General features: G+C 54.4%; 2 protein-coding genes and 2 long non-coding RNA genes across 9 annotated transcripts; 2 read left to right on the top strand and 2 right to left on the bottom strand.

Moving 5' to 3' along the window:
- Nucleotides 1–30,387: 30,387 nt before the first annotated feature.
- Nucleotides 30,388–32,867, bottom strand: LOC122238460. The gene is made up of 2 exons (XR_006217392.1): nt 32,238–32,867; nt 30,388–32,150 (listed from the first exon to the last, which is right to left on the bottom strand). It is a non-coding gene; the product is annotated as an uncharacterized LOC122238460 (long non-coding RNA).
- Nucleotides 32,868–33,370: 503 nt separating this feature from the next.
- On the top strand, nt 33,371–74,298 carry UNC93A (unc-93 homolog A). 3 transcript variants are annotated; one of them, XM_042987537.1, is made up of 12 exons: nt 33,371–33,586; nt 35,485–35,638; nt 36,333–36,590; nt 36,816–36,949; nt 48,840–48,977; nt 54,743–54,924; nt 55,929–56,158; nt 57,655–57,780; nt 61,917–62,128; nt 63,934–64,069; nt 65,060–65,191; nt 73,525–74,298. In XM_042987537.1, the coding sequence occupies exons 5-12, from the start codon at nt 48,888–48,890 to the stop codon at nt 73,788–73,790; spliced, it is 1,374 nt and encodes a 457-aa protein (XP_042843471.1). In that variant the 5' UTR covers nt 33,371–33,586; nt 35,485–35,638; nt 36,333–36,590; nt 36,816–36,949; nt 48,840–48,887; the 3' UTR covers nt 73,791–74,298. The 3 variants fall into 3 exon arrangements, with proteins under 3 accessions (XP_042843471.1, XP_042843472.1, XP_042843470.1); XM_042987536.1 differs by lacking the exon at nt 33,371–33,586 and adding an exon at nt 33,932–33,983 and having other exon boundaries at nt 36,333–36,949; XM_042987538.1 differs by lacking the exons at nt 35,485–35,638; nt 36,333–36,590; nt 36,816–36,949.
- A 9,172-nt stretch (nt 74,299–83,470) lies between these two features.
- Nucleotides 83,471–95,912, top strand: TTLL2 (tubulin tyrosine ligase like 2). Of its 4 annotated transcripts, XM_042987532.1 has the most exons (6): nt 83,471–83,499; nt 83,723–83,943; nt 91,815–92,159; nt 92,876–93,021; nt 93,770–93,874; nt 94,097–95,912. In XM_042987532.1, exon 6 carries the CDS (start codon nt 94,115–94,117, stop codon nt 94,859–94,861), a length of 747 nt encoding a protein of 248 aa, XP_042843466.1. In that variant the 5' UTR covers nt 83,471–83,499; nt 83,723–83,943; nt 91,815–92,159; nt 92,876–93,021; nt 93,770–93,874; nt 94,097–94,114; the 3' UTR covers nt 94,862–95,912. The 4 variants fall into 4 exon arrangements, with proteins under 4 accessions (XP_042843466.1, XP_042843468.1, XP_042843469.1 ...); XM_042987534.1 differs by having other exon boundaries at nt 83,478–83,943; nt 91,815–92,201; XM_042987533.1 differs by lacking the exons at nt 83,471–83,499; nt 83,723–83,943 and adding an exon at nt 85,266–85,868.
- Nucleotides 95,913–117,252: 21,340 nt separating this feature from the next.
- LOC122238821 lies at nt 117,253–123,485 on the bottom strand. The gene is made up of 4 exons (XR_006218011.1): nt 122,919–123,485; nt 120,842–121,019; nt 118,505–118,642; nt 117,253–117,647 (listed from the first exon to the last, which is right to left on the bottom strand). It is a non-coding gene; the product is annotated as an uncharacterized LOC122238821 (long non-coding RNA).
- Between the last annotated feature and the right edge of the window lie 17,297 nt (nt 123,486–140,782).

Raw genomic sequence — 140,782 nt, 5'->3', positions numbered from 1 at the left:
GTTCTTCCTCCTCTGGAGCGTCCCTCGGGACGGGCGAGTCGTGTGTCCACTCTCTCTGGACGCTCTAGCCGCTCCAGACCCTACCCCCTGCCATGTCCCCTGACCCGGAATCCCTCCCGCTCCCTTGAAGTAGGCTCCGACGGGCTCCTCTTTGAGGCCGAATAACATTCCATTGCACAACACACTGCCCTGTGCTCACCCGCTGCTGCCTCGACGGGCTCTTGAGCCGTTTCCACCTTTCGGCCGCGGCGAGTGATGCTGCTGTGAACGTGGGAGGGCACATCCACGTTCCGGTTCCTGCTTTCTAGAACTTTCAGGAACCTTCGGCACACGTGACGTGCTGCCTTTATGTCCGGTGTTTGTTAAACAGAGCGTTCCGCCTTCCAGATTTCTCCTCACGTTTCCCTGGAGCTCACGTGCCTGGGAGCCATCGGTTCCCAGTGTGGTGAGACTGGCGCGTACGTCCCGTCTTGGTGACAGGCCGTGTCCCTCTTGTAGACCGCCATCCACCACGCAGGGATTCTTCCTCTCGTTCCCTCTCCACTGCTGTCTCAGCCGTAAATACGTCTCTCTGTTAACGTGTGTCAGGTTCTGGGGCCCACGGGGTCGGGTTCTGGGGTCCGTGGCATCAGGTTCTGGGGGCTGCGGTGTCGGGTTCTGGGGTCCACGGCATTGAGGTTGTGGGGTTGTGGCATCGGGTTCTGGGGTCCACAGCTTTGCCTCGGCTTCCCCGGTGCCTCCGGGTCTGGGACTGAGGCCGGAGCAGCGGGGCCTGTGTGCCGTTTCATTTAACCCTCGGGGCAGCGCCCAGATCAGTGCTATTAATCCCATTCACACGTGAGAAAATGAAGTTCAGAATTACTTGGTCCAGGCTCACATACGCTGCTTTGTGAAAAGGTTGAGACAAAGCCCGTGTTTACACGATTCCTCTTGGAAAGAATTCGTGAAAATACGCAACGCCCGTGACTTCACATCAGGAGGCTAACATGATCTAAAGTAACGACCAGGCGTGTGGGGAGAAACTCAGCCTGAAAGAAGAAAATGAGGAGAGATTGCAAATCAGTGGTGAGATTATAGATGAGTGCAAATTGCAGGCTCTCCTAAGAACCTTTGGGAGCCGGCCAAGGGGAATGTTTGTGCTCAAACTGAGCTCCGGTCTGTTCAGATCTGCGTGTTAACAGCCGCAGGACCGGAGCCCCCGGCGGGAAGGGGGGGCAGGAAGTGTCTGCCCAGCCTCCCCACCTGCGTCCCGCAGGGGGCTGCGCTGGGTCCTCCGCTTGGTTCCTGGGCGGCACCCCGGACGGCCACGCGGGCGAGGGGCTGATGTGGCGCAGGCCCGTGGGTGAGGACAGTACAGTCCTGAGTGCCAAGGCGGTACAACAGTCTGCCCGGCTGGCGGAGGACGCAGTGACCGTCCCGTCCACGAAGGCGTCAGCAGCAAGAGCGCTTGGGCCTCCGTGGATGACAGGAGCTCAGGGGGCAGGACGGAGGCGTCCTCGAGGTGCGGCCCAGAGGGGCAGGGCCAGGAACTCGTCTCAGGTGATGTGGGGCAGTGGGGTAAGCTGGGTCGGGGGCGTGAGGGGGGAGGTAAGGGTTGGCGTAGCAGCTGGTGGAGGGCGGGGGCCGCCCGGGGGAGCCCCTGCTCGGCCTGCCCAGCAGGGAGGAGGGGACAGTCGCTCCCATCATGCTCAGGGTCGCGGCTAAAGTGTGACTCAATCACGGGTGAATCTGAATCACTATGCTGAGTGAAATAAGCCACTTGCAAAAAACCAAATACTGTGTGATTCTATCACACGAGGGACCCGAAGTTGTCAAATTCTTAGAGACAGAAAACAGAAGGGTGCGTGCCGGGAGGGGAGGGGAAGGCAGACGGGGGAGTCACAGTTTAATGGAGACGGAGTCTCAGGGAAGATGAGGGTCCCGGAGACGCGCGGTGGTGACGGGCGCACAGCAGCGTGAACGCAGGCCCCGGAACGACACGCTTAAACATCGCGATGACGGTGAATTTTGTTATGTGTATTTTACCGCAATAAAAAAGTAGTGTATCGCTCTGTCATTTTTATTTAAAATATTTATCTTGGAGATCTTTCTCATTGATTCCTCAACTTACTAAGAAACAGATAATTCCTTGTTTTATTTTATTTTTATTTATTTTTGAGAGGGAGAGAAAGAGAGAGAGAGAGAGCACACACACACACACACACACGCACAAGCAGGGGAGGGGCAGAGAGAGAGGAAGACAGAGGATCTGAAGCGGGCCCTGTGCTGACAGCAGGAAGCTGACGGGGCTCAAACCCTCAAACTGTGAGATCGTGACCTGAGCCGAAGTCAGACACTTGACCGACTGAGCCACCACATGCCCCGATATCCCTTATTTTATACAATTTCTTCTCCAAAAAGGAGAAAGCCATCAGGCAGACCATTTCTTTTATAAGCTTAATATAACTTTGCTTCTAACTAGATGCAGAATGATATAAAAAATACATAGCTCAGTTTAACGTACGAACAAACATCTATCGGTCAGTGAATCCACGGATTTCCAAACCAAACTAAAAGTAATCCGAAAGATCGCATCGTGATTGAATGGGGAGACAACGACCAAGATGCTTCTACATTAGAAAAGGCATCAATCTGTAAATCACATTAATGCACTTTGGAAGAATATTCCTGTGAGCATCTCAGGAGGTACCACAAGATGGGTTGATGAAATTGCATGGCAGCTTAGAATTCAAACTCAAGAAGTGGAAAGAAACTTTGCTGTTGTTGTTGATAAAAGCTGTTTACTAAACACCAACAGCCAACGCATTCATGGAGAAGTACGAGACTAATTGAGCAACACTGGAAACAAGACTACTTAGAAATACGGAGGAACCCAGCAGAAGAAACAGTAGGAGAGCTGAAAACATTGGCTTCTGGGGAGCCACGGTACTGTACCGACTGGGCCTCCGTGGGTCGTGTTCCGTCGGTCAGTACTGTAGCTCAGGTGCCAGGGGAAATTACTACTTTCGTGCCCTTTGACATGTGAGCAAGTGTATCTCAAAAAAAAATCCCTAAAGTGGAATCTTTCAGGTCAAAGGGCATATGCATTCATAATTTTGAGAGATGCTGTGAGTTACTCTCCAAAGGTTTGTGCCGGTTCACACGTACAGAGTCCCGCACGGCATCCCGCACGGCATCCCCCGCGGCGTGCCGTCCGTCCGCCCCCACCGATCTGACGGAGCCAATCCAGGAGTGTAGTGTCGTCAACACTTTGATTATTGTGCATAAGCTCGAGCCCCTCTTCATAAATTTAAGAGCCGTTTGCATTTCCTTTGCTGTGAAATATCTGTTCGTATCCACGGGCTACTTAACTACTGGATGGTTGACTTCCTTCCTCCCTCCTTCCTTCCTTCCTTTCTTCCTTCCTTCCTTCCGATCAGTTATGATCTCATATATTAGGAAGGTTAGCCTTTGACTGTGATGTAAACCACAGATGTTTTTCTCAGTTGCTTCTTTGTCTTTACTTTGATCTACGCCCTTTTCCTTTTGCCGTGAAGATTTAAAAAATTTCTAAGTGGTCAAACTTATCAGTCTCATCTTTTGTGAATTTGGGATTTGGGAGAAATATTTTAAAAATCCTTCCACATTCCCAGTTTGTAAAGGGATTCTCTCAAGTATAACAAAGAACACACTATTTTTGAACGTGTAGACACAGAGGCTTTAACCCCCCAAAGTGCTTTTCAATAGTACACTTCTATATTTAATTTGCCTTGTGGGAATACCCATCTCTGCTCCTTTCTATGAACGTTTTTTGTCTCTTGAGGCAGATTCGAGGTCAGTAATCACTCAGCTGACAAGAGGAGAGCACTTTTGAAAGAGAAACACAGCTGGTTGAAATTTCATGGTAAGGAAGTCGCTGTGTGAAGGGAGAACGGGGGGAGGGGGGTCCTTTGTCATTCAGGTAACAGGACGGGTTACGCTTCAGTGTCCCACATCCAGCTGCCTGAGGGCTCGCCTGCCTCGTCCTCTCCCAGGATGCTGTGCTCGCGGGGCTCCGATGTGTCTCCAGTGCTGTGGACAACCTGGGCAACCCTCCCGTGAGTGGCCAGGGACGTGTGGACAGGATTAGTAGCAATAACGAGCAATTGGAAGCCGTCCATATGCCTGGGAAAGGGGAGTGGCCGGCAAGGTGGAGGCCGCTAAGTCAGAGAAGCGGATTCCTGGACCCTGCCTGCGGGTGACCAGAGGCGCTGAGAGGTTAAACCAAGGGCGACTTACAGACCAGCGTGTAGAAAAGGGTATTTAAAAAACCAGAAACCCAAAAAAAGAAAACAAAAAGTTGAATGGTTGCTTCGAATGAATGAACCAAAAGGACCCCATCCAACCCCGAGGGCAGCGGTGGGGACAGCGGCCCCGAGCGCCAGACAGATTTGGGACCCGGAGCCAAATCCTGCCTCCGGGACAGCAGCTGTGGGGGGACGGTGCCTCGTGCGGAGGTGTCCCAGGTCCAGGCCGGATTCAGAGCACCCAGACCTGCGGTCGCCTCCCTGTCCTTCTGGATCGCGACTCAGCAGAGGGGGGGGCAGTCCATCGGAGCAGCGGTTTGTCAGGAGGAAGAGAGCAGCAGGAGGGGGCCCCTCCTCCTCCCCCATCACCCCCCATCGCCCTACCCGTCTGCCTGTCCCCAGGCCAGGCACCGACCAAGGCGGAGAGTAGGGTTTGGTCCTGGGTCCTTCCTTCCCTCCTGGACGCTGTCCTCTCGTGCCAGCGGGACAAGGCTGTTCGTTTTCTACACGAAAGAGGAGGGCGCTTCTCCCGGACACACCTGCAGCACCGTCCTGTCCCCATGGCCTGGGCACACCCACGTCAGGCCCCGGAAGGATGAGCCCCCAGAAGGGGAAGACAAACAGAGGGGATCCAGGTGGGTATATGGCGCCCACATGGCACCCGCTGGCCCCAGTGCCACGGTCTGCCTGCCTGCGCCCCCCGCACCCCCAGTTCCTCGTAGCCTTGGCGGGACCCCGAGTGCCGGCCCAGACTCTGGGGGGAGGGGGCTGCAGGCTCAGGGACCGCACAGGCATCGCCTTCAGTTTTTATTCACACACACCCTGCTTCTCTCCCAGGTCATTATTTTGAAAATATTTTAATCCAGGGCATCTGGGTGGCTCAGTTGGTTAAGCATCTGACTTTTGATTTTGGCTCAGGTCATGATCTCAGGGTTCGTGAGTTCAAGCCCCATGTCGGGCTCTGTGCTGACAGCTCAGGCGCCTGCTTGGGATTCTCTCCCTCTGTCTCTGCCCCTGCCCTGCTTACACACACATTGTATCTCAAAATAATTAAATAAACATTAAAAAATGTTTTAATCCACCATTGATGTTAGTTTGTCATTCTTTAGAGACAATGTAAATATTGGAAGAGAATTCTAGTAAAACGCTTTCTCAAGACTCGGACATTTTGTTGTGCGGTCACGTGCCTGGTGGGCGCTGCTCTCGGGGGGCAGGTGGGGCTCAGCCTACGGGAGGCTTGCCGTCAGACAAGCTCTAACCGGGTCCTCGCTTCTTGCTCGGGTCCCGGGATGGGAAGCAGGGAAATGTCAGAGAAAAACATCAACCCCTGGGGCATGGGAAAGCGAATCAAATTTGAGACCGATCACTTCCTTTACGTAATTTAGACAGAAACTTGACGGTGGGCAGACTCAGTTTTTACATCTCCTAAATTTTACTTTCCATTCTGGAACATCACAGGGGCTTGATGTGACTCTCTTGGGGCTGTGGAGTTCGCACGGCACGGCGGTTAATTTCACACGTCCGCTTGGCCGGCCACGATCCGGGGTGCCCAGATTAAACCACCCTTGGAGGCTCTGAACAGGGCGGAAGAGGCAGGGGCCTTGCCCCCTTTTTCCTGCCCCCCGGCTTGAGCCGGGGGCCCCCTGCCATCTTCTGGGGTTCACACCGTGGGCTCCCCGCTCCTCAGGCCCCCGCGCCCGCACTGAATGCACCCCAGCCTCCCGGTCTCCAGCTTGCAGACAGCAGATGGTGGGAATTTTCCACCCCCACGGTCCTGTGAGCCAATTCCTATAAATCTCCTTTCATAATATGTATAATCTTCCACAGGCTCTGTTTCCCTGGAGAAGCCCCACTAACACACTCACTCTCCATCGGGAGGTGATGCCTGCCCTTCGGGGCACGTGGCTCCGCTCAGAGACCCTGGTGACAGCAGGGCCCCCAGATGTACTGAGTCAGAATCCCGGGGCGTGGCCTGGGTCACAGACCTCAGAGACCTCTGCACAGAGGGCCCAGGGGCATAGCCCGGTTCGTGGGGCTCCTGCCCTCCGTCATGGTACGTTTCGTGGGTGTTGGTAGCTGGAATCAGAGGAGTTTGAGTCACATACGCGTTTTTAGTCTGCACGTGTATGTGTCTAGAGTGTGCTGATAAATACCGAATCACACCTTTCCCAACAACGTGTGCATACAAAACACCTATGCTGGTTGGAAGTCTAATGGTCTGAAGAGTGTGTCGCACACGGTTTACATCTGATGACAAAGGACGCAGGACGGTGTGTCACAGATCCCTCACGGCGCATTTACTCCCACGGGATGCTCGCGTCGGATTCTGTGGGACCGTGGTCTGACATCACACGCCAGTCTGCTCCTTTCCCCGTAAAGTCGTTGTCGTTGACCTGATCCGTGGTCTGCTCTGACCTGCACGGGCACCGTAGGTGCTTACACGGCCCACGCGGCAATCTGCGCTGCTCACCCTTCTCCGGCACGTTCCTAAGTCCGGACAAGAGGCAGAATCACAAACCCGGCCCGAAGCCGTAGCGCGGGCCAGTCCCTGCGGAGCCGGCTCGTGGCTGATGTCAAGCGGCCAGCGCGCCCCGAGCACGCGGTTGGGACGGATGCGTAGCGGTCCCTCGACCTTCTCCCCACACACACCCGTGTGTGAGTGCGCTCAGAACCACGGACGCAGACGTGTCGGAGAATCGCAGCAAAGGACGCGTTTTGTGTCGCCGTTCACTCAAAACCTAACTTACGTGATTGAAAGTTTATACCATTTAATTTTTAATAATGGCTGCGTTAAACAACAGACATGCCCCGATCCTAAAACTCTAACAACTTTTGCGGCTGCTTTTACAAAAGATGAGCTGCGTAGACAGAAGGGCGGAAGGCGCAGAGGCTGGGAAAAGATGCGGAAATCTGGGAGTCACAACCCCTCTCGGATGGAAGGTCCTGCAAATGTCGGAAGAGGGAACGGTTTGAAGCGTTTCTTCCTAACAAGTGAGCTCGCCTTTGCCGAAAAGGACCACGGCACTCAGCCCGACCGGCCGTCCAGGCATAAACCCTGGAGGAAGACCTCCCCGCGCCTGTTTTCGACTCACGGTTTTTACGGCTGCAAAGATCGGCACCAGAAAGGATGTCGGCTTGTGATCGGTCGTCTTTGCAGGCGGCAATCCAAACGCCTCCCATTCCGGAGCCCCGCGCTCCCGTCGCTCTCGGCCCCACGTCAGGAATCTGTCACCCGCCTGGGTTGCGTCCCTACCGGGCGGTGCTGGAAAACTGGCACCTCTGCGCCTCTGGCAGGGCAAGCATGCGTCCCCTCACAGCGCCCTGAAACGCGGCTCTCCGGCCCAGCCCTGCCCTGGCGCCCCGTCCAGAGGTGCGGCCAGCTGCTGGGACGCGGGCGCCACTGCCCCTCCTCTCCCGGAGCCGCTGGCATCTGCTCACTTCTAGAGCATTCTCCCAGACGCTGCAGGGTCTGTAGTTCATGCTCATGGGCTTTTGTGTTTTGTTTTTCTTTTAACTAGGCCAAGAAAGGAGATTGAAAAAGAAGGCCTGAGGGGCGCCTGGGTGGCTCAGTCGGCTAAGCGTCCGACTTCGGCTCAGGTCACGATATCACTGTCATGGGTTCGAGCCCCGCGTCGGGCTCTGTGCTGCCGGCTCAGAGCCTGGAGCCTGTTTCAGATTCTGTGTCTCCATCTCTCTCTGACCCTCCCCCGTTGATGCTCTGTCTCTCTCTGTCTCAAAAATAAATAAACGTTAAAAAAAAAAAAAATTTAAAAAAAAAAAAAAAAAAGAAGGCCTGGGGTGCCGGGGTGGCTCAGTCGGTTAAGCATCCGACTTCAGCTCAGGTCATGATCTCGCAGTCCGTGAGTTCGAGCCCCGCGTCGGGCTCTGTGCTGGCAGCTCGGAGCCTGGAGCCTGTTTCAGATTCTGTGTCTCCCTCTCTCTCTGCCCCTCCCCCGTTCATGCTCTGTCTCTCTCTGTCTCAAAAATAAATAAACGTTAAAAAAATAAAAATAAAAAAAAAAAGAAGGCCTGGGGCGCCGGGGTGGCTCAGTCGGTTAAGCATCCGACTTCGGCTCAGGTCATGATCTCGCAGTCCGTGAGTTCGAGCCCTGTGTCAGGCTCTGGGCTGACAGCTCAGAGCCTGGAGCCTGTTTCGGATTCTGTGTCTCCCTCTCTCTCTGCCCCTCCCCCGTTCATGCTCTGTCTCTCTCTGTCTCAAAATTAAATAAACGTTAAAAAAAAGTTAAAAACAAAAAAGAAGGCCTTTATCATGGACCAGCCTGCTTTGCAAACAAGGCTCGGAGTGACCTTCGTGATTTTCCTGTTACGAAAAAAAAAAACAAAAAAACCCTCAGTTTCTGGGTCTTAAAGCTTCTCATTGCTGCTGGGGTTTCTGGGCTGTTGAAGGCAGAGCAGGGGGTTGGCTGCTCCTGCAGGACCGGTCAGGGGGCCGGTGTCCTTGTGGGGCGTCAGCGGACCAGAGCGAACCCCCCCCCGCCCCCGCCGCCCCGTTACCAGTATAGGAATTCTGCATTTTGACCTGCAGGTGTTCGGGCTCTGCAGAAGCGACTCACCCCAAGCAGACTTGAGGCGGTTGCCTAAATCAGAACGGCGATGTCGAATTTGCAGGATGCCAGATAACTGCCGTGACGGAAATATCTGCTTCCCGCGTCCAGGGTGCTCCACTGCCAGCACCAGGGTTCCTGGGAAATCAAGTTCTCAGCACAGGATTGGCGGGCACCCAGAGCCTGTGAGACCCCTGCACGCCTCTGCCCTGCAGCCCCCCTGCTCCCCCAGCCCGCCTCGGCTGCAGCTCGCCGCTCAGGCTCCTTGAACACCACTTACGTGCTGCCTGCACTGAGCTTTGAAAAGACGCACACAGCCCCCCGGGCTGGCGTTAACACACTCAGCCAGTGGGCCAATATAGCAGACGGGGGCCTGGCTTTCGTCACTTAAGTTACAGCATAGTCCCCAGCATCTGCTCTGGTCTCTGAGACCCTGGAAGGGCTGTGAGCCCAATTAGCATCACACGAACCTCTCATCGCTTGGATGGCTTCCCCTGTAACGTGGTCTCTCTCAAGAACACAGCTTTAACATGCACCTGCCACTCTTTTGGTGGGGACGTTCCCGCCCGCGTGCCCTTCCTCCTGTAGCCAAGATGTTCCCACCATCCATGACCAAGTTCTCGGTCCCCTCTCCTGGCCGCTCAACCCCAAGACCCACGCTTGCTGTGCTGTTGAAAGATGCAGTGATTGAAAGGGAATCTCTGAATCCTTTTACGTAGGACTTAAACCAGCCCGAGGGCCGGGAAAGTGGGAAAAATTTCTACTCTTCATCACTGTTTCTGCTCGGTCACCTTACTGCAAAGTCACCCTCAAGGTACTGCTGCACCCTTTGGTGCAGCAAGCTAAGGAATCTGGAAACGCCTGCTGTAAAGCTTCACATACACAGGCGCACAACGAATGTTAATCTTGGGAGGCTGTCATAACAAAGCACGCCACAGCAGGCGGCTTACACGACAGACATTTATTGTCTCCTGCTCCTGGAGGCTCCAAGTCTAAGATCCAGCCGTGGCAGGGCTGGCTCCTTCTGAGGTTTCTCTCCTTGGTGTGTAGACGGCCATCTTCTCCCTGTGTCCACAGTGGTCTCCCTCCATGCCTGTCTGTGTCCCAACCTCCTTTCCTTGTAAGGACACGGGTCACATTGGGCGCTGGCCCAGCCCAGTGAGCTCATGTTACCTTCATCACCTTTGTAAGGCCACCTCTCCAAATATGGTCACATTCTCAGGTCCTAGGGATCAGGACTCCAACATATACATTTAGGGGGACACAGTTCAGCCCATAACAGCACTTGATGATTTCTGACATCGACATCCCCGGATGGGACTATCACTCTAACTTTCCACAAAAGGGAGAAAAGATAATGACTCCAGAGATGGCCTTGAGATTGCTGGGGACCCTGGGAATGAAGAGCCACACTGTGCCTTTGTCCAAAGCCCAGTCAGTGGGCCTGGCCGGAGCCCGTCACTGCCCAGGGAGGCCACACTCTGCCCCCACCTGTAAGTCTACACCCAAGGTGGCCAAAACCGACCTGAGAAGAGGCAGCTCTTTCTCCGGACCTGCCGGGTACCCAGGCACAGAGAGGGCCCAGGGATGAACCAGCCTCCTGCTTCCTTTGTGCCCTGTGAGGGTGGACACTGTTTGTGTTTATTGTGTCTCCGTTTCTAGGAAATGCCGCTTCATGCCTTTTGCCCATTTTTCTCCTGCGTTCCCATTTTGTTATTCATTTGTAGGAGCTTTTTACGTGCATTTCAGATATTAATCCTTTATCAGCACATCTTTTTTTCTACATCTTTTTTTCTATTATGTGGGCTGTTTTCTCACTTCTTCAGCAGTAACTATTGAATGCGGTCGAATTTATCAAGTAACAATAAAAAGATGACCCATCTAGTCTTGACATTTGGGGAGCAGATCTCCCCATTCTGGCTGTTCTTTGTCAGAGTTGGGCTTGACTTTTCCTGAGTCTTTGCTCTTCTAAAAAGTCAGCCAGGCAATTTCCCCCAAAAGGCCCTCTGACACTGTGTCTGGACAGCATGGAGTCCGGGTGGTTCCCCTGCCCGGTCACATCTTCCCAGCCCTGAGCAGGCGAGCAGGCTTGTCACTCCGTGCACTTCCTTCCTCACGAAGGTCTTCAGCTCAGTTTTGTATCCTCTACAGAAAGTTCTTGCATACATTTTGTCCAGTTTATACCCAGGTGCCTTAATTTCCATTGTTGTTGCTATGATATGCCTTTCAAATTATATTTTCAAACTATGTTTTTACTGCATAACGATGCAATCAATGTTGTATATCTGGTCGTTGACACTTTGTTGATTCTTCTGGGTTTCCTATATGGATAATCATGTCTCCAAATGATAAATTTGATTCTTCTATTCCAGTCCTTGCACGTTCTTACCTTGAATGTGTCTCACTTGTCCCGGCTCTCACTTGTGAGAGCCCGGCTGTGAACAGAGATGTATGGATTTGGTTCGCTAATGCTTTGTGTTATGTTTTTGCACATTTGTGCCTTTCTTTTCTTATACTGTCCTCATCTGGCTTTGGAATCAAGGTTATCCATGTATCATGAAGTAAATTGGAATATTTTCCTTCCTTTTCTGTTTGTTAAAAGTCTTCATGTAATATCGAAATTAGGTATTCTGGGGATGTTTTGTAGAACTCAACTACAAAATATCCGGGCTTTGTGGTTTCTTTGTGGGAGGGTTTTTTTTTTAATTTTTTTAATGTCTTATTTTATATTTGAGAGAGAGACAGAGAGAGAGAGAGAGAGCGCGCAAGCAGGGCAGGGGCTGAGAGACGGAGACAGAATCCGCAGCAGACTCCAGGCTCCAGGCTGTCAGCACAGAGCCCGATGTGGGGCTCTAACTCCAGCAGTGAGATCATGACCTGAGCCGAAGTCGGACGCTTGAGCAACTGAGCCACCCAGGCACCCCTGTGGGAGGGTTTTCAAAAGTAAAAGTTATTAAAGTATGACATGCATACAGAAAATACACAAAGTGTCAGCTCATGTAAGCAGCCAAGTCGGAAGCCCCCTGCCTCACCGTGGACCCCACCCCACGGGGGTAACCATCATCCTCTCTTCTCTTCTGAACTTTTTCTAAATCTAAGTGGACTTATTAACGTGTAGCTTCTTTTGCTTAATCTTACGTTTGTAAGATGAATTCACGTTTTTGTGGACAATAATCGTTCACTTGCTCTGTTGCGTGGTGTTCCATTGTGTGACGGGGACACACTTGCTTATCCGGCACTTGCCTGTTGTGGATAGCACTGCGTCAATATTCTCGTACACATTTTGGCGAACGTGTGAACCCATTTATGCTGGGGATACGTCTAGAATAATACCGCAAGTCCCCTGCGCGTATCCATCCTCCTTGATGGGCGCCGCTCACCACGTCCCCAGGCCCCTGCACTGATTTATCTGCCGCCGGGAGTGTGTGAGACGTCCAGCGTCCCATGGGCCCAGCGACACCTGATGCTGCCTTTCCCATGCAGCTGTTCCGGTGGATGTATTATGGTGCCTCACTGCGGATTTAACACCCATGTCCCTGATGACGAGCGAATTGAGGCACTTCACGTGCTTCCCGGCCGTTTGGATATCCTCTTGGCGAAGAACCCGTTCAAGGTTTTGACCCATATTTTCATCGAGTTGTCTGTCTTTTTCTTCACGATTTGCAGATTTTTTTTTATATTCAGGAAATGGGTTATTTTGTGGGGCATGTTTTGCAAATATCATCCCCCACCGTGCGACTTGCTGTTATTCTTGTTTAACACGCTTCAAAACGGTGTCTTTTGAAGGACAGAAGTCCTGAGTTTCAACGCAGCCCAATTTATCTTTGTCCTTTCTGCTCACCATTTTTGGTTTTTGCATCTTATGTAGGAAATCTTTGCCTCCCCCAAGGTCATGAATGAAAGCATTCTGCTGTATCTCCTTTCTTTTCTTTTGCCAGGCATATCAAACTAAAGAATTCAAAACCTCCCTGCCCTCAGGAGCATACATTCTAGCAGAGGAGAAAAACAGTAAAGAAATAGACGTATAACATACTGGCAGGAAAGGAAGACGGAGCAGAGCGGCACGTGAATGGGGTGGAGAGTGGACAGAGGGTGCTGATGCCAGATTGAGGGAGTGGGAGAAGGCCTCTCTCTGGGAAGCTGACGCTTGAGCAAAGACCGGAAGCAGAGAGGAGTAGGAGCCACGTGAATGTCTGAGGAGAAAGATGCTCCACACAACGGCCAGGCAGCGTGGGAGCCCTCTGGGAGCTGGCGCGGGAGCATCCTAGGAGCCACTGTGGGAGCACCCTAGGAGCCGGTGTGGGAGCGCTCTAGGAGCTGGTGCGGGAGCACTCTTGTAGCCAGCATGGGAGCACTCTAGGAGCGAACGTGGGAGCACCTAGGAGCCAGCGTGGGAGCACTCAGGGAGCCGGTGCGGGAGCACCCTTGTAGGCAGCTTGGGAACACTCTAGGAGCCAGCATGGGAGCACCTAGGAACCAGTGTGGGATCACTCTAGGAGCCAACACGGGAGCACTCCAGGAACCAACATAAGAGCCAACGTGGCCTGCTCTAGGAAAAGCCATCTGGTCAGATCAGCCAACTTGCAGCAGAGAGTGGAAAGAAATGTGGCTGGAGACAGAGCGGCTATTTTAGACGTCACCCGACGTGGGCTAAGCAGTTTGGGTTGTATTTGCCGTGTGCTACTAAAGGCCACGGAGCCCTGGTGAGACGCGATCCGATTCGTGTTTTTGGAAGAGCAGCCTGGCTACTCACTGGAGTTAAAAGGAATGAGAAGGCCGGCGTGGCCCCTGCAGTGGTTCGGGGGACGATGACGGTGTCTTTGGGCTGGGTGGCACCAGTAGCAAGGTGAGTCCTGTAACTTCCCCGAAATATTCTGTTTTATCTCCCACAATTAGATCTCTGATCTGTCTGCACAGGAACTATCTGTGATCTAATTGGCCAGGCCCCATCGATTGAAAAGGTCACCCTAGAAGAGACCCCAGAGACATGACTTTCTCTACCATGTGAGGACCCAGCAGAAGACGGCCATCGACCAAGCCGGAAGTGGGCTCGCCGGGAACCAAAGTGGCCGCATCTTCTCTGACTTCCAGCCTCCAGAACTGAAACAAGTGCCTGGTGGTTAGGCCGCCCCGTTACAGTATTTTGCCGCAGAAACTCGAATGAGATAGCAAACCGCCACGTGGGTGGGGTTCGAGGACCGTTCGCTCCGCCAAATAAGCCAAATACAAAAAAGTAGGCACTGAAGGGTTCCACCTGTCCGAGGCGCCTACAACAGGCAAATTCACAGAGACAGAAAGTAGAGGGGAGGTCAGCAGGGGCTGGGGGCGGGGGAGCACGAGGGGTGGGGTTTCCTTTTGGGCCGATGGAAACGTTCTGGAGTTAGATGGTGATGACGGTTGCACTCATTTGTGAATATACTGAAAACACTGGATTTTACACTGTAAAACGTTTAAAATGCTGAATTTTGTGTGGATTTTGTTTCAAGAAAAATACTGTATTTATGAGACAGCATCAAAGAAGTGTCTTTAAACTTGGAAACAGGGAGAAATTGAAGTGGTAAGTGGGAGAGCCAGAAGGGACTGTCCTCCTTCCTCCATGCTTTTCTCGGGCAGGTCAGCCTCGCTCTGACCCTCTCAAGCGACCTCAGGGAGAAACAAGAAACAGGAAGAACCAGAAAACCGGGTAAGCGGAGGTGAGCACACAATATTCTTGAACAATCAGATGCGATAGAAACATAATGTACTAAGACGATCGAATGGTCTTTCTCATGCCTCCATGGAAATGGGCAAACCTTAATTTTTACAGCTGAACAGATGGCACCTTGTGACGCATGTGTCCCCCGTAGAGAACCGCTCGCAGACACGCAGACCCCTGCCCCGTTCTGCACAGACTCCCCGCACCCGACGAGCCCTAGCCACTCCTCAGACCCCCCTGAAATCCTGCCACCTGGGCTCCCGTCCTCAATGAGACAAGGGACAGAGCATTCACTGCCCTTCTGCGAGTCTGGCTTGTTTTTTAGTGGATAATTTGGTGACTATGAAATGACCCCAGAAGAGCCACCACCTTCTCGGGAAGCCATCCTGTGTAAAGCACAGATTACAGGCCGGTTGGAGGGAAGAATCCTCAACCCAGAACTTAAAAATGCTTCACAATATTGCCAGTTTGGATGCTTGATGCCCTGGTTATACAGATGAGATTCGGAATGAATCCGAAGGCAGGGGACACAGCCAGTTCTTTTCATTGGAGACGTTAAGGCCAGTCGGCAGTCCCGTGCAAATAATTTAGCTGCTGTGTGGGGTGCATAAGAGTCTGGCCACTTAGCATTTCCAGCCCTTTCCATCTAGCAGGCTAAACTGAGAGAAAACCAAGACCCAAAGTGCCCTCAGCTGATTCCAGGGTGATACCTAGAGGGGTGAGACGGCTCAAATGAGCACACCGGTCCACCATGAGACCCTTTTGGGGGTGCAGGCCATCAAACCCGCTAGGATGGGAGACGGACCATCACAACCGGAGACCCGGGATGGAGAACACCTCCCAACAGGCCGGCAGGTTCATGTTTCATCCACACGGATCACACACTTGCAAGTTTCTGAATAAATGGAAAATTACACTGAGAATGACTTTGGCACTCAAATGGCCTGAATGAGGATCCTTTGAAATACCTAACTGGTGCGTCTGCACACCCGAGGACAGAGACCCGGATGTTAAACTAAACCACCGAGTGGGATGCATATTTTGATTGGTGTTTAGAAGCCTCCAAAAGAACACGGACAAGATAACCACCTATGTAAGAGACCGACAAGACACTTACTGCAATCTCGTGACCAAATGGAGCTCAACATCACCAATCCTGAGACGTACTTCCCATCTGCTCTACTTTCTTGGCCTTCAGATAAGGTGTCGGGGGACAAGGCACTGAAACCCAGCCTCCTCCTACCACACCAGGGCAGTGCAGCTCCGTGACGGGACCCAAGAGCTGTCCAGACCGACGCTGGTACTCAAAGCCTGATAGGGATGTTGTACGGTCGTCTCCCCGAAGTCAGAGTGAGAACGGTGTGCCCAGGGCAGAAGCAACTTGGAGGCCTGTCACTTATGATGCAGTGCAGCTCCTTCAAGGCAACTGTCCCGATTCTGCAAATCTTTGCAAAACCAGAAACGATTCCCCCTCCTTCAATCCCTGAGTCTCCCTTATTTATCTCAGCAGTCGTGTAAGCTCTCTGGGAACTGTAATCTCCATTATTCCCTGTTCCTAAGATTGAAGGAAAAAAAGGGAAAAGAGGCCTTTTTAAAAATACAGACATTTGTATTTTTAAAATATCTGGGGGACGGCTCAGTCAGTTAACCATCCGACTCTTGATTTGGGTTCACGTCATGATCTCACGGTTCATGGGTTTGAGCCCCGAGTCGGGCTCTATGCTGACAGTGCGGAACCTGCTTGGGACTCCCTATCTCTCCCTCTCTCTCTGCCCCTCCCCTGCTTGTCTGTGTTCTCTCTCTGTGTGTCTCTGAAAATATATAAATAAACATCATTTAAAAATACGAATGTCCATGGAAGTCCCCTTGCCCAAAATCCAGCCCAAGGCTTTGACTGGAATGTCATATTCAAGACAGACACGCATAGACTCAGATGTAACCAGACAGCTTGAAGGAACTAAGGCTGAATTTAGGGAGGCAATTAAGCCTCTTGGAAATAGCTACCTGGCACCTTGTTTACAGGGTTCCCAAAGATTTACCAAGTGAGTAAGGAGGGTCCCTTCCTGACAGGCTCAGGAACCTTGGGATATTTGGGGGAATCTTGAGAAGAGAAGTAACCAAATGCCCAGGTTGCAGACGAGTGTCATGGCAAGTATTTTGTTAGCTTCTCAGCCTTCAGAGGCTGTTAGAGGCTTGATCTGAAATTCCTTATGAAAAGTTCCAGCAGAGTGTGATTAAAACACACACACACACACACGCACGCGCACACACACACCTGTATACTTACCCACCATTCTTGCTGTGTTTACGAAAATAATGAGGACAAGTCTGCTGAAACGACTTATTTTATGCACAAATTAGTCTTCATTTGATTGTTGTTGGGGAGCGAGAATTCCCGTCCCCTCCAAGGTCCTTCTGGCCAGACTAAGAATCAAGTTGACAAGAGGCAGATTCACAAGAGAAAATCTAATTTAGTAGTGCACATGCGGGGAGTCCACACAGACCTAGAAATTCCAGAGACAGCCAGGTAAAGCGAGTGTGGGCGTCTGGGACGTCAGAGGGAAGCAATGCAGCTGACAGGGTGATAAAAAGAGCAGAGGTTTGGTGATTAGATGCTTGCCCTGCCACACACACGGGTCACTCGGATAAAATTAATCATTAGTAATAACCCTTACTCTGGGAAAGACACCCAACTGAGATTCTTCTAGTTAAGGAAGGGAAAAGTTTCTCGTGAGCCCGTAGAGTCTTGATTGCCTTCGACTCAAAATGATCTTCACGTCAAAGTGGCCCATCTTGGGGCGGCCAGCCCTCTGCCCCTACTATCTTTGAAGGAAACAGGGCGATTTTAGAGAGAAAAAAATTATGTTTTAGTAACACATCTTTGTGGATGTTAGACTCTAGTTCTCATTAACTGTCTCTGAGTGTTTGCTGTTTGCCTACAACACCAGGCTGGGTCCTGAATTCTTCCGGTTTCTTCAAATATCTGGAATATCTGGGCTACGAGTCTCTACACTAGGATTTCCAATGTTCTCCTTTTTTTTTTTTTATTGACTTGGAATCACTGAGAACAAAAACTGCCCTTCTTCCTGAACCCTTGCAAGCCACAGCTAGACAGCATGAGGTAGACTTGGGAGAAGTTGTCACAGCAGCCCACAAGTTTACACAATCCTTGTGTCCCTGTTAGACGGGCGCAGAGAAGGGTCACCAGAGACCTCCCAACTGCAGACCAGGAAAGCCTGTCAGATCGCCATGGCTGCTCCCACCCCATCCGAGGACGCGCCCAGCCCCACACCTGGGGATTTTCACTGGTAGCACTCAGGACGCAGACGCTCGGTCCTAACCTATATATGTTTTTTGTTTCCATAAGACACGTCTTTTATTAACTTGTACCTGAACTTTGAGAGCCCCCTTGTCCTGAGAGGAGACAATGGCTCGCCAGCACGGACCTGTTCCCAAGACTGAGACGGGTTCATGAGATGTGGAGCAGACTCCTTACCTAAGGTCCAGATAGAACAGTTAAATGCCAGCAACAAGGAAATACTGCTCATCTGTGATATTTCAGGGAGAAAACATCCGTTCAGAAGGAGAGACTAGTAATTCGTAAGCGCACCACAAGAACTCTTCAGTGAAAATCTGTCCCACATATGGGACGGTCTTGTGGGGATGACGCCCACTCACGGCTAATTAAGTCAGAAGGCTCCATGTTGCTGGAAACAAGCTAATCAACCCAAGCGTCAGCCTGAAGTGACCTCGCACTCAGTCTCCGGGAAATATTAGCTAAGCGGTTTAGTTCTAAAATCCTTGGTTTAAATCTATTCTCAGGTTTCTAGCTATGACATTAACCTTCTTACTGTTAACATGTTTACCATATAAATTGTTAGCCTCCTGCTGTGTGCAGACTGGGGTCTATCCAGACCCACGGGCTAACGATGCAAAACTTCTGATACTCTGAGTGACGTGTATGGTTCTCCACACAGTTTGGCCACGGACACCAGACACGAGGAAACACCAGTAAAAATCGTTCCGTGGTAGGAACAATAACCGCAGTGGCCTCGCCACGGGCACCGTGTGGAGACGACCTGCGGTTCCCCGGGTTGCAGAGAACACCCCACCTACTCGTTACCACGCATCTGTCTGATGGATGGTGCTCCCTGGGGATGCTGAGACTGGGCTCAGAGAGGGTCATGCCTTCTACAAGTCCCCCCGGAGTACAGATTTTGGGTTTCCTCCTGAGAAGAGAAAATCTGAGAGCAAAAGAAAATTTGATAGGCTGTGCAGAGGACAACGGAGGATTTATTTGCTTTCTTGGCATATTTGGGCACATACGTGTGCCTATCCACCTGTCCACGGGATGCTGACTGTCGTGCACGGAGGGCGGACGCTCTGCTCCTAAGACTCCACGGCAGGCATCAGCAGTGTCCGGGAATGGGGGTTGGGGGAAGGACAGGTTTTAGATCCTGAGGAGCCGTCAGGACAAGGGAGTGGGTCCTGCCCCGTGGAAGGGGGTCAAACACTGGCGCCCAGGAGCTAATGGCTAATGCAGGCTTTGGGGTCCAGAGAGGCTGGCTTCAAGTCCCGGCTATGCTGTGTGGCTTTAGTTAACGATTACCCCCTCTGGGTCTTAGTTCTCATCTCTTAGTGGGTGTGATAATAGTTTTGTGCAGTAAATGACATAGGCTGCGTAAAGGGCCTGTGCTCGGATGCCCTTGATAGGACCACGGTGGTGGCTCTTGCTAGTAGGTCCATCAGGGGGACGCACGGGGGCTGAGGGAGGTAGAGAGGATTCATATCTGTCGGGGATACACAGGGGCTGAGGGTAGAGCGGCAAGGAAGCCTCCGGAATGTTCTCTGAGACCCACCTATTTCCAGCACTTTGTCTTTCAACCATTCGGTCCCCTGAGCCACCCTGGGAGCAGACGCTGTTGCTATTGTCCTGTGTACAGTGGGGGAAACTGAGGCACAGGCGGTGAGTTTCAAGGGGAAAGCCACGTGCCTCGCAGGTGTCAGCTGGGACCAGAGCCCCTGACCCCCACTGTCCAAAGAGAGCCCGGCCGGTGGCTGTGAGGGCGCAGGGGCCTGGCCCCACAGGACACAGCAAGTGTGGTGAAGGGAGACGGGAAAGGACGGTGAGGCCGCGGCCCGGTGCACTCCGTCTTCATCAGGCTCCATAATCGTTCCTCCAGGCCAGCTTGGTAGGAAGCCCTGATCTCCACTTTCATGCCCCTGCCCCGGGTGGCCGCGCCCCGGTCCCTGGAAGGCAGTGGGTGGACTTGTTCTCGCTGCTGGTGACACAGGCACCCGTCACCACCCGCAGTGCTGCAGGGAGAGCAGCCGAGAGGGGGCGCACGGCCGGACAAGGACTAGAGGAGGAGAGAGGGGTCTCTGCCTATAGCCACCTGCTGCCCATCTCCCACGGCCCCCTCCTCCCTGCCCACCCCCCCTCTCCCCACGAGTCCCTGGAGCCCTGGGCTGGAGGAGGCCTCCAGCACCCCGGCGGCAGTAAGGCTCAGGGGTCCCATCCCACCAGCTGCCACTCTGAGCCACGCCGCCCAGTGGATTAGGGAAGGTGAACTCCAAGCTGTGGGCCACAGCTCAGAAGGAGGAGGGAAGCCCTGTGATGCTGGCTGGACACCCCTGGCCTTCTTCCCAAACACCTGAACCCCGTGGCTCTGGGTCCGGGCAGGCTCGGGCCTCGTCGCCCGCCCAGTGTCGCCGCGGGGAATGGGTTGAACAGCATATGTCTCTCTCAGGACCGCGTTCCAGTGCAGCGTTTGGACCTGGGCCCTACAAATGCAATGTCTAGGTTTGGATCCCCGTCCCTGACCCATGACTTAGAAGACAGCGTTCCAGAATTGAGAACGGTCTGGGCAGGCAGGTACATCCAGCAGCCGTGTGCCCACACAGTTCTGGCTCGGCGGCCGAGGGGGAGGGCGAGCCTTCCAAGCTGAAGGCAGCAAGGGCCATTGCTGGTCCCGGCGAGGGCAACAGACAGCCCGGGGATGTGTTCCCTCCCCGTCCCCATCCTGCACCCGGGGGCCTTGGGCCAGGCTCATGCTGCCCCGTTTGTGATTCCGGGTGAGCACAGAGCCATTAGAATGAAAGGCTTGGGTGTCTGCACCGAAGCATAAATAAACCACAGCGTGCGTGGGTGGGGGCGCAGTACGGTGTGAACCTTGCCACAGCTGGACAGGTCTCCAAACGGTCCTTGCCCCCGCAAACAAGGGAACAAAGGGTCCTGGATCGTAAACCCCCAACGAGGAGCTGAGCCACCCCCGTCCGCCTCTGAAGCATGAGTGCGGTTGGCCTGGATGCCATCTGGCATGTGACGAAGGTCACAGAGTTTGCAAAACACATCCAGATGGATGCATTTGTCCCCGAGGAACACCCAAGTTTAGTGAAACTTCCGACCAATGCAAAAAAGAGCAGAGAAAACAAAACAAAACAGACACCCAGAAGCAATATATTGTGGCCGCGCGTGGCTTCCTGTGGTCCTTACGCCACGATGCAAATCTTTCTTAATCAACCAAGCAACATGCGCAGTCTTTCCTCTGAGAACCGCAGGTTTCTTAGCAAGTATGTTTGGATAAACCATTTTAACACCTTTCCCAGGCACTGGGGTAGTGGGATAGGGGGATGATGTGAACATAGAAGCCATCATTGTACCGATTGGGAAACTGAAAATCTCCAGGTGGGTCCTCCAAGGGATTGTACATTGGCCTGCACTCGCCTGGTTCAGTCGCCAAACGATTCAAGGAAACACACTTTTTTCCCCGCTCTCAGCTACAGAGGATAGTTAAATTTCAGAGAATTTAACCCAACTGCCTTATTTTGTTTCGTTCGAGGTCCCACCACCACCGTTAGAAACAAAGGCTCCAGCCCACATTTCTGCACACTGCCTTCCCGAAGCACACGCGTTTTGTGCGTAGACTCGGAACAAGTCAAATAGTCCCCTCCAAGTTCTGTTTCTAGTCTCCCAAGTAGAACATCGGGGGGAGAAACCACATCAGTTCCTTGGCTGTTCCAACAAATGTCTCTCTGCACAGACATAGAAGATAAATAGACAGACACACAGATTTAGCATATACGTAAACTACATTAGTGTGTATCTGACTGCATGTACTTTATGAAATACAATGTCCCTGGGGCCGAACACTAGTTTTAGTAAAACTCCCAAAGCCTTTGCCAAAGGTTCTATATAAACTAGCCCTGAGCCAAAGTGGGAAATCCATGTTTCAGATTCCTGCTCTTTACCTCTGATTATCTATGATTTCTATACTCACTCCAAGTGTCTAGCATTGAACATCCTCCAATGAAAGTATTATGGTAAACAAAAATTTGTCTTTCTCGGGGATATTTATATTTAACAGAAATAAGTGATTTAAATCCCGGAGAAAATTGTCTATAGTAGAATTTCCAAGGTTAATACACATTTTATTGCATCCATCCATCCACCCACCCATCCCTCCATCTACCCATCCATCCACCCATCCCTCTATCCACCCCTCCATCCATCCATCCATCCATCCATCCCTCTATCCACCCTTCCATCCGTCCATCCACTTATCCATCCATCCAAGAAGCTATCCATCCATCCATTCATCCATCCATCCATCCATCCATCCATTCACCCATCCCTCCATCTATCCATCCATCCATCTATCCATCCATCCACCCACCCATCCCTCTGTCCACTCCTCCCTCCATCCATCCACCTGTCCATCCATCCAAGAAGCTATCCATCCATCCATCCATCCATCCATCTATCCATCCAACCATCCATCCACTCACCCATCCCTCCATCTACCCATCCATCCATCTATCCATCCACCCACCATCTGTCTGTCCACTCCTCCCTTCATCCATCCACCTATCCATCCATCCAAGAAGCCATCCAGCCAGCCAGCCAGCCATCTATTCATCCTTCAATTCAATTAATACTATATTTATTGAGCTACTGTTTTGTGCCAGGAACTCTTCTAGGTACAATAATGAAAGCTTCTGCCTTACAGAGAGTTCACTCCAGCTGAGTACTTTTATAAAGCAGTTTATAAAGCATTTTCATTGTTTTATGAGAATCTTGCAAAAATCTGAGAGGGGTCTAGCATATTAGTCAGCAATTATCATAGTAATGCCGGTAACAAACCATCCCAAACTCAGTAGTTTCTAGGAACAAGTATTGATTTTCATTTGCATGGGTCTCTGGATCAATAGTGGCTCAACTGCTCCGCACTGTGCTTGGCCAAGTTGGCTGGGTGGCCTGGCTCCAAGCTGCGGGCTGCATTTAGGTCTGCCCCCATGTTATTCTGGGGCTGCAGCTGAAGGAAGGCAGCTCAGCAGGCATGTTCTTCTCTGGTGGAGCCCCCTAGTGAGCACAAAAGAGTGGGCAGGAACATACAAGAACCGCTGAAGCCTCCTCCCAAGGCTGCCACATTGACCCTTCTGTCCATGATCCGTTGGCAGGCAAGTCCCCTGGCCTTGCCCAGTATCAATGGCCTGGGACATTTTCTTTCTCATTTTCTTCGGGGAAGCACTACTAACCCATGTGGCAAAGGATAGGTATATAATCCCTTACAGGTGATAGAAGAATTGGGATTACTAATCCAGCCTACCGCACCAGGAGAAGTAGTAATATCCCTATTTCACAGATGAGGAAACTGAGGCTCAGAGAGACAAAGGGTCCGTTCATGGTCACATAATCATTAGTGTAAAAGCCAGGCCTTCTGGGTCCTAATTCGATGCTCTTTGGTTATGGCACGATTTCAGCTGCATAAGCTGAGTGTCTTTCATGAACACCAAATAGGCCAGCTTCTTCTGCAAAGCGCGTCCCAATGTTACGGATTCTAGAAGCCCCGACTCAGGCTGGTACAGCTCGTGCCAGCAGTGTTTGTTCTTTCCCATCTGTGACCACTTGGAACTCGTGGCTGATGTGTCTTGTGAGTCACTAAATTGCCAGATGTCTCAGAGGTAGAGATAACGAGAGTGTGGACCCGGGGGTGGAACACAGATCCGGGACAGACCACAGACCGTCCTCATCCCCACAGCAGTGCAGGAGAAGCGGGAGGAAAACCCAGGGACCCAAACATTCCAACACACTGGCCCATTAAAGGACGCGCCCTGGAGGTCAACAGCGAGGTGCTCGCGTTGCTACATGAAGCCCAGCTCCCCGAGTCATTTTTGTTCATGGTGCAGTCCTTTACGGAAGGACGCGAGGCATCCGTCAAGAGACATCAGCTTTAAAACACAGCAGCCTCCAGGAAGTTATGAAAATGCTTATCTCCCAAAGGCTGCACTGGTTCCGGGGGGGGGGGGGGGGGCGGGGACGGTGTTCAGGACCAACGGGAGGAGTCTCTGTCAGGAGCTGTTCCTGCCTGTGGCCCCCAAACTCCGTTTTTGTCTGCCTCTCCTTGCTGGTGCTTGAGAGACAGGAAGGCTGGTCTCATCAGACAGCAGGATCACTGAGCCAGGGTCGGCCAAGCCCTGCTTCAGAACCCAACCCCTCCCTTCCCGCTCCCCTCCCCCCCTCACTCCCCTCCTCCCTTCCCCCCCCCCACCCCCTCTCCTGCCTTTCCCTTTTGTGCCTCTGGGGCTGAATTCCCCACTGCCAAGGACATTTTCTGTTGTATTGCTAATTAAGCAACCTCAAAAATGCTTTTCTGGCCGAGGAGGAAGATCCAACCCATCCATTCTCCGTGTAAATTCTCAGCTTCAGATCGAGTCCCCAAAATAACGGCTTTAAAACTTGAAACCAGACTCCAAGGCATGTTGGGAGCTCGTTTTTTGGACGCAGGGAGCCGGGCCTGTGCGGGGAGCAGGTGTGGTGCCCGAGACCACACTTGGGCCTCGCGTCCCAGGGGGAGGGGCCACCCGAGCCGGACGGCATCCCCCAGCCCCTCTATTGTGCAATTTCTTCTGGCCGCCACACGAACTGCCCTTCCACTCGATTTCAGAAGGCACGGTCAGTACTTGAAATAATTAGCGTCTCGTATTTTATGTGTTTTTAAACTGGAAAGGCTTTAATTATTCAAATTTCGACTCAGCTGCCTCTCACATTTGCCTGTGTGACTATGCCCTGGTCCGATCATTGGGAAGAGTCACGTTTTAGGGTTCCACGTTGTCCTTGGTGGGTTAGGAAATGTGCTGAGTTACAATTTTCGCTGGAAGACGCGTAATTATCCACGTGAATGGGATCATGGAAAATGCGAGTGGGGTAGAAAGGGCGTATTACCACTGCGCGGTCTTTGCCAAGGCCTTTCAGTACATTTGCACAATTGCACGCTTTATCAAATGCTTCATTAATTTACAGGGTATGATTATAAACTCACACCAGTTTTGAATCCAAGGATGCCCCCCCCCAAAATGACAGAGGTTCCAGTGGATACACCTCAGATCTAGATGTTTCTCTTTCTATCATCAATCATGCCACGTTGACGGTTATGAGAGTTGTTTTAAGGCCGGAGCTGGGAATTAAGCCACGACGTTACTGCTCAAGCCCACTTCCTAAAGTAAACCACAATTTATAGGTGTGGGCTGCATTGGCTTTGATATTCTGACACAATTAGGAAACGTAAACAGTTAGAAAAGGAATTGGCCTCCATTCTAAACCAAATGAGTCCTGCCTTTAGAATGGAGACTGTTTTGAGGCAAAGACCCCCAAATTCCCCAAATTGAACAGTAAGGACTGTAGGGTTATTCATTTGCTGAAAGCAGTACTCAGCATTCCAAAGGTGGAAACGCTTACTCTCTAGTTTAAACCAAAGAGGGCGCAGTCTCACGTTCTGGTTCCTAATCCCCTAACCTGGTTTTCGCACAAAATGAAGAAAAAGCCAACGCGCGCATTTTCGTGGTACAGTCAGTGCTCGTTCAGCGTTTTCAAGAGGTAGTTACACTGAGAATGAAAAGCCCACCAGTCCCGCGGCAGAGTCCTTGTGGAAGGGGTGTTGAGTTTAAGGCACGTTGACTAATTCTTTGATAACCCCGACGTGAGCGGGAGCGGGACTGAGTGATTTGCACTTGGCCAGTAGTATTCCGTGGAGCTAACCTTACATCACGTCCTCGACTAATCACAGAAGGCCGTGGGCTCCCTCCCTGCTCCCTTCCTGGGAACACTCACCCTGGGGCCGCCGGCCGCCATGTTGTGAGGACACTCAAGCCGCCCCGGGGAGAGGTCGGTGCGGTGAGGAGTGGATGCCTCCTGCCCGCTGCCGATGAAGAACCAGGAACTCTTCCCAAAGGCCATGCAAATTCCACCTTAGCAAGGGATCCTCCAGCCTTCAGATGGCCCTCACAGCACCCTCGGCAGGGACTCTGAGTCAGACACACACACACACACACACACACACACACACACGAAGCCACGCTAACCCTGACCTGCAGGCACTGAGATAACAAACATCTATCGTTTTAAGCTGCAAAGTTTGGGGTAAGCTGTCAAGAAGCAGCAGATAACTAATACAGAAAGGGAGAAAAATATCCCTCCTCCCGCCATCCCTGAGTTCACAGGAAAACATGGACGGAGCGAGCACAAAGTGTGTGTTGAGTGATACGGGCAGGTCTGGGTTCTTGACGTTTCAGTTACTTCAGAGTTTTCTTTCCCTTGGGTGTGCACATATTACTCACATGTCCATGAACCTTTTCCCTTTTCTACTCATCTGAGAAATCCCCGAGGTTGACAGTGAGAAGCAGAGTCAGAATGCACAGGCACGACAAGGACTGACCCTCAAACGCTCCCCGCCCCATTTTCCTCGCCCCGTCTTCCTTCCACTCTTGGCCAAGGTTTTGGGGTTATCCATGATGAGGCTCTGGGGGTTTGATGGTGGGGTTCGTGGGGTCTGGAGCTGATGGCCAAGAAGGAATTCCTGAAGAGTCTTTGGTGCAAAAAGGTGATTTTATTAAAGCCTGGGGATAGGATCCGTGGGCAGAAAGAGCTGCCCTGTAAGTGTGTGTGGAGGTGGGGCTGGGGGGAGGGTGACCGTTTCATGGAGTCGGGAGATAAAGCCAAGAGGGAGTTTCCAAAGAGACTTTCACAAGCTCAAGGCTTCCTGGAGGCCTGGCTATTGTCAAGCCAAGGTTGTTTTTCCCTCTAGCAAAGGAGTTCCTGGAGACAGACACATTTTACTCTGCCAGCCTCAAGAATTCCTCAATGGGCTGCAGGTTATAAGGAAATTTAATTTTGTCTGCCATTTCCTTCGGCCTTTGTTTCCCGCATCACTTACTAAGTTTCAAGTTTAAGGTTGTAATACACTGCAGTCATCCAAAGGGGCCTTGGTGATGGATGAGTTTCAAGTAACTGTCAAATACTTCTGTTTATCCTAAAACTCTTTATCGTAATAATGATAGCAATACGTACTGTATATTCTGAGATTCTGATACATGGTGCTATTGTCAAGTACCGAAACGACAGTACTTGAGGTATTATATATAATGTTGATATCATTATACCGTTATTTTTACAATTTTTTAAGTTAAAAAATTAAAATCTAAATCCTTTACATTTTAAGTACTTAAAACAATGACATTTATCATCAAAATACTTTTCTGCTTGTTCTTTTTAGCAATGACCTCAGCAGACTCCCAGCTGATGTAAAAGGACCTGTGTCTTGGGGCGCCCGGGTGGCTCAGTCGGTTAAGCCTCCGACTTCGGCTCAGGTCACGATCTCGCGGTCCGTGAGTTCGAGCCCCGCGTCGGGCTCTGTGCTGACCGCTCAGAGCCTGGAGCCAGTTTCGGATTCTGTGTCTCCCTCTCTCTGGCCCTCCCCCGTTCATGCTCTGTCTCTCTCTGTCTCAAAAATAAATAAACGTTAACAACAACAAAAAAACCACCTGTGTCTGAATTAGCCTCTTTTCAGGTCTAATCTGGCTTTCCTGTGCGGTTTGAGACCCCACTTGGAAAGATCAGGACCAGTTTGAAACCTCGCTTGGAGAGATCAGCATAGGTTTGTAGGGACAGTTGTCGGTCCCGGGGCTGGGGCCAGCTCGGTGCCCCCCACACGGGTCAGAAGAACACAGGAGCCCAAAACAAAGCCTTGGTTCTGGCCAGTTTGCCCTGTGCCTGTTGCAAAACAAAATGAGGACCCCCCCAGATGGTTTACTTGTTTTAGGTGACCAATGGAAGACAAATCCTACTCCAGACTCCATAGCAAAATATCAAGAGCTGAGGTGCATAAGATTCTCTGCCTAAAAATTCATTCTTATTTTCTGCTAGGTGTCTCTTTCAGCCCCAGGAGACGGGAAGCCAAGCGAAAAGCCGTGAGAAGCCGCGGTCTCCAGCTAGTTCTTCTGCAAGAGGGTCGCAGGTATGGGTGGCAGCTCCCTGGCTGAAATCCTCTGATCCTGGCAGATTTTTTTTATTGTTTATTTATTTCTGAGAGAGGGAGAGAGAGAGTGGGGGAGGGGCAGAGAGCGAGGGAGACACAGAATCCGAAGCAGGCTCCTGGCCCCGAGCCGCCAGCACAGAGCCCGACATGGGGCTCGAACTCACGGACTGTGAGATCGCGACCTGAGCCTCAGTCGGACGCTTAAGGAACTGAGCCCCGCAGGTGCCCCGCAGAAGGGATGTTTTGACGAATAAATGGGACTGTGTATAGAAAGCACGTGATATTTAGTTCCCTACCTTTGTTTTTTATGCCCCCCGTTTCCATCTTTCTAAATAAGAATTTGTAAGTGGGGGAGATCTAATGCTTGCTGTGAAATTCTATGTAGGTCTTTTGGAGAGAGGAAGCTAATTCACATCTTGGGTCTTGCAGATGTTCTAGAAGGAGCCTCAGCCTGAGGCGAAGGAATGGGACCAGGCTCCCCAAAGGCATCCCAAAGGGCCTGCATGGACTTTATTCCGGGTCCCCTTACGTCGCCCAGGAAGGGAGGGGACACACCTTCTCCTGCCACTTCTCCCTAAGCTTATACATACTGTGTCAACACAAAATGAGTCCCCTCATTCCTATCAGGGGTTTTCCAGGGGCCCGCGGGGCACAGTGTGGACGCAGAGTTGTGTGGACTGATGGCAGGATGAGAATCGTGCTGGGTCACGGGCACACGGGTTGCAAGGGGGCAGTATCAGAGTCACAGATGACTTGGACCCTGCATCCTCCTAAGGGCTCTGCCCACCTTCCTCTGCCTGGTATCCCTCCCTCGCTAGCATCCCAGTGACGGCCTTTCCCTCGTCCTCTGTCTCCTGGGGCCGCCACTCCACTCTCTGTGGCCCATCCCGGTGTTCCTAGGCCAGTGTGACATTGCCCCCTAGGGGACATTTTCAGCACGGTGTCACGTTCCCAGTCGTCTGTGGCAAGAATGCTAAACCTCCTGTTGTGAAGGGGATAGTCCCACAGGTAGAAAACCTGCTTCTAACTGTGTGCACAGAATCGAAGCCTGTTTTACCCACAAACACCAGTTTTCATGCACAGTCTTTTTTTTTAAGTTTATTTATTTATTCTGAGAGAGAGAGAGAGCGTGTGCACGCACAAAGTGGGGAGGGACAGAGACAGAGAGAGAGAATCCCAAGCACGCTCCTCTCTGAGAGGGCCTGATCCTGGGCTCGAACCTACAAACTCCGCGATCATGACCTGAGCAGAAATCAGGAGTCAGACACTCCACTGACCGAGCCACCCAGGCACCCCTCTTCATGCACAGTCTTTTTTTTTTTAATTTCTTTTAATGTTTATTTACTTTTGAGAGAGGGAGAGGGAGACAGAGTGCAAGGCAGGGAGGGGCAGAGAGGGAGACAGAATCCGCAGCAGGCTCCAGGCTCTGAACTGTCAGCTCAGAGCCTGACACGGGGCTCGAACCCACGGACCATGAGATCATGACCTGAGCTGAAGTCAGATGCTTCACCAACTGAGCCACCGAGGCGCCCCTCTTCATGAACAGTCTTAACGTGCTTCGAATGTCCCCTCGAATCCACAAGCACCCGACGTGAAGGCACATTGCCGTGCACTTTGTCTGAAACTTCCACCGACTTGCGTTATTCGAGTCACCGTGACGTCTGGCTGTCGGCCCACAACACTAATTATTGTAGCTGGTGACCTCACGTGTAGCGAGTGGCCAACCAGCAGCAGACTACTCCACGGAACCTTCCAGATTATTGTCCCCAAGCATCCACATATAAAAATACACATTATTTTATTAAATTATTGTATAAGGTTCCCCAGAGCAGCTGGACCGATGGGATAAATGTGAAGATATACATGAGAGGAGATTTTTAAGGTGTTGGCTCACAGGGTCATGGGGGCTGAGAAGTCCCACCACCTGCCATCCGCAAGCTGGAAATCCGGGCAGGCCAGTCTGAGGGCAGCAGAAGCTGAGAGGAGAACGTCCCAGCTCAACGGGGAACCAGAAAAGGGGCGCAAATTCTCCTCTGCCTTTTCTCTTCGGGCCCCCACGAGGCCGGACGAGGCCCCTCACGCTGGGGAGGCCGTCTGCGTTACAGAGTCACAGACTCAAATGTGGATCTCACCAGAACGCCCCGTCCCAGACACAGCCGGGATGGTGTCTACTCGGGGCACCACGGACAGCCAGGTTGACACAAAACATGAGCCACCACATTGACTTTCCTTCCACTCCTCCTTCCTACGAAAGGAAGGCATCAGATTGCTTTTCGCAGCAGCACGCGATCTGTGACTCCATCTCAAGACCGTAAAGGAGGATCACAAAATATCTGTTGGGGTGGAGCGTGTGGGTCCCATGGAGGTGAAGCCATGGTCCCCTACCCTCAAGGGCGAGGCCACGTCCGTCAGGCCCCCTTACAGCTCTAACAAGAGCCTATTTCTAATGGCGAGATTTCAGAAAACATGACAGGAAATTCAGGGAGATAGGTGGGCGATTTTCTGGGGCCCCCTCGAACCATCCCTCACGGACGGCACCGGATTCCGAATTCACAACACAAACGACATGTTAATAAGCTGGGCCCAGACTTGTTGAGTCTGAAATAATGGTTCCTTTTGAGCCAAGCGCGGGATCAAATGCGCGGTTCTCAGGCAGGAGGAAAGGGCTCCTGTCCTGTCCGTGGGCGTTTGGGCGGAGGGAGGGGCCGATGTGCACCTTCAAGGTCGGCGCTCTCCCGGTCCACGCTGCCGAGGTGGGCAGCGCTCGGCCTATGGCCTCGAGGATTTTTTGTTTACTTGTCTCCTCTGATGCCTCACGCAGCTCCAATCGGCTCTAGGGAGACTCGTGTTGGATCGGAGCCTCGTGCACACACTGACCCGTGGTCTGGAAGCCGCCCAGGCCCTCCCTGCCTCTGCACAGGTGACTGGGGACACAGCAAGGAGGGGCGGACGGCGCCTCAGTCCCCATCAGTGCACCACATCGGTGGACAGTTAGTGGGGGCTCCGGGGAGAGAGATCCCTGTTTTTTGTCCCAATGAGCCAGGAAGCCACACACGAACTGGAATCTTCGATATGCACCTGGCTGCTTCGAAGGCCCTCCCTGCAGAGCTGACGGCTCCCCAGCCATCGTGCGCGAGGCCTAACGGGAACCCCGGCCGTTTGTGCTCCAAGACCCAAGGGGGCCACTCGGGACACGGCCTCGTTTGGTTTGGAAAGCCACCTTCAAGTAGCTGTCTGTTGTTCAGGGACAGCACGCGGTTTCTGTGCTTTCCTACTTGGGGTTTCTGGCCGAGTTAGTGAAAAACGGGCTCTCACCTGCCGCCCTGGCGGTTTTTTCCACGGTGCTTCAGGAAATTGCCCGATTTGCGGGAGATCAGAGGTGGAGGGAGGACCGGGAGGGAGGGAGACCCCATTGCTGTCCCCTCTGCCAGGCTCCACGCGCCTCCTGGGAGGTGGGGGGCAGGCCTGCTGGGGGAGGCTCCCGGTCCCTGACCCCTAGGAGAGGTAAGCCGCCAGCCGTCCTCCCAGGCACCTGCCCCGAGTTAGTGGTTCCTAGACCTCGGCCATGGGCGTTCTCATGCTCCTTCTCGAATTTTCCCCGCGCCACAGGGGAGGACCCTGGGCTTCGGAACTTAAGCCTGAGAGAAAGCATGGGTGGGGTGTCTGGCTGAGGGGGTTGGGCGTGTGACCCCGATCGCCGCGTGTGGGTGGCCTCATTCTCCACTCCCCACCTGGCAGGCCAGCCCAGGGTACTGCGTCTGGCTGACGGAAAGTGGGCAGATGAGCCTGTGCTCCTGCTGGCTGGGTCTATCTGGAACCTTCCGAAAGGGAGGGGGACCCTTCTCCTGCCTCCTTCTCTGACTGAATGGGGGGGGGGGATGGCCTGCGGGGGTGGAAAGGTAGAGGCACAGGAGGACTCCCGCATGACTACAAGGGAGGGGACACCACGGGACCCCAGCATGACTGACAGAAGGTCACTTACTGATGGGAAACACTGGGTTTTTCTAAGCAAAACCGAACTTTCTTGGACAAGCACTGAGAATGGAGAGTCTACGCGTCGGGGGAGGGAGTCCGGCTCCAAACACGGGCTGTCGCACCCTCTCCAAGGCTTCCGTTTCCCCTCCGCACGACGGGGAGGGGCAGCGACTCCCTGCTGCGTCCCAGCCAAGGTCACAGGACGTGAACCTCGGGGTGCTCCTTGGCCAACGTCTGGCCTCCTGGGCGCCTGATAAATGTTTGCTTCCCTCCTCTTCGGGCGGCCTCTCCACCTGTCCCATGACCTCAGCGGCCTTTCTCGGAGCCTCGTCCACCCCTGCGTTGGGTCACGTGTGTGAGAGGAAAATCGTCGCACCTGCCCGTGGCCGTGCCCTGCCCTCTGTCCTTTGCGGTAATATCTCACCTCGCACCCGGGACACGCGGGTCCACCAACTGATGGAAGAGCCTGGGTCCCACCGTTACCGGGGGGACGAGGTGCCCCAGTGGGAGCCAGACTGAAATCCCACCGCCACAGCTCGTAACGACGCAGCCCCGCCGAGCTCGCATTCAGGCAGGACACGCTGAGCGCGGGCCCCCGGGGGGAAGAGAGCGCGGCCCCGGGGGCCCCGCGTTTTAAAAACTAACTTACTTCGGCCCGGCTTTACGCAGGAACAATGGACAAGCGAAACCTGTCCGCGTAAGGCGTGACGTTCTGACCCAGGGGTGCCTGGGCCACGGCTCCCGCGACCGAGGCGATGAACACATGCATCTGACACACTTACTGAGGATCTGGTCTCCGGGCACGTTCAAGTTCGCAATACTGTGAACGGCACTCGGCGTGCCGCACCACCGCCCCCCAGAACTCACTCGTCCTTCACCTGGGAGTCGGGACCCCAGCCCCAGGGCGGGCAGGCACCGTTGCACTGCCTGGGGCCGTCAGCCCATTTCCATCCCACAGGCGGGGAGCGTGCGTGTCTGTCTGTCTGTGCGGAGCTTTCCCACCTGCCACGACGCCCCCAGGCTCGTCCCTGCGACGGCGGCACGACTTCCTCCCTTCTCGTGGGGTGGCCGCACGGTAACCCCCCCCCCCCAGACCAGGTCCCCGCCTGACGGAGGAAGTACTGACACTCGCTCAGGGTCAGAGCGTCTGGAAGCCCGGAGCCCCCTCTGAGGGGGGTGCCGGCAGGTGCCCCGCTGCACGCGAGGGGGACTCGGGGACAGGCCAGCGGAGGAAGCCCTTCCAAGGAGAACCACCAGGCACAGCCAAGTGCCCGGGCTCAGATGCAGCGCACACCCCTGAAGATGCACACGGGTTCGCGCCCACACCGTCTGAACATCGCACACGCTGCGTGGACGTCACACGCACGCTTCTGTGGGATGTACGTCACACGCGCGCTTACGCACAACGTCACACACGCGCTTATTCGCTACGTAGGCGTCACACACACGTACGCTTATTACCACGTATACATCACGCGTACGGGCACCACACGTACGTCACAGACGCATAGCACGTCTCCATCGCACACACACACGCCGCGTGTGCATCATGCACACACGTGTGCGTCTCCCACGACTCCCTCACTATGCACTGGCTGTGTGCCGTATGTCGCATCGTTGTGGTCACACCCGCCCCGAACGCCTCCTCTCCTGGGTGTGGGGTCCACACCCGCTGCCAGCTGGGATCCGCCCCTTCTCTCGAATAGACATGAACTCCGAACGCCCCGGATGCGATGAGACGGCGTGCACGGGCTGAGGCGAGGATCTCCCTCCGTAAGCTGGGTCTTGCGAAGGGGACCCTCCCCCCTGGTGTCCGGAGGGTGTGCTGGCTGAGCTGGGGAGACCGGCTCCCGTCCCCTCCGGCGCGGCGGCCAGACTCCGCCTGAGAGCAGACGCGAGCAGCCAGCAGCGGAAAAGCGGGCGCGTGTAGTCAGTCTGCGTGCACGGGAACCTGCAGAAAGGGACACGAAGCCGTGAAGGAGCGCACGGGCACCGGCGTGTGCACACCAGGGCACGCGCGCCGTCCTGCGCAGGAACGCGGAGCCGCGGGCTCACGCGGGGCCCGCTCTGGCCGGGGGTGGGGGTGGTGGGGAGAGGGGGTGGGCAGGGCGCCGGGGAGGCGGGCGACAGCGACAGCGGATGGGTTGTTGGAGCAGGTCCGTTCGTCCAGGTGCGTTTCGTGTCGGGATTACCGTCGGCAATTACCGCCTCCTGGACCAGGATGTCCTCTTCCTGGTGGGGGAGGGTCCAGGAAATCTCACCTCTTGGGTTTAGCTAGGACGAGGGAGGGCAGGGAGCCCCCCCTGCACCTGCTGCTTCCCTCGAGCGGAACAGTCGGCATAGTTAGGGGCATAGTTAAGGCGTGTTCTGAACCCCTTCAAGAGTCGGCAAGGATATCAAGAAGCTGAGAGGTGGTGGGCTGGAGAGTCGGAGCCAGCGGTGAAGACGGGGTGGGGGGGGGGGAGCGGCCGTCCCCGCACAGCGCGCACTGTCACTTGAGCCTGCAGCCAGCCTGCAGACCGTCGGTCCGTCGCAGGAGGTGCTAACACGCCGGGGGAGAATCCGCAGCCCTCACGCTTAAGCGTCAGCGTGGCGCCACAAGCGGACCCTGCCCACGGCTCCGCTGTGCGGGCGTCCTTCCCGCCCGCATTCCCACGCTCGGCCCGCACCCGAGTCACCCGGGGCGCCCCACCCGAGCTTTGGTTCCCGGGGGACACGATGCTGCCGGCGTGGGGACACATCTCGGGGGCCGCCATCCTCCGTTCCTGCGGGGCAAGCCTCCGCTCACGTGGCGGCCCAGGCGTGGCTCGGAAACCCTCCCGGGGCCAGCGGCCAAGTCCAACAAGCGGGGTGGCCTATCGCCTCCCAGCCCTGGAGCTGACACCTGAGCAAGGGTCAGCTGGGCGGCGCTCTTGCAAAGGCCCTGGAGGAGCCGTCTGTTCCGGGCCTTTCTCTCGGCCTCTGGTGGGGCTGCCCTCCTGGGCGGTGCTTGGTCCGCACACCGTCTCCCTGGTCACGGTCTCCGTCATCACATGGCTTGTCTGTGCGTGTCTGTGTCTGTGTGTGCGTCTATGTGTGTGCCTGTGTGTGTGCATGCGCGTGCATGTGGTGTGTGCGTCTGTGCGTGCATCTACGTGTGTCTGTGTGTGTGCATGCGGTGTGTGCGTCTCTGTGTCTATGTGTGCATGTCTGTGTGTGCACCTGTGTCTGTGTGTCGTCTCCTTTCCCCCCCGTGGTTTGTGCGCTCCGGGGTCCAGGACTGGATTCCCGTCACTGCTGACCCTTTGGGCATCAGAGAAAGATTCCAGGTGCAGTGACCTCGTGTCCTTGTTCACACTGGTCCAGGGTCCTGTCCTCGTGTGCAGTGACCTCGTGTCCATCCCCGGCCTGGCCACAGGGCCAGTTCACGCCCTTCTGCTCCTCCTATCCACCCCTTCCCCGGGGCCCTTGTCTCTCACTCACATATGGAGCACAGGTCGGCATGGGAGCGCCGTTTCCTGTCGCCTCCCGTAGCACGGCCTCGGTGGGACAGTTCCTCTTGTCCCCAAACGCCGCTGTCTCACGGATCTGCATCCACTAGGGGAAGGTTGAAACCCAGACTTCAGCGGCAGCTGGGTGGGCACCTTCCGGCACCTTCTCAGCCTTGCTCTGTTTTGTTTCCTCTCCTCTAGCAAAACCGGTGGTGGAACGGCTGCGTGCACACACTAGGGACGTAAGAAAATGCAGCCCTCCACACGCACCCCCGTGTTTTTAGCAGCGCTGTCGACAGTAGCCAAAGGATGGAAAGAGCCCAAATGTCCCTCGATGGGTGAATGGATAAAGAAGGTGTGGTCTATACATACAATGGAGTAACTACTCAGCAATCAAAAACAATGAAATTTTGCCTTTGGCAACTACGTGGATGGAACTGGAGCGTATTATGCTAAGTGAAATTAGTCAGAGAAAACAAAAATCAGATGACTTCACTCATTTGAGGGCTTTAAGAGACAAAACAGATGAACATAAGGGGAGGGAAACAAAAATAATATAAAAACAGGGAGGGGGACAAAACACAAAAGACTCTTAAATACAGAGAACAGAGGGTTGCTGGAGGAGGTGTGGGAGGGGGGATGGGCTAAATGGGGAAGGGGCCCTAAGGAATCTACTCCGGAAATCATTGTTGCACTAGATGCTAACTAATTTAGATGTAAATGAAAAAATAAATACATGAAATGCAGCCCTCATGACCCGTGAGAAGCTTCTCCAGGGCTAATACCATCCGTAAACATTGGGTCTTGTGAATCTGTGTTGTGCCCAGTCACGTGGTTGTCCTGCTAAACCCCCAGTCTCGGGGGGTCGCCGTTAGGCCGGGTCAGCCCGTCATGCTGCCTCCTCCCCGGACCCTGGGACAGCCGCAGGCCCTGGAAGAATCTGGAAGGATCGGTCACTGCGGAGGCGGCTGGCTGCTTCAGGGACGTGGGGCTCCGTGGACTTTCTGTCTGTTCATCTGTTTATGACAGTCTGATCTTCCATTTTCCAGATGATTCTCAAGGCTGCCCCCAAAACGCAGAGCCGTATCTGGCAAGTGGTGCCCCAGACGTGGACTTTCCTGACACCTGGTGGCCACTGCCTGCCCCCCGGCATCACAGGCTCTCTGCCGTCGTACGGTCGTTGCTGAGGAAGACAGATGAGCAGGAGAGAAACCACAGAAGCCCAGCAAGCACGTGGGGGGGCTCGGGACCAGTAACGCAGGGGGGTGGTTGGAACCTGGCTTCAGCGACATCTCTGCCGAGGAACAGTGCGTTTGTAGACAAGGGACAAGAGAGGGAAGGGGCCTGGGGGTTCCACGCTGGCGAATACACGGGGAGAGGAGGGAAGATGGGGCTGTCTACACGGGGTCTGCGATCCGGGTCCTCCGGTGCCAACTCTGCGCTGAGTCTAGGCTCCTCTCGTGATTAAGAATCACCTTGCCCTTCCTGGTCGGGGGAAGGCAGCGGGTTTCTCTGTGTCCGCCTTTTCTCAGCTGCCTTCAGCTGGGAAAACTCCTACAGCAGGGGCCGTGTGAAAACACAGACTATCAGCGATGACTTGGAAAGACGCGACTTGGCTCGCAGAACCCACGCACAGCCCGTTTTCCCGAGGAAATCCGGTCGCGAGGTGAGGGGCAGGCCCGCGTGGGGTTCGGGAGGTCGGCCGACACAGCAGGTGCGCTGCTGACTCCCGGCTGCTGAAGGACCCTCAGGGAGACATCTGTGTGGAAGGCTCCAGGTTCACACCAGCTGGGCGCCCTGCCTTGGGAACGCGGCACACGGGGCCCCGGTGGCGGGACCCTGGCCCCCAAGGGCCGAGTTGCCCCGCAGGCCGTGCGCTGTGAGCGCAGAGCCCTTGCTCACCTGTGAGTCACGATCCCCCGGTTCCCGGACACGTCATCAGCCTGATTTCTCTGTGCCTCCCCACCGTGTCACGGCCTCTGGTCCCACGGCCCCGCCACAGTCGTGGAGGCGCGGGGAGAGCTTCCTGACTGAGTGGCAGCAGCAGGTGCGTGGCTGCCTCCCAGACGGGGCGGGGGAGGCGGGGGACAGCTGATCCTCGGGGGCAGAGGGCAGCGTCCAGCGTGTGGCCACCACGGCGAGCGGGCCTAGCCAGGGGTCTCTGGCCGCAGCACCGCACGTGTCCCCGCGGCCCTGGAGGGAATGTCCGCAGGGAGCCGTGTGCACAGCTGTCGGCCAGGCCGCCTCCAGGGGCTCAAGCGCACGTCCTGCTTCTCTCCGGCTCGTCCCAGACAGGCCGGGCCTCGAGGAGCTGCTGACCCCGTGTGGAAGCAGGTGGGGACGAAGCGGTCACGGGCAGCAGGGTGGCAGTGGGGTTCTGCCACGCTTCCGAGGGACGCCCGCGCCTCGTGCAGGGGCGGGGGGTGGCGGTGAGGCTCTGTCTGGAAGCACAGGAAGCTGTGAGCAGGGCTAGGGGTTTCTGGCGGCAGCTACTTGGACGCCTGTTTGCATTGGCTTCGGGGGCCGGGGAGGCGGGAGAACGCCTCAGAGAGGGTTCTGATGAAGTCAGAGGCCTAGAAATAATTCTGAGTTTCAGTTTAATGTTCAGAGTTCTTTGTCACAAAACCCTTTCTATAAATATAGTTTCCTTTAAAAGTATTTACTCTTGGGGGGCCTGGGTGGCTCAGTCAGCCCAACGACTGACTCTCGATTTCAGCTCAGGTTATGATCCCACAGTTCGTGGGGTCGAGCCCCGCGTCAGGCTCTGTGCTGGGCGTGGAGCTTGCTTGAGAGTCGCTCTCTGCAACACCCCCCCCCCCCCGCTCGCACACCCTCGTTCCCTTTCTCTAAAAAAAGTAATAACGTAGTAAAAATCTTTATGCTTTTTCAAATTAAATGGTTTTCCTAAAAATGGGGGAACGGTATACAGGTGCATGGGACAGAGGGCACGTTCGCCCCCTACGCCCACACTTGTGCTGTGCAGAGAAGGGTTTGGCCTGAGTCTGCTTGTAGGCTCATCGTATGCGGGTGTGCAACGCGTGCACCTGTGTGTATATTGGTACTCACGTCCGCATATGCACGTGTCCGAGAGTTTTCTTTTTTCTTATGAAATGTCTTCATTTTTCATCGAAATATAGTCAACACACCGTGTTATATTAGATCCAGGTGTACAAGAGAGTGATTCGACATCCACACCCCACACAGTCCTCATCGCCACATCGCACGCCAAACCACTGCTCCCTTCCCCCACCCCTCCCCTCCGGTGACCAGGGTGTCCTCTGTGCTCAAGAGCCTGTGTTTTGATTCGTCTCTTTCTTCTTTATCCGCTCATTTGTTTTGCTTCTGGGCCCCATGGAGATGACTTTTTCCATTAAAACGGGCCCGTGCTACTTTTGTTCAAAAACCAAACAAAAATGTTCAGTAGAAGGGTTTATAAAATGTTGTCGGCCACACCACGCTCTCATCCGGTCTGCCTTTCCACACCTTGCCGGCAAATCTTTCCCAGAGAGCCGAGCAGTTCCCAGATAAGCAGCCGCTGGGTGATCTGCAATTTGCAAACAGGTCCTGCGACTTGCCGAAGCGAAAACAGGTCTTACGCAAGGATTTCCCGAGGTACTACTGAATAGAGTCGTTTGAGCTCCTTGCGACCAAAGGCAAACCAGGAAAACATCCAGCGTTCTCCACGATTCAGGACGCCGTGTGCCACGGTAATGACGGGAGCGAAGGAGGCACAGAACTAGGTAAAATCCACACGTGTGATGTTGCTGACTTTGGGGACATAATTCAAACTTTATGGACGTTTGCGTGTTGTGGGATCAAAGGCACAAAATTATCCTTGGAGATTTACCAAAGTAGTTTTACATCCCCGAAGCTTTGCCCGTGCAGACAAAATAATGAATTGAAAACTACCCAGAACATTCCAACACGACCACCACTCTGCCGCTCGCCCGGGGATCACGGGTGAAGGTGTATTTGGCCCTTGACTGTCCCAGCTTTCTTAGCTACTCACAGGGCTCCCCAGGACCCTGTTCAAGCAGAAGGTCTCGGGCTCTGTTGGGCTCACAAGACGTGGGGCTGGAACTCTCTGTGGGGGAAGACCCCTCTGGGTGGGCATCGGTGGAGCCGGGCAGCCGCTCTGTCACCCTCATGGAGATGGGGGTGGGGGTTGAGTGTGATCGCCCTCCGCATACGATCCTTCATATGACCTGCTCTACTGGGGGACGGTCCGTACCCCCACCTGAACTTGTTTGATTTCTCTGTTTGCTTCGTTGCAAACAAAGCCCTTGTGTTCCGTCAGTGTCCAGATACGATTCTGGGTGCTACGGGCGTATCCGACCCAGGGCAGGCCCGGCAAGTAGCTTGAACGACTGCAGAAGTTGGTGCTAGAGCTCGGGCAGCAGAAGGCCCATCGGAGGGAAAGGGAGCGTGCACGTGAAAAGCAAAAGGGGCGTGGGTGCATGTGCACGCACACGTGTGGGCTAAACCTGGCGCCTCCCTTCCCCTCCCAAATACCAGAGTGTGGGGCGCCTGGGGTCTCAGTCGGCTTGGCGTCCGACTTCAGCTCGGGTCACGATCTCACGGTTCATGGGTTCGAGCCCCGCGTCGGGCTCTGTACTGACGGCTCGGAGCCCGGAGCCTGCTTCGGATTCTGTGTCTCCCTCTCTCTCTGTCCCTCCCCCGCTCGCACTCTGTCTCTCTGTCTCTCTCTCCTTCAATTAAAACGAAACATTAAACACAATCTTTAAAAATATATGTCCAGATACAAGAGGATGGCGTGGGGCGTTTCCCCTCTCAGGTTCGTTCCGCGTCGCGACGCTGGCGGGCGCACACACGAGCGCTAAGCGTGGCCCGCCAGCCTTTCTCTCTGGGACAAGATGACGCTGCTTAGCCTTTCCAGAAGCCGCGGCTCGGGGGCTCTGCGGATTCCTGTGGAAGATGCGGGCTGCGTGGTCAGGCCTCTGAGGCTCAGGAGGAATGAGCGCGAGGGACCCCGGGGGCGGGGAGGACCCAGAATCGCAGCACGGCTCTGAGGGAACACCGTGAGCATGAACACAGTTAGGGATATTTCAGGTCCTTCTCCGGGCCCTGCTTCTGCTGACTTTGTCCTGAGCAGGGTCTCCGCTCTCTGATAAGCGATGAGGAGCAGGAGGGGCCTTGGCTGAGGGAGGACAGGACCCAGGAGGACCCCGGCCCGCTCCAGAGGACCGCCGACCAGCGTGCTCCTCACAGGCACCCGCCTCACCCACCGGCCAGCCTGCCCCTTCGAGGCTTCAGATGCTTTGAAACCCTGGCTAGGAGATGAAGAGAATGCTTTCTGGAGCCAGAGATCAGAGAGTATAAATCGCTCTTCCAGGAAAAAAAAAAAAAAAAAAAAAAAAGGAGCCACCAAATACATTTGTTTCCGAAGTAGAAGAATTCCGAACTTCAAGCAATAATTTGCTCCTGTCCTTACATACACATTTTTCATCTTTATTAGATGAAAGTGTAAAGCAATGATGACGACAAATTTGAATTTGTATGGTGCTGCTTTTATCAACAAAGGTATCAGGTTTAAATGCCAAGAAAATTGATATTAATTTGCTTCCAGAAGTAATTTCTTTAAAAGAGCCGATCCCTGATTAGACTTCCGAGAATTAAGGCTGTCTTTAGCTTCTTAGCTGGAAGTTTGCTGATTTCAAGTGTGACCTTCTAGGACGCCCCCTGGGAGCATTAGGGGAGCTCAGCGTTAGCCCAACAGTGGCACCTAGTGGCTGGGAAAATCTCCTGCCTGTCAGACCCCATGAGTCTCTAGAACATTCTTTGTCTCAGCGGTATGCCAGGCACTGAGTCTTTCACCTTAATATCCAGTGAGGGATCCTGAGGATTCAAGCCAATCTACAAAACCATCCTTTTCTCCTCCAAGTGATAAGGTGCTGATGTTAATTTTATTTTTTTTTTAATGTTTATTTATTTTTGAGAGAGAGGGAGACACAGAATCCGCGGCAGGCTCCAGGCTCCGAGCTGTCGGCACAGAGCCCGACGTGGGGCTCAAACTCATGAACCGCAAGATCATGACCTGAGCCGAAGTCGGACACTCATCCGACTGAGCCCCCCGGGTGCCCCTGTTAATTTTAAAGAAAAAGGTGGTTATGGGTATTTTTGACACCCGAAGGCGTCAGCCATTTGAGGCTCACCCCGGGGCCCGGGTTCACAGTTCCAGTTATGCTTTTTGCTAATAATGTTGAAACTGGCTGACAAGTCAAGACAGCTTTCGGGTTTCTGGAATTTCCCACGCTCGTCCCTGCAGGAGTGTGTAAATTAGGGAGCACATACTTCTGAGGCTGGGGCCTCCTCTAAACTTGTCCTCATCACAGGCACGGCCTGGGCACGGTCCTAGTGGACCTCCCTTAGGAGATATTCTGGATGTCGTCACTAGGATGGCAACATAGCTTGTCCCTGACTTCGCTCCCTCTCCCGAGAGCCACTCACGACTATTGAAGAACAACACCAGTGAGAGAATCCCGGAACAGGGGAGTGGGGCCGAGGCACCGCCTGCACCTCAGAGACCAGGCCATCCCACAGCAACAGGGTAAGAGAAACGACCACACGGCCACACGCTGGCCACTCTGCCCCTCCCCCAGGCCAGCACAGCACCATGCGGACAGGTCTCTCCCCAGCCTCTGGTTCTTCCAATGGGAAGAGGGAACCTGGGCTCACAGCTAGGCTGCCCGGCACGTGAGTCATTTTGTGGGAGCCCCTAATCTGATTTCATACCATGGGGAATGCAGGGGAATGTGCAGGGCTCGACCACTGGGAATGTGACTGTCAGGGAGGAGGGGGGCGGGGCTTGCAACGGCACTTGGATCTTGGCAGACCAAGTTCATGCTTGCGGTGCCCAAGCAGGGAAACCAGCGAGAGGTTTTGTTCCACAGCAAAACTGCAGAAGCCAGGGGCGCGGTCTGCCCGGGGAACGGGATGGGGTGCAGACCTGCCTGATTCGGACCCTCAGACGAGGATCCTGCCAGCCCTGGAGCCCAGTTCGCCCGTGCCCAGGCAAGGTGCTGAGTCACAGCCCCGCTCACCGTGGAGGCTGCCTTCTAGCCCCGTTTGAGCAGAAGGGCTGGCAACCAGTCCTGGAAGCCGTGCACCCAGTGCTGCTGGAGCCCAGAGGCGGGCGGGCAGAGCTGACGGCCCCCAGAAAAAGCCAGCACTGAATGTGGGGGCTTCCCGTGTGGCACACGGCAGGGAAATTAGTGCACAGCCGAGTCCCAGCCCCTCCAAACCAGACAGCTTGTTTGGGAAACCGAGAGAAACCTGGAATGTCTTTTCCTCTTCCCGTCCGGGCGCAGGGGCTGAGACACAGCCCCATCCGCGGCGCAGAGTGTCTTCCAGCCCCGTATAGACAGAAGGGTTGGTGACAACGCCTGGAAGCCATGTGACCCAGCAGTGCTAGAGCAGAGAGAGGGGCAGACAGAGGCAATAGTTCGCAGAGCAAAGCTAGGGGCCCTGTTCTTCCAGGGAGCTTGGGGTACGGGTTGGCTTGAGTTAAGAAACAAAGAACTCTACCAGCTTTAGAACTGTTTCCCCTGTTGTTCCTGGGCATCCCTGCCCATCTAATTCACAGCCCCGCTCATCACTGAAGACAGCTTTCAGCCTGTCAGGCCAGGGAACCTAACCAAAGCACGTGAGAAGCTGAGTAGCCCACTCAATAGTCCTACGTACAGCGGCACTTGAACCGAGAGTCCAGCCTGTGACCTCCCCCATCTGCAGAGCTAATCGGTGGCCTCACCTGACCAGAGAATTCTGGCCTGATTCAGGTCCCCAGACCATGAGCTGTACAGGTCCTGGTCCTGCAGCCCTGCCAAGGCAGGGAGGCTAATTCACAGCCCCGGCTAGTACTGAATATTACCCAGCCCTGGCCAGCTGGTAAATCTGACCAGAGAGTCCAGCCAGACATGGAGCCCATCCTACAGCCTCACTTGGGTAGGGAAACAAACCAGCAATCCTATTCAACAGTTCTCAGCCAGTAGCACAACCCCAATTCCCAACCACAGAGCTGGAAAAGCTGCCTTGCCAAAAATAGACCGTAATAGTAGGGCCCATCTGCCCAAGGACGTTACCAGCAGACACACCCAGAAACTCAAACTGAACTGACTGGTGAAGAACTCTCCCTGCCAAAGCAAATCTGGAACATCTAGAAGAGCTCAGTTACTCAAATGCACAGATACCACTGCAGTGAATCAAGGATCATGAAAAATCAGGTAAGTACGACACAACCAAAGGAAACCAATAAAGCTCCAATCACTGACTCTAAAGAAATGGAGATCTATGAACCATCAGACAGACAATTCAGAATAATCCTGTTACGGAAGTTTAGTGAAGTGCAAGAACACAGACAGACAACTAAACAAAATTAGGAAAACAATGCACGAACAAAATAAGAAGTTCAACAAGGGATAGCGACCATCGAAGCAAACAAATGAAATCCTGGAGTTGAAAAATTCAATAACTGAGCTGAAGAATTCAACAGAAGAGAAGTTTTTAAGAGTAGACTCAGCCACACAGAATAAAGAATCAGTGACCTGGAGGACAGGACAATGGAAATTATTCAGTCAGAGGAGCAAAGAGACAAAAGAATGAAAAAGAGTGAAGAAAGCCTATGGGAATTATACGACACGATAAAAAGAAACAATACTCACATTATGGAAATTCCAGAAGGAGAAGAGAAGGAGAAAGGAACAGAAAGTATATTGAAAGTAACAATGACCGAGAACTCCCCAAACCTGGGGAGAGAAATGGACATCCAGATCCATGAGGTCCAAATAGGTTGAGCCCAATTAGGGCTACACTGAGACAAATTGTAATTAAATTGTCAGCAAAGACAAAAAAATAAATAAATAAAAATAAAAATAAAAACGGAAAAACAGGAAACAACAAAATGGCAATAGTAAGTCCTTACCTATCAATAATTATTTTAAACATAAAGGGATTGAATTCTCCAATTAAAAGACATAGAACAGCTGAATGGATAAACAACCAAGATCAAACAATATGCTGTCTAGAAGGGGCTCATGTTAGCCTTAAAGACACTCACAGACTGAGGGTGAAGGAATGGAAAAGACATTTCAAGCAAATGGTAACAACAACAAAGCAGGGGTAGATATATCTACGCTGTACGAAACAGACTTTAAACTAAAAACGGTAACAAAGAGACAAAGAAGATTATTAAATGATGATAAAAGGGTCAATACATCAAAAAGATATAACAATTGTAAATATTTCTGTACTCAACATTGGATCCCTAAATATATACAGGAAAAGCTGGCAGAGGTAAAAGAATAAATCAGTAAGAATACAATAATAGTTGAGGACTTTACTACCCCATTCTCAACAGTGGAGAGATCATGCAGAGAATCAATATGGAAACAACAGATTTGAACAACACTGTAGACCAAATGGCCCTAATAGACATGTACAGAGCATTGTAATACACATTCATTTCAGGTACACGTGGGCCATTTTTAGAATAAACTATATGTTAGACCATGAAACAAGTCTTAGCAAATTCTAAATGATTGAAATTATATCAAGTATCTTCTCTGACCACAATGTCATGAACCCAGAAATCATTAACAGAAGGAAAACTGGAAAATTTATAAACACATGAAAATTAAACAACACTCCCCTGAACAACTAATGGATCAAAAAAGAAATTAAAGGAGAAATAAAAAACGTTTTTGAGAAAAACAAAAATGGAAACATAATGTATCAGAACTTGTGGGGTGCAGGAAAAACAGTTCTAAGAGGGAAGTTTATCGCAATAAATTCCTATATTAAGAAGGAAAAAATATCCCAAATAAACAACTGAACTTTGTGCCTTAAGGAAAAAGTGAACACAAAGTTAGAAGAAGAAAGGAAATAATAAAGATTAGAGCAGAAATAAATGAAATAAAGAAAGAAAAACAATAGAAAAGATTGGCTAAAGTAAGACTTGGTTCTTTGAGATGATAAAATTTACAAATCCTTACCTAACCAAAAACAAAAGAGAAAGGACCCAAATCCACTAAATTATAAATGAAAAAGGAAACTTTAGAGTGGATACCACATAGATTCAAAGGACCATAAGAGGCTATGAGGAGAAACTATATGCCAACAAACTGGACAACCTAGAAAAAAATGGAAAAATTTTTAGAAACATGTAACTACCAAGACTAAATAAGGAAGAAATTAAAAATATGAATAGACAAATTTCTAGGAAGGAGATTGACAAAGTAATAAAAAATCTCCCAATGAAGAAAAGCCCAGGACCACTGGCTTTATCAGTGAATTTTACCAAACATTTAAAGAAGAATTAACACTAATTCTTCTCAAGCTCTTCCAAAAAATTGAAGAGGGGAGGATGTTCCTAAACTCATTTTATGACATCAGCATTATCCTGATACCAAATCCAAAAAGGATGCTACCAGAAAAACAAAGAAACAAACAAAAGGCCTACAGGTCAATATCCCTGATGAATATTGATGCAAAATTCTCAATAAAATACTAGCAAGCCAAATTCAGCAGCACACTAAAAGGACTGTCCACCATGATCAAAAGGGGTTTACCTCTTGAAATGTGAGGATAATTCGACATACAAAAATCAATCATTGTGATACATCACATTAATAGAATGAAAGAAAAGAATCATATCATTTTGGGGCACCTTGGTGGCTCGGTAGGTTGAGCGTCCGACTTCGGCTCAGGTCATGATTTCGCAGTTTGTGAGTTCAAGCCCCGCGTCGGGCTCTGTGCTGACAGCTCAGAGCCTGGAGCCTGCTTCAAATTCTATGTCTCCCTCTCTCTGCCCCTCCCCCCACTCGTGCTCTGTCTCTCTCTCTCCTTCAAAAATAAATTTTAAAAAAACATTAAAAAAATTTTTTAAAAAATCATATAATCATTTTAATAGAGGCGGAAAAAGCATTTGGCAAAATTCAACATTTTTTTCTCAATAAAAACTCTTAACAAACTAGGTATAGAAAGAACATATCTTAACATCATAAAGACCATATATAACAAGCCCATAGCTAACATCATGCTCAATGGTGAAAGTTTGAAAACTTTTCCTCTAAGATCAAGAAGACAACAGTGCCCGCTCTCACCACTTCTATTCAACATAATATAGAAGTCCTAGCTAGAGCAATCAGGCAAGAAAAAGAAATAAAGGGGATCATAATTAAAAGGGAAGAAGTAAAATTGTCTCTATTTGCAAATGATATTATTTTATATAGAGAAAATCCTAAAGATTCAACCAAAAAACGGTTAGATCTAATCAATGAATTCAGTAAAGTTGCAGGATACAAAATCAGCATATGAAAATCAGTAGTGTTTCTATACACCAAGAACAAATGTTCACAAAAGGAAATAATTGAAATTTATCCCACTTGTAAGTGGGATAGCATAAAAAACAAAATACTTAAGAATAAATTTAAGGAGGTGAAAGATCTGTACTCTGAAAACTATAAGACATTGATGAAAGACATTAAAGAAGACACAAATAAATGGAAAAGTATCCCATGTTCATGGATTAGAAGAATTAATATTGTTAAAATGCTAATACTACCATAAGCCTTCTATAGATTTAAGGCAATCCCTATGAAGATTCCAATGGCATTTTTTACAGAGGTGGAAAAAACCTCCTAAAATTTATATGGAACCACAAAAGACCCAAATAGCCAAATAAATCCTAAGAACAATGCAGAAAACATCACTCCCTGACTGGAAGCTGTACTATAAAGCACTAGTCATCAAAAGAGTAAGGTACTGGCATAAAAACAGGTGAATACACCAATGGAACAGAAATGGAAGCCCAGAAATAAACCCAAGCATTATACAGTTAACCAATGTTTGACAAGGGAGCCAAGAATACTCAACAGAGGAAAGAAGACAGTCTTCTCAATAAATGGTGCTGGAATAATTGGATATTCACATGGAAAAGAATGAAACTGGGCCCATATCTTGCTCCACCCAGAATTAACTCAACATGGTTAAAGACTTAAATATAAGACCTGCTGTCATGAAACACCTAGAAGAAAACTTAGCAATAAATCTCCTTGACATGACTCTAGGTGGTAATGTCTGGATGCGACACCTACAGCACAGGCAACAAAACGAAAAATAAACAAGTGGGACTTCATCAAACAAAAAGCTTCTGCTCAGCTGAAGAAACCACCAACAAAGTGAAAAGACGACCTATGGAATGGGAAAAGTATTTGCAACCCATGTATCTGATAAGGGGCTAACATCCAAAATATATAAAGAATGCACAAAACTCAATAGCAAGAAAGGACAAAAGACAAATAAACGACCCAATTAAAAAATGGGCAAAGGACCTGATAGCCACTTCTCCAAATAAGATATACAAAAAGACAACAGGTACGTGAATAAATACACACGTCTTGAATCATTAGAAAATGTGAATCAAAACCGCAATGAGATATCACCTGACACCCGTTAGGATAGTTAAAATTAACAACACTGGAAACAAGGGTTGGCGAGGATTCAGAGAAAGGGGAACCCTCATGCGTTGGTGGGAATGCAGACTGGTGTAGCTGCTCTGAAAAACAGTATGGAGGTTCCTCAAAAATTAAAAATAGAATTGGGGCACCTGGGTGGCTCAGTTGGTTAAGCGTCTGACTTTGACTCAGGTCATGATCTCACAGTCTGTGTGTTCAAGACCCATGTCAGGCTCTGTGCTGACAGCTCAGAGTCTGGAGCCTGCTTTGGATTCTGTCTCCCTCTCTCTGCCCCTCCCCCTGCTCACTCTCTCTCTCTCTTTCAAAAATAAATAAACATTAAAAAAAATTTTTTTAATACTTTGGCCCTTGGATCTTACAATCATGTTAACTATTTTTCAGAAGTTGAGCTATGTATCTTGAAACTCACATTTATACTCTGTTCTTTAAGACAAGTACATCCAGGGGCGCCTCAGTGGCTCAGTCGGTTGGGCGTCCGACTTCGGCTCAGGTCATGATCTCACGGTCCGTGAGTTCGAGCCCCGCGTCGGGCTCTGTGCTGACAGCTCAGAGCCTGGAACCTGCTTCGGATTGTGTCTCCCTCTCTCTGACCCTCCCCTGTTCATGCTCTGTCTCTGTCTCAAAAATAAACAAATATTAAAAAAATTTTTTAAAAAGACAAGTACATCCATATTCTGCACCATTGACAATTTCTTTCAATGTGAAAGGTACCATTATATACATATATCTATATATAATGTAATCATATTATACATATATTACGTTATATAATATATATAACGTGAAAATCATTACTTTAAGGACTATATCTGCTAGAAGTTCATAGGGGGAAAGTTCAAGTACAAGCTGATAGAAGTCCGATCTTTTGCCCCATTACTGTGGATTGTAGTTACTGTGGATTGCAGAAAAGGTGAATACATAGCAGCACCCCTAGTGTTTCACGGTGTCGGTGATAACCAAGCTCATGAACTCCCAGCAGCCTTAATGGCCTAGGTGCCTCTAACTCCGACGAGAGAGAGAATGTGACTTCTTGGTACAGACCGCTTTTCCCGTGGTTTCTTTTAGGGAACTACGAACCTACGTGTCCACTGATGGTTGACGTCTTTAATCAGCATGACGGAAAGCAGCCTGAAGAATGTTCTTGTGGTTTCATTTGGATTTCTGCTTCTCTTTACGGCCTACGGAGGTCTGCAGAGTCTGCAGGTAAGTGAGGACACTTCTGAACAAACGTCCATCTCTTGGCCTCTAAGAATCCGCAGGGTCACAGAAGACAAGGAATGTAGGATTTCTTGTTAACCAATTCACTCCCAAATCCTCTCCAACAGTGGTTTTTATGTGCTTACAAATGTGCAGCCCCACCCTCGCCAACAGGATTGCACAACAGTGAGTGTGTGTTTGACCCTTGGACAAGGACTGTGGGTCTTGGGCTCGTGATGTGATTTGCCTTTGACACAGTTAAAAAGAGAGAGGCACACGGGAGCGGTGGGGTGGCTTAGTCGGTTGAGCAACCAATGTCAGTTCAGGTCATGATCTCACGGTTCGTGAGTTCGAGCCCCGCATCGGGCTCCGTGCTGACAGCTCAGACCCCGCTTCAGATCCTCTGTCCTCTCTCTCTACCCCTCCCCCGCTCGTTCTCGTTCTCTCAAACATAAGTAAAACACTCAAAAAAAAAAAAAAAAAAGAGGGAGAGTCACAGGATGACTCATTGCGGATTCTGTGCCTTCATGCCTTTGGCTTTGTGGTTGGGGTAGTAACATGAATTTATCATATTTTGCTAGACCATAGAGATTCCAAGCTTCTTTTTTTTTTAATTTTTTTAATGTTTATTTATTTTTGAGAGAGACAGAGCATGAGCATGAGCAGTGGAAGGGCAGAGAGAGAGGGAGACACAGAATCCAAAGCAGACTCCAGCCCCTGTCAGCCTGACACGGGGAGTGAGCCCACAAACCGCAAGATCATGACCTGAGCCGAAGTCAGACACTTAACCTACTGAGCCACCCAGGCGCCCTGGAGTCCAAGCTTCTTTAAGCAAAACAGTGAACTCGGACAAAGTTGTCTCCATAACTTTGACCCCAACCCCCATGGCACTCTCTCCTCCTCAAGCCCCTACAAGGCTGTAACAAGAGTCACATTTGCCTAAAAGTAGATGGGCTGTATCTTCCCCCGGTAGTTACTTTTTGTTGTTGTTGTTGTTGTTGTTGTTTCCTTTTTAAAGTTTATTGGAAGGAACGTGTAGGTTTCATGAGCAGTAGAAAAGTGTCAGATGGTTTTCCTCTCTTCTCTTCCTCATTTCCTGTTGTCTGTTTCTCTCAGTAACTAGCTCCTTTCTCTTGTTTTTCCAGCTTCTGCTCCATAATGACTTTTTGGCTCTGACGTAGGAGACCTGTTTTCGTTTTTGTTTTAAATCCGAGTTAGTTAACATACATACACAGTGTAGGGTTGGTTTTGGGAGTAGAACCCAGCGATTCATCCCTTGCATACAACACCCAGTGCTCATCCCAGCAGGTGTCATCCCAGCAGGTGTCCTCTTCGATGCCCATCCCCCAGCCCCTCCCACCTCCCCTCCAGCAACCCTCAGTTTGTTCTCCATATTTAAGAGTCTCTCATGGTTTGCCTCCTTCTCTTTCTTATCTTGTCTTTCCTTCCCTTCCCCTGTGTTCATCTGTTTTGTTTCTTAAATTCCACATATGAGTGAAATCATATGGTATTTGTCTTTCTCTGACTGACTTATTTTACTCAGTGTAACACACTCTAGTTCCATCCACGTTGTTGCAAACGGCAAGATTTCATCCTTTTTGATTACCGAGTAATATTCCATTGTGTATATGTTGTCTTTATCCATTCATCACTTGATGGACATTTGAGCTCTTTCCATACTTTGGCTATTGTCGATAGCGTTGCTATAAGCATTGGGGTGCCTGTGTCCCTTCGAGTCAGCACTCCTGTATCTTTTGGATAAATACCTAGTAGTGCAGTTGCTGGGTCGTAGGGTAGTTCTATTTTTAATGTTTTGAGGAACCTCCACACTGATTTCCAGAGCGGCCACACCAGTGTGCATTCCCACCAGCAGTGCAAGAGGGTTCCCGTTTCTCCGCATCCTCGCCAGCATCTGTTGTTTCCTGAGTTGTTAATTTTAGCCACTCTGACGGGTGTGAGGTGGTATCTCATCGTGGTTTTGATTTGTATTTCCGTGACGATGAGTGATGTTGAGCATCTTTTCATGTGTCGCTCGGCCAACTGGATGTCTTCTTTGGAGAAGTGTCTTTTCACTTCTCTGCCCATTTCTTCACTGGATTATTTGTTTTCTGGATGTTGAGTTTGACTCGTTCTTTATAGATTTTTGCATATTAACCCTTTATCCGATACATCATTTGCAAATATCTTCTCTTTATTTTATTTTAAGAGAGAGAAGGAAAGAGAGAGAGAGAGAGGGAGCAGGGAAGGGGCGGAGCGAGAGGGAGAGAGAGAGAATCCCAAGCAGGCTCTGTGCTGTCAGCACAGAGCTAGATGTGGACTCAGTCCCGTGAATCATGAGATCATGACCTGAGCCGAGATCAAGAGTTGGACACTCGACTGGCTGAGCCACCCAGAGGCCCAGTTGCTTGTGTTTGGAAGTGTACTTAACACAGGGGCCACAACCCAGAGAGAGCAGGTGGCCCCCACCCCCCGCACACCCAGGCCCACCCCAGTCTGCCTGGGGTCTTGGGAGTAGAAGCACCCACGATCATTGCTGAGGTGCCCTCTTCCTTGGAAGACGTCAGAGGACCAGACCTCCAGCTCTGTGCACCATCCCGCCACCCACTTCCCCCACCCTCTGTCCCAGCCCGAACCGCCTTATCTCCTTTGCTGGTCCAGAATATGTAAACATGGTTTGACTGGGATAACTGTCTCCATTGGTCAGGACTGGCTTAAGCAAAAGAATTCAATGACATGGACAGAAGTGACCTGAGGCATGACTGCATCCCCGCGATGCTGGAAGCACGTGTCTGTCCCTGTCATTTCCTTTGGCTTTCAACTGGCGGGCTTCATTCCCAATCCCCAGGGTCCCAGCCCTGATCTGGACTCACCCCGGGACCCAGGCACGCGTCTACACAGCCTTCCCCCTGCAGCAGCTGCAGCCTTCACACCCCTGTGGCTACTGATCGGCTAGTCCTTCACATCTCCACTCGGATGTCACCTCTTTCCCTTCCTTGCTCCCTGGAGCCGAAGTCTGGGTGGGGTGCTCACAGGTGCTGAGGCAGACGCCTGTGATCGCATGATGCCAGGACCACAGCCACCGCTCCATGACCGAGTCCCCCTGACCAAGACGGGCCAGACACGCAGGGGGCAAACTATGGATAGTTCTGTGAATGAGAGTCATCGGTGCGTGCTGATCTCCAGCTGAACTCTCTTCTCGGGCTCTCTATGGGCTTAAAGATCCGACCCTACTCCCCAGTACTGAGCTGGGACCTGTCTTGGCAGGCTGCCCAGCATCGTCTCCCAGAAGAGCTTGACGGCTCTGGCCATCGTGCAACGTTCCGTGCTGCCTCTCCGCCCAGGATGAGGCCCGTGGAAACACATCCCCACATCTCCTGCCCTCGGCACCTCCCACGCTTCCCCAGGTTCCCCCTCATCGTCCAGATCTCATTTGGTCTTCACTCCTTCTAGAAAGTCTTCCTGACCCCACGGGGCTGGCCCGAGTTTCCCTTGCAGGACTCACTCCCCACTGCAATAGACTGTTTGCTGCTGTTAATGATTCCTCTTGGCTCCTGTCCACTGTGCACTCCTGGAGGGCAGCGGCTGCTGAAATTTCCTTTTTTTCCACTAGAGCAGGTGCATACAGCCTCTGCGGGTAAGCGTTTAAGACTCTCTTTGTTGCATGAGCTGAGTGAATGTCCCAATTGTTTATGCAGGCAGATCTTGCACAATTCAAGCTCAACATGCACACGTACTTCTCTTCACACGTGTATTTGCCGCCTGGCTCTCCTAACACAAGCAAACACAGGTGTTTGGACGTGGCCATTCACGTAGAAAAGAAATTTGCTTTTAAAATTCCCCTTTGGCTTCTAGCATCCGTCTTCCTTTTCGGTGGTTTGCAGTCCAATCCGACTACAAGTGCCTTATGCACTTCGCTGGCTCGCGGCAGTGCTGTGGGCGGAAGAAGTCCCAACGCAGAGAGACGCCTCGCGCCTCTCACTCACACCCAAGGAGGCGAGCCCAGTCATACAGGAGGAGTTAACGCGCACGGATGAAGGAAACAAAGCCTCAGGCTCATCCAGCTGTCTCGCTCGGCACTCCTAGCAGCCAGAGTCACAAATGGAAATTTCCAGCTAACCCCCACGGCAGAACAGAGTGCTCAATTTCCATCTTCCAACCAGATTTCGGAATTGTCTTGGGACTAGCCGTTTTTATCATCCGTTTTAATTCATCCGCAAATACCCGTTTAAGTACCTGCTTTGGGCTAGGCATCGGGAGAGATTTGGAAAACGCAGAACGTTTCCCTGCGTTCGAAGGTATCGATGTCAGCTGGGGTGACATCGTGGGTCAGCATGTGGTGTGTGCCAGAGGTCAGGCAAAATTCCAACAACAGATCAGAGCACCGGTCTCCGTGGATGACGTTATCCAGGAGCCCTCAGACACCCCTGATCTGCGCTGGAACAACGGGCACCCTCTGGAAAGCGAGGACAAGGAAGGTGGGAGCACGTCGGGGGGCCGGGCAGCAAAGGAAGCGGGAATCCTGGACCGGTGGACACAAGGCAGAGTAAGAAGTCAGCCCGAGGGTTTGGGATTCCTGTGGGCAGAGCGGCAGTGAGGGAATGTCAGAGAGCAGTACCTGGCCGCGTGGTACAGGGTCCCTCGCCGCAACACGTCTGGCAGGGGCGACCAGGCAGGAAGGGATGTTTAGAAACCAGGCATTCGAGTACCAGCTTCCAGATCACCTGGGCACCTCACTGTGCATGTCAGTCTGCGAGCAGACAGTGTCCCCTTCTTTATCTCTTCCATGAGGACAGTAACTCTGTTTCCTCAGCTTAAAGGGGAGAAATACAAAGCTCTCCTAGAGATAAAAACGGATTCACAGAAGGCGTGTGGCCATCTGCCCCAGAGCGACCCCAGCACCGGACCTCAGGCTTTCCCTCTCCCCAGGATCTAGCAGCAGCTGACTCATGGTTCGGACTGTGCTTCCTCCCAGGCCTCACCTGTCAGCTGGGGGGGAGCACCTATCAACTGGGAGGGGAGCACTTACCAGCAGGATGGGAGCACCTGTCATCTGGGAGGGGAGCACCGTCAGCAGGAGTGGAGCACCTGAGCATCTGTCAGCTGGAGGGGAGCACCTGTCATCTGGGAGGGGATAACCTGTCAGTTGGAGGGGAGCTCCTGTCAACTAGAAGGGGAGCACCTGTCAGCTTGAGGGGAGCACCTATCAACCAGGAGGGGAGAACTTGCCAGCAGGAGGGGAGCACCTGAGCCTCTGTCAGCTGGAAGGGAGCACCTGTCATCTGGGAGGGGAGCATTATCAGCAGGAGGGGAGCATCTGAGCACCTGTCAGCTGGGAAAGGAGCACCCGTCAGCTGGGAGGGGAGCACCTATCCTCTGGGAGGGGAGAAACTGTCAGCTGGAGGGGATCACCTGTCAGCTGGGAAGGGAGCACCTGTCAGCTGGAGGGGAGCACCTATCCTCTGGGAGGGGAGCATCTATCCTGCGAGGGGAGCACCTGTCAGCTGGAGGGGAGCACCTGTCAGCTGGAGGGGAGCACTTATCCTCTGGGAGGGGAGCACCTGTCAGCAGGAGGGGAGCACCTATCCTCTGGGAGGAGAGAACGTGTCAGCTGGAGGGGAGCACCCGTCAGCTGGAGGGGAGCACCTGTCAGCTGGGAGAGGGCACTCCTCAGAGTAGCCTGTTGCTCGTGGCCTCAGGGACCAAGTGGTGACCCAGAGCTCTGTCCCCTTGGCTACTGGCCCCTCTGACCAGGGCTGGGTTTGTCCCCACAGAGCAGCCTGTATGGCGAGGAAGGGCTGGGGGTGACGGCGCTCAGCACGCTGTACGGCGGGATGCTCCTGTCCTCCATGTTCCTCCCACCGCTCCTGATTAAGAGGTTCGGCTGCAAGTGGACCATCGTCATCTCCATGTGCTGCTACGTGGCCTTCTCCCTGGGCAACTTCTACGCCAGCTGGTACAGCCCACACGTCTCGCGCCCGGGTCTGGCTCAGGACGCAGGTTCCTGCTCAGGAGCACTGAGCTGGAGCCCGCTTGAGGGCTCCCCGCTGCTTTCACTTTAAAATGAGCGCCGTTTCCGGAAATTCCTATCTGCTTCTGGGACAGGACAGGCTTTCTTCCCCTTTTTTCCTGCCAAGATGTCTCTGTCCCTTTTGCTGGGCCCATCTCCTCCCCTGCTTCCCAGCTCTGACCTTCCCTCACGTCTTTCACGGGCCTTGAGTTTCCCTGTCTGCACCAGGGGCACTTTTGTGGCCCCAGTGATGAGAGCTAGACCTTGACGAACACGTCGAGGGTGAATTTCAGGAGACTTAGCGGAAGGTGACCCAAGGACCCAACACCGTGGCCTCACCCCATCGCAGAGAGTGGACATGTCAGTGTGCAGGGGCCCAGCCTGAGACCTACCTCCTCCCTGATGGAGAGGTGTCCTCTGGGACCAAGCTCCAAGGACACCGGCCCCACAATCTTATTCCCGGGAACACACCTATCAAACATCCCTTGGAGGGACACCTGTTGTCATCTAGGACATAATGATTATGGCGATTTCACGTTCTTCTTTTTCTTATTGCCATGGAGTTTTCACACAGAGTCCTCAATGAAGAAGGTAAACCAATCACTCAATCGATCAATCAACGTTTCAAAAAATAGATAAATCGTTTTAAACGTAAAGCTGTTAGAAATACTCAAAAACCACCCAGCCTTGTTTGTAATCCCAGCTCATTGGTGGTTGCTTGCAAACACAAAGAAAACTCACTGGCAATGAATTTGTCTCTTGCAAACTAACCAGAGCCAGAAAAGGCACCGAGTTGGGTCCTTTATCTGGGTCTTGTGGTGAAGCCGTCAGTCTAGCCAATCCATAAACATGACAAGGCTTACGACGGGCTAGGCATGGAGTTTCCTTCTCCGCAAAGGTAGGGAAGATTGGAGGGGGAAGGTACTGTCTGTCTGTGTTTTATTTTACAGGTTCACCTTGGTTCCGACCTCCATACTGCTGGGTCTGGGAGCAGCTCCGCTGTGGTCCGCTCAGGGCACGTACCTCACCATCATGGGAAACACGCAAGCAGAGAAGGCAGGGAAAGTTGGCAGAGACGTGGTGAACCAGTATTTCGGCACCTTCTTTCTCATCTTCCAGTCGTCCGGGGTGTGGGGCAACCTGATCTCATCTCTGGTGTTTGGCCAGACACCCAGACAAGGTAAAAGGAAACGGGGCTCCGTGATGACCCCCGAGAGGGCCCCCCATCCCATTTACATGTGTCTTTATTCCACAACTAGAGCAGGTGAATCACCTAAAGACGTGGTTCTCAACTGCCTGTGCCCAGCCTTCCCTGGTCCCCATCTGTTCCCTGGGGGAGTCTGGGCGGGTCCGTCTTGTCCACAAGTGCCCTGGCCATTCTGACCCTGCCCTCCGTGGGCAGGGGGAGCCCCCCAGAGCAGTGTCCTGGGAGAACAGAGGGCCACTGCCAGTGGACCTTGGGTTCCTGGAGTCATCACTATCCTTCTAGACTAAGAACAGGCTCGACTGATTTATTGTCCCACTGAATCGATCCACTATCCAGTGTCTTAAATGCTCCACAAACGACCTGTTGTCCCGTAACCGATTTGAACATTTGACGGCTGATGTCTTAACCCACGTTTTCATCTGGACGTAAAGTGTGGGTCTGTTTTATGCCTGCGCCCTCTGACGTCTGAAGATTTAAACCAAGGACAGAGGGAAATAAATCTCTTCAATTCTTACAGGAAACCTTTATTGATGGGGGGTGGGCAGAGGTCCTGACTCCTGACTGCTATCTGGATTATTTCTGTCTCTTTGTCCTGGACCTGCATCCTGCCATCCCCTATGAAGTCCTGCCTTTGGGTGACTCCCAAATCCCCCTTCCCCTATTCCTCATGTGATGCCATCACTTGCTAAGTGCATGGAGAAGGGAAACCAGCAGGTCATAGACACCCGTTTTTACTCATTATTGCTGTCGAGGTCAACAATAATCCAACAGAAACTGGGACTAAGGTTCGGTCTCTACAGCATGACTGGTGGGAAATGGAGTGGACAGGTTTAAAGCCATTCGGGCAAGAGAGCTTAATTCTCCAAGCGACCCCGGGACCCAGACCCCGAGGAGCGAGGCATTCCAAGGGCCCGGCGAGTGCACCAGCCAAGGGGCACTCGCGGCACCCCATGTGATGACATCTGTATCACGACAGATGTCCTTTCTTCCATGACGTCCGCCTCGTCCAGAGACTCTGACACGGTCTGGGAGCCCCTGGTGGTGCCCATTTTATTCTTTTAGCAGATTGGGAAACCAGCATTCAGGAGAGGGCGAAAGCGACCTGCCCAAGGTCATGGAACCACTACAGATGAGTGTGAAAGAGAACGCAGTGGTCCTGACACCTAGCCTAAAGCACCTTATTTCTTCTTGATTAGTCCGGAAATGTTGGATGTTTTCATTATGTCCGGAAAGTAATACGACTAGCTGTTGTGCAGCGTGTCTTAAAATCATGTATACGGACACGTGCCCGGGGGAAGTGTATTTGGAGGCACTTGGTCAAACAGACCCGTGTCTCGTGCCTCTGACCCATCGTGACTCTTGGCCCTGGGGTGTCCAGGCCCCCGTTGGCCGCACACTCGAATCCTCATGCCCCTTGTCCTATCAGTTTTCCACGTTCTCCTGTCATCTTTTTGCTTCCACCTGCACAGAGGCCATCCCAGAGGAGCAGCTCCTGTCTTGTGGGGCCAGTGACTGTCTGATGGCCACAGCGTCCACCAACAGCACCCAGCGACCCTCGCAGACGCTGATCTACACCCTGCTGGGCATCTACACGGGTATGTGCTCACGGCGGGCCGAGTCCCAGGGGAAGCAAACCTAACTCTTCCCTGGGTCGAGAAAGAGCATCTTCCCAACATACAAATATTCCTGTAAAGTGTGCTCAGCTTTGCACCGATGTGTTCTTGGTAGGAAATCAACTGCAACAGACCAGGGCTGTCTAATAGAGTTTCCTGTGATGACAGAGTCATTTTTCTTCTGCAAAGTTCTGTAGCCGTCAGCCCCATGTGTTTATTTATATTTTTACTACCTAAATTAAAAATACTGTTCCTAAGTCACAACAGCCACATTGCAAATGCTTGATGGCCACGTGGGGCCGATGGCTATCATATTGGATAGGACCAGGGTATACCACGGTATTGATGGATTGGTTACTTGTGTGTCAACTATGTCCAAGTGACCCTGGAAATCCAAAACCTTATAAGTTGTCATCTTTTTCTGAGGAATATATTTGAATGGCTCCTGCTGGTGTGGGGCCGGGGTCCTTCCTGCAGCGACCATTCTCCAATCAGGAAGACCCCAGGGTTCTCAGCTACTGGTCACAATGCAGCTGAAGGACGCACACATTGGAAGTTCATGGAAAGATGGCTGCCCAAAGGGAGTTCATTCTTCTACTGGTCCTTATCCTTAGAAGCTCAGGTTAATGCAAAATATTTATGTGAATCATTTTCTAAATGACTTCCCTGTTAGAGTCACTAGATTTATAATTAAAGGGGGTATTTTTAGAGTAGTGTTTTTTGTGTTGGCTGGGTCGGTTTGTTTGTTTTTACCATTTGAAGAGAATTTAAATCTATTCTTTGTCCTTCTTAAAGATCACGGGTCTGAAATATGTTGAATTTGGTGGGACTGAGTCCAGGATCCTAATGGGATCAAAGGTTACCAAGGCTGCGTGTGCCGTCAGAATCCGTCCCTATGCTGAGACCATCAGCTGCCAGCAAAGTCACCTCCAGATCAGAGGTCACTGAGTGAGAACTTGTAAAACAGCCACTTTGTGTTGGCAAAGCGGAGCGAGCACCAGCGAGTGCCACGCCATAACGTGGACTTTCTCCAGTCCTGAAACTAATAACTCAGGACCCCCACCTTCGATAAGCTCAGAGCCCAATGCAGGAGAAGATGTGTATTCAGCTAACAGAAATTCAATGCACGTGTTTTGAACGAGGTTTCCAGCTGACACGTGGTCACGTCTTCTCGGGGGATTGGGGTCCAGGGCAACTTTGACGAGGCGGTGGTACCGAGCGGGTGTCGAAGGACGAGGAGAGGCTTACCAGGCAGAGAGGGAGAGGGGAGAGGGCACTACAGGCAGAGAAGCACAGAGGCGCTGGTGTGGCCGGCGGACAAGGCCCTGGAGGGGACAGAGGAGCCGGAGACAGTTGTGGGACGAGCCGTGACCCACCGTGAAAAACCTTGATGCTGTGCTAGACGGTCTGGACAGGTGTAGACTCCTTTCCTGGACAGACTCCAGCATTAGCGTCCTTTGGAAATACAGAAAACTCGTGGGCAGAGAAGCCGGCCCTTGTGAGACCCCCCCACCCCCGCCCCAATCCGCGGGAAGAGTGAAGAGTAAAGGGCAGCGAGCGTTTAACCACAAAAACTAAAGCTTCTGCGGACCCCGAACTGCGTGTTTGTCCCCCCGTCTGCGAAACAGCAGTGCTCCAGCTTTTCCCCCACCGGCCGGACACTAAATATTCTAGGCTTGAGGACCGAGTGGTTTCCACTGCAACTATTCAGTGATGTTTTTGGCGGGAAGAGAGGCCATAGGTAACATGTAAATGAAGAGCGAGGCTGTTTTCTTTTCTTTTTTTTTTTTAATGTTTATTCATTTCTTGAGAGAGAGAGACAGAGTGTGAGCAGGAAAGGGGCAGAGAGAGAGGGAGACACAGAATCCGAAGCAGGCTCCAGGCTCCGAGCCGTCAGCACAGAGCCCGACATGGGGCTCGAACCCATGAACAGGGAGATCATGACCTGAGCCGAAGTCGGACGCTTAACCGACTGAGCCACCCAGGCGCCCCGAGGCTGTTTTCTAATAAGACTTTACATACAAAAGCAGCCAGGAGCAGGAACTGGCCCGCGGCCTGCATTGCCCTGGTCCCAAGGAACAGCACAGGCCGTGGAAAATGCGTTTTTTGCATCCTCAGCCCCCGTGTGAGGTTCCCCTGCTCAGCACGCGGCCCTCAGTCCCCTCCCGCAGGTCTCTGGCTGCTGCCCCAGGCCCGACGTTACCCAGAACTCGTGCCCGCGGCATCCAGGGGCCCGAGGGAGTGGCAGTCCAGACGGTCGTGTCAAACGGGCACTGTGCACGTGTCCCATGAAGAAATCGTCTCTGATTATTCGTACCCTGGCCTCACGCAGGGTTTCATGGGTCTCCTTCCTGTGAGCAAGGCCGTGTTACCGTAGAAACACACACGCGCACACACAAAGCAAACCGAAATGGAGAAGAACGGACCAAAGGAAAGAACTCCGCCTCCCCAGAGTGTTTTCCCGTCATCCCTGAGCTCTGTCCTCACGAGGAAATTCCTTTCGGAGCCATTCCCTCCAGTACACTAGACGTGCGACACACGCACGTTCACGCCCCTTGAGAAGGTTCTGGGTCACGGGCGGCCCTGGACCGTGTGTGATTTTTCCTAGTAAACACGTGGCTTCCATACCACGACCCAGCCGCAGGGCTGCCCCGCGGCTCTCATCCTGGGAGTCATGTGTCCGGATGGGTTCACGCGCCTGCCCACGGCGGAGGCCGTGGCCCCAGTCAGTGGGGAGCTGATGGCACACCTCCTCCACGTGGCTGCACACCCGCCTTACCTGTGCGAGGACCGCGTGGACCGCTCTGGAAACCGCTTCACAGCTGAGATGCCCAGAGGCCCCCTGCACGTGGCTCTGACTGGTGGCACTCACCGGGTCTCCAGGGGACAGGTAGTGACCGCCCACGACCTCGGACGGCAGTTCAGCAGACTTCCGTGCGCCGTGTGTCGGAAAGTGTCGTCAGAATGCGGAGTTACCCCGACCTGGGGAGAGAGGATTGTGTTCGGCCCAGGGGAAAGCGGCTGAATGACAGAAATCAGGCTTAGAAGTAGATCGGCACCTCCGGGGTGTGCGGGGCGTGTGGGGACGGGTCCGGCATCTCTGCCGACAACGTGGAAGGGGGCGGGTCATGAACCGGGCGCTCCCCCAGCACCGGGCCGGCGCACCGTGCAGGCGGACGCTGAGACCAAGTACAGAGAAAGAAATAACTCGAGTCCCCTTCAAGGCTGCCGGGCCTCAGCCATCGGGCTACAAATCCCCGGCGGCCCCTCAGAGAAACGGAAAAAGCCTCCCGGCTCCCGAGTCCCTCTGTGGCTCGCAGAGCACCGAGTTTAGCACTGAGCCAGGGAGGAGAAAACCGGGTATGCGCGGACCCCACACCACCAGGAAGGAAAGAGGTGTCCGTGTGAACAAGAGCCAGTGAGCTGTAGCCCTCGATCCGGGTATCGAGGTGGGTTCGTGGTGCAGACGGAGGTCCGGTCACCACTGGGGCATCACGAAGGCGCATGGTGTCCCCCACGGCGGGGGGTGGGGATGAAGAGTTGTCTTGAACAAAACCCGTTTGCACAGTTAGCGCACTCGCACCCACCGCGAAGGGGGCGCCCCCCACGCAGTCCCTCCGCCCGGGTCCCGGGCTTCCGCGGCCCCGGGCACAGCACCCCACCTGCAACGGCGCCCCTCGGTGCCCTCCCTCACCCAAAGCCCTCAGGTGCGCAGCTCTGCTCCGTCCTTCCCCTCGGCCGGTCCCCTTGGGGGATCTGCCTCCTTAGGGCACCTTACTGCCACCTGACTCTACAAACACGCGCTATCCCATCGCATTCAGGAGGCGCCACTCTCACGCACCTAGCTCGCCCCCCAGGGCTTCCGGGTAAAGATGCCGGAATAGACACGAAACTCAGCAAACCAGAACCGCCGCGACTCGCCATCCCGAGAAGGGAGACTGGCCGTCAGTGGGAGTTCCTTGAGGGTCAGGACCGGGGAGTGGTCGCTCGGGAAGGGCGCCGAGGAGTTTGTGTTGCTGGCCCCGAATGGATGCCCCAAAGGAGAGGAGGGGGCAGATGGGGGGTGAGTAGCAGGCAGGTCCCGGACCTCGGCCTCGCGCCCTCTGTCTTCCCTCCAGGGAGCGGCGTCCTGGCCGTCCTGCTCGTGGCCGTGTTTCTGGAACCCATCAAAGATGCGCAGAGGAAACGCGAAGGAGACGAGGGGCCGCCTTTCTGGTCCACCCTGCTGTCGACCTTCAGGCTCCTTGGAGACAAGCGCCTGCGTCTCCTGGTGCTGCTGCCCATGTACAGCGGGTTCGAGCAGGCCTTCCTCGCGGGCGACTACACCCGGGTACGAGACAGCGCGGCGCGCGGGGCCCCTGTGCGGCCTCACCTGCGCTCGTGGGTCTCAGGGCCGCCTGCCCCGGGGCCGGGCGGGGGCCGGGGCTCCCGGGGTGGGGGGGTGGGGGACACCAGGTCCTTCGCGGCCTGAGGAGAGCTGTGTTCGTGGTCTAGGTCGCTCCCGCCTCCCCAGGGCCGGGCCTTACCTCCGGAGACCATGTGTCCCTCGAGATGTGCCTTCAGGGGGGAAGGGGGCCCCGGTCATGCGCGAACCATCGCACAGAACACCTGCGGGATGCTCGCCTGCACCGACACTGCCCGTAGTTTAGAGTCAAAAGTAGGGAAAAACATAAAATCCACGAATAACACCTGGAAGTCCCCCTCGGGCCAGTTTTCAAATGATGCGTCTCAATCCGGAGATGGATGTGGCTCTCGGGCCTGTCACCCTGTCCTGCCCTAGATGCCTGACCCACGCACTGCCCGCCCCCTTCTGTGCGCAGGGCAGGCCTCCGTGGGGCAGGCCAGCAGAGGGAGGCCCGTGCCCTGGGGCGGGCCCAGCGGGAAGGCTCGGCCACCAGCCAGCTCGCTCCCTCGTGGCACGCTCACCAAGCTGCTGTCTCTCTAGCTCCCTGCCACTTGGTGTCGGGTCCTGAGGAGCCTCCCGGGGCCACGGAAAGGCTGCCTCAAACAGGGGCGGTGGACATTGGAGACCCCCTCTTCCAGAAAGGGTTGGGTGGGAGCTGGGGCGCCGAGGGGCTGGGGAGCCAGTGCCAAGGGTGCTCCCCGAGGATTGCCCTTCCTTGTCCGGAATCCGGAATTTTCTCCGAATTCGTGCCCGCCACAAGCCCCCTCCCAGGTTAAATCCGAATTCCAGGTAAACCACAGTATCTTTTAGGCTGTGTATGTTCCAGGCGGGGTTTGTGCGTCCCGGGTCCTCTCTGCCACCCTGCTCCCGGGACGCCCTGACGGAGGGCGGTGGGGTCCAGAGAGTTCACACAGATGACAGAACCGTCCCTTGGCCTTTGGTCAGGGCCCCTCCCACGGGCCTTGCCGCTGACCTCCAGCCTTCTTCCTCCGCCTGTGCCGTCCGAAGCAGCAGCCTGTGTCTGTGTGTCTGTCCCAGCTGTGCGCGGGGACCAGAGTGGTGGGTGCGGGCGTGAGGGCGTCGGCGGTGGCAGCACCGGGGCCGGGGGCGCGGCCGCTGGGACCTCACGGCCTCGTGCGGGAGCACTCCTGTTCTCGCCTCCGCTGAGATGCGCTGCGTTCTCTTCACTTCTTCTCCATCTGGTGTTTGCTTCCAGGGCTGTCGTAGGTTCGCACAAAACCACAGGCGGTGTAGGCTCCCGAGTCCCCCTGCCCCCTCCCCACGCAGCCTCCCCATCATCCACCTCCTGCGCCAGAGCCAACAATGACATCCCGTCACCGCCCCGTCGGGGGCCGTCCCGGCGCTGGACGCCGTGGGTTGGGGCAGACACGCAAGGACACGGGGGTAAGACACTAAGGTAGCACACAGAGCGGCTTCGCCGCCCCAAGAATGCCGGGGGCTCTGCCCGTTCACGGCTCCCCACGCCTTCCTCCAGCCGTCGTGCAGAAACGACCGAATCCGCGAGGATCGGCCCAAAGCGGCGCCTCCGTGGTCCGTGAGAACACACAACGTGAGGCAAAGGCTGCGTGGGGGGAGCCCCGTCCAGATGTGTGTCCCTGTTACTTCCTACCCGGCTCGAGCACGAGGCTCCAGGCCGGTCCCGCCTGGCGGCCGTCACGCTGTAACCCCCGCGAGCCGCCCGCTCACGTCCCCTGTGCTTCGTCCTGCAGTCCTACGTCACCTGCGCCCTGGGGATCCGGTTTGTTGGTTACGTGATGATCTGCTTCTCGGCCACCAACTCGCTGTGCTCTGTGCTGTACGGAAGGCTCTCCCAGAAGACGGGCAGAGCCGCCCTCTACACGCTAGGTACGTGGACACGCTTCCCAGACGCGGGCGGGAATGGTGGCCGGCGGGGTGAAGGGCGTGTTCCGCTCAGCGATGGTGCAGGGGCACCACGGGGAGGCTCCCTGAAGGAGGCGACCCGTCCTCACGCGGTGCACAAAGACGCATCCGCCTCTGTCCCTCTTGGGAAGGGAGGAGAGAGGAAACACACGGCGGTCGGCGCGAATAACGAGAACTACGGGCGTCAACGGTCACCTGGCCACCCACTTAGGGTCTGAGGCGTCTGGGGCAGCGGGGACACAGCCAGAAGGGGAAACAGTAAATGTTTGTCAGCCCCTGGTGGGAGTAACCCGCATAGGTTCCCAGGTCATCCTGGCAAGCGCCCCGTGGGGGGGGGGGCACTGCCCGCTCTGCAGATGAGGAAACGCAGGAACAGAGAAGTGTGGTGGCTCCCCCCGGGCCGCACAGCCAGCGCGGATGCACCCGTCTCCAATGCGACAGCAGGTTCTGGACTGTCACGAGGCATGTCACCGCCTCGTCGAGACAGACGCCTCAGGGTGTGTGCACAAACCGTGGCCCAGAACTCAGGGCCCGCTGGGGTAAAGCCAGGAGGAGTGAGCCTGGAAGCTCCGGCCGCCCCTCCGTTCTCACCCCTGCCCGCTCGGGAGGGCGGTGCCGTCCCCAGGCCGTCACCACTCGGGGCAGCTCCTTCCTCACTTCGGGGTCTCCTCGGCCGGGGCACAGAGGCCCCCCCTGCCAGGCGCAGGGCACACACCCCGCACGGTGCCTGACGCAGGGGAGGCCTGCGGTGAGCAGAGGGGTCACCCTGCTGGGCACGTGGCAGTTGGACTCTGGAGGGCACACACGCGGGCCAGCCGGCCCGGCCGGTGTCAGAATCCACGCGAGGACGTGGGTTTGGGGCATTCCCAGGAAACGTTTACACAGTGCGGCAAAGGGAGACTCCGGAACCACTCGGAGCCCTCACTCCCGGCGGTTTCCCCTCTGCATCCACAGGGGCGGTGACCCACCTGTGCTGCATAATCGCCCTCCTGCTGTGGGAGCCTCACCCCCGCCAGCTGGCCGTGTTCTTCGTGTTTTCTGGCCTCTGGGGCGTGTCCGACGCCGTCTGGCAGACGCAGAACAACGGTGAGTGCCCCCGCGTCTCCCGCCTGGCCCGGCCGTGGGGGGCAGACGGTGGCAGAGGACCCCACGGCCGGGGCCACCTGGGGAGATGACGTGCCCGGCGGGGGGGTAGTGGGAGGCCCGCTCCAGGTTCTTTCCGTGGACTTGAGGGACTTCCTCTGAGCGTCGGTTCAGACCCGAGGTGCAAAAGACGAGAATCACCCAAGGGTACAGCTCCCTTCCCTTCTAAGAGTGGTGGTCCCTCCCCGGCTTTCTGCTTGAGGAGCGTGCCCGGTGCCGGGCCCAGGAGGCTGGAGAGGCCTTCAAGGCGGCCTCGGTCCAGATGGGGAGATGGCTGTGTGATACCCGCGGTGGACGAGCTGGCAGGTTACCGTGACAGCCTCCAAGCAAGGGCACTGGGACTGCGGGTTCTGCTTTCTGGGAGAACGGAGTCGGGGGTGGGGAGGCGATCAGTGGGGGCTGCATCTGGAGGTCACGCCTGAGCCAGGCCCCGGCTGATTGTCCCCAGATAGAGCTGCGGTGTCAGCGGGGTGGGGAGCTTGAGAGGCAGGGGGAGGCCTGGGGGGCCAGGGGGGTGGGGGAGGCCAGGGGAGCTCGGGAGGCAGGGGGAGGCCAGGGGAGGCCAGGGGAGCTCGGGAGGCAGGGGGAGGCAGGGGGAGGCCGGGGGAGGCCAGGGGAGCTCGGGAGGCAGGGGGAGGCAGGGGGAGGCCAGGGGAGGCCAGGGAGGCCAGGGGAGCTCGGGAGGCAGGGGGAGGCCGGAGCAGCTCGAGAGGTATGCCACAGAGCAGACTGGGGGCTCGTGAGCAGCAGACGTCCACCCCTCGCAGTCTTGTGCCTGCCAGTCTGAGACCAAGACAGCGGAGGCCGCTTCCTGGTTCAGAGAGCTGTGTCCTCACGTGGCGGAAGAGACAGGGGGGCTCTCTGGAGACCCCTCATAAGGACACAGGTCCAGCTCACGAGGAGTCGCCTCGTGACCGAATCGCCCCCCAGAGGCCCCACCTCCTGACACCGTCACCTCGGGGTTAGGGGTCAACCTATGAATTTGGGGGACACAGGTGTGGTGGCCACGGAGGATGGGACACGCCGAGGGGACAGCTGGGCCAGGATGCCGGGTGGTGGAGTGGGGAGGCTGGGGGCCGACGGGGGCCAGGCTGCCCGGGGAGGGTCCAGCTTCGCTCAGCAGAAAGCGCTCACCCCGGGAAGGACGAGGCCGGCCCCGTCAGGTTACGGAGGGACGGACGTCTGCGGTGTTAACTCGGGAAAGACAGCACAGAGCTGCACGGAGGAGGCGGCCGTGGCTGCGCAGAGCAGGAGGGGAGGGAAGGTGAGGAGGCCAAGCTTCCGGACAGAATGCACAGCGTGCGGGAGCCGCCGGGCCAGCGGGCGGGCAGGGCCTGTGGCCTCGGGAGCGGCGTCCCAGGATGGGGGGGAAGGGCAGACACACGGCGGGGGGCACAGACACAGAGAGGACGCGGGTGGGGGCTCTCAGCACTGACAGGTGCTTCTGTGTAAGGTCCACACTCCCGAGGATGCGTCTAGATCCGAGTCAGGGGAAGAGTGAGGGAAGGGCCAGCAGAGGGGAAGGCGGCTGAATGAGGGCATGAGGACGAGGAACAGGGGGACAGGAGCACAGAGGTGTCCCCCTGGCTCCGAGGAGGACAGCCGCCCTTTGGGAACCACAGGAAGGAAGTCGGAATAAAGATCCACAGGAGGACTTGTCACCACGAGGAGAGGAGTTAGCAGAGTTCTCACAGAGAGCTGGCCAGGGACAGTGGGGACAGCAAGGGACAACAGGGACAACGGGGACAGCGGGACAGCGGGGGACAGTGGGGACAGCAGGGGATAGTGGGGGACAGCAGGGATAGTGGGGGACAGTGGGCACAGCAGGGGACAGCAAGGGACAGCAGGAACAGCAGGGACAATGGGGACAGAGGGGATAGTGGGGGACAGCGAGGACAGCAGAGGACAGCAGAGACAACAGGGGACAGTGGGGGACAGCAGGGACAGTGGGGGACAGCGAGGACAGCAGGGGACAGTGGGGACAACGGGGACAGCGGGGACAGTGGGGGACAGCAGGAGACAGCAGAGACAACAGGGGACAGCGGGGACCACAGGAGACAGTGAGGGACAACGGGGACAGCAGGGGACAGCGGGGACAGCCAGGACAGGCCGCTTTAGTGAGCTATACTGCATGCTAGATGCTGGGAAGGCACTCAGGGACAGAGCCCACAGGCAGGCTCACTGTCACCCACACTCGGGGAGCCGGTGGGGGGGGGGGCAAAGCAGAAAGGCAAGGTCACATGCAAGGGCCGGGCCCCGAGGGCAGAGTTAGGACTGGGACCCAGGCCTGGAGCTGCCGCCCAGAGCCCCGGCCGTTCCTTTAGACCATCTCTGGAGTCGGCCGGGAGCGAGTGCAGAGCCAGCTGGTGTCCCCGAGGCTTGGCCACCCACACACACAGGCCAGGAGGCAGTGACACGGCACTTGCCAGGTCACACAGGGTGCAGCCTGAGACAGAGGCCACCAGAGGTCGGGCTGAGGGTGATGGGTGTCTGTAGGATGCGAGGCCCCACAGGGATGGGTGGCGAGAGACACACAGCAGAGGAGGGGACCATCGTGGCACAGGGGTCCAAGGGCCTGGCCCTGACTTCAGGGGCGCGCCGTGCTGGGCCGTTGGTCGTAAGGCTTCCGGGCGGGAGGCTGTGCACGGAGGGTCTCACTCCCGCTGAGCAGGAGGACCCCCCGTGGGAGGGAAGCGAAGGTCACCTTGCAGGTGACAGGGGCAGCGGGAGCGGGTCCGGCTGCACAGTGAGTGGCTGGAGCCCAGCAGGTGGCCAGGGAGGCCCCGTGGAGATCTGAGCAGGGGGCTCGACCAGCCCCCAGGGAGGCCTGATGTGGGAGTCAGCCGGAGCCGAGCGATTGGGGCGTCAGGGGGGCTCCCGTGTCAGCTGTCGGCGGTGATGGGATGAGCCAGAGCCGAGGGGCCTGGGAGGCACCGCCGGGCCGGGAGCGGGAAGCAGGGGCGTGGGCGGCAGGGGTGGAAGCCACGCGACCGCGGGCTTAGATTTGGGGAGTGGGTGAAAATGACAGCCGAGTTTCCCACAGACCCATCTACAGCCTGGGATGGGGAGGGGTGTCAGGGGCCCAGGACTGGCCAGGAAGAGAGCCGCTTCCCCTAGAGATGCGACCACCCAGCCCTGACCTGGGAAACAGCAGGGGGCTAGAAATTCAGTCGGGCCCATCCCCCGACTCCTCGAGGGCGGGAGGCCGGCTGCTGCCCCTGCGGCCACGACCTCGGCCCTCACGGCCTCCGGGCCCCGCGGTGGCCCCTTCCTTACGACCCGTGTGCTTGTCAGCTCACAGGGCAGCGGAAAAACGTCTTCGGACAGAGCGGACCCTGCTGCGTTTAAGGGCTTCGGGCTTCACGGCCTGTCTACTGTCCCCATGGCGCCGGTGAAGGAAGGACGCACAGACACTGGCGTTAGCGTTCTTGGCGGTCCCGAGGTGTAAACCAGGGACAGGTCACGTCACCCAGCGAACCCGCACGCAGGGGTGGGCGACTGCGGGCGTGTTACTGCCAGCTTGCGGGCGTCTCTGACCCCTCGGGACTTTCTTCGTGTCTGCACGTTAAAGGTCAGGCGAGGGACCGGGGGAGGGGCCGCATGCCGCGTGACACTCCTTACGGTAAGCCTCCAGCTGTTTCAGGCGACTGGGGCAAAAAATGCTTGGCTTTCTTTCCCCCCCGAGACACGGGAATCGCGGCTCTCGCCCTCCTTTCCCGGCCTCGGACGCGGGAGACTGAGGCCGAGCCTCGTCCAGATTGTTCAGACCACGTCAGGCGAGGTCTCGCGGGTGAGCAGGACGTTCCGGCCGGGTGGATGGCCGGAGGAAGGACTGCCTTGAGTTAAAATGAGCTATTTCCGTCTTCTTGCACAGGCACAAACTTATTTTTTTTTTTTCAAGGAGAGACTGGTTGCGGGGGAAAATTGTTCTTTTCATGATTTAAGACTTTCTTTTGGAGTCTGAGCTCGCAGGGGCCTCAGCGGGGAGCGATGGTTCACTCCCCGAGTCCCCTGCAGGCTGACTCCACCAGGCTGGCCTGGAACTCACGGCCGGGCAGCACGGAGCGTCCCCGCGGTCTTTGTGTGTATGAAGGCTGGAAGTTTGGCCAGCTTTTGCCGCCACGGCCCCCGCCAAGAGCAGCTCTCTCTTGTGTTTTGAAAGAGCGAGTTGGATTTCTCATCTTGTCCCTGGACGTGTGTCTCTCGTTTGAGACGATACGTGAGGCGAGCCCGTCCTTTCCCGATCCGTGAGGCAGCATGCGGTTCTGTGTTCTCGCCGTCGCTTCCCAATTCAAACACTGACGCAGAATAAACCAGATGCCTGGCCCACCCGGCCTCCCTCCGGGAGCGGGGCTGTGCAGCCCGATGCTGGACATCCCCCGGGGCTCCAGAGGCTCCCGCAGAACCTTCGATCTGGGCCACTTGTTCCCGTCTGTTCATTCGCCCTGACGGTTCAGGAAAGACAGGTGCCGTTGCTATAGCAACCCTCACACACCAGTGCGCTGCATTTGAGATTCAGAACGTCTGGGCTAAAAATACTCCCTCGCCCTGCTAGCCGCCCAAAGGGCTGTTCTGGGTTGATGAACACAGAAAACGTGAGCTCTTATGTGCCCAGTTCACTTAACCTGTCTTTTCCAAGCAAACAAGACGGCCCGAGGACCCATTCTCGCCTCATGCGAGGACAGGAGTCAGCCTCTGCCCGCGCCCACCCACCAGCGCCTTCCTGGGGCGGGATGGGGCTGGCAGAAAGGCTCCTTTTCTTTTTAAGTAACCTTTTTATTTTGGAATCATTTGAGCTCACAGAGAAGTTGCAAAGACAGTCTGGAGAGTTCCAGTATACCGTTGACTTAGTTTCCCCTAACGCTAATCTTACAAAATCGTGGTAACACTTGTCAAAACTAAGAAAGTAATGTTGGTACATGAGTCAACTAAACTTTAGACTTTATTTGGTTTTCTCTAGTTTGTGTGTTCCAGGGTCCCACCCAGAGGCCACACCCAGGGCCCCCAACCAGGGTCCCATCCAGAGTCATCCAGGGTCCTCCCGTGGCCTGACCCAGGCCCCCACCCCGGGCCCCCACCCAGGCCCCCACCCAGGGTCCCATCCAGGGCACCTATCGCGTTGAGTTGCCACATCTCCTTTGTCTGATCTGTGAAAGTTTCTCATTGTTCCTTGTTGTTCATGACCTTGACAATTCGGAAGAATACCGGTCAGGCATTTGGTAGCCTATCTCTCATTTGGGGTTATCAGATGTTTCCCATGATTAGGCTGGAGTTATGGCTCTGGGGGAGGAAGCCCCCAGAATAAAGTGCTTTTCTCATCACATCAGTCACTGAGGATGAGAAGAACCTTGATAGGCGGTCAGCCTGGACCTGCCAGACTCAAATTTAATCTTGAAATCTAAAGATTCCAACCTCCAGACAAACGCATTAGCTTAAAGTCAGAGTGGCCGTGTCACTAGAATATTCATGAAATTGGGGTGTGTTTGCTCTGGCGCTGTACCTACTAAGGGGGCCACCATACCTGTTGGCCATGGAACATGGAAACACCTGCCACTCACAGCCCTGGTGTCTCAGACTTGGATTTCCTTCCTACTCCCCCCACCCCCCACCTCCCGTCTGGGGACCATCAGTGTGTTCTCTGTAGGTAAGAGTCTGTTTCTCGGTTTTCCTCTCTCTTTTTTCCTTATGATTGTGTGTTTTGTCTCTCAAATTCCACCTACAAGCGAAGTCCTATGGTATTTGTCTTCCTGTGACTGACTTATTTCGCTTAGCGTAATACACCCTAGTTCCATCCGTGTCGTGGTAAATGGCAAGACTTCGTCCTTTTATGACTGATTGATATTCCATTGTATACATGCCACATCTTCCTTATCCGTTTGTCAGTCAGTGGACATTTGGGCTGCTTCCGTCATCTGGCTCTTGTGCATGATCCTGCCATAAACGTCGGGGTGCTTGTATCCCTTTGAATCGGTATTTTTATACCCTTCGAGTAAATACCAAGCAGTGCAATTGCTAAATCATAGGGTAGTTCTATCTTTTTTTAATGTTTACTTATTTTTGAGAGAGGGAGCGAGAGAGAGCGAGCGGGGAAGGGGCAGAGAGAGAGGGAGAGAGAGAATCCAGCAGGCTCTGTGCCCGATGTTGGGGCTTGATATCATGAACCGTGAGATCATAACCTGAGCCGAAACCAAGAGTCGGACATTTAACCCGCTGAGCCACTCAGGCGCCCCGAGGTAGTTCTATTTTTAACTTCTGAGGAACCTCACACTGTTGTCCATAGAGGCCCCACCAGCTTGCTTTCCCGCCAACAGCGCACAAAGGTCCCTTTCTCTCCACATCCTCGCCAACACCTGTGCTTTCTTGTGTTGTTGGTTTTAGTCATTCCGACAGGCGTGAGATGATACCTCATCCCGGTTTTGATTTGCATTTGCCTAAGGATGAGTGACGTTGGGCACATTTCCTGAATCTGTCGACCATCCATAGGAAGATGAGAAATCTTCAAAATACCCTGAGGAACTGCTAACTCCCAGGTCTTGTTATCAGACTCTCTTTGTGGGTGAACTTGTACTGAGATGGACGCCTCGCAGACCTGGACCACAAGGGCACCTCCTCTGAGCCTTCCAAACAGCCTCCCGTTGTCCCAAACACACGTATGTTGTTCATAATGTGCCTCTCACGTTGTATCGTGCCGGTGGCCTTGCCCTCCTGAGTCCCTCCTGTGATGGGTGGACAGCCGAGTAACCAGATGCCAAGAAAAACCTTCTGGGTGTTGATGTTCACAGGCAGGGCCACAGGAAACCTTGCTGCTGGCCCCCGACCTTCCCCGCGGTGCTGGGGGGCCTCTCTTCCCTCCATCCCTCCCCTGCAGAATGTAGGGAGAGGGAACAGGGCAAAGGGCAAGGGAAGGAGGGGAGCCGGGGAAGGGAGGTGTGTGAGAGTTCCGTGTGTGCTCTCTCTCCCACCGTGCACAGCTGCCCGCCGTGCAGGAAGGGAAGGACGGTCCCAGGAAAGTCCCCACGACTTCCCAGACTCCCGCCGTCCCCAGGAATAACAGGCGCAGATCACGTCTGGCCCCACTGAGGCTGGGGGCAGAGGGCAGTCCGTTCATCCTGCCCGAGCTACAGGACTACACTTGACGCGTTGGTCTACTTACTGTCTCACGCTTTCTACTCTGGTTACACGTCCTGTGTTACCTCCACTCCCACCCGGGGTGGGGGACTTCTGGGCAATAACCAGAAGGAACGAAGAGGAAGAGGCAGCTCTTGTCCTGGAATCGCCCCCCCCCCCACGTTTCCTTGTGTTACTATTTATCCTCCGAGCGAGCGCATCGGGTCTCTGACATGGCGCAGCAACCCCGTGGGACGTGGGCTCGGTGTTTTACCTGTTGGTTCCCTACTCGCTTCATGAAGTCGCCGTCCATCCACGGGTCCACTTGGCCATTCCACGAGTACTTTTACTGACACTTTGAGAGCGCTGGAATTACTGTGATGAGGATGGGACGCTGGGCAGGATGGCCTCGTGGGGAACTTGACCGAAAAATCAGAGGCGTGCCGCCGCTGGCCGGCCACGTGCAAGGGCACGAGGCATAGAAGCCTGGCAGTGGGGCCGGAGTGAGGGGCACGCTCCACAGCGACAGGTGGTGCTGGGCTGGGACAAGGCCAGGTGACAGCGGCATCTGCCCCCCTGATGAGATATTTGTTCTACCCCAAAGCCAGGCGGGGCCACTGAAGGCACCGGTGTGGGAGGGATATGACACGTTTACCCTGTAGAAAGATGGCCGTAGCGGCAGTGTGGGGTAACACGGAGCAGGTAAGACAAGAGAGGAGGAAACAGGTCTGGAGCTGACGAGAGATAAGGCAGGGAACCGTGGAGACGGTTCTGGATATCCTGGAGAGGAGCCTCACGGCGTTCGTCTTTGCTTGGGACCCCAGGGAGTGGTCGTGCCTCGTGTGGCACACAGGTCAGGCCTCCAAGCTCACCTTTTCCTTTCCCACGTAGTCACCCACCGAGTGACGGCTTGACCCGAGTTCCCACCAGTGCTAACGTCGCGTGAATTCTGTGTTTCCTTTACGTACGATGCTTCCTCACTGCCAGCGATGTGTCGCCTGACTTGGCAAAGTCCCCATCGTGAAATAATTCCGGTTTTGGTACGAAGCGAAAATTCCTGATTTTGTTGAGAAAATTGGGCAGCAGGAAAGCCACCGTTTTCAGCAATAGCTGAAAGCAATCGTTTGAGGTTTTGAAGCAACGTGTTCATGCCCGTGTCTCCCCCGCAGCTCTTTACGGCGTTCTGTTTGAGAAGAACAAGGAGGCTGCCTTTGCGAACTACCGCCTATGGGAATCGCTAGGCTTCGTCATCGCCTTTGGATACAGCACATTTTTGTGTGTCAACGTCAAACTCTACATCCTGCTGGGGGTCCTGAGTCTGGCCATGCTGGCCTACGGGACCGTGGAGTATCTGGAGGCCAAGAAGGTGGCCAGGCCAGCCGCTGCGGAGCAGGCAAAGCCAGCAGAGGGGGAGGAAACGGAGACAGCCATGTGAAAGGGACGCGCACCAGGCCCGGGAGCCCCGCGTCCCCAGGAGAGCTCCATCTGAAGTGCCTCAGACTTTATAACCGATTCTTCTCAACTACGACAGCGACACTGAGCCGTCCTGAAGACATCACACCGTCACATGGTTTTGTGTGATTTTTTTTCGATTCTAATAAGCGTTCCATCCACCCTGTCGCTCGCAGAGATCGAGAGGGAACGTGAAGGGATCCATTCATCTCACAAAGGAAGAAAGTCCGGTGTATCATCAGCCAACGGGAACTTGCTTAGATACAACAAACCACTGTACTTGCTTCTGTCGTACTCGCTGTTGTGGTCGTTCGTGAGAATTGGAAGGATGTGGACGTAGGGAGTCCAACAGCGTCGTTTTACAAATGGGTAAACTGATGCCCAGGCAAGCCCGCCGACTCCCTCCCGGAGTCGGTGAGTGACAAAGCCAGGCAAGAGTTTACGTCTCTTGAAGCTTATAGACGATGAGTTTCTAAATAAACGCAACTACATCATGGACTTATCTTCTGTGCAAACACTTTTACTCTAAATACTCAGTAGAGCACACACACACCAGTCACCAAGTGAGTGAGCCCGCCGTAGACTAGAATGCGTAAGACAGCTGTTACACACGCACCTTCCGATCAGAACCCGCATCCACCAACGGCCTATTCCCTCTATTCCCACCCTCGTCGTCTTTAACAAGCTGCTAACGCTGGCCTCTGCTCCCTGCTGAGCCTCTCCCTTTTCCACGGCTCTCAGAGCCCTCTGGCCCCTCTGACGGTGTCCTGGGGTTTGTCACCCTTGCCCCCTTCACCCCAAGGCACCTGCTCTTTGCCCAGGCTTCTCCCTCCACTTCCCGTGAAGCCCCTCCCACTTCCCCACAAACTGGCACCCCCCACCCAGGCCCCAGCCTCCGTTGCAGCCTGGCACTCTTCCAGACCTTCAGCGGAGCCCCAGCAGGTCAAACCTCTGTTGAAAACCCTTCCATGGCTCCCCATCTCAATGAGGCGAGTTGAGTCCTGTCCCAAGGAGACCGCCAGGCTCCTCTCCAGGACATCTTGTTCCAGACCTTTGCTCGCACGCCTCTGCGACCTTGAGAATCTTCCGGCCCCTCCACACCAACGCACCCAGCTCATGACAGGCACGGTCCCCTCCACCTTGGAGGCTGGGGCTTCCGTAAATAAACCGTGTGGCGTTCCTGGATGCAAATCAGGTAAGACAGGCCGGTGTGGAACTGATCTTCGGTTTCTCTCTCGGCTCAGGGCCTCTGAGAGGGAGACACCCCAACTCGCTTAGGAATCCCTCCTACCTTCCAGAGGCGCCCTGGAAGATTATCCTGGAAAAAAACGGGCCACACCGTCCTGACCCCACCGGGCGTCTGCTGAGACATAGATGACACTGAGAAGCGTGCCCTGGGCCAAAGGTCGACAGGAAAGCACCCCCCCACCCCACCCCAGGCTGAGAGCAGAGCCGAAGTTTGTGCAAAGCCCTGGAGAGACCTGGAGAGGCACCTGTCCAAACTGGCACCCCACAGCAAAGCCCAGACACAGGGGGGATGCAGGCAGGCCTGATATTTTATGTTACTTTATCTTATTTTGTCTCGTTTTATTTTACTTATTTTTTAATTATTATTTTCGAAGGCCGGGGAGGTGCCCTTGGTGATTGGTGACATTGGGCAGCTTGCTGTCGAGTGTCTGGCTTAAACAGCAAAGGCTGGATGCTCTGCTCTGTCGCTCGGGGTGCCAGCCCCTTCCTGATCCATTGGGCACTCGAAGATGAGGGGAGCGTGGGCTGAGGGGCCTGGTCTGTAACTTGGGGCCCCAAGGCCAGCCTGGTCCCAATGCGGGGAGCAAAAGCTCTCTCAGTAAGGGCTGAGGGCACCGTGTCCCCCGGCGCCCCCACAGCAGGGTTCTCGCTGGCCTTGAAAGAGGCTGAGGGGTCCCACGGGCCCTGACCTCGTTTGCCATTGTTGATGCAGTGACAGAGGCCCACAGGTCAGCGCTGCCGCGGACACGGGCTGTGGTCCGGGGCGGCCGGCCGGTGCTCCCGGAGGCTCTGGGCAAGCGGCACTCTCCCGTCCGCCAAACGAGCCACCTGGCTGGACATCGGGTCTCCCCGAACATCGCCTCCTACACCATCACCGCCTTCTCTTCTCTCTCCCCGCTCCGAACTGTCTGATGAGAAGAGTTGGTGAGCTTGCCCCTGCGCCCAGCTGTGGGGCCTGGCCGGCGGGTGAAGGATGGGTGGCCAGTGGCCTCGGTCAGACGAGCACTTCCTGCCTCGCCCGTGCCAGCGGGAAGCCTGGATTGTAGCAGAAGGGAAGTGATTGAGTCTCGCTCTCAGTCTTCCATTTGTACGGTGAAGATCTCCCCGCTTCCCGGAATCCGGACAAGGTGTTGTTGTGAAACTCCGTGTACAACGGGGTGTCCCCGCCTCCTCCCCGGACTGAGGTTAAAAGACAGCCCTGCCCGTGCGACCCTAGACTCCGTGGCGTTATTACAAACCTCGACTGATCTGATCCAACAACCATAAATCGCTTGGCCCGACTCCCAGGGCTCAGCAACAAATACCTAATTTTACTGCTCGCTCAGAGTAACTGAAGGGGGTGAGGTTCAACAACTATAGAACGTATGAATGTATATATGTCACAATGTATGATTAAAAACCTTCCTGAAACCAGAGATAAATCTAAAATAAAATGGCAAAGGTAGAAATAGGAAAGTTAAAAGCACCTAATAAAGAGAAAGTAAATGTCTTAAAAAATCTAGGCTTGCAGCCGGTAGGGAGTTCCTGCAATTTACAAAAATGAGCCCAAGCGTCCTGGCAGCCAAGGCAATTAAAAAAAAAAAAAAAAAAAAAAGACATTATATAATCATCACTACTTGATAAAAGGGGCCTTGTCAGTGTTTTCACAGAGAATCATTTTCCAGGTCCTAAAATGTAAAGGGGTGGGTGTTCATGCGGGTCCCCCAGTGGAGACCGGGGGCAGGCACGGCAGACCCGGTCTGACGGACCTCCGCGTGTGTTTTATGGCGGTTTGATCGCCGCGACCCTTGACAGAGCAGAGGGCCTGCAGTCCGAATGGGGTCCTGTGCACAGGTGGCTCAGGGAGCCAGCACGCCCAGGGCACGGGCTTCGGGGACGGCTGGGTCACTTTCTGCTGCGGGAGCCTAGAGCCTTCTCCTCCAGAGCCAGGGCCCAGGGCCTTCGGAGATCCTACCCTACCCCCGAAGGGGGCTGGATCGGGGTCCACTCCAACCTGGGTTATTCAGGGAGTCACAGCACACAAGCCATTTCACTGGTCAGCAAGTGACCGAGCCAGAGAAGAAATACCAACGGACTTCACCACTTCTGGCCTCACGTCGAAATCAAATTTTTTTTTTTTTTCAGCGTTTTTAATTTATTTTTGGGACAGAGAGAGACAGAGCATGAACGGGGGAGGGGCAGAGAGAGAGGGAGACACAGAACCGGAAACAGGCTCCAGGCTCCGAGCCATCAGCCCAGAGCCTGACGCGGGGCTCGAACTCACGGACCGCGAGATCGTGACCTGGCTGAAGTCGGACGCTTAACCGACTGCGCCACCCAGGCGCCCCCTCACGTCGAAATCAAACCCAGAGAGTCTCCTTCCTCCGGGGCCTCTTCCAGGCCCACTTCTGGCCACTGGCCCCAACTCGAGTCCTCCCAGAAGCCCCTGCGCCCCCTTCCCGACCACGTGACCGTTTGTCCCCCCCCGCCCCCCGACCCTGGCCCACAGTGTGCTAATGTCCCCAAGCCCTGCGTCCCTGGGCGCTCACCGCTGCCTTGCTGAATCACTTCCTCTCCAGCTCACAGACCCACGAGGCCTGGCCTTCTCTTTCCAACGTCGGCATAAAATATATGCGATGTGGGCCTCGTCACGGAGTGTGTCCCAGTCGCCTCACCCCAGCTAAACCAGGAGTCTCCGTGCACGCGTGCTCTGGTGAGGTGACCAGGCAGGCGCCTCACTCTCCCGAGTCTGCTGGCTTCCAGACCCCCACCAGGCACCCCCGGAACCCAGCGCAGTGGGAGAGCACCATGCAGCACGGGTGTCCCGTGAGTGGCAGGGCAGGCCCCCAGCCTCAGGATCAGCACTACCGAGCGCTTGACCCCCCGCAAGCCTTCCACGTGCGTGACCTCATTTCGCGACCTCCTGACTCGTGGGCATCCGGCTTGGTCTTTCCTGACCTCTGACCCAAAGGCACTAAGTCCTTCTCAGGTGCCCAGGGCCCAGCGCAGGGGCCTGACTTCGGGCAGTCCGGGGTGGAGCCCGGGTACGAGCAGTTTTAAAGGTTCCCCCTGTAACGGGGCGCTTGGGGGGCTCGGTAGGCTAAGCCACCGACCTCGGCTCAGGTCATGATCTCGCAGTACCTGGGTTCGAGCCCCGTGTCCGTCTCTGTGCTGACAGCTCAGAGCCCGGGGCCTGCTTCCGATTCTGTGTCTCCCCCTCTCTCTGCCCCTCCCCTGCTCGTGCTCTGTCTCTCTCTCTCTCTCTCTCTCTCTCCCAAAAATAAACAGACAAAATTAAATAAATAAAATCTCCCTTGTGGTTTGACTCTGTGGTTGATATATGAGTCTAACTGAGCATTTCTTTTATTTTTGTTTATTTATTTATTTAATATTATTTTAGAGAGAGAGAGAGTGTGCGGGGAAGGGGCAGCGAGAGAGAGAGAATCCCAAGCAGGCTCCACACCCAGTGCAGAGCCCGATGGGGGTTCCATCCCAGGACCCTAAGATCATGACCTGAGCTGAAATCAAAAGCCAGACGCTCAACCGGCCGAGCCCCCAGGCGCCCCGTAACCAAGCATTGCTTCTAAAGCAGATTATTTCTGGGTCCTTGACGCTTCGTGCTCACTTAATTAGTTCATGGCATGTGAAGTGCGTTTTTTAAAGTTGGAGACAACTTCTAAAGAATTTCTGGGACTAAATATTCACTCATTATTTATTCGTTCATTGCAAATATTCATTAGATACTGTTATTACCGTGGTTCGCGTCATCTGACGTCGCAGGATTCCGTTGCCCCTGGGATGCCGTAAAACAACACAAAGATAATAGTTCCACCCACATTTAGCCAACCAGCCTAGGGAAACTCCACACCGTGGCGCACTGAGGCCCCAGGAGCACACACACCTTGGCCACTGGTACCTCCAGCCTGGGCCACTCCCTCACTGTGAACGGCACCCCTTGCTCTCCCCCCCCCGCCAGCCTCCAGTGGCCCTGAACCCCCGCCCAGGTGGCCTGGAGCCCCTCGGAGGCTCCCCCTCCTCCTCGGCCACCCGCAGGCAGGCGGGCATCCCGAGGTCTGGCCCCTGCCAGGGACCACCCTGGTGCTCTGGTCCCCCTCCCACGCAGAGTCACCGGCCACAGGCTCCTCCCCGACACTGCCGTCACCCCACCTGTCACCCCCCATCAGTCACCAGCCCTGTCCATTTTGCTTTCTGGAACTCTTCCAAACCCCTTCTCTCCCTGTGGTCTCTGTTGGCGGATGACCCCATCAACAGTCCCTTGAAGTGCAAGGCTGACACGGTACTGTCCCTGTCCCTTCACCAGTAATGGCCGTTCTCTTCAGGATAAAACCCCAGTGCCCCCACCTGGGGTGCGGGGCTCCCCATAACTTGTCCCACCTCACCTGACCACCCCCCCCCCCAAGTATCAACATATCAACATCCCTGTCTCTTACATCTCTGTGACTTTGTGGTCATTGCTGGCTTTATGAAAATACCCGTCCTCCTCCTCTGCCTGGCTGACTATCTCAGCACTCAAAGTTCAGCTTAGATGTCACTTCTTCCTTGTAAAACCAGCCTGCTCTCCGCAGGCAGTGACCTGCCTGCGTCAGGTGCCCTTTCAATGCGTCCCGGAGCCTTCTGTCCTCTCCTTCACGCCGGCTGGCACCTGCAACGATCTGTCCCCTCCCATGTGGGGGTGAGAATGTGGGCAGATCACACAGCTGGAAGGTAATCTGGCGGTCGGGCCATTTCCCATCCCTCCCATCCCGTCCCTCCCTCCCACAGGGCTTATCAGCCTGCAGGGCGCGGATGAGGACAGACTGCCCGGTGAGCGAGAAAGCCAAGTGGGTGGGACCCCGCGTGCTCCCCGCTTTGCCGCTGCCGGAGCCCCGGCAGGAGCCCAGGCCACAGCGCTTACACAGCGCCCCCTGGCGGGCAGGGTGGCCACCGTCGCCCTCACACGCTGGCAGAGGGGCATCCTGTCCCTGGAAGGTGCTGACACGTGCTCACCAGGCCACCCTGTGGCTCCCCCCGGCCCTCTCCGTAAGTGTGGCCAGGCACCTTCCCGACGCCCCGCGCCTCGTTCGGTGTAGAACAAAACCCTGCCTCCCAGCGAGGTGCTCCTTTGCCCTTTCCCCCAACTTCCTCACAGAAACAGAACAAAACAACGGAAGGCCTCCCTACCAGCCGCTTTGGAAGGGCCAGGCTTTATCGGGGAGTTCAAAGGCAAAGCGTGGAACAGACCTGCATCTGTGTTTCCCCTCGGGATGGTCTCCTGTAGTACGAACCATTCCTCATTACAGAGGGATTCTCTCCTTCCACTCTCTGTCCAGCTATCCCCCCGCAGGTGCTCAGAGACCCAAGTGGAGAATTAAGCTATGACCGTGAGGCCCATGGGGGATCTCTGGACAGCCAAGCACGCATGCTGGGATCTGCTCACCCACTCGGCGAGCCCTGGGGGCCATCCACAAAATCCTGGGCGGTGATGCCCTTGAAGAAAAGCAGATTTGGGAACATTTCCAACACGCTAGGGGCCACGGATCTGATTCAACGCTCCAAATACGTGAGGAGCCCCAGGTGCCAGCATTTGAAGGTCTTTCCCGCCACCTGTCCCTCGCCGACCTCCCTCCATGACCTCTGTCCCACGGCGGTTTTAGAGAAGACAACCTCGATTTCTGCTGTCCCAGCAAGTATTTCCTGCCCCTGAACCGGATCCGTGAGGCTTCCATCGGTGACCCCAACAGGTCCCAAGCAGGAAAATGGCCCTGAACAATTCTCGTCACACCAGGAAATTGTCAGGTCAGCAAATTAGACGTGTCTATGCACTCACTCGAGGACGGGGTCAGGACGGATGCTGGTGTAACTGAGGGGCAAAGTCGCTCTTTCTCGGGTGGAAGTGCCCGCTTCCGGGGGAGGTGATGTGATGAGGGACATCGGGAGGCGCTCAGCAGAGTGGAGCCCGGTTAGGTAAAGGGGAGCCAGCCTCCCACTGCAGCCTGGGGCTGGGACAGGTGCACAGGGAGGGAAGGCCGGACGTGCACGAGGCCGGAAAGCAGAGCAGATCACGTAGGGCCCCCAGACCAGGTTCGACTGGATTCTATTGTGAGCCACATGGGAACCTGAAGAGTTTCCTGTGGCTTCTGTAATGAAGTCCATAAAAATACATTTGAGTGGCGAACACAGTGGGAATTCATCCTGTCACGGTCTGCAGGCTGGAAGCCCAAAATCAAGGTGTGGGCAGGGCCACGTTCCTCCGAAGGCCGTAGTGGAAAATCCGTCCTGCCTCTTCCAGCTCCTGGTGTTCCTGTCGTCTCAGGTTATTCCCGGGCTCGTAGATGCATCACACGGGTCTCTGCCTCCGACCTCACGTGGCCAACTTCCGTGAGTCTGTCCTCTCGTGACATTCTCCTCCCTGTGACTGTCTTTGTGTCTTTCCTCCTCTTCTGATAAGGACACCGGGGCCCACCCTACCCCAGCATGACCTCATCCTAACTAATCACGGCTCAATGACCCTGGTTCCAGAGAAGCTCATGAACGTGGGGGGACACTCTTCCCCCCCGTACAGAACCCACAAGATAGAAGCGACGCCATATGACTTAATTGTAAAAGGCTCACTCTGGCTGCTGGTAGGAGGGCACAGTAAGTGCAGAGGTGAGACAAAGAGTCCCAGGCCATTGCCTTGGCAAGAGGGACCCAGGCGGTCACGGTGGCAGGGAATGGAAAGAGGGTGAACCGGTGGGACCAGGGACGTGCTTTAAGGGCAGAGGCCACAAGATGTATTGAGGCAGAGAAAGAGCCAAGGAAAACTCAGGAGTCTGGCTTATCCAATAAGTGGGAGAAGCAAATGGCCGCTTACTCAGACTGGGGAGCCTCGCAGAGGAGAAAATCAAGAGCTTGGTGTTGAGCACATGACACGTGAAGCTCTCAGACATCCACGTGGCTCTGGTGGGCAACGGTGAGACGTCTGGGGCTGGAATGTGGGGGTGTCCTAGGGACAGAGAGACCGGGACATCAGCCTAGAGAGAGGATGTTAAAGCCATGGTGCAGAAGGAGACCAGCCGAGTGAGCGGTCCTGGAGCAGAGCAAAGCCCTACGGTCTCACTCCCTGCACCCTTCCGTCTTCAGAGGCCAGGGTGAGGAGGAGGGACCAGAAGGGAAGTGACCGTGGGGACAAATGAGTGCCCCCAAGAGACTGACATGGCAGAGCCCAGTTAGTGACAGGTCCCAAAGACGCTCAGCTCTCTTGTCAACTGCTGGGGTGTGTTGGGCAGATACAGTAGAGGACAGATCATTGATTTGGCAAAATGGCATCACCTGTGCGAAGGCAGAGCCACTCAGTGGGAGTCTTGGGGATGAAGACTTGAACCAAGTGGCTTAGAAAGAGTAGAGAAGTGGAGACAGGAAGGATTCCCAGCCCTTCCCAGGAGGTTTCTTGGGAAACGAGGCAGTGGCTAGAGCCCGATATGGGAGGGGGTGAAGGATCATTGCAGGACTGTAATATTGGGGGTTGGGAAGGACAGGGCATTAAGATTATTCTAGTTCGCATCCCTCGTGTGGTAATGATGAAAAAAAGCAAGAATAATCAGCAAGGTTAATGCCTCTAATGACTTGTCCTGGGTCAAAGAGTTGGTTAATTGAAGAAATGGGATAGAACTTGATTTCTTAACTCTTGGCTGTTTTTCCACTAAAAGGTAAGTGAGGAGGGTAACTCCAAATGCTACTCGTCAACAGAGATATATGCCCTTAATTTTTTTTGGAACGTTTTACTGACTTGTAAAACAAAGACAATGTAAAATACAGGAAATGTACCATCACACAAGTACAGCTTGATAAAATTCTACGACCTGAAAACATCCATACGGCCAACACCCAGACCAGGAAACGGACACCTGCAACATTCTATCACTTCCTTCAAGGGCAGCAATTGTCACACCATGGATTCTTTTCTTGTACTTAATTACATGTATTTCTCTCTTGATTAAGTTTTTGTTGCAGAAGTTTCATGTTTGTAAACGTCCTTCAAGAAGTACTGAGGAGGTCATGGTAACCAGAAAAAGCCCATTCTCCATCCTTCCAATGAACCGGGTGCTGTGCTAGGTAGACTTTTCAGTGAATGTTAGCTGGCAAATGTCAAGGGCTTGGTTGTTGGTTGGGAAGATGTTTCGAAGGCAGGAAAGATTTCTAGGCTCCCAGAGACCATGTGGTTTCTCACACGTCTCTCCCTTGGGCCTGGTAGGTGGTAGAGAAGAGTCTCTTTCCATCAACCACCTGGGGTTTGAGTTTGATGCTCACTTGAGGGAGGTGGGATTGAGGTATAAAAAAAAAAGTGAAAATTCTACTTACCGGTTCCCTGTTTCCTTGGACTCCACCAAAGTTCTAGATTTAAGCATCATAATGAACCTAACTTCCTCTGGATCCTGTCAGAGCAGGTAAGTGTGTCCCAGTGTGAGGACCGCTCACCCTTGAAGGTGAGGCGAGACTGTCATGAACAGCACACACCGGGGAGGCCCCGGAGCTGTGATCAGCGAGCCCCAAGGGTGTTGGCTCCCGCATGGGGAGGCCCCGGAGCTGTGACCAGGGAGGCCCCGGGGCTGTGACCAGCGGGCCCCCGAGGGCATCGGCGTCAGCCTGGGGCAGCGGTGTTAGTGGTCCCTGAGCAACGCAGCGGTGGCCCGTTTGCCTCCCGGCCAGTTCTCTAGCCACAAGATCCAAAGTCCGTGTGGTCAGCTCCTGGGAGGCCCCCAGGCTTCCTTAAGCCTTTCCGTGTCTGAGGAGGACAGGATCCCATGGGCACAAGTCAAGGGAGAACTGAGCCCACCGAGAAATCTGGAGAAGAACCTGCGAAGAAGCAGTTCGGGGAAATGCGCTCGCTCTCGGCGCTCACTTTGGACGAAGCCAACACGTTTCACCTGGTAAGTGTGCACCCCACCTTCTTCTGCTCATGTGCCCTTAGAGTCTCTTTTGTGAGAGGTGACTGTATGCCACCTTCCCCAGAGAGCAGACAGCTGGGAAACTCACCCAAATGTCTCTAATCGAAGGGGAAAATTGTACACTATTCAACAAATTCAGGATGCGTAGACGATTTTGGCCCAGATATCCTTCCTTGTGTCTGGATGGCCAGCCCTGTCTCTGCCCCTGACTCAAAATCATCACCAAACCCACCTTAATCTGGTGCTAGGGAAGACGGTCGGGGGAAAGACTCAATGACTCTTGGTTTCTACACCACTTCCCAGCACGTACGGCTGCAGGGTAACGATAAATAATTAACAACGAATGAACACATCAAACCCAGAAAGAAAAATGCCTTCTGGGCCACGTACGATGAATTGCTTTTGTTCTTGGTTTGCTAATTAGGAAATCCGCAGTGTTTCCCTTCCCCTGGGACAGCTTAGCCAGGGCTCTGTTGTGCTGTGCAGTTTTATATATCATGTGAAGCAATTTATTGGTCCTGAAAGGGTATAACAGTGTCTGTAATTAAATAGTTGGCATCGAAACATTAAACATTCATCAACAGAGTAATAAGATGCTGAAGCCTGAGTGAACTGAGTTCAAAGATCCTATGGGGAGGCACCTCATATACAAATGCAGGGCGGATTCTGCCCGGGGTGTGTCCCAAAGTCCACAGGTGTGGTGCTCGGGGCCTGGGGGACAGAACGAGGGTGTGGAGGCAGCACACAGCCAGGGAAGGACAGGGCCAACTGAGGTCTCAGGTGTAAACTTGACTTACAGAAACGATAAAGATTCAGGGGCGCCTGGGGGGCTCAGTCCGTTGGGGGTCGACTTCAGCTCAGGTCATGATCTCACGGTTCGTGAGTTCAAGCCCCGTGTCGGGTTCTGGGCTGACAGCTCGGAGCCCGGAGCCTGCTTCCAATTCTGTGTTTCCCTCTCTCTCTCCCCCTCCCCTGCTCATGCTCTGTCTCTGTTTCTCTCTCACAATGAATAAACCTCCATATATATATATATATATATATATATATATATAAAGAAACAATAACGATTCATTTTGGAAACTCAACTGTTCTTATGTGGAAATGGTCTATTTTGAGGTCCCACCTGGGTGAAGTACAAGAAGGTCCCAGGACGGCCCCCAGAGGAGCCTGCCTGCCTCTTCTCGTCCGTCTGTCAGCTGCCCTGAGCCTCTCTGTGTCCTCAGGTGTGTGGCTGATGGGGCCACTGGGCTCTGAGCTGAGTGTGGTCCCCACAGAAAGAAGACAGTCCTCCGGAGGAGGGGGGGACGTGCAGAGGAGCCCCAGGTCCATACCTGGATGGGGCCTGGTCCCTCAGGCCCTGCGGCGATGTGTGCCCCCCTTTGTGAGGCGAGCAGGCTCGCATCACGGAGGGACCAGCGAGGAAGCTTCCAGTTCTGCCCCGTCGACTGGGCTCTGCAGCTGCCGAAGGCTGACCGCACACCCACTTGCAAGCAGGGCCGGGCTCGGGGACGAGCGTACGGAAGTCACCCCGGGAGCCGGAGGGGGCCCCAGCGCGTGCCTCTGTCCCGGGACGCACCCCTCCCCGACGGCTCAGGGGGCCGTGTGCTCTCGGACCAGCGGGGCCACCGCGCTCAGACCTGGTGGACTTAGGAGGACAAGCATCCCGCCCACCTGGGTTGTATCGCTTGACGACACGCTTTTGTGCTCGAGGCCAGAGAACATCCTGTGACACGTGGGCAGAGGGAGAGCTCGACGGCACCCCATAGTGAGTGGGGGCGCTCCCCCCGGAACACACCGAGCAGCCCGTGCTCTCCTAGACCCGATGGACGGACGCCAAGGCCTCGGGGCAGAGCACGGATCTCCTGGCACACAGACGGCTGGATGCAGAGGGAGCAGTTTTCCCCAAGGTAGGTGTGGAGGGTGTGGGCCCCAGAGGAGGGGAGCAAGGGAGGGCAGGCGAGGAGAGAAGGCGGGGCTCAGGGCCACCAAGTCGGGGTGCCCTGAGGCCACAGCTAGGGCTTGGGTCAGACACCCGGCTCCTGACCCTGCCAGGCGGGGTTGGGAAGTCCGGGCGGGGAGTGGCGTCGGGCTGAACAGCGGCTGAAGACTCATACGAAGGCCTTGAATGCCATGCTAAGAAGTGTGGCCTTCAGACGTAGATCTGATATCTCAAAGGCTTTCCAGTGGGGGGAAAAAAAAAACCCACTGCCTTTCCATACGCAGTTTGCAAAGCGGCAAATGTAGCTCCCCGGTCCCGGGACACTGGACATTTTCACGTCAAGTCAGTTCCGGTCCACTGGATGCAAGCCTCGGGCGGAGTCGGGTGTGGCCTCACCCCCAGGGAACTGAAGGCTTTAATGATAAAACAAAACCTATCACCAGTATAAAAAGTTGTGCCCGGGCACTGATTTAGAAGAATTAAAAACTGTTCTGATTTTAAGTTAATAACAACTTATTTAAAAAAAAAGGGGGGGGGTGGTTGAGGGGGACGGTCAGCCACCAAGTGGCTTCGCCCACGTAGAATGACACAGGAGTCTACAGTCGCTGTTCGCTCCTAGTTGATAAAAACGGAGTGCCTTGCATGTCTGAACAACTCGCCTCTAAATCTGAAAATCGCTGCGCGAAGCAGTGTGAAGTTTCTGTCGTGTGCGTGACTCTTTGATCCACGACAGGGCGGTGTGTTTTTACTGTTCCGAGTATGGCCAGAGGCAAGGCCGTGTGGATAGTAAAAAAAGTTGATGACACCCTGTTTTCACTCAGGACACATGAGCACACAGGCTGCGTGTGGTAAATCTCCAGTAATTCCAAACGAAGGTGGGGCAGAGGCTTTCGAAATTAATCGTTGAGGTTCCGAAAGCCGAGACCAAAGGACGTGGACAGAAACCGGTTCTCTGCCTCGGTGGGGTCTGTGTTTGCTTTTGCAGCGTCTGATTTCAGGGTCACCCAAGAAGGGTCCCTCTCCTCGACCCCCAAATATTTCCTCTCTCAGTTCAAAGACGACAGAAATTCATGGCATTCAATCACATGGTTTCGTACTACAGCCGGGTCCGGTTCAAACGGAAGGTAGCTGGGGGTGGTTTGTCCCTCACACGGTGAATGAGCTCCAAACGCAGTGTGCATAGACACAATGGGCTCCCTCCTGATTCTTCTTCAAGGTCCCGTTTTGGAAGGACCAACGTGGGACTCAGCAGTCTGAGGGGCTGCGGAGGCTGGGGGCCGTCCCCTCCCACAAATTCCGGCTCCGGAATGAGTCTTCTGGGAGAAGCAGGGATCCCAGGGGCCATTCTGAGGGTTCATTGTTCCCACAGTGGGGGCAACAGTTGTGTTTGGCCCGCTTCCCTCCCAGCGGGCCCCGTGTGCCCAGGAATGTCATCAAGGTGTGGGAAAAGAAGCCCTGTCCCTCCGCAAGCCAGGAGAGAGCGTGGCCAGGGCTGAACCAGACTCCAAGAGATCATAAAACCCCGTAATTATAACAATGACCTAATCACACGCTTGAAGTCGGCTTCTGAAGTTCAGGTTGCTGCTGCTTCTCAGGCGCGGCCTCTGCCCTGATTACATCGGCCGGGTTTCTGCCGAGGAGGACGCGAGACCTGGGCCCGCTCTGCGATGTGTGTCCCTGGTTGCACGTGACCAGGTCGGCCCCGCCTTGGCTCGTTCCCGCTCCACACGCGGTGGTTCAACGGTGATGATGTTTTGATGCATGTTGGTGTTTTCCGTGCACACGCGGGCTCGCTCTGCCCCTACGAGAGTTCCAGCCACGTTCACGGTAACGGACTCGCGCTCTCCTAGCAGAGATACAAGCACGTGGCCTTCACCTTCTGGGCGGGTGCCCCTCTCCCGGGTGCCCCTCTCCCGGGCGGCTTGGGGAGTAGGTCTGCGTGCTCCAGTTTCCTTCTGGAAGTTTTTATGTGGAGGCCGACCTTCCTCTCGGAGGGCCAGAGAGGGCTCTAGCCACCAAGCCTCACTCGCCTGCAGGGTCTGTAGGTCTGTGGCCGTCCCCCTGTCAGGGACGTGCCCGCCTCACAGAGCCCCTCCCACGGGCCGCACCTGAAAAGCGTAGCCTCCCACGCGACAGGGCACGCGGAAATGCAAGCGGGAGATGGCGACTCTGTCAATATACACATATACGTCATAATTTCCCCGCAGTGACCTTGTGGAGTTCGCACGTGATTAGTAATTACTGCTACCTTGATACGTTCCTGGGCCAATCAGTGTGACTGCCCAGGGACGCTGAGAACCGTGGTTCCCAATAAAGTGTTTTCGAGTTCAGCGAGAATGTTTACCGCCTTCTTTTCAGAATAAAGCCCGTGGGCCCTGAGAGCTCTTCGCCCAGGCTATTGCTCAGTTCAGAACTGCCAGGGTTAAGTTGACCGGTGTCTCGGCTCCTGCCCTGGCTGAATGGCAAATGCCCTTAAATAATTAACAATTTCGTGTCATAGTTTCACGTTATAATGTATATGTGTATTTGCGTGTGATGTTTTTATCACATTACACGATACTTTGCTTGCCTCTTAAGTCTTAGTACAGTGAGCCCATCTTAATATCGCAATTATGTATTATGAGCATCAGTGAACATAAAGTGATGCCTTCGGGAAATAGCCAGGGCTCGATGCCTGTGCGGGCTGCTCTGATCATAGAAGTTATTCGTGTCTTTCATTAATTTCGTTATAATTGCGATCGTTTCAGTTCCCACGAGGACCCCTTACGTGTCACCGTTCTGAGTGCAAACGTCCAAATAAACATACAGTTTATTACATGTTTTATATGATTTAAACCAATCAGTCGCTGATTTGAGCACTCGTAGTAAAGGTAGAAAGGCCTAGTGTGTATCTGGTAAAAGGTCAGGTATGGTGATGTCTATTTTAATTGTGAATAGAATTTGCCACTAAAGTTTGGGCTCAAGACTGAGAAGCTGAAGTTAGCCATAAATCTCTTGGATCCTGACCCAGATAAATGGGAGTTTATAAAAAGAGAGAGGAAATTTGGGGCGGAAATGAGCAACGGAGTAGGAATCATGGCTGACATGGATCGAAAATGTATGAAATGTGTATTCCCCTCATTACAGGAAAAACTATACCCCCCCCCCCTGCTCTCCCCTGTACCGACCCCACACTGGGCTGCTGGTTCATTCATTTGTTCCACAAACATACAGGGCACCCAGTGCAGGAACAGGGATTAAAAAGACAGCCCTGACCTCAAAAACTCCTATTTCGCTGGGTGAGGCGGGCGAATGGCCATTTCCACAGTCGTGCTGGCCCGCAGCCCCCGGGGAAGTGCAGGCAGCAGGGACCCCGGGGGCGGGGACAGGGACAGCCACCGTGGCAGACGCGGAGCGCCGACACGCAGTGGAGCGGACGGGGTCGCCTGCAGCCCCAGCAGATCCGCTCCCGGGGCAGAACGCAGGTGGGGGACCCCGCGCACAGTGGGCGTCGTCCCGGCTCGGCTCGCGGTGTGAGCCCGCCCTGTGTTCACGGCCAGGACAGCAGCGGGAGCGCGCAGACTGTGGTCAAATAACCCGCATCGTCTCCTTACCACGCGGACGCAGGCGAGGCTGCCTCGGCGGTAAACAGTCTGACCCCCGCGTGACGCGCAGCCCCCCTCCAGGGGCCCTCGCTCCCCCTCTCCTCTGCAGGGCCTCTCCACCTCCATCCAGAACCTCCCGGGCCCTGACCCCTCTCGGACCATCGGAGCCTCCTCTTAACAAGGTCACAGAATATGTGATCTTTCAAAAACCTCTGAAGGAACAGGGACACCTGGGACCCACCACCCAGTTTACACAGATCACCGCGAGGAGGGGGCACCGCTAACCCTCTGCGGGACTTTGATGCTCCCTCCCCTCCTCCCTCCCCCTCCTTCCTCCCCTCCCCCCTCCCCTCTCCCTTCCCCTCCCCTCCTCCTTCACCTCCTCCTTCACCTCATGTCTCCTCCCTCATGTCTCCTCCCTTCCCCTCCTCTCTCCCCTCCTCTCTTCCCCTCCTCCCTCCCCTCCTCCCTCACCTCTCCCTTCCCCTCTCCCTTCCTCTCCTCCCTTCCCCTCCTCCCTCCCCTCCTCCTTCACCCCTCCCTTCCCCTCCTCCCTCTTTCCTCCCTCACCCCTCCCCTCCCCTCTCCCTTCCTCTCCTCCCTTCCCCTCCTTCCTCCCCTCCCCCCTCCCCTCTCCCTTCCCCTCCCCTTCTCCCTCACCTCCTCCTTCACCTCTTCCCTCATGTCTCCTCCCCTCCTCCCTCCCCTCCTCCCTTCCCTTCCTCCTTTCCCCTCCTCCCTCCCCTCCTCCCTTCCCCTCCTCCCTCCCCTCCTCCCTCACCTCTCCCTTCCCCTCCTCCCTCCCCTCCTCCCTCACCTCTCCCTTCCCCTCCTCCCTCCTTCCTCCCTTACCTCTTCCCTCCCCTCTCCTTTCCTCTCCTCCCTTCCCCTCCTCCCTCCCCTCCCCCCTTCCCCTCCTCCCTCCCTCCTCCCTCACCTCTCCCTTCCCCTCCTCCCTCCCTCCTCCCTCACCTCCTCCCTCACCTCTTCCCTCATGTCTCCTCCCTTCTCCTCCTCCCTCCCCTCCTCCTTTCTCCTCCTCCCTCCCCTCCTCCCTTCCCTTCCTCCCTTCCCCTCCTCCCTTCCCCTCATCTCTTCCCCTCCTCTCTCCCCTCCTCTCTTCCCCTCCTCCCTCCCCTCCTCCCTCACCTCTCCCTTCCCCTCCTCCCTCCCCTCCTCCCTCCCCTCCTCCCTCACCTCCTCCTTCACCTCTTCCCTCATGTCTCCTCACTTCTCTCTTCCCTCCCCTCCTCCCTCCCCTCCTCCCTTCCCCTCCTCCCTCCCTTCCTCCCTCCCCTCCTCCCTTCCCCTCCTCCCTCCCCTCCTCCCTCCCCTCCTCCCTCCCCTCCTCCCTCCCCTCCTCCCTTCCCCTCCTCCCTCCCCTCCTCCCTCCCCTCCTCCCTTCCCCTCCTCCCTCCCCTCCTCCCTCCCCTCCTCCCTCCCCTCCTCCCTTCCCCTCCTCCCTCCCCTCCTCCCTCACCTCCTCCCTCACCTCTCCCTCCACCTCCCCTCTCTGTTCCCCCCTCATCTCCTCCTTCATCAGCAGGAGGTCAACCTTTGGACACCATACAGAGGGGAACCACATGTGCATTTCACGGGTGCTCTTCCCATGTCCACGGACCACATGGCCACACCTGGAGCTGGAGCCCACCCGTGGCTCATCCTGCCGTGGCCATGAGCGGTGTGACCTCCTCACCGTCCTCCCTCCTAGAGATGAGGCTCAGACCAAGGGAGAAACTAGGCTATTATGAAAATCTCCATGGACAGCTTCACTCTCAGCCGCAAGGAAACCACCTCTGAGATGAGAGGATGGTGTGACCGATGGCTGGGCCACCCTGCTCCAGAAGGGGGGGGGGGGGCATGTGGCTCCAGCGCCCGTGAGCACGCAAAGAGGCTGTGTCCTGGTCCCCTCCAGCAGGTGGCCTGCGGCCCACACCTACACTCACGGGAACGGCCGCGCTCGCCTTAAGATGAGCACTTCGTCCTCTACAGGCGTGGGAGGCGAGAGCCGAGCGACTGGGGACGTGCCCCATGACGCCCCCCGGGCCGGACGGCGTACCTCTGCAGGCTCCCCCCACCCAGTCCTCACTGCCCGCGTCGCCTCCCCCGTCCTACGGAGGGCTTCCGAATTTGTCCCCAACCAGTTTTTAATCACGACGCCTGTCCCCTCCCACGTGCGTTTCTTCGTCAGACGGAACCGTGTGCTGTCCGCAGCGTCTGTCCGTCCGTCTGAAAGAGGCTGGACGAAAGACACTTCGGTGGCTCCAGACCTTGTATTGAGCAGAAAAAACTCTTAATTACGCATTTGGTTTCTCAACGAATTTTCACAGGCAAGTGGACACTCAGCTGACACGGGCCCAGTGGGTGTTGCACAAGCGTCCCAGTGAACAGCCAGAGTCTCATCAGACAATACGCTTCACGTCTCCAGAGGATGATTGATCGGCTTTCTTGGTTCCGGGAAGCCCAGGTTTGCCGGCCGGCCTCAAGATGGCATTTCCTGGGTCTGTTCTCGTCCGCTGACCTGTGGAGCCGGAGAAGGCCGGGCCCGAGCCACCGCGTGCTGGTTCCCGACGGAGCCAGGCGCCCCCCAGAAGGCCACGCTGTCCTTTCCCGAGAGGTTTATTTCCCAGGCTGGGAAGGTGGAGGTTGCCAGGAATGGGACCGCATCCCATCAGGTTTGCCTGACTCAATATTTCCCACGCTGCTTTTGTGAAATGGTAACTAATGTGACACAAATTTTAGGAGGGTTCCATGATCAACTAAGTTTGGGAAAGATGGCATGTGTCCTGGAGCTGGGAAGAGACTAAACTTTTTTTAAAATTTATTTTGAGAGAGAGGGAGAGGGGGAGAGCACAGGCACAGGCAGGGTAGGGGGGAGAGAGGGAGTCCAAGTGGGCTCCTTGCTGACGGCATAGGGCACGGTCTCATGAACTCTGAGATCACGACCTGAGCCGAAGTCGGACGCTTAACTGACTGAGCCCCCCAGGGGCCCCAGGACAGAATCTTAAGCAGGCTCCACGCCCCGCACAGAGACCAGCACGGGGCTCGATCCCCCGACCTGGGATCATGACCTGAGCTGATTCAAGAGTCAGACACTCAACTAACTGAGCCACCCAGGTGCCCCAAGAGAAGGGACGTTTTTAACTGTGTTTGATCCAGCTTCCATAACTATTTTTGATCTTCCCCCTTACACACACACACACACACACACACACACTACTATAACATGTTAATATCATTGACCATAGCTTGAAAACAGTGCTGTAAATTGCAAAGATTGAATTTCTTAACAGCCACGCTGGGGCTGTAGCTCCCGGGGGCCCCTCCTCGCCAAAGCGGTAACAACACCGACAAACGCGAGGTCACGTGTTGACACGGCTTGTGTTCACAGCGCTTCTGGACCCTCTTTCGGAGCCACTGTCCCAGCCCTCAGCAGCCTCCGATCAGAGCCTACCATACTCAGCTGCTGGCCTCAGAAAACAAGGAGACTCCTTCGCCGCTCCCCGACTCTTCCCAATTTCAAATCTGGAGAAGCAGGTGGGTGACAAGTTCGACCTCCTCCCTCCTCCCCGCCCACTTTCCCTCCGGCCAGACTGGCTTCACCTGTCAGAGTTACTCCTTGGGCATCAATCAGAGCCTCTCAAACGCCACAGGATTTCCACCAAATAAGTTATGTCACGCTATAGGGTAAGTTATGCACGAACAATGCTAACATCATCAAAGAAATAAGTCAGAATTGCCTGAATGTGGCAGTTTTGATGAGCACTAAATCCTTGTTTTAGGATTTTGGAATAGCGACATCTCCCCCAAGAGGCTTTGGCTTTTTTACTCCCCACCCCCCCCCACCTACCCACCCTAGATCATAATACAACATCATGCCTCATCATCAGCTTTGATTTTCTCCAAAACAATCTGATTTTCTGTCTTTGAAATTTCAGGAAAATGTCGAATATGCACTTTCTGGGCGTCTTGCAAAATGGGAGGCGCAATCTTCACATAATCATTGTTTTTGCAGAATGAATTTCTAAAAACTCAAATTTTTCCTATCTATTTTCCTTGCAAGTTACCATGAACTTGAAGGAACACGGCCTCTGACCCCTGGGCATATGAGGCAGGTGCTGGTGGCCACCACAGGGGTCCGGCCTAAGTTCCCGAAGCTTCTCGGGCTGATAAGACCCTTGCTAATCACGTAACACCCACACATCACCTTTCTTTGGCATGTTCAGATTCATCTAACTGGAGAGAACCTGACATTTGCTTTTTCTAAAGAATGCCCATGTTTCAGGTCAACAGGATTCACTGAAGGTACAGGCCTACGGCAGAGTAACCCTCAGGTCACCGTTGTGACTGCCAACGTTTTAACGTGTCACTAAGAGGAGGCAGTAGGCAGGTAACTCTGGAGCGACAGAACGCACAGGGAGGGGCCCGTCAGCTTCTGCAGGGGCAGCAGAGATGGGCGGACCTGTGCAGGGGGCAGGTTATCTGGTGAATGATGTCAGGGAAGGCAGACAGGACAGCTGACCGTAGGATGCGGGCTCCTTTACGTAAAAGCTCCTCTAGGACACGACCTCCCTGTCCACCCTCTAACGCTTTTCTGATCACCGGTTTTTAGAAAAGAAAACCTTATGTGATGGCAGGAGGCAGACCTTCGGGGGCCATCCCGAAGCCACCGGGGTTCCCTGTGGACGACCCCATGCCGGAAGCGGTGCAGAGCGTCCTGCCGGAGCGAGGGTGGGACAAATTTGACGAAGGAGGGCAGAACAGCGAAGACTGGAACCTGTATTGCGGGACTTCCTCCTGCCGGATGACTGAGCGCGTCAGCGTGAAGCCGGGGGCAAGGGCTGAACCACCACCCGGGCACCACCAGGCGGACCGGAAGGACCGCCTGGCCAGGCACCTGAAGCGCATGGAAGAGGACGTCCGGCGGCCCCCTGCACGAGTTCATCCCGCTGACGTTCGTCATGCCCATGACTACAACAAGTTCATGGCTGAATACTCGCGGGAGAAGCACGTGACGGGCGCAAAGCACAGCTCCCGGATCTGCAAGCCCGTGGAGCCGTCTCGCGGGACGGGGATCATCATTTCCAGTGACATTAAAGACTTAGACTTTGATGATACATACATAGTACGGAAATATACCTGCCACCCTTTCCTCGTGGGCAGAGGTAAACCTGACCTCCGCATCTGCGTCTGTATCACGGGCTTTAAGCCTTTGACCATTTACATGTATCCGGAAGGGTTAGCGCGCTTTGCCACGGAGAAGTTCGACCTGAGTAATCTGCAGAACAGTTATGCCCCCTTGACCAACCTCAGCATCAACAAGTCCGGGGCCTCGTATGAGAAAATCAAAGAAGTGATCGGTCGTGGCAACAAGTAGACCCTCAGCCGGTCCTTCTCTTACCTTCGCAGCTGGGACGTGGACGGCCTGCTTCTGTGGCAGAAAATCCACCACGTGGCTATTCTCACGGGGCTCGCCATCGCTCCCTCGGTCCCCTTCACGGCCAACTGCTTCGAGCTCTTTGGGTTTGATATTTTGATTGGTGACAACTTGAAACCGTGGCCGCTAGAGGTCAACTTCAGCCCTGCCCTGTCCGTGGATTGTTCGGCGGACGTGTCTGAAGAGAAGACTCATCCACGACACTGCTGAGCCGATTTACTTGCAGGGTCTGAGGCACGGGAGGGCAGAGGGTAGTGGCGGTCCCGGGGGAGCGGCGGGGTCCCCCTCGCGGAGCTGGATGCCGGTGGGCTCAACCGCGTGGGCAGAACCCTTCCTCGTGAGTCCCTCTTTCCGGCCACGGGCAGACCGTTTAAGGAGGAATCTGCAGTGAAGAAAGCCGTAAAGATATGTCCCGAGAGTAAACGTGCCTCCCAGCCTAGGGAAATGAAGAGTAAGAAGAAAGACCTTCTCCTTTCAACAAGAGAACCCCCCCCCCCAAACCAAGCTAAAGTTAAAGGGCAGACACACGCCCCACAAAGCCTCATTCCGTTCGTGTCCCTCATCCAAGCGTGCGCCCACCGGACAAGCATCGCCCCGTGCGTCGCCTCCGACCAGAACAAAGTGCCAGATCTCCAAGAGGGGAACTTTGTTCTCATTTTTCCTTTCAACGAAGCAACTTTTGGAGCTTCCAGGAATAGATTAAATGTCAGGAGAATAATCCAAGAGTTCCAGAAACGAACGAACAAACAACACTCCCACGTGGCAGAAAAAGAAACAAAGAGAAGGTGACACGGCTTTTGGAAAACCAAGGATTCCCTTGCCCGGGGACAGCAATGGCTCGGCCCCTGCCCCTCTGCATTCAGCACGTTGACCACGTCGCCGGGGCCACCGATGTGGGCGTAAATAGAAATATAGCAACCCTGGGGCGCCTGGGTGGCGCAGTCGGTTAAGCGTCCGACTTCAGCCAGGTCACGATCTCGCGGTCCCTGAGTTCGAGCCCCGCGTCAGGCTCTGGGCTGATGGCTCAGAGCCTGGAGCCTGTTTCCGATTCTGTGTCTCCCTCTCTCTCTGCCCCTCCCCCGTTCATGCTCTGTCTCTCTCTGTCCCAAAAATAATAAAAAAAAACGTTGAAAAAAAAATTAAAAAAAAAAAAGAAATATAGCAACCCTGACAAAGTAGAACATGTGCAAATGATGATTGAATTACATGACCTAACTGGTGTATTTGCTCCGATTTCTTGGGGAAATACCACACAGCCTCTTCCCTGTCCTTGGAAATGCTTTATCACAATTACACTGTGCATTTACCGAAACACGAAAACCAAAGATAATTAGCGTATCTTTTAAGGACTCTGAGGTGAAAACGGTACAAAAAAGGCTAAGGGTTAACTTTTTGTTTCTGAATACACCATTTTATGTTCAAAATTATTTTTGTCAACTTAATGATCAGTCATCGGTATGAGGCGAATTACAGGAAACCTTCCCCCAGGGTACCCACGTGACTGTTATGTGTAGGTCCTGGGTCCTAAATCAGACATAGCACCACATTGCTCCCCACTGGGGTCATCCATCAGCCGTATTTGGAGAGTGTCCCCTCGTGGTTGGCCCCGTCACTGATAGATTACCATCCCAGCATGCGACCTCGGAACCTTCCAGATCTAGCCTTGTCACTCCTGCCACATCAGAAAGCACTGAAGAGTCCTAAGACACAAAAGCCGCAGCATTTACTTGAAAACATCATGCTGAGTGAGAAAAAAGCCAGACACGAAGCGCCACACGTAGTAAGATACGATTTACAGGAAGCATCCCGAGTTGGCAAGTCCAGACACACAACGTGATTGGTGGTTGCAGGGCCCGGGGTGGGGGCGCGGGGGCGCTGACCGCGAGTGGGAGCGGGGTTCCTCCTGGAATGTTCTGGTGGTGGTTGCACAACATCATGTGCTAGATGTCACTGATGGTCAATTTTATGTTATGTTTATTTCACCGCAATAAAAAAGAGAAGTTACAGCAAACCATACTTAAGATATGCAAGGATTAACTATTGAGGCTGGGGACACAGAGTGGGTGATACAGCCACCGAGGGACAAAGGAAGGAAGTGACTGCTCTCAGTGCCCTCATACGATTCCTTATGGTGTTGGCACTCGCAGCGGCCTCTGAACACCTAACAGAATCCTACTGTTCCAACTGAATGGTTCAGAAAAAAGGGGGAGAAGAAAGTTCCAGCAGTTAGCCCGGAGGCTGGACTGCGTATGTCGCTCATTGCTTGGTTTCAGGCATAAGCACATTTATTTGCTCCCAGCCTTATTCCAGAAGAGATTTGAAGGAGTCACGTAAGACTGTAAGCACATCCAGATTGCCCTGGTCTTCTATCTCAGCTTTCTACTTTATAGTATTTGGCAAACCAAGGAAAGGGCCTCTTCCGCACATATGGAGACGCACTCTAACGAGACCAAGCCATGTGGCTACCATCACCCGAAAGCCAGAGATTAGATCTCATACCCCCTTTCATCTTGAGCAACAACTCAGACGTGAGGATGAACGTCCCAGAGACGTGCGCAGCACATAACGTTAAGGAACGATGATTTCATTTGAGCACGTGAACCTCTGCAGCCCCGGGTCCGCTGTCCGGAAAACACGCACGATCCGGGCAGTATGCTCGTCAAGGCAAAATGCGGGCCAATTAAACTGAAATAATAGTGGGCTAACGTTAGACTTGCAAAGGCGACGGGAAGCCTATGTGTGCAGAGTTTGTATCAGGTGCACGCTTGTGTAAGGGACACGGAACGAAAACAGAGACGCGGTATTCTGGGGGACAAGAGCCAAAGCCCCAAAGTCCAGAGACGTCTCCAGGAGATAGGAGGTAGTCCCTTAAAAGAATCCTTGGGTTTCCACCTCCGGGGAAATGGGATATGTGTACCTTTCCTTATTCCTTCGCAAAGTACGATCGAAGGAGCTGGACCGCACCAGGGCACCGGGGCAAACACAGGAGTCATGGAGGGGAAAGAAGGCAGTCCCACTAGGGACCCCAAGCCAAACAGGGTGTTGAGTTTGGGGCTTGGCGGGGGGGGTGCCTCATACTCCAAACTGGGCACTATAGGAGCTGACAATGCCAATGGACACAAAGACCCAAGAGTCACTGCGAGCGAAGGACCAGGAGACGAGCAGCTGAAGGGGAATTTAACTAAAGGAGCCTGTGGGACGCTGGGCTCTTTGACTCCAAGAAATCTCTAGGGAGCTAGAAACGCCCCGCAGTTGGAGGTGAAGGTTCTTACTCCATTTCAAAACTGGATCCCATCTCCCTTTGACTCGAGGTTAGAAGAAGCCAGCCGCAGGGGACGCAGGAAGTCATGAGAATCTCCCGGAAGGAAGGGGGAAGTAGGAGAGAAGTGTGCTCCCGGGACACAGCGGTCACACTGGGCTGGAGTGCGGCCCCCACCTGCTCAGCCCTCCCGGTGCAGAGTGGCCCCTGAGCCGGAAGCTGCTGGGTAACGTGCGAACGGGTCGCAGAGGCATGGTGGCCGGCAGGGCGAGGCAGACCCCGGGGGCAGGCCGTGCAGACTCAGCTCGGGCCGGCTGCCCTCGTGGGCGTGCGGGGAGCCTTGCGGACAGGGGCAGACAGAGGGCAGAGCCCCACGGCGGTCTCTTCAAAACCTGACCTTCCAGACTCTTCTTGTCTGCTGCGTGGACTCCCCTTGTTCGCCCGTGAGCACTGTGCAGACTGGAGGGGCTTGTGTGGGGCCTCTTGGCTGCCCTGCAGGCGGACCCCACGAGGAAGGGACAGTGCGAGGTAAGCTGTGTCCCCACGACCCCCGGTGAGATGCCCACGTCCCCAGGCGGGGTACCCCGTGACCTCCCCGTGAGCGGTCACGGCCTTGCAGTAGGACACCAGGCGGGGTAGCCGAGGGGTGAGGGAGGGTTCCCGGCTTGCACCGCGGGGAGATGGCCTCAGGCCGGGGGGACGGGCTGCCGGGTTGTTCCTGCCGGACTCGGCCCGCGCCCGGCTGGGCTCACTCCTCCCCCAACCGCCCTCGCCTCCCTGTGTGGTTCTCCCGGGTTCAATCTCTCACTTCCTTTCATCAGAAAGAAATTCCTTCTCTCTCTCTCTCGCCCTCTGTGTGGAAAACCCAAGGAAGACCCTGGCCTACCCCGACCGTCGATGACAGGACAGGCCTAGGTGGCGTGGATGTCATCATCCCGGGGGGTGAGGGGGTTAGGGGCGCCCCCGGGGAGCAGGGGGAGACTTTGCTGGAGGCAAGCGTGGGGTGCGGTGCTCAGAAGGGGACCTGGCAGACACGGGGGTTGCCTGCAGAGCAGATCGCCTGTGAAAACGGAAGGGCGGTCAGATGGGGAGATGCAGGGAGACTGAGGCCGGGAGTGGCCCCTGAGGCCTCGACGCCTCCTGAGTCAGGTGGACAGCAGATGTTGGGTGGAATCTGCTTCAGGAGAAAGTTACGGAAGGGTCCCAGACACCCACGGGGACTCGGATCCCTCCGCGGTCAGGACCAGACTGAACAAAGAACACAGCCGAGCAGCGGCTCTCGGCACCAGTGAGGGCTGCCAAAGTGGTCACTGGCCTCCTGGAACTTTCTGGACCCTCCGCCTCATGTGCCCCCCCCCCCACCATGTTCACCCACAGCTGCTCCCAGAGGACGGGCCCCGGGCTTCGGGACCCTCGTCCCCTCAGAAGAGGAGGAGCCCAGCAGACTCAGGAGCCCAGCTCGGGGCTGGGCCTCCCTGGCCGTTGGCATATTGTGAAGGGGGTGGGGGTGCCCATCGATCCAGCGGGGCCGTGCAGACCACATCAGTGCCTTAAACTGGGGCAGATGAGCATCCCTGAGACCCTCATAGTCACATCACTTGTCTCTTCTGAGCTGGAAAACTGGGATGGAGTCTGGCGGTGAGGGTCCCAGGGCACCTGCCTCTGGGCACCCCCGCGGGGGATCTCCCGGCCTCTGGCTCTGCGGCACTGCCTCCTCGCGGAAACGCAGAAACCACCTAAACAAGCCTGGACCACCAGACGGCACCAATGCTGGACCCACGAGGGACACCGATGCTTTCCGAGGGCAGACGGGGGTGAGGAGGGTTAGCTCCTGCCATGGGAAAGAGCACACATCCCACGGTGGGCTGAGGGCTGCTGCAGCTGGCCTGGGGGTCTCTCGAGAAGAGACTCGGAGATCTGGGCAGGAAGTCCAGCGGCCAGGGCAGTAAGTCCTGTCCCTGAGTGCACGGCGCCATCAGGCAGAAACCTGGCCACTAGAGGACAGAGAAGCCACAGAGCTGCTCACTAGAGGCAGGCGACTGGAGTGGGGATGGAGCCAAGGACCCTCCTGGTCTCATACGTCCACCACCCGTCATCGGAAACTTGTGCGGGAACGCGGGCTGCGGGGAGAGCCCTGTTGAGTGCATCCCTTCGGGAGCCCCCCAGGAGGCAGCAAGGGCCCCAGGACGTCGCATCCTCATCCCGGGACCTGTGAAGATGAACACAGCTGCAAAACCAGCAGCACGGGCCCTCCCCCCAGATTCAACGCTCCGTGCACCGCTGACCTTCCGGAGTTTTTCCTCAAAACCCTTCTGCCCTAAAAGGAACCAAGGTTCCTGGACAGTAGCTGATGCCATCCCTTGAGGCAGGAGAAGTCAGGAGGGGTCTGTGCACTGGGTCGAATAGTGTCCCCCCAGAGTTCACGTCCAGCTGGGACCCGCGAATGTGACCTTGTTTAGGGTCACATGTGGTCTTTGCAGAGGCTTAGGATGAAGTCATTGTGGAGTAGCACAGGCCCTAAATCTGATGGCTGGTGTCCCTGGAAGAGGAGGGAAATCGGGGCACAGACACAAACAGCGGAACGGCCACGAGGACACGACGCAGAGCCCCAGCCCCTGTGCTGTCACAGGCGGAGAGCGCCAGGAATCACCCGCAGCCCCAGAAGCGGTGAGGCCAGGGACAGCCTCCCCGGGGGCCTCCAGAGGGGGTGTGGCCCTGCTGCGACCTCAGTCAGGACTCCTGGCCTTCAAGGACCGTGGGGGACAGACTGCCACGGTGTTCCTGCAGCAGGCTGCCGTGGTTTGTCACGTTTGTTACGGCAGCCACAGGGAGCGGGGACAGGCTGTCCGCCACACGCTGTTCCCGTGAGCATCACATACTGAATCTGTGAATCAATTTTTACTTCTTTGAGAAGATCTAACCTAATTAGAACCCACCTTCATTGTTTTAAAAATTTTTTTTAGACTTATTTATTTTTGATAGAGACAGAGAACAGTAGGGGAGAGGCAGAGAGAGAGGGAGACACAGAATCCGAAGCAGGCTCCAGGCTCCGAGCTGTCAGCACAGAGCCCGACGTGGGGCTCGAAACTGCAAACTGCGAGATCATGACCCAAGCTGAAATCGGACGCTTAACCAACTGAGCCACCCAGGCGCCCCTACAACCCACCTTTAAATGCTCAAGAAAAAGTGGTTTCAAAGTCACACTGACTCGGCTGAGCGTTACTAAACAAAGTCCTCATGTTTGTGACCACAGCCTTCTGTGTTCACAGAGCCTGTGATTTTGCAGAACCAGCAATAATCAGGGTTATGGTGACCCCGTCACGTGATGGACTTGCTCACTTGTGCCAGAACTAATTCCCAAAACGTCCGGGGCACTATTGTCACAGTTGGGAGGCGGGGCAAAGATGCAGGAGGCCTGGGGTCCGCCCCGATTTGCTCCGGGCCCCTGGCGGGGGGGGGGGGGGGGGGGGGGGGTTGGGGAACACGGGTAAGTAGGTGGTGGGAACGCAGTTTGGGACAGGCTGAGGGGGAAGGGGACCAGCGGACTGGAGGGCCTGCCCCTGCCAGGAGGGTGGATCATGGAAGGCTTTCCAGAAGCATAGTGGCCGCACCAGTCTCGGGAGGACAACGGTGGCGGCTCGTATAAGATGGGGCGGGGGCTCGTCCCAGGGAGGGGGGCTTGGAGAAGGCTCTGGAGAGTGGGAGGGAGAGGCAGGCAGGGCAGGTGGGGCCAGAGCGGGATGAGCTGGGATGCCATGCTCTGAACACAGATATTTTTCTTCGGGAACACACAGAGCACTTCCAAGGCAAGACTCCGGTGAAAAAGGGGATGACTCCATCATGGATCTTCTCCCACCCACCCCCACAGCATTCCCGGGAAATCTATGTGTCACACGCACAGACAGGCTGAAGTAGGGAGCCTCCAATCTGCCTGGAGGTCTTGGGGTCCTCATTCAGAACCCGAGCCAAGCTGGCCCCCTTCTCGAGCCTGAACGCTCACTGTGCTTTTTCTAGGCGTTTTTCATGCTGCCTTTGTGACCAACTGCATCCTTTTATATGCTGCTTGCAAATGTGTGTATATTCACAAAATAATGTACTGTGTATCACCAGACTCCACATCCAATAAGAGACTTGAGAAGGTGCTAGGAATCCTTGAGGAGGTGCTAAGGAGCCTTGAAGAGGTTCTAAGAGCCTTGAGGAAGTGCTAAGGAGCTTTGAGGAAGTACTAACAGCCTTGAGGAGGTGCTAAGGAGTCTTGGGGGAGTGCTAAGAGCCTTGAGGAGGAGCTAAGAAGCCTTGAGAAGGTGCTAAGGAGTCTTGGGGAGGTGCTAAGTAGCCTTGAGGAGGTGCTAGGGAGACTTGAGGTGCTAAGTAGCCTTGAGGTGGCGCTAAGGAGCCTTGAGGAGGGTTAAGAGCCTTGAGGAGGTGCTAAGAGCCTTGAGCAGGTGCTAAGAAGTCTTTGGGGAGTGCTAAGAGCCTTGAGGAGGCGCTAAGGAGCCTTGAGGAGGTACTAAGGAGCCTTGAGGAAGTGCTAAGAGCCTTGAGGAGGTGCTAAGAGCCTTGAGGAGGTGCTAAGAGCCTTGAGCAGGTGCTAAAAGCCTTGAGCAGGTGCTAAGAACTCTTGGGGGAGTGCTAAGAGCCTTGAGGTGGCGCTAAGGAGCCTCGAGGAGGTGCTAAGGAGCCTTGAGGTGCTAAGGAGCCTTGAGGAAGTGGTAAGGAGCTTTGAGGAAGTGCTAAGGAGCCGTGAGGAGGTGCTAAGGAGCCTTGAGGAGGCGCTAAGGAGCCTTGAGGAGGTGCTAAGAGCCTTGAGGAGGTGCTAAGAGCCTTGAGGAGGTGCTAAGGAGCCTTGGGGAGGCGCTAAGGAGCCTTGAGGAGGTGCTAAGGAGCCTTGAGGAGGTGCTAAGAGCCTTGAGGAGGTGCTAAGGAGCCTTGAGGAGGTGCAAAGGAGCTTTGAGGAGGTGCTAAAAGCCTTGAGGAGGCACTAAGGAGCCTTGAGGAGGCACTAAGGAACCTTGAGGAGGCGCTAAGGAGCCTTGAGGATGTGCTAAGAGTCTTGAAGAGGTGCTAAGAGCCTTGAGGAGGTGCTAAGAAGTCTTGGGGGGGTGCTAAGAGCCTTGAGGAGGCGCTAAGGAGCCTTGAGGAGGTGCTAAGGAGTCTTGGGGAGGTGCTAAGGAGCCTTGAGGATGTGCTAAGAGTCTTGAAGAGGTGCTAAGAGCCTTGAGGAGGTGCTAAGAAGTCTTGGGGGGGTGCTAAGAGCCTTGAGGAGGCGCTAAGGAGCCTTGAGGAGGTGCTAAGGAGTCTTGGGGAGGTGCTAAGGAGCCTTGAGGAGGTGTTAAGAAGTCTTGGGGGAGTGCTAAGAGCCTTGAGGAGGCACTAAGGAGCCTTGAGGAGGTTCTAAGGAGCCTTGAGGAGGTGCTAAGGAGCCTTGAGGAGGTGCTAAGGAACCTTGAGGAGGTGCTACGAGCCCAACTGGAGTAAATTCCACCTTTTTGGAAGAAAGTGTGCAATGCATTGCACTGAGTCCTGATGACCAGTGTGCCCAGATGCACACACACCAGCCCCACACCCCATCCTGTTCTGATTCCAGACCTCACACACGAGACTACCCAGGAGTTTGGCAGGTACATGTCCTGAAAACCGCCAGTCAGGCCAGTCTTCTGGCTCCTGAACACAGTTTACCCACAAAAATTTCATTCGTTTCTCCTCGCTCACCAGGAACAGAAGTTTCATTCTTTCTATTTGGTACAGCGGTGTTTCGTTTTGTCTGCTTTAGTGAAAATTCTCAGGATAAGCTGATTCAAAATAAAACAATCAGCAAGTTCATTTTTTTTTTTTTTTTAGCCAAACCTAAAGCAGCTTTTCCATAACGGATTACTTTTATCTGTTAATCTGAAAGTGACCATGATCAGAAAGGAAAAGTCCTCTGTCCCACATAGCTGAACTAGAGTGCTTTTATTTTCCTTCAGAGCTGAGACAGCACATTGTCCCTGGGTCACTTTATTATTTTTTTTAATGTTTATCTATTTATTTTGAGAGAGAGAGCACAAGCAGAGGAGGGGCAGAGAGAGAGGGAGAGAAAATCCCAACCAGGCTCTGAGCTGTCAGCACAGAGCCCAACGTGGGGCTTGAACCTACAAACCATGAGATCATGAGCCAAGCTGAAGTCAGATGCTTAACCGACTGAGCCACCCAGGCACTGTCCCCAGGTCACTTTAAACAGCATTACCAAAATATTGAGGGCTTCAGTAATGCGTGCACGATAGACTTTAGGACTGAAATAATTACGGGTACCAAAACATGATTTTTCATGTCGATCAAATGAAAACACAAGTACATATTGAAACCGTGTACATAAACCCACATCTTGCGATCAGATTTTTCAAGAAGGTATTTCTCCCCTGTGACAGGGAGACTCTCCACATTAGTATAAAAACCAGCTAACTGCCAATGTCCTGCTCATGTTCAAGGCAGCCTACGAGACAGCAAAATAAACAAGAAATGGGTCATCGTTTTGACTTTGAGATTAAACGATCGTAAGTCTCAGGAGGTGGCTCGCTGTCCTTGGGTCGGGCTCCCCATGGGTTCACTTTGTAGTGACTAGAACCGTCTTCCTATCTGACCTGGCAAGGTCATGGGTGTTAGAGGTCACGGAGGGTCAGGCTGAGCCGCTGTAATCCCGGAGGAAGGGGAACCCTGGCGTAGGCGCAAGTTGAAACCACCTGCGGACAAAAAGAAGCCGGTATCTTTTCATCAGTGGGCCCGAGGGGGCTGCCTGCTGAGCACCCGGCTTTATCTCTGTCCTCCCGGGCCTGTCATAGGGTAGAGCTGGCTCTTGAGATGAGCGAAGAGGGGTGGTCTTGCTTGGGTCCTGGAACTCATGCTTTCACGAGCCCCGTGTTCTCCAACCAGTGTTGATCTAACCACCTGTCCCGACCAGGAAGCCTGGGGACAAGGGGGTCTCTTCCTTGACAATTTCTGGATGACTTGGGTTGTCCTAAAGTTTTATCTGTTCCCCATCGTCTCGGGCAGTGAATATACTATCAGTTTTTTATGTCTGTTTTAGCAAAGGAAACTATAATTGGGAAGTCACACAGAGCGTTGGGTGTTGAAGGACGACCCGCTTCTGTCCAGGACCATGTTTCCAGCCTCATATCTGAGCTTCAGCCGCCCAGACGCACACTGGGTTTCCTGGTAGCCCGTGGAGTACACAATCTTGATGGTACCATCGGGGTATTCCCTCCTCTTGAAGCAGGACGTTTGAATCTCCCTCTGCCCGTTGCTGAACACAATGGTTCTGTCACCGCTCCTGACGGGGAAGAGTAGCCTGGTAAGCCAGCCCACTCGGCGGCCGGAGCTGCCCCTGTGCAGCACGCCGGGGCTGCGTGGGCATGAGCGAGGTCCGGAATCCTCATTCCAGACCTTAGTGAGCGAGGGCAGAGAGCGTGAACGGCCAGAGCAGGGGAAGCGCACAGCGGGTTCAGGGTATTGACAGAAACTGGGTCGGGCTGAGAGCAGGGGCACTGGGGAATGACAGGGTGGTGGGCCTGCTCACGCAGTCTGAGGTCCTGGGCTGGAAGTTTTACCTTGAAGGAGAGAGGCGGGGTCGCAGGGGACTGAGGGACCATGATGGATAATCGTTCAAGAAGAGTGACCCAGAGCCCATGTAGACTGCCCTGTGAGGAAGCCGGGAAAAGTCTATCATGACATCGGGCCACGGGGAGCCGGCCAGGTACTGATGGCCTCGGGTTTTACCCTCTGCACATCGGGCATCAGGGAGGAGCGTGCCCTCGGAGCACTTTCTCAGTGTGTCTCAGAGAAGTTGTCCTGCTATCGACTCGGGTTTCTAGACGGGGGCATTCACTGAAGACTCGAAGTATTTTTTTGGTTGCAACTCAAGATGACCAAGGTCAGGGAAGAGAACAAAAACCAGTGTTTTCATTCATGTTCTCCATAGAGGGAACCAGATCAAGGTCATAGACAAAACCTCAGGGCCAGTGACGTTATTTTCGATTATTACCCTTACACAAATACTTAGACTTCTACAAAAAGTTGAATTACTCTGAAGAAATGCTTGACCGTACGCACCTGTCGTGAAACTGGCCTTTCCACACTGACAGCTGTCCCGTCAGGAAACACAGTCTCTTCGTGTCCGTCACTCAGACGTTTCACTGTCCCATCCGGAAACACGGCTTCCTTTGAGCCATCAGGGTGGTATTTTTCTGTGGAAAACATGTTTTAAAAATGGCTCTCCCTAGTCTCCCTGCTGTGTCTCTCAGCTGCTCGAACATGTTTTACGGCGACCCATCCCATAAAGGATTAGTATTCAAGACTCGATTTTGTATCCTGCTCTATCATTTTTATTTGAATATCTTGTTCCAGGCAGATTGACCATCTTTGGTCTCATTAGAACACGAAATCTGTACTCTCCCAGCTTTGCTCAGATTATCCCCCCAGCGACATTTTTCCTTTCCTTCCATGTGTTCTCTGGCTCCTTCAAGGTAGAAAGTCGTCATCGATCCCAGAGCAGCTTGGGCTTCTGAACGCCTTTGACCCTTAACTGTTGTCAGCCTTCACTTCTGGTTTTCCACAGTGACTCAGGGTGTCAGACCGGGAAATGTGGTAAAGATCCTGACTCCCTCCATAGTGGCCTCCATGGACAACACTGACTTACAACCTGATGCAAGAGGTAGAACACTTAGGGATATCTGGTGGGCTCAGTCCCTAGAGCACGCAACTCTCGATCTCAGGGTCATGAGTTCAAGCCCCACTTTGGGCGTGAAGCCAAAAAAGAGGGGCGCCTGGGTGGCTCAGTCGGTTAAGCTTCCGACTTCGGCTCAGGTCACGATCTCACGGTTCATGAGTTTGAGCCCCGCGTCGGGCTCTGTGCTGACAGCTCGGAGCCTGGAGCCTGCTTCGGATTCTGTGTCTCCCTCTTGCTCTGCCCCTCCCCCACTCACGCTCTATCTCTCTCTCAAAAATAAATAAACATTTAAAAAAAAAAGAAAAGATGTTGAATCCAATTTAATTGACCCATTTCTATTTGCGTTCTTAAAATATTCATTCGCTTCTTTTTGTTTTGTCAAACGTTGGCAGTTGCTGGCAGACAAGAGGCAGCCCAAATATACGTGAGAAAAATAAATGTGGTGACAAATCTGACAACCGAAGAAAAATTCTACCATTAAAGTAGTTTTTAGCAAAAAACTATAAAAGCTTGTTTCCGTGTGGTAATTGATGGACCGCCCAGAAGAAATTGGGGGGCTCTTTGGAACAAGACTTTTGAACGCTGAATTCGCGGACTTCCCGGTACTCCTCAATGGACAAGTCTGCTGATTTGTACGGATTTACAAGAACGCGTGTGTAACGCACAAGCACATCTATAAAATGGCAGGAAAACGAGGCCTTCGGCTCTGCTCCCGAAATGCCGATCATGGGTAGCAGTTTTGAAGGTACGGGACGTGCCTCCGAGGACAATAATAGGGCCTAGAATTCCCACGGAGAGAGAATGAAATACCGATCGTCAAAATACCTTTCTCTTTTGGGAGACCTGAATTAACCATCAGTCACCTGAGGCGGCACGTGTGAACTAGCAGGTGTAATGTCCCCTTCTCAAAACCTTGCTGAAGGTCCCCGAGGACAGCAATTGCTCTGGGGTCCGCCTCTCCGCTCACTTGTCGAGTCAGAGCCTAAAGGACAGGTCGTGACAGTAAAGACCCAACGTGACCCAACGAGATACACATGAGCGTCGCTGGAAAGCACGGCGAGGAGAACGTGAATGCCCCTGGACCGTCCGTGAGGATCTGTTTAACGATGACCTTGACTCTCTCAGCACCCGGCAGGTCAGGCGCTCTGGAAACGGCCACTGCCACGTATCCAGTAATGCTAAATAAAATAACACGGAAACCCACACTCCAGGCAAAGGCCACGCACGCACGGCAGCGGCCGCCGAGAAGCAGACTGAAGGGGAACCTGAGCACGTGGTCTCCGCATCCCGGGCTCGGCTCCTGGTGGCTCTGCTGGTGATCGGAGCTCATCCCTGCTTACAGACGACACACACAGAGGTCGCCCCCCGGACACAAGGATGAACTAGGAAACACCCACCCCGGGCAAGGGGAGCACACCAGGAAAACTGCCCTCTTCTGAGCTTCCCGAAGAATCTGAGTCCAGATCGCCCCCAGACTAGACACCAGCCTGGAGGAGCCCCTGGAACCTCTGGCAGGAGCAGGCACGGAGCTTTCTGGATTGGCAGCCCCAAGCCGGGCCCCGCCTGGGGATGGCCGCCCAAGGCAAGCGGAACCACAACCATGGAACCGGCCAGGGAGCCGCGGTGGGGAGCAAGAGCCAGCACAGCGGCATCACGGGGGCTCCGAGGCCACCCGCGTGACGTTACCAGAATCGGACCATAAAGTGGACGTGTGCGCAGTGGCTGAAGAATTACAAGAAGAAGCTGAAAACAGGAGAGAAGTGATATTAGCCAAAAAAGACTAGGTTAACTTGAAAAATACCTAAATGAAGTGAAAAATATAATCTTTAAAACTAAAGCGAAAAATAAGTGCCTTGAAATAATTTCCAGATGTATGGTGTGTTTTCGTTTTCTTACCGCCATTCATTTTAATTTAGCTAAGTTGTTATCGAACCATAGCTCGTATCCCCACCTTTTCTTTGAAATCTGTTGTCTTGCTTGATGGCCGGCGATGGAGTCCTTCTCCCCCACAACGTTCCATATGTGCTTGAGAACACCGCTTATGGCGCATAAATGTACAAACGCCTTCAGATGAAGGTTTCTAGTGTTTTCAAATATTTCAAATATTTTGTTCTCTTCCTGGTTTTCAAATCAGCTCAAGTTATTAAGTAGTGACAGAAGTTGAGTGTCGGTTGAGTGTCCTGTTCCGAATGTGATGCAGACGCCTGTCAGTGATGTGGGGAAATTAAGTCAACACCACTTAAGCAGAAGGGGAAAGGATCGCCCTGGGATTGATTTCTGCTGTCACTCAAGCAGGACATAACTATGTGTTGTTTCTGTCGTGCCTGGGGGCCCCTTCTCATATCTCCCCCACGAAACGCGGTGCTCCTTTGGCCCCGGGAGCTTTCCCTGCCCCAGCTGGGGACTCACGAGCAACAGACTGTACCTGACATGCCCAACCTGGGTGCATTCATCACATTTCCTGCAGAGAGAAAGGGCAACTGCCTGGATGTGAGAAAAGTAGACTCGGGTGTGAACTCAGGTCATTCGTGTGCTACTTGGTTAACAGGAGGGCTGACCCTGCAGGTGGTTTTGATTCTGGGAATTACAGACTCGGAGAAATGGAACCACCCCACACACCACGTGGGGAAGTCTTGGTTTTTGTAAAATTTCAGTGTGGTTGGTTTGAAAAGCAGAGGACAGAGCTAACCCATCTAGAACCGCTCTCACAGAACAATAAAACTGAAGCATCGGAACCGATGAAACACGTGTGTGGTTTAAAGTCACGAAAGCAAAGTATTGAGCCTCTGGAATTAAATAACCCACGTCTCGCACATCGGACGAGGAGCCTGATCTTTCAACAGAGACGGCTGGTGGCTATTCACAAACTCGACCCTGGTCGCAGCCTCTGCTGAGGGCGTTTCTAGCATTTCACCCTCTCTCCGGACTTGCCAATCGGGCTGAAGGCAGTTTCAAAACTATTTGCAGGGGTCAGGGAGGATATTTAGCAATGTCGCCAAGTGTTCAGCCCAGCATGGGATCCATTTCCAAGTTGGCCCCACATCAGGAAGTGGTATTTTTCCTGTGCTAAGAAGCCAGATTTAACCATTCCTGCTGCTAGAGGCCAGGCAGGAAACAACACAAAAGTACAAAACCCAAAGGGCAGAACGTTGTTCACAAATGCAGACGGCCAGGCAGAGAATGTCAGAGGCTGAGACTAGAGACAAAGCTGCAGAGACATAAAGGCGGAAGGCCGCCCCCAAGTTCACAGGAAACTAGCTGCAAGGGATTCTCACATGTTGGAGTTAGCAGATCTCCTTGGCGTTAGAATTAATATAACAATTCATTTAGGGGCGCCTGGGCGGCTCAGTGGGTTGAGCATCTGACTTTGGCTCAGGTCACGATCTTGCGGATCGTGGGTTCAAGCCCCGCGACAGGGTCTGTGCCGACAGCTCGGAGCTTGGAGCCTGCTTCGGATTCTGTGTCTCCCTCTCTGACCCTCCCCTGCACTCTCTCTCTCTCTCAAAAATAAACAAACATGAACATTCACATATATAGAAATAACTCATTTAAAATGTAAACCGTCAGCCACTGCAGAGACTGGAAGAAAAGGTGCATTTGGAGTGAAGGCCTAGTCAGGGAGGGGCTCTGTGGAGCGAGCATAGGACAGGAGGCGGGGGGGGGGGGGGCCGGAAGTGGCTCGGGATTAACTCGGGGACCAGAGTGACCCAAAGACTTCCAGTCTTCGCCACAAGTAGCACCAAGCGTTGTCACCCACCCCTCACCGAGGAGGACCCAGAAATTGGTATCACACACAAATCCCATAGTCAGCACTCATACAAGTACAGTGTGACATGTATATAAATCACATTCCATCACGGGGACTCGATGGACGTCCACGGAAGCCCTTTGTCTTTAAAGACTCAAGTAAAAAGCCAGCAACAAAACCGCCTGGTTATTCAGATCCTAGGTATTTTCCCAAAAAGAGGGAACATGGCAAAGCTTACTCCACGACAAAAGCATTCTGTGGTGACCTACATTGGTGACACGGTGAACATGCTTGCCTCCAGTCCCCTCCAAGGAGCCCCACTGGGCGACAGAATACGAAAGACAATCCGGCGTGTTCCAGATCTGCTTGCAGACCCACAGAACACCGCTGTTGTTGCCAAGCGTTCCGAGAACAGTTTGGGAAATCTCGTGGTTTCCAGAGCCGGATCACCAGCACCCCCAGCGGCTAGGGTCGAGATCTGGGGGGCGGGGGAAGGAAACCAGACACGCAGCGCCCCCCGCACTGTGAGCTCCAACAGGGCTGGTCGTCACAAGCCGTGGCGCCGCCCAGGGCGCCCTGGGCACCCCGAGCCAGTGTGGTTCGGCCACCATTCTTGGCACTTGCCGCCCGCTGGCCCGCGGCTCCCTGACCAGTCCGTGGGTCGGCGCTCTCCCACGTGATACCGATGTTATCTCATCAACAGGGAGGCCAGCCTGCCCAGGGCCACTCAGTGAGGAGTCAAAGGTGGGCTGACCGTGGTCCCCTGGTCGGCATCTCTCTGAAATGACCCGCCACCCAACGGTGCCCCTGTTGGGTTAACTATACGCCCCCCCCACCGACGTCACTCCCACGAAGAGAACAGCAACACCCTCATGTGTATGTTCTGCCATTTTGTTTTATTTCACAATTTTGCTTAGACTCCTTAAAACAGAAGAAGGGGCACCCGGGTGGCTCAGTCAGTTGAGCGTCCAACTCCTGATGTCGGCTCAGGTCCTGGTCTCACGGTTGGTGAGATAGAGCCCCGAGTCAGGCTCTGCACTGGCAGAGCCTGTTTGGGATTCTCTCTCTCTTCCCGTCTCCCACTCATGTGCTCGCTCTCTCTCTCTCCATCTCTCCCTCTCAACATAAATAAACATTTTTAAAAAATAGAAAAAGAAAACCAAGGAATGGAATCCAGAGGAAAAATACTCATTTTCTAGAACATTCAGGCTACTTTAGAAATAAGACTTGTATAGAGACTATAACCACTGTGTAGTTAAGCTAAATGACTCCATTTGCTGAACACAACATGTTTAAAAAATTTAAAAACTTATGTGCTTCTGCAGGGCGAGCATTCTTGGTACTAATCACACCCACAGAAGAGCGGCCGTGTAATGTAATGTAACATAACGTAAGGAGGCGCCCTACAGCCACGTCTCAGGGAGACACCCGTGAAAAGGTCCAATTTTCCGATCTAACCCCCAGCCTTTGTTGGGTCCACCTGGGCTCGGCCCACAGCAGCTTGGGGTGACACCAGCCCCGTCATCAGGAGGCAGCCTGCTCACTGCGGTAGGCCGTCCCAAGTGCACGGTCTTCCGGAAGACACCGAAGCCCAGGATCAGGGCTCTGTTTGTTTCAACCAAGAGGGCAGGAGCTCCGGAAGACGGAAACAGCGGTGGTGACCACAGCGGACAGGGAGGACGCTGGGAATCTGACCTACTCTCCACTCTCTCAAAATTTCACTCCAGAGCAAATAAGCAAGGAAAGGACTTCAGCACATCCACTGATGAAGGGATAGACCCAAGGGATAGACCCAAGGCAAGAGGGACAAGGGGGCGGTGGCTACTTGGGAGAACGGGGTGCCTGGGGGCACCTGGGGACGAACAGGTGCACGAGGCTTCGAGGAGGAGAAAGCCAGCTGCCTCGTCTTGTGCCCACAGCCTTTGAGGTGTCCTAAGATTGAGTGACTGATGCATCCATACATACCTATCGAGAAAATATTCTTCTCATACACCTACCTGCTGAGATGGGGAGATAAGGGACTTAAATGACATGGGTTTTTTTTCCTCCCTGAAAGCCCCAGGTAACAACTCCAGTAAGAAAAACACACTGACGTGAATTCAAGTTGTCCCTGCAAGTCGCATTACCTGTTGTTCATTTACTGGAACGTTCTATCTGCCTATAAGAGCACGACTCCACCTTCATATAGACCAGAGTTAACACACTGTCTCCCTCTCTCTCAGCCCCTCCCCTGTTCTCGCTCTCCCTCAAAATAAGTAAATAAGCTTAAACAAACATTAAAAATGTTTTTCCTGTTGGAAAGTGTGTTGCTTTATTTCCTAGAAATAAACTGGCAGCCAAGGAGACTCGAATTGTCCCCTCGGAGAGAGGCTTGCCTGGCCTCCAGGTCCAAGCCCCTGGGGCGGTCTGCAAGCACGGGTACAGGTCACACAGGACCTTAGGGAACAGGGGACATCTGCAGTGGCCTACCTCAACTTCTGGGTACAGCCTTTCTTCCTTCTCTTCCTCCTGCTTGGTGGCAGGTGTCCACATGGGAAGCTCCTGGTTCTACAGGAAGATTCTGTGGAAAGAGAACACGAGGGCTCCGTGCACCCGGGCGATGGACGGACCTTGGGCCGCGTTGGATGCTTCTGTGAAGGTTTATATCTCCAGCCCCCTCGTCTGTGTGATCTGGGCCCGGATGCTCAGGGGACGGCAGTGCACGTAAGGAAATAACACACTGATAGGGAAGGTGCTCTCAGCTTGTGCGCATGTGACGTGAGGTGTGGAGGTGAGAGGATGTGCTTTGCAGCCAGAATAGCCCAACTCAAAATAAAACAAAACCCAGAGGAACCTCATGTATGATGTTGGAAAGGGCAAAGCAGAATGTGGACTTTTCTGGGGAGGACGGGAGGTCAGTGGGACCCAGGTTTTCATATTTTCCTACCGGTCGCCTGCTGTTACATCACAAGTTCACATCCCAAATTTCCTCCCGTGGAGAAAATTGTTCCATTTCATTGACATGTGTTGTTGAATAATAAGCAGGCCGCTAACCAGGGCTTGAAAATATTTTCGATTTATTTTCCTTTGATTCTACTAATTTTGATTAAAAAGTATAAATAAAAATGGTACAAAAGTTGGATTTGGGAGTTCGTAGGTGATGTAAAAATATCAGCCTCGTTCTGACCATGTGCTAAACGCAACCACCTTCAAAATCTAGGGGGAAAAAGAATGTTCTCTGTATTGGAAAGGCTGATGGTCCCTAGCAAGTAGGGGCGTTTGGAACCAGGTTAGTTTTCTGTTCTCCCCAAGGAGACGGGCAGGCGTGACAGCCTCAGCCCTGGGGGGCGGGGGGCCAGGCGCTGGCCTCACCCCCACCCACCCGTGGCTCGGCAGTGCTCGGCCGGGGACGGGCGGGTGCACCAGTCTGCTCTGGGGTGAGAAACCCGTCCTCGGGACCCTCGCAAGGCAGTGAGCAGCGTGAGGCTCAAAAAGCAAAGAAATTGGGTTTTGAAGGACAGTGTATACGCATCTTAAAAATATCATCTTAACACGGTTTCTGGGTCCCATTTAAGCCAACGGGGAGTATGTTCTCTTTTTTTCATGAGATTACTTTACAAATCGAGGGTCAGTCAACAAGTGACGCTTGATCTTGTAAGAAACATGCACTGTTTCATGGATGTACCCCGTAAATGTTGGCAGGACGTCAGTCTTCTTCAAGCGTTCAGTTCGGGAGGTGAAGGCCAGAGGACTCTGTCTCTGCGTTCAAGCCGCTTCTGGCCCAGAGACGACGAACGGGAAGCAAACACAAGAAGAGACGGTAATCCGGCGATAAGGGGTTTGCTGGGCAGCGGAGGCTGTGGGGGGGCCCCAGCCGTGTCCGGGAGTCGGGGACGGGGTCCCCAAGAAGGTACCGGCCATCAGCTGAGACAATCCTTGGAGGTGGAGGCCGAGGCGGGAGGAGGGATTCTATTCTTCGCGAAGGCGGCAGAAAGGGTGGAGGCAGAAAGGGAGGGGGCTGGAAACTCAGTGAGGAGGGTGGGGGGGGAGAGCAGAGCACGCGGGCGGGCAGGTGTGGCTGCAGGGGACCGGTCTGGCCTGCCACACGGAGAACGCGAATTTCCTGAGGGTCTGGAGCCACGGGGTGACAGGCACCAGCCTCACGCCCACGGAGGGACCCTCGAGGCGGTGAAGACGTGATGTGCGTGGCCAAGTGGGGGCCTGAGAGGGGAGCGCCTGAGTCAGACAGAGGGAGCGGGGCCCACGGACCTGGAATGGGCCCTGAGCCGCAGGCCCAGGGGGATACAGGACTGTGCTGGGGACGGAGCTCAGTAAGGAGCGCAGGCCTGAGGAAGGTAAGAAGTCAGGCCTCAGCCTGTGGAGGGTGGGGCGCCTGTGGCCTCGAGGGCTGTGCTCTGCACAAGGCACCTTGTGGACGCGCCCACCTCACGGGCACGGGGCGCTTCCCACAACGGGTTCCGGCAGGTGCCACGGAGGGGGAGGGTGCCGTGATAATCTTCCGACGGCAACTCGCGAAGGGGGCTTCTTCCCAGCTGGCCCGACGGCGCTCTGGGCTCCTGCTGGCGGGCCCGGCTGCGTGGACAGCCCTGGAGTCCAGGAGGAGGGGTGGAGGCGAGATCAGGGGGCGCCTACCCAAGTGGGCGGGGAAGCGGCCGGCAGGAGAGCCCCCCGGAGGGAAAAGGCAAAGGCTGACGCCGGCCCCCAGGGGACCAGGTGCGCGTCGTGGTCGGGGTTGGGGAGCGTTGGCAAGACACGCGGAGGGCCCAGCGAGGGAACCGGGAAAGGCGCTCAGGAGCGAGGCCGTGCGTGGATGTGCGCGTCCGTGTGAGAGTTCGCGCGGGCGCACCTGCTACAAGCCCTCATCTTAGGTCGAGCGGCAAAATAGGGCGGACCACCGCTCGTGACGCGCTCACCGTTTCCATCAGCGGCCGGGCCGTCCTGGAGCCTGACGACATCCGCAGCTGCCACGGGGGGTCTCGGCCGCTCGGTTTCTGCAGACTTCGGGAGGACCGCCGCGTGGCCTGGGTGCAACGGCAGTCACAAAACCCGACCCAGGGGCACCTGGGTGGCTCCGTCGGTTAAGCGTCCGACTTCAGCTCAGGTCACGATCTCGCGGTCCGTGAGTTCGAGCCCCGCGTCAGGCTCTGGGCTGATGGCTCGGAGCCTGGAGCCTGCTTCCGATTCTGTGTCTCCCTCTCTCTCTGCCCCTCCCCCATTCATGCTCTGTCTCTCTCTGTCCCAAAAAGAAATAAACGTTAAAAAAATTTTTTTTTAAAACAAAAAAAACAAAACCCGACCCTGTCGCTTTAGATCAAAGACTGCATGCTGCAGAAAGCCATTTTCAACCCCCAGTGTTTCCCAGCAGCGTCGCAAGACTAGACCATAAGCACCGCCCTCAGCGCCGCGAGATAAGTCATTTTTTAAAATGCGGAAACATCTCGAGCACGGCAGAGCCAGTGACCATCCATCCAACCAGCTACTTCTCTAGCACTAAGACCAACCTGAAGAGATCCCGTTTTCCAGTCTATGGCAATAGAATGATTGTAAATAAATGTAAATGTTCAGGGGCGCCTGGGTGGCTCAGTCAGGTGAGTGTCTGACTTTGTCTCAGGTCGTGGTCTCACAGTTCATGGGTTCAAGCCCCACCTTGGGCTCTGTGCTGACAGCTCAGAGCCTGGAGCCTGCTTCAGATTCTGTGTCTCCCTCTCTCTCTGCCCCTCTCCCACTCGTGCTCTCTCTTTCTCTCTCTCTCAAAAATACATAAAATGTTGGGACACCTGGGTGGCTCAGTCAGTTAAGCTTCCGACTTCGGCTCAGGTCCTGATCTCACAGTTTGTGAGTTCGAGCCCCACGTCAGGCTCTGTGCTGACAGCTCAGAGCCTGGAGGCTGCTTCAGAGTCTGTGTCTCCATCTCTCTCTGCCCCTCCCCCACTTGTGCTCTGTCTCTCTCTATCAAAAATAAATAAAATGTAAAAAAATTTTTTTAAATAATAAATAAAATGTTAAAAAATTAAAAAAGTAATAAATGTAACCATTTTGAACATAAATGGAGTATTCTCGTTAGATCTAAGTGGAATGTTACTGAAATCTAAATTTTAAATATAACCGGTATAAATTCGCACTGTTTGCTAAGTGTCCGCTTTTCACCCACGAATGAGGTTGGGTTTTCCTCAGAGGGCACCCCCGTCGCGGGAGGCAAGGCACTTCCGTCTTGAAGACCTTCTGGAAAGAGTTTTGTCTCACACGACATTGTTTTCCTTGACTCGGTTCCTTCCATCTTCATACCTACTGGCTGAAAATAAATGCGGGGGTACTTTCTCATTAATCACAATCGTTTCACCCAGAAGCATCCACCAATACATCACGTCGACTGTCACAGGAGCTGGTTCGCTGTAACTCTGTCCTTACATCCTACGAAGGAGAACTATACGTGCGCCTCATTTCTTGTTCCATAGCCCACGGTCTTGTGGGATTCCAGAAAGTTATGATTGAGCCTACAGAAAAGCTTGGCCATCACAGCAAAATAAATAGCTCACAACTGAATTGAACAATGGATAATAATTTTTGCTACCCTTTGCATTATTCAAACATTGGCTCAGCCAAGAACGCATTCGCTCACACAATCCTTTAGGAAGCAATTATATTACACGAATGTCACTAACATGGGAACAGAGGACAAGGCTGCATCTCAAAGGACACCAGAGAGTCACCTGGGACTTCAGATCCTGTCTGCTCACATGACCCAAAAAGAGGTTCTCCCTACCTACAGGGAGCGCCTGGGTTAGCGGGGACTCCAGACCTTCCCTCCGGGAGTGAGATACTGTCTGCTCAGCACTCGCATTGGGAAAGAGTGTTGGGACGTTAGGTCGTCTTGAGTTGGGGCTCTTCTCGGTCCAAATGAGCCCTGTTACCCAATGCCGGCTGAGGACGCAGAGGAGCTTCCCAAGCATGAGGAAGACACAAAGCTGGGGTGGTCGCCAAGACTCTGGGCGCCAGAATATTCTAAGGAGGAGCTCACCTGAACAAAGAAAATGCAACGGAGATCCAATAACGTCCTGTACTGAGGCCCCAAAACAAAGCCCATGTGGAAAGCAGCACGACAAGCCACAGCAGTGAACCCAGGAACCACCACGGCTTTAAAGCCAAAGGACACGACAAGTGCGGCTACTTAAAACCCCTGCATCGGGCTGCACGAAAGGAAAGAAAGCACACGGCCCTGGATGCCTGTGCTCAGCTCCCAGCCAGGCTGTCTGTGGTGACTGTGCTGAGGAGACCACCTGCTGGACCGGATCCCTCAGTTTGCAGAGATTGGATCCCTGAGTTTGCAGGGACTGGATCCCTGAGTTTGCAAGGACTGAATCCCGAGTTTGCAAGGACTGGATCCTTGAGTTTGTAGGGACTGGATCCCTTCCCTGAGTTTGTAAAGACTGGATCCTGAGTTTGCAAGGACTGGATCCTGAGTTTGCAAGGACTGGATCCCTGAGTTTGTAGGGACTGGATCTCTGAGTTTGCAAGGACTGGATCCTTGAGTTTGTAAGGACTGAATCCCTGAGTTCATAAAGACTGGATCCCTGAGTTTGCAAGGACTGGATCCCTGAGTTTCCAAAGACTGGATCCCTGAGTTTACAAGGACTGGGTCCTTGAGTTTGTAAGGACTGAATCCCTGAGTTCATAAAGACTGGATCTCTGAGTTTGCAAGGACTGGATCCCTGCATTCGCAAGGAGAGGATCCTCACATTAGTAAGAACTGCTCATTCAGGGAGGCAGGTTTTCCCAGTGAGATGCTGGTGGGATACATGGGTTTGGGTGCTGGGCCTCTGCTTCTTTCTTTTTCCTTTCTGCTTATTTCTAAAGGTCATAAACATTGAGGGTCACCTGGGAAGAAGGGCCACGTTTAGGGGACTGTCCTTGTCCTATGACAGTAGCACTGTGACTTCTGCGGCCTGCGCGCTTCACTATTATTTCTTCATCAGCTGACGGAGGCAACATTTTCCCCAGAGCAGATCGCGACACCTAAAAGGCAATTCATCACAAAGAAGATTCAGGGGAAGTGTTCACCTCTTGGAAGGCACAGCAACTCGAAGGTAAATTCCACGTGGAACCGACCGTTCAACAACAATTTGTTGTTGTGTGCAACGGTGTGCTAGGGAACAGTAAGGCTGCAGGTGGGGGCCTCAAGCTGGTTTCTCCCCACAGCGTGTTGCAGATTCTCGCAGAACACAGCCGTATCACAAACTGGGGTCGCCTCTCACGGTTCTTCACTCTTTCAAAGTATCCCAGGTGCCCAAAGGCAACAAAATAACCACCACCCACGTCTGTCTCCTTGGATGGTGCGTCTTCCACTGGGAAAGTATTCAGCAAAGAAGAAAACGCGGCCCTGTTGTTAGCGTCGCCGCTGACAATTGATCGAGGACTTGAAACGCAGACTCTCAAGCTTCCCTGCTCTGAAGCAAACTCTGGAAAAGCGCGGCCCTTCCGGCGGGACGCGGGACTTCATTTATTCACCGCTCGGCCCTCTGGCGGGAGGACGCCGACGGGAGGGGGCTGGACAGCCTTCCGTCCCGTTTCCAGGGCAGCTGATCGGTCCTGGGCTCACGAGTGTCACTGACGGCTCGATGCGCTGGCCCCACAACCGTGCCTGCCCGAGCAGGTGCCTGCACGGACCCAGAGTGAGGGTCCCACATCCGTCCCGCTTTCTTTCAGTCAGGCGTGCAAAGCACGCTTTGCAGGCGTGCTTTGCAGAGCACCATGCTGGGGGCGGCACTGCGCACGGTGGAAATTCACCCAGCACATGAGCTCCAAATAAGAGAGGGAGAGAGAGTGCGTGTTACTGTGTCAGAGCTGAAACATCCTGACTCCGTGAACTGTAGACTTAAACATTCACAAGCAAGTACGCCCAGGCCCTGGGGCTCAGCAGCCACACGACGCGGGGGGGCATCAGCACCGGGATGCATCTCACAGGCTCACTGTCCGGTCACGGTCCCCAGGAGTGCGGGCTGCTGCCCTACCAGGTGCCATGAGATGCCTCTGGAGACCAGACAGGGGCCGGGTTCCCGTGTCCGTCATTCATTTACGGACGTGAGTTAACAGCCAGCCAGCCCCTCGCCTCCCGGAGGGTGAGCGTTACCGCCAGCGCCAACGACGACGCGGCCACCTTTCCCGTGACATCACTTCTAAGTAAAACAAAAAACCTTCTGGTACCAGAGTGGCCGACTTCCTTCTTGTGCAGACGGCGGCTGCGAACGGCCCCCCGGCTGGCGGTCCCCGCAGCCCCGACACCCTCAGGCCGTCCCGAAGCTCCAGGTTCTGTCGCCTGAGGGCGTCCATCTGGCTCTGGGCTGGCGGTGACCGCAACTCCTGGCTCCTGAACTCCTAGTGAAGCCGGGCCACCTACCGCTGGAGCCGCTGTGCCGTCGGGGGGAGAGACCGGGGAGGGAACGGGGCTCAGGCTTCGCTGTGGTGTTTGTGCAGGGGGGGGGGGCCTCTCCTACAAAACCCTCCAGCCCTTTTGGGCGTTAGCCTGGACCTTCTAGAAAAGAGGTCAGGGCCTCCGACAGCTAGGAGATGAATACGACTCTGACGCCTTTTTCCTTCTGATTAAGCAGTGTCCGTTGTGACTTATTCCGCAAAATATAACCAGATACAGGTGGTTAGCGAATTGCTGTTCTTTGTTTGCCGAAAGAGGTGGATAAAGCTTTCGTTTCTTTCTTAATCTCACCTGAGGGGGCAGCAGGCAAGAGTTAGGAGCTGGTGCTCTGAGGGCTCCTGGGTGGCTCAGTCGGTTGAGCATCCGACCTCGGTTCAGGTCTCGATCTCACGTTCGTGGATTCGAGCCCCGGGTGGGGCTCTGTGCTGACAGCTCGGAGCCTGGAACCTGCTTCGGATTCTGCGTGTCTCCCTCTCTCTGCCCCTTCCCAGCTCGCACTCTGTCTCTCTCTCAAAATAAATAAACATAATTAAAAAAAATTTTTTTTAAAAAGCATGTGTTTTGAAAAGATTCAGAAAAGGTTATAATCCTGGCTTCACCGCTTCCTTGCTGTGTGACCTCAGACAAGTCACCTCACCTCTCTGGGCCTCAGTTTCTTCTTCTCCAAAATGATGACAGAATGGCCTCAGATGGCTATTCTGAGAGGTGAGGCCTGTGCTGGACTGGAGCCCCCGGAACAGAGAATGGGAAACAGAACAAATGCCAGCAGTTACTTCTGTAGCTACTTGGTTCAGTCTGTCCGCTGTAACGTCACACAGGTTTTTGTGGCTTACAAAACAGACTTCAGACAGAAAACATGCTGTCTGTTGGGCATAACAAGGAAATCTTCGTGTGTGAGGATCCAAGTGTGCTTAGGAAGGAAGGTGTCGATCTGCCCAAGTTAGACACAACTGACCAGAGAACCTTAGAATAAAGAAAATGAGGTAATTTAAAAAAAAAAGGCATTTTCCTCTCCTAGAGATTATCCCTGAAAAGTAATCAGAATCACACTGCAAATTAATGATTAAAAGAGAAAATAACACCATTTGGGAAGAAATTAGTGATTGCATTGTTCTCTCAGTTTGTTCTAGAAACAGTAGGAAAGTAATTGCATTTCCATTTTAAATTAAATTATTCCCCCTCCCCCTGGAATTATCCTAATAATGCCACGTTTGTGAAGATTGTCACGGCAGGGCTCCGGGCAGAGGGGTGGGGCTGGCAGGGAGCCAGGGACCTGGGATTCGTGTGGGTCGTCGGAGGCCCGGTGGCTTTCCCATAGGGAATCTGCACTCAGAATTTCGCAGGGGAGAGGCCAGCGGGGGCAGGGCGGTGAGCGGTCTCCAGCACAAAGAGGAGGAAAGAAAGTGTGGTGACCAGACCATGTGTACGAGCCCCCGCCCACCCCCTCCCCCCCATGTCATGGGGAGCCAACCCCTGCTCTGGGACATCCTGGGGGTGGGGCTTCGGGGCCAGGAGCTCCGCCCTTATGCTGTCCAGGGAAGAAGCAGGGGCGTCTTGCCAACTCCTGCTCGGGCACATCGCCTCTGCCTCGGAAACACTGCCCACCTACTCAGCACCTGCTCCCTGATGATCACCCGCCTCCCAAAGTGGTCTTGTGTAATCCCGAAATTAGCCTTGGAGGGAAGCGGTCATCTCCACCCCAGCAATCGCAGACGAGGCCCCGCAGGCCAGTCGCCAGCCCGAGGTCACAGACTGACAGCGGGGACTCTGAACTCAGAGGGAGAGGTCGAGTCCAGAGAGGGCATTCCTCCCCCGTTTCCTTCAAGGCACGCATCACTTTCTAATGTGGTCTGTGAATTACTTGTTTACTGTGTTCACCCACACCCTGCCTGCCCTCGACAGGACAAGTGCCCGAGAACAGGGAGGGACCCCCAGGAACCTACAACAGCGTCCGGCACCCGGCAAGGGTCAGTGAGTATCCGCCAGTTCTCCCAGTGTTAGTGCACCTGGGAAGACGGACGGCTGGCCTTGGGCGAGGGGTGGGAGGAACCAGAGAAGGGACCTCACAGAAGGTGCTGGAAGCCCACCAGGGGCACAGAAGTGAGCCGGCTCGGGGGCAAAGCGGCACATCTCGCTCCCGCCTCGGGCCCGGCACTGGGGTCTGGTAGAGACTGCAGTCATTGCCCGTGGGGAACCACACGGGGAACCACATCCGGCTCCGGCTGAGACGGCTTTGCTCACCGTGGTCACGGGACCCCTGCCAACCCCTCCGTTTGCGGGCAGCCGGGGGCTGGGACTTGGAAAGAGCTTTACCCTGGTGCACGGCCCGATCTGGATCCTTCTTGAAGAGAACCTTGGAAATACCACCTAACCCTCTTAGCCAGTGTTTCCAGCTAAATCGAGGACGTCCTCTGTCCCCCACCACGTGGTGGCCTGGGGCACCCCTCCTGGGGCCCGGCTGAGACTGTGTTGAGTGTTAGCTCCCGTATCTGTGTCCCCACGTGTCTGTGTCCCCACGGGCCTCTCAGTTCATCACCATCTGACACCTGGGGAGTCAGATAGCCCGAGACTTGGGGCTGCGCCCGCCCGGTGCTGCTTGGGGGCCGTAACAAAGACACCCCTTGTCTCTATTATTCACTTGGGATGCTAACACCTCTCGCCAATCCATGAGGATCCAGGGCGGTGGGGCGTCTCACGCGCCCAGGACCGGCCTGGCACGCACAAAATACAGTCACCCCAGCTCCCGTGGCCAATATCTCTGAATTCTGGGGAGCACAGCAAAACCCTGTGTCGTATTCAAACAGATATCCTGTCACCTCTGCAGAAATTCGCAGAAGCCACGGCGTTTTAAAGCCAGCCTACCAGCTTCTCCTCGGAGTCCTGCTTTGATGGCTGTTTCGGAGATAAGTGAGGTTGCCGAGGACGACACGGCCCTGCACTGTGTGGTCACAGCCGCTGGACAGGTGGGCACGGGAGGGGACCCGGAGGGGCTCGAAGGAAGCAGGGGGTAGAGAAGCGGAAGGTCTGCGACTCTGGGGGGAAGATTTAAGTCTCGGGAACTTCCTCATGCTCGTTTGACCAAGTTCTTACAGCCTCGTGCCTTCCCTGGGATTCAGGAACTTAGCTGAGACGCCGAAGTTCCTTAAACTCCCCATTCTACCTCTCGTCTACGGAGACACCAGGCTGCGGAAGGAGAGCCATACGCCCCTCCTAGAGGGAAGACGCGTGTCAACCTCCAGGTTAAAGCATCACCAGAAAGGTCTTGCAAGAGGAGGCAGGGAAATCCGAGTGCCGGTGTCAGGGGCAGGATGGGGACACAGGCAGGTGAGACCGAGGAAGAGCCCCATTCATGCCCAGCACGTCCTCGGCCCCGCTGTCCTCCCCGGAGAGCCCGGCCCTGCCATCCTCGGGGTGGCCGGTCTCCAGCTGCTCCGTGGGCTCCTGGGACGTCAGCATCCCGCTGGGGAAGAAGGAGGCTTCGGGAGCCGGCCCGGGGCCCCGCCCTCCACTGTGAGGTGAGCTGGGAGACACCTGTTGGTCACGGGCCTCTGTCCCCACAGTTACAAAACTACCTCCGGGAAGGACCCGCTCAGTGTCAGGGCCACAGACAGAGGGGCCCAGTGGGCCACAGGTGGCCTCTCCTTGGCTGATAGAAACCACTTTAATTCTAGAACATGGGCCAGCCACGCTGTGGCAGACGAGGAGGCCCCCCAGAATAACTTGAGAAGGTCAAAGCCTTTCTGGCACACAGACAACTTGGGCAGGGGGTCGGGTCGGGGGGTACTTAGAAAGACACCTCAGATTATAACGGGACACATCTGTGCGTGCGCGGAAATGTACTGGGTCACAGTCTTCAAACGGCATGAACTCAAGGAGGGACAGCGTAACCACGGCGACAGAAGACTCGCGGGTTGAAAGCCCCCGTCTCTGGATGAAACACAATCACACGGACCAAGGACCAACAGATGTCTCTGCCATTCTGTCCCCAGGTGGATTGGACCGAGGTCTCACCAGGGAGCTGGCCTGATTCCTTCCATCTCCTGCGACCCTGAAGGGGGCACTGGTTTCCCGTCTCTTTGAAAGAGGAAACTCGCACGGTCCTTGACCCCAAACCCTTCAGCCCCTCAGTCTAAGGAAGACCCCCTCAGTGCCCCAACTGAACTTTGTCACCTCGCCAGTGCATGGCGTTCCAGGGTATGATCCTGTCCCTCCAGGGCGGCCCCCACGGCTGCCCCTGGGCCCCCTGCCCCATCAGAGCAGCCAGGAAACCATGGACTGGTTCTTAACGGACTCACTGTCTTAAAGGGGCCCCACACAGCCCCCAACCCACGTCATAAGCCTAGGTTGTAATTCCATATTTACAAATATGTGATCTGAATATAGTAGGCTCTTGGTTGGTGGGAATTGGAAATGGTAAAGGTCGACCTCCCAACTGACCAGAAAAAGTGTATTTATTTATTTTTCAGATGTTTATTTACTTATTTTGAGAGAGAGAGAGAGAGAGAGAGAGAGAGAGAGAGAGAGAATCCCAAGCAGTCTCCACGCTGTCAGCACAGAGCCCAACGAGGGGCTTGATCCCATGAACCGTGAGATCACGACCTGAGCCGAAATCAAGAGTCAGACGCTCAGTCGACTGAGCTCCCCCGGAGCCCCCAGAAAAGCGTATTTAATATCAAGTTCTCTATAGACAATATACAGTAAGACCTCACTTCTCTCAGCACATATGCAGGAAGACATATCAGCTGCCATCTGGTGTCAGAACAGAGCATCTGCTGGAAGAGATATTCGTGAGGAGGACTCAAAATGCCATCGCTTCACAAAATGCCCCTGCATCTAAATTGTCCGCGTGACTCGGTGGCAGTGCAGATGGCCAGGAAGCCGGAGAATCAACGCTCGGTGTTAAATGTTCACCATCCTCTCTCACCGACGGCCCGGCGTCCGGAGCGATCGCACATTTCCAGAGCGTGCAGGTGCCCCACAGACGTGCCCCGGGGCCCCCTGCTGCCCAGCCCTGTTCTCCTGGCCCCGGCCCTTGTCGGCCGGGGTGGCCGGGCGCCCGGGGCTCTGCTCAGTATTCACGCTGCCCGTGGAGCAGCCCCGTGGTCGCTGGGACCCCGGCCCGGCCAGGTGTCCCCTGCAGAACAGCTCTGGCCACGTGAAGCTGCACGTGCAGAGGAGCTCCTCGCCGTGTTCTGGATGCGGCCACAGCCCAGTACGTGCGGGCGCAGCCCAGAACCCGACGGTGCGCTGTCCAAACTGAGTCCACATCCTTCTCGCGCACAGAGGCCTTTGCGGTACCTTGAGGTGTCCGATTTGGTGCCGAAGTGCCTGAATCTGCTGCGACACCGGTCAGGTGACTAGCTCAGCCCACGACGTGCACGTGAGAGGCGGGAAACACCGATAGCTTGAAGGAATGGAGCGAATCTTGCAGGTGGTTGGTTCCACGTTATGCGAACACGAGGCGGTGGGAGGCCCCTTCCCGCCGGAAACCCGACTTCGTGATGCCCTCGAGGCTGCGGTCGCCTCACATTTCCCCCAGGTCACAGGCAGAGTCCCTGACAGCCTGTCTTTATTTTCTGATCTCAGTTTAAGGATATGTGGCTTTGAAATTAGAATCGTTGGGGCGCCCGGGGGGCTCAGTCGGTTAAGTGTCTGACTTCGGCTCAGGTCACGATCTCACGGTTCGTGGGTTGGAGCCCCACGTCCGGCTCTGTGCTGACGGCTCAGAGCCTGGAGCCTGCTGCGGATTCTGTGTCCCCCTCTCTCTCTGCCCCTCCCCCACTTGCACTCTGTCTCTCCCTTTCTCTCAAATATAAAAAATAAACATTAAAAAAAAGACAGAAGAATTGTTGGTCCCTGAACGATGACTGTATTTAGCTCCCCACCAACGTTAATAGCAGGAGATCCTATATGTGCTTGTTCTCCAATAAAATAGTGAACAGAAGACACAAAATGATCCTGTCCTGTGCCCACGCCCGTGACACATCCTCAGCAAGCCCAAGTGTGCATGCGAGATTCCGGTAGGGCCTGGGGGTTATACAGGTGGGGGCTGCTGGACGCAGGGACCCATCCGTGGGAAAAGTCACTACGTGACTTTTCATTTTCTAGGCCCAACATAACGAGGCTCACACGTGTGCTGTCGCAGCTCCCTCCCTTTTCCCCTGGGAGAGTCGAAAGCCTTCTTGGGCCACAGCGTAATCTCCTTCCAGTTCCTGAAGTTTCCCAGTGAAGCATCGTTTTAGTTTTGTTGACGCAAATTGAAGGAGCCTGTTAGAATTTCCCAAAGAAGGGAGGGAGTTTTATTCGAGCCCACGTGGGGGCAGCAGCCCGGCAGGCCACCTTCACAAAGAAGAGCGTGGTCCGGAGAGGGGACACACCGTGCAGGCCCGTCAACGCTCTGTCCGCGTGAGGAGCTACAAATCGTCCTGATGAAGGACGTTCCAGAATGTTACAAACCCTGTCTTACACTCTTCGTACGTGCCAGGCTGCGTGGCTCTGGTCTCATGGGGACATAACTAGGTTTTACACTTATCTTTGTATCTGGAATGGTTTTTGTAAGGTTATTGGTCAACTAAACAGTGTGTGCCCGGGGCAGAAACACAGCCCAAGCTTCGAAGTGCGGTCCAGTCACTCTGACCTGGCTGAATGTTAAAGTAGGCAGGGCCCATAATCCTTAAAGCCGACAATCTCTATTTTATCAGTTTCTTCTATCAAAAAACACAATTAATAAAAACCAGTATGATGTTTTATGGTAACAACAACCACAAAAAAAGCTACAGAATCTAAATTAAATAGAGATCAATGTATCGCTTGCCCTTCACCCTCAGACCTGGGGTGCTTGCCCCAAATCCCTGGGCTCAGTAGGGTGAGCTCTGCATCTTGGGGTGAAGTGAGAGGGTCAGCATGTCGGTATTCACCCCAACAGCCCCGGCCCCGAATGTACAAGAATTGTCTAAGTGCTTCTTGTTTTTCCAAGCACACTTCCGAAGTGAAAAAGAGAGCACAAACTAACAGAGAAGGGACTTGTGTCAATATTATCGGGTCATGTTGGGAGGTTGGGGCCTCCGTCCGGGGCCCAGGGTGACTCGCTCCAGACCAGGCTGCCCTGTCTCCGCCTGGAGCCAAACGGCCACCTGCCGTGTGACCCCCGCCCAGGAGCGTGTCCTGCCACACTCGGGGCCGTGCTGTGGGCTCTGCCCTGGTGCCTCTGGCGTGGACAAGCTGAGGGGGCAGCCAGGCTCTGCTTCACGACGCAAGCTGCCTTTCCCAACCATCCCTGGAAAGCACAGGGCGCAGCGTGCGGACCAAACGTTCAGCAGAACGGAGTCTAGCGATCATCTCCGCATGATGTCACGCACACACGCACAGGCACGCACACACATGCACACGCGTGCGTCACCAGTTTCAAACACTGAAATGCGATGGGAAAACACCCCAGACCAATGCTGTAAGTAGGCTGTTACTTCCTATGCTACCTTATGATTTTGCACTTCGTTGGATCTGTTTCTGTAAATGTCACCTTGACCAATGAGAGACCAAAGTTTCAGACACTAGCGCTGGGTTAAGACTGGCTCTCGCTGACGCTTGCTGAAGCTAGGGAAGCGGTTTCTCTACTTCTGTGTATTTTGCTTTCCCATAATTAAATTGTAAAACAACACAGTGCCCATTCTTACACAGTCAAACCACCAAGACTGCATTGGAAGCGCTCTTAGGCGCGTTAGCCTGAAAAAGCCCAAAGAGTACAAAACATAACAGGTGGATTTTTGCTCGTTTTAGAGTCTGTTTTGTCCTCTGGCTCCGTTTTGGCATCCACCTGTGTGATCGATGTCCCCTCCCCCACTTTCAATCCGCGGGTGCCTTTCAGTCTGAAGTGAGTCTCTTGAGGTAGCTGATAGATGGGTCTTGTTTTTCTATCCACTCTGTCACCCTGTGTCTTTTGACTGGAGCCTTGACTCCATTTACTTTCAAAGTAATTACTGACAAAATGTATTTATTACCATCACTCATCACCAGGGAAGCGCAAATCGAAACCACAACGAGATACCATCTCACACCTGTCAGACTGGCCAACATCAACAACACAAACAACAGGTGTTGGCGAGGATGCGGAGAGAGGGGGACCCTCTTGCGCTGTTGGTGGGAAAGCAAACTGGTGCGGCCGCTCAGGAGAACAGCGTGGAGGGTCCTCAGAAATAGATCTACCCTGCGACCCAGCAATAGCACGGCGAGGAATTTACCCAAAGAATACAAGAACACTAGTTCAAAAGGATACAGGAACCCCGATGTTTATAGCAGCATTGTTGACAACAGCCAAGAAACAGAAGTAGCCCAAATGTCCATCAACTGGTAAATGGGCAAAGAAGATGTGGGGAATATACCACGGAATATTACTCGGCCATAAAAAAGAATGCGATCTTGGGGCACCTGGGTGGCTCACTCGGTTAAGCGTCCGACTTCGGCTCAGGTCACGATCTCACGGTTCATGGGTTCGAGCCCCGTGTCAGGCTCTGTGCTGACGGCTCAGAGCCTGGAGCCTGCTTCAGATTCTGTGTCTCCCTCTCTCTCTGGCCCTTCCCCGCTCACGCTGTTTCCCTCTGTCTCAAAAATAATACATGAACGTTAAAAAAAACATGAGATCTCACCATTTGCAGCAACGTGGATGGAGCCAGAGGGTATTACGCTGAGTGAAATAAGTCAGTCAGAGAAAGACAGATATCGTATGATTTTACTCATGTGTGGAATTTAAGAGACAAAACAGATGAGCAAAGGGGGAAAAAGGGAGAGAGAGAGAGAGAGAGAAACCAAGAATCAGACTCTTAACTACAGAGAACACAGTGCTGGTTACTAGAGGGAAATAGGGGGTGGGGATTAAGGAGGGGACTAGTTGTGATGAAATAAATTAAACTAAAATAAAATAATTTTTTAAAGTATGGATTTTTTTTTTAAAAGAAAGGACAATGCTCTTTTTCTTAAAGGGACATTTATAAAACTGTTCCATTCTAAGTACCCTCTGACCTCCTGCTCTGACCCCATCCAAAGGGCATCTCTTAGGTCAAACTTCACCTTCTGAGGCTTCATGGAACATTCTAGAGGTTTCCTTTCCCTGCTCAGAAGGGTTTCCTGGGGGCCCAATCAGGACCTGACCCAGTCGCGAAGCCCCGGGTTGGTGGCAGGCTGATACTAAGGGGCTTTCCGTGAGGGTCCCTGTCCCTTCCAGGCCTGCTCAGTGTCATTTATGGGGATCGGGGTTCCCGGCTGACGGGATGGGGCACTCTGTCACCCTTGCCCCACTGCTGCCTCTGTGGGGTGACTCTGCTGACCAGCGGCTCTGCCGGCCTCCACCACCCCAGTGGGCACCCGGGCCCCCTCCCCACCTCTCGTCCGCACTGCCGGGGTCAGCCTGGCTCACTTCCGGGGAATCAGACTCTTAACTACAGAGTTAAGTTAACTCCAGCCTCCTTGGCCAGGAACCCCCAGACCTGGGGCCAGGAGACCACGTGCCCCACCCAGCGGCTGCCTTGTTCCTCTTCTGTGGCTTTTTCTGATGGTCAGGATGTACTCACCCCCTCAGGGGTGGTTCCGGAACTCAGGTTGTTGTAAGTGTTGCAACTGACCCCCCCTCAGTAAGCACTGACCCCCCTCGGTGCACGGGTCAGACAACGGGCAGTTGTCAGTGTTTCGTGAAGTTTCTCCTACTGGACCCCATGCCCCGGGTCTCCCCGAGATACGCTGAGGTGCTGAGTGAGATGATGAGTACCCCCCGAAGGGTTCTTGGTGGGGCGTGGTGATTTGTTTGGGAGATGAGCCTGGGCTGAGCTCTCCACTCTCTGCACGAGGAGAGCTGTTTCTGTCCACCTGACCCCACCGGAGACAGGACCACCCTCTGGCGCGTCCACGAGGGCCTGACCTCAGCCGGTGCCGTGTGAGCCACCTTGAGGTTTTCCTGTACTTTAAGGGTCTTTGGGGTTCTTCCCCCATTGTCTGCACCTGCTGGGGTGGGAGAGGACCCCGCGTCACGCTCTCCTCTGCCCCGGGTTCTATTCACATCCTGAGGCTGCGTGCGCTCGGACCCGCCCATCCGCCCAGGGAGGTGACCTGGGACCCCTCCTCGTGGTGGTACCCCAGCTCCGCCGGTTCTCTGCTCAGCTGCAGAGGTGTCTTCCCGGGGGGGGGAGGGTGGTGGCGGGGGGGCGGGTCTCAGCTGCTCTCTCCGGGCCGGCCAGGCCGCTGTCTTCCCTGAAACTGCCCTGGATTCGCGTCCTGGGGCAAACGCCGCTGAGGCCACTGGTGGAGGCCGGCCCTCCTGGGCGTCAGGACCCCGGTCCTTCTCTCGCAGATGGGAAACGTGGTGTGTGAATTACCAAAGGGAAACCCAGACTGTGCTCCCCTCCAGCGCAGTTTACGGACACACCTTGCCCGAGGTCGCTAGGCCAGAACGAGGGGCCGACCGTTTGACCGTCAGAGCGTCACCAGGAAGGGCACGGGCCCCTGTGCTGGGCCGTCGGCCGCTTTCCTCCTCCGTTTCCACAGATGCCGGGAGATTCCCATGAGATACTTACGACCGCCTGAGTTCCGGAAACACCCCAGAACCGTCGTGTAAACGTTGCGATTTGTGCAGATTAGGGAATACGAGTCCCAGGATGGAGCCCCAGACAGATTTTAAACCATTTCTTACTTAACAGGGTTCCCATCCCTGTGCCGTGCCAGGACAACACAAAGTTTTCCCAGTGTTTTCCCGGTGTTCCCTCAGCCGGGCCGTGGCGTCGAACTGACACGGCTCATTTTTGTGCGCTCGACACCGCAGGTGCCCTTTGGTTTTAGGAGCAGAGACCAAGGCCCTGAGAGGCCCTCTGCGCGGGGCTTTGTGAAGGGTGAGCTCGGGAAGGCACGGCCTCCGGGCTCAGCGGTGAGGCAACGACGCAGAAACACGGGTCAGACCCACGGTCGGGAGCGCGTCCGCCGTGCCGCAGAGATTCGGTTGCCGGAGAGGAGCCGGGGGAACAAATACGCCTTTCTCGGCAGCTTCGCTTTTTTCCAGAGAGAAGCGTCCAATGACCGTTAGCCACCGCAATGCTCTGTCCTAGTTTGTGAGGCTCTGCTTTTGCAGAAGATCCGTGGGATGCGGAGGAAGCCTGCGTGCTTCCGTGTCCCGAGCGCGCGGCCGGGCGGGGGTGGGGGCTGGTCGCACTTGGCCAGATGCCCCGCTTAGGTGAGCGGCAGCCCCGCGACTTCCCACAGGGGCCCAGAGGGGGCTCCTCAGACCTGAAGCTTCCTGAATGGAGAGAAACACGAGCTCCCTGGGGACAGCGTGAGGCCAGGACTGAGCGGGGGCTCGGGAGCAGGCCACCCCACTCTGAGGCGGAATCTTGTTTCTTTTCAGTCCCGCATCCTGTAGATGCAGCCGCCTGTGGGTTTCTGCCACCTCCAAACCACAGTGACGGATTCCTATTTTTGTTGGACTCTTATTGGTTTGTGAAATCGCATAGCCTTTTAATGCACAACTCAGTCTTTCACGTCCAAAATGGCCCATGGTCAGCAGGAGTGTTCCTCCTGGTTCCAAGTCCCACAGCCCGTGGGGAAGTGAGGGGTCCGATGTGGAGCAGACATGCTGTAGAGGAGCAGAGGCATCACGGGGAGGGACAAGGGGCAGGGGGCAGGGGACGGGGACAGAAACAGAGGACAGGGACAGGGGATGGGGACAGGGGACAGAGATGGGGATAGGGACAAGGACAGGGGATGGGGACAGGGGACGGGGACAGGGGACAGGGGACAGGGACAGGGGACAGGGATGGGAATGGGGACAGGGACAGGGGACAGGGACAGGGGGTGGGGACAGGGGACAGGGACAGGGAACAGAGATGGGGATGGGGACAGGGAATGGGGACAGGGGACAGGGATGGGGACAGGGGACAGAGATGAGGATGGGGACAGGGGATGGGGACAGGGGACAGGGATGGGGATGGGGACAGGGACAGGGGACAGAGATGGGGATGGGGACAGGGGATGGGGACAGGGGACAGGGATGGGGACAGGGGGTGGGGACAGGGGACAGGGACAGGGGACAGGGGACAGGGACAGGGGGTGGGGACAGGGGACAGGGACAGGGGACAGAGATGGGGATGGGGACAGGGGACAGGGACGGGGACAGAGGACAGGGATGGGGACAGGGGACAGGGACAGGGGACAGAGATGCGGATGGGGACGGGGACAGGGGACAGGGACAGGGGACAGAGATGGGGATGGGGATGGGGACAGGGGACAGGGACAGGGGACAGGGACAAGGGACAGAGATGGGGATGGGGACAGGGGACAGGGATGGGGACGGGACAGAGATGAGGATGGGGACAGGGAATGGGGACAGGGGACAGAGATGGGGATAGGGACAGGGATAGGGGATGGGGACAGGGGACAGGGGACAGGGATGGGGATGGGGACAGGGGACAGGGACAGGGACAAGGGACAGGGATGGGAATGGGGATGTGGACAGGGAACAGGGACAGGGACAGGGGACAGAGATGGGGATGGGGACGGGGACAGGGGACAGGGACAGGAGACAGAGATGGAAATGGGGACAGGGGATGGGGGACAGGGATGGGGATGGGGACAGGGGACAGAGATGAGGATGGGGACGGGGACAGGGGACAGGAACAGGGATGGGGATGGGGGACAGGGGGCAGAGATGGGGATGGGGACAGGGGATGGGGACAGGGGACAGGGACAGGGGACAGGGATGGGGATGGGGACAGGGGATGGGGACAGGGACAGGGACAGGGGACAGGGATGGGGATGGGGACAGGGACAGGGGACAGGGACAGGGACAGGGGGTGGGGACAGGGGACAGGGACAGGGGACAGAGATGAGGATGGGGACAGGGACAGGGGACAGGGACAGGGACAGGGGGTGGGGACAGGGACAGGGGACAGGGATGGGGATGGGGACGGGGACAGGGGATAGGGACAGGGACAGGATTTCCCAACTTAGAAAACAGGATCCAAAATTTTGTGTTTGTCGTGAGGAAACGATAAGACGAACCGAAAGAGAGGACCTTTCTGCAAAACGACGCCCTGAGTCCCGCAGACAGGTGGGTGTAGGAGAGACAGGACAGGGGAGGAGCCGGCGTCTTTAGGAGCACTCCTAAAGTGAAAGGAAGAGAGACAGCAGAGAAGTGCCAGGAGTTGATGGATCCCCGTCCCCGATTACACGTGAAGGAAGAGGGAGAGAACGAAAACCAGCAAAGGACGTTGCTGGGCCCTGGGCAAGGAACACCTTCTGCGTCTTCAACCACTGAAGTGTGTCTGTTCAGCTTCCCGACTGCAAGACTCGTGTGGGTCACGTGGGAGAAGGCTCTCGTCCTTAGCGGGCACCGGGGCTGAGGCGCCACGGCGTCCGGAATCCTCCATATGGTGACTCACACGTGCCACACGGACCTGTGCGCACACACGCGTGCGGACAGCGAGCAGCCCAGGCGCGAACGGGGCTGGAATCCGGGCAAGGGTCCGTGGGCACTGGCTGCTTTCTTATCCCTGATCTACTCTGTGGGTTTGAAATTTTTCAAAATAAAAGGTTGGAGGGGAAAAAAGCATCGACACCAGCTTTGTAAACACCCAAAGAGCAACAACTAAGATCTTTTAAAAAAGGGAAAGGGTTCCGTGTGGGCGGGACAGGGCAACGGGGAAAGCACCGCTGATTTGTATTACGAATCCCACGGTTGCGTGCAGTTATAATTTGATAAAAAGAAAACTTTTAAAAAACTACAGTAGATCAGACTTCAGATTCCTTTATTATGGTTAAAAAATAATTATTTTTAAAATCGGTTTTGACAGTGTACCTCCGAAAGAAAGAACTAGAAGAACGTCAGCACGAAGGGTATCCGTACGTTCACTTGGACCGCACGGAGCCTATTACGAACTAACCTATTATGTCAGTTTTTTCCTATGAGGTTTTGAACCATAACATTTTTAAATAAGGTGTAATTACTTCACCATTGCTACCACGTCCATGCAAAAGCAATACATGCTTTCAAAAATATTCCTACAACGAACAGAAGGGTCATACTTGTCCCGATAGCAAAGCAGGGGTGCGTCATCGATGGTGACCTTGTGTCTGCATTCGTGTTCTCTGGTTCCTGTCTCCTTGATACGTGGCCTGGATTCAGCCACAGCGGAGACAGTGTGGTCCAGACAAAGAAATCCCTAGCAGAGATGTCCTCTTCCACGAAAGAATTATTTGACCTGGAGCGAGTCACATGATGTAGGATTTGAACTCCGTTTTTATCGCCCCTTTTAAGGACTAACCTCAGATGTGGCACCAATCTGTGACACAATGGTGGGGTCCGTGGCGAGACATAGTCCAACACCCGTTATACTTCGACGCATCAGCCGGCCGTGGTCCCAGGACTCGCCCGCTGACCAGCACCAGGGGACCCCCCAGGCAGAATCCAATACCAAATATCCCATTAAGGACAAGTAGCTAAAAGTGCATTTTACGATACTTTCCAGCAAAATCTGATTGTTGCTTTAGCTAAAAATCTTCATGTAAGACACAGAGGCTTGTTGCATTGTGTGAAGTCACAGCAAACATTCCATCACCTGGTGATGACCTAATCTGAGCTCTGTTAACCAGAACTTTCTAACTAGTTGCAAAAAAAACACAAAAAAAGACCTAACGTTGGTCTTAAGATACTGAAAACCATGGCTCCTCTGAGTGATCAATGAAAGAAAACACAGTATGTTTCTATTATGTCCTTTATTTTCTAACTTCTTGCATATGAACGGATCAGCAATGTCACGGGCCCGGTGCTGAGCAGGTCACTGAGGGCTGAGGGCAGACCGAGACCCGGTCCCTGGTCCCTGGGACCCTCAGGCACAGCTGGGCCGCGAGAGTCTCAGCTACAAAGGGACAATGAGTGGACCGCACGGGGCTGACAGAGTGTTTCTCTGCGGGGAGACCGCCGAAGGGCGCTCCTGCAGGATGAGGGACAGGGGACGTGTCCTGCGGGATGGCCAAGCAGGGGAGCTGTGCAGACTGCCCCCACGGGATGGGCCGTGCCTCCCGGAGCGTGCGGGACGAGGCTGAATGTACGGGTTGGACTCAGCCCCAGCCCCGGCGACATTCACTCAGCCTTGGTTGGACTTGACGTGATGAGCAGGAGGAACCGTCCAAGTTTGCCCGACAAAACTCGTGGCTGCCAAGGGACATGGGGACATATGGAAGGCGGACAAGACAAGACAGCGGGTTCTCCCGGAGCCCCCGGAGAAGTGCGGGCCTGCCAGCACCCTGGTCTCAGTCCTGAGAGACGCAGGGTGGACTTCTGGCCTCCGACTCCGTGAGACTCACGGGCGTTGGTTTAAGCCGCTAAGTCCGTGTGACCTGTCCCAGCAGCCACAGGAAACAAATGGAAAAATCCAGAGGACACGGTGTAAAATGTGCATGCCTTGGCCCTGCCCACAGAAGCTCTGATTTGGTTCTTCCTGGACATTTGAGCCTCTGACGGGTGCCCCGACCTACCGCGAGCGTGTTCCAAGACCGGCACTTAGGGCAAACGTGGCTGTTAGAAAGCAATCGAAACGAAGACGATCGAGTCTATGGCCCCGCGCGGGGTAGAGCACGGGTCACGGAGATCATGAGGCTCTGAGAAGGGAGGAGGGAGGCCATGCTCTGCATCCCAGCCGGAGGAAGGAGCGAGAGTGTCTTCCTGCAGACGCGGGGAAGGGAACGGGGCAGTTGCCGCCGGAAGGCAAGAGTCACGTCTCACGTGCGGCTGCAATGTGGTCGACCAGATGCCCGGAGGCAGGAGGCCTTGAGGACTGTGGGTCCCCAGCTGAGACTCGGAGGGTCGCCGCACTCGCAGACCACGAGCGACTGTGCAGAACAGAGGGTCCCCGGGGAGACACCAGATCAGGTTGTTGGAGGCTCGAGGAGAGAAGAGGCAGGGCAGGGGCAGGGCCCTGCTCCCAGGACCACAGACCAGGGACAAGAGGAGAGAGACGGGTGGGCCGAGAAGACAGTGCGGGGACAAGAGAACCAGAGGGGCACAGACTCCCAGGCCCAAGCCCTGTGGGACGTGTGTCATCAGCAGTGTCGGCTGTGGCTGGGATTTCTGGCGCACGCAGGAAAAAGACATTAATTGGGGGAACTTGGCCCAGGTCGAGGCAGCAGGCCTCCAGGGGTTCAGTTTCCCCGTCTGCAAAATGAAAAGCTGGGTTAATCGCAAAGATCTCACTTGCTCCAAAAAGTTCTGTGATTCTTTGAGTAGAAAGATGATATGTAGCTGGTGATGCCCACTGAGAAAACAGTTTGAAAATAGACCAGTGACTGTGCTAAGGTCACCCCTGGGAGAGAACAACGGTCCTCAGACACTGTGGGGGGATGTCTGCTGAACTGTGACCAAGATGTCTTGGTTTTGGGCATAATTTTAAATGCTCCCTTGCCTCCCCCGTTCCACAAACGCCTCCGGTAGAGGAGGCCAGCCCGTCTTGAATGGGGTCCTCTGTGAACATGAGCCGCTCTTCTCTCCTTTCTGTGGGTTGATCCTGCCTCCGCTGGAAGTCCCCTCGCTGCCTGCTGAGGGTCAGGTCAAAAGGCCCCGTTTCTCCCTAGGTTCCCCCAAACTGCAAGAACTCAAATGGGAATGCGGTTTCAGTTTCTGGTTGACCGTAGCTAAATGCAGAAGAGCACTTGGCTGATAAAACGTGATCCCTTACGGACTCCCTCGCCCCAAGCCCTGTGGGCACGAGCACTCATCACAGGAGGACGGCCGGTCTGGCAGCGTGGCTGGGGACCTGTCAGGCTTCATGACCACGAGCCTGAGAGGCAGGAAAACGAGCGCCTCCCCCTAAAACTCACATCCCGGTAGCCGCCGCGCCCGGCGCAAGGACACAGGGAGAGAATTATGCCTCGGCCACAATTCTACGTCCTAGCAGCTTCCACAGAGTGACGGCTGACGGCGTGCAGACTTAGCGGAGAAGCATTGCTGCGGTGCCCCTGACACTAAACTGCTAATGTGCTAAATGTTCCAACAGAGATGAGGCGAGCAGCCGTTCTCAACCGCGGATGACAAGGAGGGAACGGCCACGCTGTAAGCCGCGCACAGGGCCCCGACTCCCCAAAACTGTAGCCCGCACCTGTCTCTGCGCGCCGGGATCATCCACGATTTCCCGTTTTACCTCACAGCCGCCTGTATTTTCGATGACAGAACAGCCCGGAAATAATCTTCGTAGGAGGAAAATGCCTAGAAATTTACAGATTGAGTTATCAGGGTGCGACCGCGCACGTGAGAAGCACCGTCTTGGGAAGACGCCATCCCAGACTAAGGGAGGGCCTGCTTCCAACATGCTGGCGATGCTCACACGGGCTTCGCGCCCTCCTGGGAGGAGAGACACGGGACGTTGGGGTGATTACGATTTTGCCACTGGCCTCACGGCCGTGAGAATGTAAGGAACCTTTCCAATAGGTCTTGCAGCCATAGAAAAGGCGTTGTCCCGTTTCAGCGTCAGGGGAAAGAACAGAAAGGAGGAGAAGAAACGCAGACAGAGCCAGCCAGCCGGCGGGAGGGAGCGGTGGGGGCAGCCATCAAGCTCCCCGGGGTCCCCGACCTGGCCCTGGGAGGTCGGGGTCGGGGGACGAGGAACAAGCACAAACAGCTGCTGTGTGTGACACCACGTGTGTTTAAAAAGACACGCCTGGGGGCGCCTGGGTGGCGCAGTCGGTTAAGCGTCCGACTTCAGCCAGGTCACGATCTCGCGGTCCGTGAGTTCGAGCCCCGCGTCAGGCTCTGGGCTGATGGCTCGGAGCCTGGAGCCTGTTTCCGATTCTGTGTCTCCCTCTCTCTCTGTCCCTCCCCCGTTCATGCTCTGTCTCTCTCTGTCCCAAAAATAAATAAACGTTGAAAAAAAAATTAAAAAAAAAAAAAAAAAGACACGCCTGCCTCCGTGGGGGGGACGGGCAGGGGAGAGGGAAAACGGTGATGGGCACCGAGGAGGCCACTTGTTGGGAGGAACCCTGGGTGTCGTACGTAATCGATGAATCACAGGCACCTACTCCCAAGCCAAGAGCACACCGTATGCACTGTGCATCAGCCAACTTGACAATAACTTATGCTTAAAAAATCGAGGTTAAAAACATTTGAGAAAAAGACACGCGTGCCTCTGCTGGGGTGTTGCAGCTCATTTCTTTTCCCTTTCCGCTGTGCTTTTGCATGTTTTCCATGCTTATGCCTCGAGAACATACCAGATGTGCAATCAGATAACATTCAAGATTATTCTGTAAAGATGCTTCCAGGCTCACCAACGGGATGGGACCGTAGTTGGTGTGCCATAGACTTATCGGACGCACTCATGAATAGCTACTTAAAAATTATCAGCTTCACAAAAATCTATACAAGAAATGCCATGTCTTGCTATGTTCAACCCATTTCTCCAGTAGCAAAGAAGCGGAAAAGAGTATCTCTGAGAACCTGGTCCCATTCGCCTGGATGCCCTCGGTTTTGCCGCCGTGAACACCGACCTCTTGCGGGTCCACTTAGCAAATGGATTTCCATCATTCTGAACGTGAAGCTGTTTAACCTGTACCCAAAAAATGGCGACAAAGAATGCTGTTGGGCTTTTGTTTGCTTGTTTTTGCTGCAAAGAGCCTCCTGTACACTTTCCCATTGGAGCTTGAGTGTGAGAAGTCAAACTTTTGTTTTTCTAGGGTTCAAATTTTTCTATAACAAGAACCTACGTTCCGCGTGGTTTCTTCTGCGTGAAACACCGACTACATCAGCCATCCGCTCTTTCGATGGTGTTCACATCGTAGGGATATTCTGAGGTTGCTGAAATGTTTTCGCCCAAACCGTAAGCTGAGACGTGCGCTCAGGACCGTCACAGGACCCGGCCCCAGTGCTGTGACTTCCACCTTCGGAGACTTCATTTCCAGCTCGTTTTCGCCAACAATATCATTTTTCTTGGAAATGACCACGGCTCCTTTCCCCTAAGGCTCCCCCTCCCCGGGCCAGGGGTGAAAACAAGAAAAGCAAATGAAATGTAGTGAACTTCTGAGAGTCTCTAAGACAGCCACGAAAGGGGCGCCGGGGTGGCTCAGTCGGTTAAGCGTCCAACGCTTGATTTCAGCTCAGGTCATGATCTCGTGGCTCGTGGGTCCCCCAGCCCCACGTCGGGCTCTGTGCTGACGGCCCGGAGCCCGCTTGGGATTCTCTCTCTCTGCCCTTTCCCTCTCATGCTTGCTCTTTCTCTCTCTTTCTCGAAATAGACAGACAGACAGCTGCTGATGGGGGTTGGAAATCCCCCTGCTGTAGATGTATCATCACAACCAACCCACCCAAGCCATGGGTCCGTCTCCCCAGCTGTACGGTCCCTGCCCTGAGCCTCACCCCAGAATTGCTGACTGTAATGTTTCTCCTCCTTCCCTGACCCCACTTCCCCCATCCCATTCCAGTTGTAAACCTATTATTTAATTTTATCATGTGTTCCTTACAAGTCTGGGTGTATTCCTTGCCCCCCTCCCTGCCCCGTTGGAATACGAGTCCTTAAAGTTAGGAAGTATTATTAGCATTATAAGTATTTGCATCCCCGGCACAAAAGGAACAACACTAAATATGTTCTAAATGTTTTTTTTTTTTTAATAAATAAGTGTGTAGTAAAGTTTTTAACTTTGTCCAAAAAGAGGTGTGACCTTTGGCCCCAGCTGCTGGGAGGTCATCTCGGAGCCCTTGGAAGGTCATGCTTGGTGGAGGCAACTTTCCGCGGGGGCCTTGGGCCAGCAGGGTAGAAACACTGTGATGAGGGGTGGGGGCCTGGGGCCACACACGTCAGCTGGCCCTCCAGAGGGGCGGGAGCCTGAGATGGGCCACGTGGACAGCCGCTCCTGTGTCACGAATCTCAGTAAGGACCCTGGACGTCAAGGCTGGGGGGTCCCCTAGTTGACCATGCCCGGCGGGTGTTGGCACACGTCAGGACTGGGAAAGCCACCCTATCCTGACCACGGGGAGAACAAAGGAAGCTTCATACTGACTCCTTTCCCGGAATCTGCCCCGGGCACCCTCGCCCTCCCTCAACGCATTCCCAATCTGTGACCTTTCTCTGGAACAAAACAGAACAATGTCCAGGGAGGTCTCGGGTCCTTCCAGAGATTTATCAAAACCGGAGTGGTCTTGGAGACCCCTGACTTAAAGTTGGGGTCTGACAGGAGGTGGTCTTGTGGGGACCGCCCTGTCGCTCCAAACCCCACCGCTGGCTAACTCCGCAGCAAGCGATGGGAAAGTCTGATTCAGAGTGCTCATTCAGGCTTTACGGAGTCTGCCACCTGGTGAGACAAAAAGGACACAAAAAAGGAAAACCAGAGAGGAAAAATCGCATTAAGTATGAGTGTGGATTTCAAGCCGTGATTCAGTTTTCATTTAAATTTAGGAACAGGTGCGTAAATAAAGCATTCATCACAAAAACGGGTGAGAACAGAGAAGCTTCCTAAGCAGGAGGAGCATTGAAGAAAGAAGAATGGTTCAAGAAAGAGTTCCTGAGGTTACTGCGATTTCAAGAGACAAGATCCCTAAGGGAGAAGCTCAGATATCATAACTTGAAAAGCCAGGAAGAAAAGAACAATTCAGTTTTTTAGAAATAAGGAAGATAAATGTATACTGAGAGGAAGAAGCAGAAGTTTAAATTCGGTTATTTTTAGTTCCTGTATCTAAAAAGGAAAATGGGTAGTTATTAATGTTTGTGTTACCTATT

The sequence above is a fragment of the Panthera tigris genome, chromosome B2, assembly GCF_018350195.1.
Source record: "Panthera tigris isolate Pti1 chromosome B2, P.tigris_Pti1_mat1.1, whole genome shotgun sequence".
Classification (NCBI taxonomy): Eukaryota; Metazoa; Chordata; class Mammalia; order Carnivora; family Felidae; genus Panthera; species Panthera tigris.
Note: the sequence above shows the minus strand (reverse complement) of the source record. Positions and strands in the feature narration are given on the sequence as shown.

Coding starts and splice junctions, on each gene's coding strand:
- UNC93A (XM_042987538.1), top strand. CDS start 48,888: ATGACGGAAAGCAGCCTGAAGAATGTTCTTGTGGTTTCATTTGGATTT. Junction 54,925..55,928: donor GGCAACTTCTACGCCAGCTG/GTACAGCCCACA, acceptor TTTATTTTACAG/GTTCACCTTGGTTCCGACCT. Junction 56,159..57,654: donor TGGCCAGACACCCAGACAAG/GTAAAAGGAAAC, acceptor CCACCTGCACAG/AGGCCATCCCAGAGGAGCAG.
- TTLL2 (XM_042987532.1), top strand. CDS start 94,115: ATGGCAGGAGGCAGACCTTCGGGGGCCATCCCGAAGCCACCGGGGTTC.